Genomic DNA, 144179 nt, shown 5'->3' on the forward strand with positions numbered 1-144179 from the left:
TCAGTGCTATCTAGAACCATTTGGAACAAAACATTCAGAGATATTAACATTGTAGGAATGCGCGAACAATGCCACCTGAGATATTGTACTGCATCTAAGTCTGGGTACTAAGAGAGATAGCACAGTGATTTGTTATCAAAATGGCTACAGTCTAGAAAACCAAAGGAGCTGAAGATGTCATCATTGGACATTAAGAATTTTGACAGTGGTAAAATCTTGAAGCTGAAAAGAAAAATAGAAAAATATATAACTCTTTTGTGACTTAAGCTATGGATGATAGAAATTGAAAGAAAAAGAAACTCTATAAGAATGAATTTATAAGATCTTGTGTGTGTATATATATACATATACAAATATATTTATAATATATCATATATATATATTTATAATATATATTTAAAATCCCAACTCTTAGTTCATAATCCATGAATGCTGTCTGTCCTTGAATCCATTTTACAGAATTTCTTTGAACCAATGTACTCAGTTGAAAAGCTGTGTTCATTATAAGGTGACAACCTCCAAAAGCACAGAATCCATCATACAGTTGAGAAAAATACCAGAGCTCCTCAGCAGAATGGACTTGTTATTGTAATGCGTAATGTAGCATCCTAGACATGCATGGGAGTCTTCTGTTAATAATGTGGTTTGCTAGACAATTCCAATGAATCACATTCTTCTTGCATGAAGATTCCAAAGTGCCTTTGCATTCAAGATAAATCCAGAAGTAATCATGATGCCCGAGCCTTTCATACAGTCATCGCAAGGAAGAAACAAATTTCTGTTCATGATCTGCGAAAAAAGTTCTGGAACTCTTTCTCTTCCTCTGAAACACACAAAGCTTAGTCATGTTAGCCAGCATCATCTCGGAGGCTGAGTACAGACAGGGTGCATGAAATGTCAATGGCCTTTTGCAGGAATGAGTCACGCTTACTGATGCTTTTCATCACAGACACTTCCTTCCCTCTGTTCCCGCAGAGACAGTCTTTGCCTCCCGTGACCACTCACAATATGATCGATGATTCCACGGATCCCATCCTCAGCACCATTAGGCGAATTGGACTTTTCAACAATCGTGCAGACAGAGTCAAGGTAGAAATAATTGGTTTGCTATGCGCTGCTGCTTCAAAGTCATGCGGGATAGGGAGAAACAGAGGCTCAGTTGGGCAAGTGCTTGCTGAGGTCAGCCCCAGCGCTGCAGTTAATAGTGGGCTGGTATGCACTTGTAATCCAGAGCTCAGGGGAATCCAGGGAATCTCCAGAGCTTACTGGCAAGTCAGCCCAGGGTAATTCATGAGCAAAAGAGGGACCCTGCCTTAAAAAGAAACACAAAGAACCCTTTAGAAATAAGACCCAGGGTTGAGCTCTGCCCTCCACACACATGTATACACAAAGGCAGGGACATCAACACACACAGGCACCCACAAGAACACATGGTCCACACACACACACACACATCCTAACAAAAGAATCACATGGCACGTACTTTGGAGGGAGTTTATTACAAGCTCTTCATTGTCTTATCATCTTCCAGGAAAAAAAACATTAAAAGCTTCTAAAGAAAATGAATTTTGTTTCTTGTTTTAGGTAATTAGAAAACTCTTAGATATTGGATAACTCTGAGTTTTAATCTTAACATTCATTTTAATTGCACAATGCTATCAGTAGACACACACAAAAAAATTACCTAAGTTTTAATGATCAAAATGTATTCTAAAACTTACTTTAGGAAAGAAATCTGATATGTGTTACATTTTAAAATGTCATCTTGCTTTCTTTTATGCATTTTATTTTGAAATTATATCTATTCATTTAATTTATTTTGCGAGTGGGGTAGAGGATGAAAATGTGCCATGGCATGCATACAAAGGTCAGAGGACAATTTTTGGAAGCCAGTTCTCTATTGCCACCTTTGGTTTCTGGAGATCAAACTCACATCGTCAAGCTTAATGATAAGTATCTGTACCTGATAAACCACCTTGCTGTGTGTGTGTTTAATATAACAATTTATAATCGTATGGAGTGATGTTTTATTATTATTTTATGTGCATGGCTGTTTGCCTGCACACATGTGTGTGCACCACATGTATGCCTGGTACCTAAGGAGGCTGTAGAAAGTCATCAGGTATTCTAAAACTGGAACTACAGATGGTTGTGAGCTGTCATGTAGGTACTGGGACTTGAACCCAGTTCCTCCGGTAGATTCATTAGTGCTCTTATCCCCTAATCTACCTCTCCACTCCCCCTGACTGGTTTCTATGTAGGTTCTGCAGTCTTGTGCAGCTAGCCCATTGTGCATACCTCCAACTTCCTAGTCCCATGTGTACACTTTAGTAGCCTTTAATTCCAGAGCCATTTTATGGGTGTACCAACCAGGCACCACCTCCTCTCCGTCACACCCTCACTGGGACATTTGTCACAACTGACGGACCTCAGCTGGCACATTGCTATCCCTCCAGATTTATCCTTTATATTAGGATTGTCTGGGCATCACTCTAAGTGAGGACAACTTAACAGGGATGGGTAGAAATCATTTAGAGTAGCTTTTCTAAACTCCCTTGTTGCTTGGCCTATGCTCCACTACAGAGCAGTTGGTAACTCCTGATAACTCTGCTTTGTGTTTTATTTTATTTATTTTTTTCAGACTATCGTATAGTTATGATATTCTACATCATAAGCAAATACTTAGGCTTTGACATACTGGTTCATGAACAGCCGCACACCACTGCACACAGAGCTTCATGCACGGGTGACTTTTTTTGAGTCACATGTGACTTTCTGAGCAGTCATGAATACCATCTTTACAGGACACTCCGGTTGTTGCACAGACTAGAAAGCCTTGAGGAATAAAAGCAAAGTATGGTAGGAGGCAACTGCCTCTAGGTGACAGGGGACAGCAAGTTTAATCTGGATATGACTGTTTCAAAATCTCCCTCCCCTGAGCCTTGTTTCTCATGCATGGGTTACGGGTGACCCATCCCCTCTTTCCTGTCAAGTGGGGAGCAAACTGACAAATAAGACAGAGATCATCAGATGGAGAAGCAAATATAACTTTCATTGGGGAATAAGGCTGGAGAGGGCTTGGGGGTCTAGTTTAATGTGAAAGCAGAATATGTGTGTGCTAACTCTACCCTATGATCCATGATGTGGGGCTGAGGGCAATGCTAAGTGTGCCGAGCAGAGTTTGAGCTACAGAGAGGAGGGAAGAGGAGTGCAGAGCTGTTCTTTACAATTCATCTTTCCCTCTATCCCTGAATGTACAACACAGGACCCTTTAGTATTGGAATAAGCAGAGTGGAGAGGAATTTTTCTTGCTTTATTTTCTTCATCAGAACTCTTCTTTTTAGGTGATTTTACACCCAGAATTCCTGTCCTCCACCAGTCCCCTACTACCCATGGATTATGAAGAGTTTGTCCGAGGTTGTCACCTTGGGGTGTTTCCATCATACTATGAACCCTGGGGTTACACACCAGGTATGTGATATGTGTAGACTGTGGGTGAATTTTTGTTTGCTTACATGCTATTTCAAGTGTGGATATGTGATGTTAAAATTGATTGTAAATTCTTATGGCACCTTTGTTTTTGGATTGGATTGCTTCAGGGGTCAATTTAATGCTTTGCAGATTCTAACTTAAGAATAGGGATACCACCTATGTGAGTCCACCACGGAGGGATTTGCTGCCTCCTAAGTGATACCCACAGCCTGGTGGCTCACTGTGTTTCAAAGAGGAACATGGTGTTTTATGAGGATTGTATACTATTTGGCTATCCCTACAGATCTCACTAATGTGAAGTAGGAACCAGATCTAAAGCTAGTGCAAAATTTGGAAGTCCTACCATATGGTTTTCTACAACCTGTTTCAGAAAAATACATTTTAAACATTTAGATCAATTTTGTAAAACAAAAGATGGTTCTGAAAACCCCTCTATACCTTTGTCTTTCAAAAAAAGAGGAATATTAAGAGAGTGTGCATCTGGTGTTGGGTAAAACCATCCTACATCCAGAAATTCTGTCACCTCGATTTTATTTTTCCATAAAGATCATGAATTCTCCAATCCACTCTTTGTCATTTTCTCTTCTGGTCCCTAAGTGGTGTGGTTACCATTAGCAACAAGAGTGATGGGTTTGCACTTGTACTGCAGCATCTCGTTAAAAGAGAAACATGGGTTAGAGGCACAGCTTAGTGATGGACCATGTACTGATTATATACAAAGACCTCTCTCCAATCCCCAGCACCATAAAATAAACAATAAATTTAAAAAAATATATTTTGCCTGTATTCCAGAGGAAAAGAACAAGGTAATTGCTTTCTTGTGTTATCTTTGTAATAAGAGATACTCTTCCTTTTAGTATCTTAGTATCAATTTAGGCATAATTGCACTTATTTTAAAACAAAATGCTAAATAATATTATTAACTCCAGCTCAGGGGAGAGCAAAGGGCAGGTAAAGGAGAAACTATTATTAAGAGAAGAACTTTCACAACACCTATACATTTAAATCTTTCTCATGTGTATAGTTGTTTTGTCTGCATGTATGTATGCTCATAGCAATGCATGAAATGCCATCAAGTATCATGTCAGATCTTCTGGAACTGGGGCTACAGATGGTTGTGAGCCACCAGATGGATGCTGGCAACTACACTGAGGTCCTCTGAAAGAGCAGCCAGGGCTCTTCACCTCAGAAACATTGCTCCAGCCCCCTCCTCCACCCCCGGGCCTAGACTTTTATTCCCGAATGTAAGTACAGAATCTAAAATTCCCTAAGGAGAGAATATTGTAACCCTCAGAGCATGAGCAGCAGAGAGATTCTGCTGCCATTACTGTTGTCATCTCTTGTTTGACTACCATCAGATTACAACACAAGGATCCTGTTGTACTGGAATAAGCCAACTATAGAAAGTTTGCTTTGGAATTTTCCCTTTTCTTCTCTTCATTAGGATTTTCTCTTCTGTGTGATTTTGCACCCAGAATTTCTGACTTCCACTTGGGTAATCTGTCAGCAGTAGGAAATTATCAAAACGTCAACAGAGTAAATATGACTACTTCTTGAAAGTTGACATAAAAATGCATTTACCTAGTTTTTTTTTTTCTTTCTCCCCTGTAGTTCTAAAATTTGGTATTACTTCCACATTTTCTTTTCTTTTTCCTTTTCTTCTCTCATACAATACATCCTGGCCTAAGTCTCCCTGCCCTCTACTAATTCCAGTTCTCCCCATCTCTGCTTTTCCCAAATCCACTGCTTCTCCATTTCACTTTAAAATGGGGGGGGGGCGAACCTCCTAAGGATATCAGCCATAACAAGATACAATAAGACTAAGCACAAACCCTCATCAAAGGCTGGACATAGCAAATCAATAGAAGGAAAAGAGTCCTGAGAGTAGGCAAAAGAATCAGAGACAGCCTCTACTCCCACTGTTAAAAGTCCTACAAAAACTCCAAGATAAATAACCACAACATGTATGCCGAGGTCCCAGGTTAGACTTATACAGACTCCGTGAATGCTGCTCCAGTCTCTATGAGCTTCTATGAGCCCTGCTTAATTGATTCTGTGGGCTGTGTTCTCCTTGCATCCTCAGTGTTTCTGGTTCTTACAATACTTCCTTCCCCTCTTCTTTGGGGGTTCCCTGAGCTCTGTGTCTCTTCAAATCAGCTATTGGAAGAAGTGTCTTCAATGACAGTTGACTTAGACATTGATTCTATGAGTATAGTAGAATAGCATAAGGAATCGTTTAATTGTCATTTTATTTTACTTAATTACTTTTGGACAGTTGTGTTTGGTTTCTCCCGAGGTCTCTGGGCCATCCAGCTCCCTGATTCTAGCTATCTAGGCAGGGTGATGCATGGGTTTCCTCTCATAGTGTGGACCTGTTACTGACTGTTCATTCCTACAAACTCTGAGTCACCATCGCTCCAGCACATCTTGCAGGCAAGACAGGTTGTGGGTCAAAGTTTTGTGTCCTAGTCCCACTACTGGATTCCTGCTTGCTTACAGAAGATGGCCAGTTCAGGCTCCATATCCCCTATAACTAGAAGCCCTCACTAGTGTCACTTTCATAGGTTCCAGGAAGTTTCTATTGTACTAGATACTCACAATGCTCCCAAATGCAACCCATGGCTCCCTGAATTCCAGTCATCTCTTCCTTTCCTCTCCCTCCATCATTCCCTTCCTCAACCTGATCCTTCAGGTCCCCATCTCCAGATGCCCCCAGTCCATTCACATAATCCATTACATTTCAACTTCCCAGGGAGATGCATGCATTCCTGCTAGAGCCTCCCATGTTACTTGGCCTCTCTGGGTCTGTGGATTTCAGCATGATTATTCTTTAGTGGTCTTAAGGTAGGTCAATACCCAATTTTCTGAGGAACAGCCATAATGATCTCTATAGTGACTATATAAGTTTTCAGTCCTACCTGAGATGGAGGAGTGTTCTTCTGACTCTACATCCTTGACAGCAGGATCTGTCACTTGTGATTTTTATCTTAGCTATTCTGACAGGTGTAAGATGGAATCTCAAAGCAGTTTCAATTTGCTCTTTCTTGATGACTAAGGATGCTGAACATTTCTTTGTTTCTCAGCCATTTGAGATTCCTCTGTTGAGAATTCTGTTTAGATCTGTACCCCATTTTTAATTGGATTATTTGTTGATGTCTAGTTTCCTGAGTTCTTTGTGTATTATAAATATTAGCTATTTATCAGATGTGGGAAAGGTGAAAATATTTTCCATTTTGTCCTATTGACAATATCTTTTGCCTGATAAAAGACTTTTTAGTTTCACAAGTTTCCATTTATTAATTGTCGATGTTAGTGTCTGTGCTATATCACATTCTGTTCAGGAAGTCATCTCCTGTGCAAATGTGTTTGGGGCATACTTCCTTTCCTATCAGGTTCAGTATGTCTGGTTTTATGTTGAAGTCTTAGACCCACCTGGAATTGAGTTTTGTGCAGAGTGAAAAGTATGATCTGTTTGCATTCTTCTACATTTTCATATCTAGTTAGACAAGCACCATTTGTTGAAAGTATTTTTTCATTGTCTATTTCTGGCCTTATTAAAACTCAGTTGTTCATAGATGTGTGGATTTACATCTGGGACATCAGTTCAATCCCATTAATCAGTGTGTTTGTTCTTATGCCAATATTATATGATTTTTTTTATTACTACAGCTCTGATAGGACAGTTTGAAATCAGGGATGGTGATACCTCTAAGTTCTTTTATTGCTCAGGATTCTTTTAACTATCCTTTTTTGTTGTTGTTGTTTTTCCATATGAAATTGATTATTGTCCTTCTAAGGTCTGTATAGAATGGTGTTGGAATTTTGATGGGGATCATGTTCCATTGGTAGATTGCTTTTAGTAGGATGGGTGTTTTTGTTTGTTTGTTCATTTTCTGTTAATCTTACCAATCCATGAGCATGGGAGATCTTTCCATCTTCCATTATCTTCTTTAATTTCTTTCTTCAAAGACTTGAAGTTTTTTTGTCACGCAAAGCCTTTAATTTGCTTGGTTAGGGTCACTCCACAATATTTTATTCTGTGTGTGGCTATCCTGTTAATCTTCTCAAAGAACCAGTTCTTTGCTTTATTGATTCTTTGTATTCTCTCATTTCTGTTTCATTGATTCTAGTTTAATTATTTTTTGCAATTGACTTGTATTCTATTATTCTAGAGCTTTCAGGTGTGCTCTTAAGTTGTTAGTATGAGATCTCTTTAATGGTTTTATGTCTGTACTATAAAGTCTCCCTTAACACCATTTTATTGTGTCCAATTTTTGGGTCTGTTGTTCATTCACTTTCATTGAAGTATAGGAAGTCTTTCTTATTCTTGTCCTGACCTAGTAATCACTCAGTAGAGAGTTGTTCAGTTTCCATAAGTTTGCAGGCTTTCTGTTATTGTTGAAGTCCAACTTTAATCTGTGGTGGTCTAATAAGATACAACAGGTTATGGCACAGTTTTCTTGTGCTTGTTGAGACTTGATTTGTGACAAAATACATAGTCAATTTTAGAGAAAGTTCTGTGAGATGTTGAGAAAAAGGTATATTCTTTTATATTTGCATGGAATTTTTTGTAGATATCTATTAGGTCCATTCGGCTTATAATATGTTAGCTCCAGTATTTCTCTGTTTAGTTTTCGTCTGCTTGAACTGTCCATTGATGAGAGTTAGATATTAAAATCTCCCATTATCAATGTGTGAGGGCCGATGTATGATTTAAGCTGTAATAATGTTTCTTTTATAAACATAGGTGGCCTTGCATTTATGGCATAGATGTTAAGAATTGAAATGTCATCTTTGTGGTTCTTCTTTTTGATGAATAAAGTGTCTTTACTTTTCCATCTGTTTTGAATAATTTTGGTTGAAGTCTATTTTGTTTGATATTAAAATGGCTGCACCAGCTTCCTTCTTTTTTTTTTCTTTTCAGATTTTTATTGGATATTCTCTGTATTTACATTAGGTACATTTGCTTAGAAGATCTCTTTTCAGCCCTTTACTCTGAGAGCTATCTTTGTTGTTGAGGTATGTTTCTATTATGTAGATGAAGGATGGATCCTATTTTCACATCCATTCTGTTAGTCTGTTTCTTTTTTATTGGGGAATTGTGTTCATTGACATTGAGAGATATCAGTGATCAATGATTGTTAATTCCTGTTATTTTGTTTTTGTTTTTGGTGATGGTGGTGGTGGTGGTACGTGTCCCTCCTTTTGGTTTTGTCAATGTGAAATTATTTATTTCTTGTTTTTCCCCCTATGGGTGTATTTATCCTTCTTGGGTTGGAGTTTTCTTTGTAGTGTCTTCTGTAGATACATTTGACTGTATCATGGAATATATTGTTTTCTCTATCTATGGTTATTGAAAATTTTGCTGGGTATAATAATCTGGTCTGGCATCTGTGGTCTCAAAGCCTGTAGCACATCTGCCTAAGTACTTCTGGATTTTAGTGTCTCCACTGAGAAGTCAGGTGTACTTCAAACAGGTATATGTTACTTGGCCCTTATCCTTTGCATCTTTTAACATTCTGTCTTTGCTCTATATGTTTTATGTCTTGATTATTATATGTCAAGAGGACTTTCTTCTCTGGTTCAATTTATTTGGTGTTCTGTAAACTTCTTGTACCTTTATAGGCATATCTTTCTTTAGCCAGAAAATTTTCTCCTGTGGTTCTGTTGAAAACAATTTCTGGTTTTTGAGCTGAGAATCTTTTTCCCTTTTTCTGTTATTTGTAGGGTTGGTCTTTTTGTAGTGTTCCAGATTTCCTGGGCAGTTCGTGTCAGGAAATTTTTAGATTTAATGTTTTCTTTGACTGATATATCTATTTCACTTGAGAGTCTTTTTTCCACCTCTTCTATTCTGTTGGTAATGTTTGCATTTGTAGTTCCTGTTTACCTCCTGGAAAGTTTCACTTCCAGAATTCCCTCAGTTTGTGTTTTCTCTATTGCTTCTATTTCTATTTTCATGTCTTGAGCAATGTACTTATTTTCTTCAGCTGTGCTTTTCTGGCTTTCTTTAAGGAAGGGATTTACTCACTTTCTTTAATTTTTCATTTGTCTTTTCCTTGATTCCTTTAAGGGCTTTATTCATTTTTTTAAGGACCTCCTCTAGCATCTTCACAAAGTTGGTTTTAAGGGTTTTTTTCTTCTTGTGTTTCATGTGTGTTGGAATATTCATGGTTTTCTGTAGTAGTACAGCTGGACTCTGTTGGTTACATATTACACTGGCTGCTTTTGATTGTGTACATCTGAATTTAGGTTGATTATAGGTCTGGGTGTCAATTTTGTGTTTGTCTTTGTTAGTGAGGTATTTTGTTCTTTAGTCTCTGTTTCCTCTCTTGTTTTCTGGCACGTGGGGCCTGTGGTTGAACATGGGTCTTCAACTAAGTTGGGGGATGAACTTTTAGTAGCCACTGTGGTTTCTTGTCAATCAAGGAGTGTCTGCCTGAGTTGAGGACTAAAGTTATGGAGACCTGCATGGCCTCTGATTCAGTAGAGAGTCTCCACTTGAATTGGAAGCTAGAGTTGCCAGGGCTGATGTGGCCTCTGCTCCAGCAGGGAGTCTCTGATGAAGTTTGGTCCTGGTCTTCTGGCATGCATGGCCTTTGTTTGGGCGGGGGTTATCTGCTGGGCTGGGGCATAGCAATGATTGAGGATGCGGAAATATTGGTTTTGACAGAAGCAACAAAGAGGGTTAGTCCTTTTCTAACTTTTCTAAACTGATACTTGAAGCAAAACAATCTTTCCTGTGGTATGATTAACCTTCTCCTACCACATAATATCTAATTTATTTTTATTATAATATTAAATAGTGCTGTTCTAACCGTGGATAGCATTTGCTAAATCCAACCATGCTGGTTAATTTTTGTTGTCGTTGTTTTTGTCAACTTGGCACAAGCTAGTTATTTGGAAAAAGGGAACCTTGCTTGAGAAAAATACCTTTATAAGATTGGACTGTAAGCCGAGACTGTGGAAAATTTCTTGATTAATGATTAATATGGGAAGATCCAGTCCACTGTGGGTGGTACGAGGCCTGAGCAGCTGGGCCTGGGTTGTATGTGAAAGCAGCCATGGGTAGCAAACCAGTAAGCAGTATTTCTCCATGGCCTTTGCTTCAGTTCCTGCCTTTAGGTGCCTCCTGAGTGTCTGCCCTTATTCCCTTTAGGATGGATATAAGGTGAAATATACCCTTTCCTCTTCAAGTTACTTGTGGCTATGGTGTTTAGCAATCAACCTATATTAAAACAAGCTAAAAAGACACCAGTCCTATGCTTCAAGAAAGCGCCCCCCCCCCAAAAAAAATCCACTTTATTAAATTTGTTCAAGGTTTATACATTGAGCTTTCATGGTTCCCAGATTTTTACTACAAAAATGTATTAGTAATATATTTAATGAGAACAAATATATTTTTTAAAAAAAATCTCAGGGTATTTTAGGCAAAGATGAATGTATAGATACATGAAATACTCTCAGGAGTTCCAAAATTTTTGGTAGATTTAAAATAAGTCATTAATCCCCATTCACACACCTTCCGCCACTCCCCGCCCGTAAAGGTAAGAAACACTGCCGTGTAGCCAAGGAGCTGAACCGGAGGAAAGACTCACAAGCAGAGGAGAAAGAGTTGTGATCTAAGCTGCACAACACAACTCACAACATGCAACAGCTACAACGTTTATACCCATCTCCTCTCAAGAACCAAAACTATTTCCATAATCAAAGAAATATAGATTGCTTGTTCAAAATGTAGATGTTGGGTAGGGAGATGGTTCATGAGTTGAAAGGTTTGCCATGTATGCCTGAGGACCAGCGTTCAGATCCCCAGAACCCACCAAATGCCCCGAGAGAATGGCAATAAGCATGTAATTCCACCCTCAGAGTAAGTAGATAGCGGCTCTCTAGAGCAAGCTGGTCAGGTACCATATCAGCAAGTTTTGGGTTTGATGGGGAGACCATGTCTAAATGGATGAGGTTGAAGAATAATTACGGAAATTATTTTATATCAGGTGTGAGCATCTACATAAATGTGTACATACAGGTTCTCTCTCTCTCTCTCTCTCTCTCTCTCTCCCCGCCCCCCCCCCCCGTCCTTCTCCCTCTCCCTCCCAACCCCACACACAAATGAACAATGAAAATGTAGCTACCTTTGAACGAAGGGTATCTTTAAAGATAGCTGTGCAGATCTTTTGCGGGAAACAAGTTTAATCTAAGGGAAGACTTAGATCATGAATTCGCTGCATCCTCACGAGAGTAGTAGGGTGTATGTTGAGGAGCTTACACTAGCAGAGAACCTGGCTGTATCCAAAACATGCTCCACCCGCTACAGCTGAAAAGGAGAGTCACAAGCTTAGAACAGAACAAAACCAAACCAGAAAATAGCCAACTGGGCTCAGACAGCAGGGAGTAGCAGGTCCCAGCAAGAGCTCTAGGACTGGGTGTCCTGCTTCAAATCCCAGCTCTCCAGTGAACCGGGATTCTGGGAAGTGGCCAAGTGACAACCGCTCCCCCATGTTTTAATTTCCTCGCCGACCAGGGAGGGATGATGCCAGCCACACTTCACGGGGTGGTTCCGAAGATTGTCCGTGCCTTGGGTGTAGAAGAGGCTTAGCGCCATGCCTGGCAAGGAGTAAAACCCATCACACCCGGGCGGACAGGACCTTTCTCCACTCCGTGCACATGAGGATTGGGAGCAGGGCTGAAGCTCACGCTTTGTCCGTTCTCTGGCAGCTGAATGCACCGTGATGGGCATTCCCAGTGTGACCACCAACCTCTCCGGTTTCGGATGTTTTGTGCAGGAGCATGTGGCTGACCCAACTGCATACGGTGAGATTTTTTCCTTTCCCTTGTGACTTCAGGCTCTTCCCAGGGCATTCCTCTAAAGCTGTCCTGAAGTGAAACTAGAGTTTATATTTCTCGTTTAATTAAAGTAGATTCAAGTAGAGGTCGGTAGAAAAGAATGTTCTTACTATTGAATGTACTGCTCCCATGAAGAACTGCAAAAGGGTAGACCTTGAGTGAACTTTAACTTATTTCTTGATGGTAGTGATAGGTATTTTTTAAAGTCCTGGGAGCAATAACGCAGTATTGGAGTATGCATATTGGTTCACCTATAGCAGCAGTTCTTGACCTGTGTGTCCAAGAACCCTTTCAGAGGTGTTGCATCTCAGATACCCTGAGTATTTATATTATGATTCATAACAGTAGCAAAATTACAGTTATGAAGCAGCAATAGAAATAATTTTATGTTTGGGGTCACCATGGTATGAGGAACTATATTAAAGGGTCTCAGAATTAGGAAGGTTGAGAATCACTGCAAACAAAACACTTCTTTTAAAGATCCATGTGTCCAGGTAGGAAAAAAAAAAATCAGTTATTTAAGACCTTGGGGGGTTCTTGTTTCATTGTGGATCTGCTCACGTTGCCTAGCAACAAGAAAGTTAGACCAGGGTTTGTTCTCGGTGTCTTGGCTGTTGAATCTGCAGGGGGCGACTCTCACTGCTAGCTTAGGGGTTTAAAGTGGAAACCAGAGTTGGGAGGAGGGAACTGGTATTAGATTCCACCTGGTGGTTCCAGTTAGTAACAATTAATAGAGAATTGCTGACCCAGAGGGCTTGGCTTATTTATTTTTATTTTTATTTTTTTTTTAAGGTAAGATCTGTTGTGTTGGCAGAGGGTTGCTGATGGGTTTTAATAATTAGAAGATCATAGAAAACTCACTGGTTAAGAGCACTGGCTGTTCTTCCAGAGGACCTGGTTTTAACTTCCAGCACCCACAGGGCAGCTCACAACTGTCTCTAACTCCAGTTCCAGGGGACATGACACCTTCGCACAGACGTAAATGCAGGCAAAGCACCAATGCACATGAAATAAAAATAAATAATAATTTCATAAATATTATAGAAAATAAAACATCAGAAGAGGAAACTATAAAGTGAAGGTATTTTGTAGCTGAGGCAGGGGACTGACAGCAGGCTGGTCATGGTCTTGTTGGAAGCTGAGGTAATAAAGCATAGAGGAGGAGCAATGTTCCTTGGCTCCGGGGTGGAAGTTGCGCTTTGATGTGTGTGTGTTCTTCAGGTATTTACATCGTCGACAGGCGCTTCCGCTCCCCAGATGATTCCTGCAACCAGCTGACTCAGTTTCTCTACGGGTTTTGTAAACAGTCACGCCGCCAGAGAATCATCCAGAGGAACCGCACCGAGAGGCTTTCAGATCTTCTGGACTGGAGATACCTGGGCAGAGTAAGCAAGTTCCTCGGGAGCGAGGATTAGCATTGTTGAGATTGTCCTGCAGGATGAAAATCTTGCCTCTAATCTCAGCACATAAAAATCCACTCGGTGCCATAAACTGAAACTTCAGGGCTCTGACCCTGTACTTTTTAACGGAACATGACTTTTCAAGGTTATAAGTCCAAGTCTTCGTGGGTTTAGATACTCATGATATTAATTCCATCGGGATGTGGCAGAAACCTGGCCTGTGCTTAGCTTGGTGCGTAACAGGTATTCGGAAATGCTTTGTGGAGTTAAAAAGAAAGGTCAACAGCAAATGCTGTCCTTGTGTTTCCCAGATAATGCAATTGTGCTCTTCATCAACTCTGGGTGAGTGTCTACACCCCAGAGTGCTGCTGCTCCTCTGGCCTCAGTAGTCACTACCTCGTTTGAATGGAGAACAGAAGGGCCAGGGCCTCTGAGGTTCTGTTCCTCACCTGGGTCTGGGCAGGGTTAGTGTCCAGTATGTAGATGTTAAAAGATGAAAGCAGTTTCTAGTCACGTTTGTATTCAATCAAGAGCTCAGCTTGGCCAACACAGCTGATGTCCCTCAATGTTTTGCAGTATTTCTGGGCATGTATATTGACAGCCAATAACATTATAGATGGTCAGTTTCTTCGTTTACTTTCAAACGTGGAACATAGATTCCCCAACTCATATATATATAGCTTGTGTATTAGTTAGGGTTTTACTGCTGTGAACAGACACCATGACCAAGGGAACTCTTGTAAAGGACATTTAATTGGGGCTGGCTTACAGGTTCATAGATTCAGTCCATAATCATCAAGGCAGGAACATAGCGGCATCCAGGTAGGCCTGGTGCAGGCAGACCTGAGAGTTCTACATCTTCATCTGAAGGATGATAGTAGAAGACTAGGGTAAGGGGCTTTTTGATTTAAGAAAATACTCATTTACTTTATGCATATGAGTACACTGCAGCTGTCTTTAGACACACCAGAAGAGGGCATCGAATCCCATTACAGATGGTTGTGAACCACCATGTGGTTGCTGGGAATTGAACTCAGGACCTCTGTAAAAGCAGTCAGTGCTCTTAACATCTGAGCCATCTCTTCAGCCCCCTAGGGTGAGGGTCTTAAGCTCACACCAACAATGACACACCTACTCCAACAAGGTCACACCTCCTAATAGTGTCACTCCCTTGGGTAGTTTCACTACAAGTCATCATAGTTAGCTATTGGTCAATGCAATGTCTGATAGGGTAAAATATTATACAATAGCCCACAGTAAATTTTACATATCGGTTAATATTGAGATAGGTCTTTCAGGCTTAGGAACATAGAACTTTATATCCTAACTTGGTCATTGACATAGCTAATGTGATTTTGATGTGAAAACTGGCTTTCTCTTGACAGTATTACCAGCATGCCAGACACCTGGCACTGAGCAGGGCTTTTCCAGACAAATTCCACTTGGAGCCCACATCGCCACCAACGGTAAATACTTACTGTGTTGTTGCATTTTACAAAGATGACATTTCTTATTTGGCAGTTCTAACAATAAGTTTGAATCTCAAAGTATCAAAATAGGCCAGTAGTATGCCTTTGTAAGTGTTGAGTCAAAGCAGAGAATCGAGGGACATGTGTCCAGATGGCTAATTCAGACCATCAGAGAAGTACGTCTTCATTACAACTCTCCCCACCTTGATTTGGAGGCACACACTCTCTCATCTTCCTGAGTTATTCCACAACAGAGTGGGTTGATCTAACAGGAGGTAGCTCTCTCTCTAGGGAAGTCCTTCAGTTTAGAATGGCCACTTTGCAAGAGTAAAATAGAGAAAATTCAAGCTCAGAGGAGGAGTTGGACCCTGTGAGTGTTTATGTCCCATTCAGCACAGCCCACAGGAGTCCTCTGCTAACGTCCAATTGGACATCTCTATTAGTGAAACTACCCAAGTTCACACAGAGCTCCTTTAAAGATGGAACAGAAGGTGGCACACACCTTGAAGCCATGCTCAGGCTTTTCTCTTCAGCATGGTTAGACCCTGCTGGAATCCACAAGGAGATCCAGGGACTATGCGTGTTAGCCTTGCGTCCATCAGGGACAGCCTCAGCGTGAGATATTCTAAGTGTGCCTGCCCTTTTGACATTGCAATACTGTATTGTCGTGTACACTTGAGAACCGTGCAATCAAGCTGACATTTAAAAATATCAAAAAGGATATCCTACATTAAAGAAGTTTACAGTGTTCTGATCAGGGGTCTCAGGCAAGGGTCATTTGGAATAAAACAATTTTACTGGATAAGCAAGCCAACGCCTAGCTTTGATTTCCAGAAGAGACAGAGAAGAATTAGTCCCAGAGGAGGAAGGAGAGCCCTCTTCTTCCTCAGCTCATTCCAACTTCTGTGTCTACCATGTGAACACTGCTGGAGGGCTGGGTGCCTCATTTGTCTGAAGATACACTTTCGCTTCCTGGTTTGGCTCTGTTCACCCGCTTATGTTTTATTCAATTAGTATTCAGCTCTTACTTCTAAGTGCAAGTTCAGCTCCTTTTAAAGGTGCCATGATGATTTCACAGATGAATACAAAGTATTACATCATCTCCCTCTCACACACACACCAACTTCAAGGTTTCCCCTCCTCTTCCTCCTTTTTCCTTTTCCTTGCTTCTCCTCCCTCTGACCCACTAAGACCAACTGGTGCCACTTGTATTCACAAGTGAAGGAAATTAATCAGTATTTTACCATAAAAGGATGGGAGTCATTCAGCCGGCCCCTCAGTGAGGAAACTGTCATGAGCCATTCAGGTCACTGAGAAAATGACAGTCTCCTTTAACATGTGGCTTGTGGTGGATTATTCATGCTCTACTTCCTTTTCTGTTTTCAGGCAAAGTACCAGGAGCTTGAAAGGATTATGTGTGTGTGTGTGTGTGTGTGTGTGTGTGACATGATAATACTGTACATGAATGACTGAGAGAGAAGTTGACCATGGCCTTCCGAGCACACGCACTCTATGAAGCAGGGATGCTGGGGCCGAGCTATGCCTTTGGTGGCATTGTGGTTCATGACACACAGTTGACGTTCAGCATGGTTTTGCCAAGTCATCTTTTTCAAATGACTCTGAACTAGCGGGGCAGTGTCACTGAAACCACGTGGCATTTCCTCGAGAAGTAAAATGATGCAGTTGGTACAATCCCAGGGATCAGTAAGGACACCCAGCCAAGGAGATTCTCTCTGGTGGTGACTGGTGGTGGCCTATGCCCTGGAACTTTCTCAGAACATTTGATAGATGACAGAGCAGTAAAAGTGAGACAAAAGGAAGACCCTGGGGGTTGTCACAGATCTGGATCTGAGTTTCATTGTGCCATGTACATGCTGTGGCCTCCAGCAAGTCATTTGCTTTTTCTGTCTGTCTGTCTGTCTGTCTGTCTGTCTGTCTGTCTGTCTGTCTTTCCAGAGGGGAAGCAGCAAGAACAAATTTATGAGAATACTGCTCAAATATTAAACCACCCAGTTTGCATATTATTAACTACCCAATTACATACAATTATTATAAACAGTATGACACTCGATGCACTTTAGTGCTTAATCAAGGACAACGGTGAAAGTACCAGCATCAAAGTTCATGAGCACCTGAAGAATCAAAACTGACTACCTAGAGACAATTAAATTAGCATTAGCACCGTCTGCATCCCTGAAAAACAGGTCACAGGTGGCTCAGTTAACAGTGCTCGCTGCTCTCTCAGAGGACCTGAGTTCGGTTGCAGCACTCCTAGAGGAGTAATCGCCTGTTACTTCAGCCCCAGGGAATCTGATGTTCTCCTCTGGTCTCTGTAATCTACCTGTTCTCTCCCCCTCTCTCCCTCCCTCCTCCTCCTCCTTCTTCTTCTGCTCTCTCTAAATTAGCCAGGGCTGTAGGCAAAAGCAGGTGGAGCTCTGTGAGTATTGTAAGTTTCAGGACAGCCAGGGCTATATATAGAGAGACCCTGTTTCAACAAAAAAACCAAAACCAAGACAAAGAGCAAACAGAGAGAGAGAGAGAGAGAGAGAGAGAGAGAGAGAGAGAGAGAGAGAGAGAACCGAGACGTCTCTTTTTAACATGTGTGCTTCCTTTGTCTTTGGCAGACAGAGGGCTTTAAGTACCCCAGGCCCTCCTCAGTACCACCTTCTCCTTCAGTATCCCAGACTTCCAGTCCTCAGAGCAGCGATGTGGAAAGCGAAGGAGATGAGGATGAGAGATACGATGAGGAAGAGGAGGCCGAGAGGGACCGGCTAAACATCAAGTCACCATTTTTCCTGAACCACATTCCAAAGGGGAAGAAAAAACTTCATGGAGAATATAAGAACTGAATGAGTTCAAACACAGTAAGGACGTTTCTCTGAGTGTGAAATTCCTCTAAGAATCACAATGGAATACATTCCATGCCCATAGAGAATTGAAGAGATTTAATGAATGACAGTTTTGTAATTTGGAATAAAACCAACATTTTTATCTTTGGGTCTTGTTGTCCCTGTAAAGTTAGAGATGTGGAGGATTTTTAAAGGGGCAGGACATTTTAAAGATGGTTAATTTAGCTGGAGATGGTAACTCACACCTGAATTCTCGCACTCAGAAGCCTGGGGCAGGAGGATTGCCATAATTGGGAGACCAGACTAGGCTATCGAGAAGGACACTACATGAAAATATAATGATTAATGTAAATGATCAGAAAAATTTAGATACTGATATTTTACAGCATTATCATCATAACCCTTTGGTTAATATTTATGAAGCTTCTCTACTGCAAACACATCTCTTCCGATAGAGATGGAATCCTGGCTATGACTACATGACCCACATAGTTTACATAACTGAGGCTTTGTTATTTTTTATCACATGCACTAAAGCCATGAATCTCCATTTTGCTTTGCAGATGATTCAAAATTCACAACAAAGTGAGCTGGCCCGAGTCCATGTCCTGATGGACACCAACAGATATTTGCAGCGTGACATCTGAAAGCTAGATTTGTGTCCAGATTGTTGATAGTGACTTGTGACCACCAACCAGTGTCACCTTACCATCATGGGACTTTTGTTGTCTAGTTGGACATTTCAATCTGTGATCAATAATAAATTACCAAATCCAAAATGAATCAGTACGCCACTGTTTTGTAGATCTTACTTTCTTTGACAATATTCTGCTTAAAATGTTTCAGAAATCAGGATAACTCGTGAGGCAGAGCACTTGTGAAGAGCACCCACATCACTGAAAGTGATGTTAAGAACAAATGAAAGTAAAAAATGAAGAAATGCGCCCAAATGTAGAATCTATTTAAGGGGGTTGAATGATTGCACATAAGCAGATGTGTGTCAAATCCAATGAAATCTAAATTGACACAACATTAACAACAGACCCCAGATTCAGCCGTTTCTTTGCTGTGCCCCACCCACTGCAAAGTGATCACTTTGGTTGTCATATCAGATAACCTCACTCTGAACATGTTCTGTAGAAAACTCAACCTTCCTAGAGCTGAGTTGGTGATGGTAACAGTGGAAGAGGCACAATGTCACATGGTTGAAGACCAAGGGGAGGCTGGCATCCAACACCTGTTTCCTCATAGTGAAGGTGAACACAAACAATCAAACAGGCCACACAGAAGAAGGGACATCTTGCTAAAAATCTAAAAATATGATAAAATTGGAAGAATGGCCTTTGTAAGGTGTTTAGGTCATAGGGCATAATCTTCAGGAATGGTGTTAGTGACCTTAAAAAAGTGACTGTCCACCTGGGGTTAGTTGAAAGAGAGAAATGTGGGAGAGCTTGTTCAGTTCCATTAAGACTCTGGGTTCAACACCCAGTACCAAAAATAGGAAGGGAGAAAGGACAAAGAAGAAAGAAGAAAGGAAGAGAGCAAGGGAGGGTGAACAAAAGAGAGGAAAGAAAAGAGGGACAAGGGCGAGGAGAAGGAAAATAATGAGGGGGCATAAATTGAAAGAGGAGGCATGGAAAAAAGAGAAGGGGGAAGAAAAGGAGGAGAAGGAAGAGGAGGAGGAAAGGGAAGAAGAAGAGGAGAAGGTGAAGAAGGAGGAGGAGGGGAGAGGTACCTGGAAGTTCCTTTGCTTTTCTATCAATTAGAAGTGCAGCTACAGGCTAGAGAGATGGAGAGATGGCTCAGTGGTCAAGAGCACTGGCTGCTCTTCCGGAGGTCCTGAGTTCAATACCCAGCAATCACATGGTGGCTCACAACCATCTATGATGGGATGGATATATATGTGTATACGTATACATATACATACACACACACACACACACACACACACACACACACACATATATATATATATATATATATATATATATATATATAAAATTTGAAGAAGAAGAAGTAGGGGAGGAAGAAACAGAAGAAGAAGAAGAGAAGGAGGAGTAGGAAGAGGAAAAGAAGGAAAAGAAGAAGAAGAGGAGGAGGAAGAAGAAGAGAAGAAGTGCAGCCACAGAAAAGAGCTACCTGAACTCACCACTTTCCTTCTATGGCAAAGTCATGGTGAATAGAGCTGGTATTACATCTATGCAGTTATGAATTTTAGGTCTTAACAGATGTTACAGAACAGATTGAAGGAAATGTGATGAAGATGAGGGTGTTACTTGAATATGCACAGCCATTTAGATAGCTTTTTAAAAGTTATATTACAGCATGAAACACTGGAAACTATATGGGGCAGCTATAAGAAAAGGTACTTTGAATAGGTCCTAGACAGAGCAATTAGACAACAAAGGAGGTCAAAGGGATACAAATTGGAAAGGAAGAAGTCAAAATATCACTATTGGCAGATGATATGATAATATACTTAAATGACCCAAAAATATCACCAGGGAACTCCTAAATTTGATAAACAACTTTGGCAAAGTGGCTGGATATAAAACCAATTCAAATATATAAGTAGCCTTCCTCTACTCAAAGGATAAACAGGCTGAGAAAGAAATTAGGGAAACAACGCCCTTCATAACAGTCACAAATAATATAAAATACTATGGTGTGACTCTAACCAAACAAGTGTAAGATCTGTATGACAAGAACTTCAAGTCTCTGAAGAAAGAAATTAAAGAAGATCTCACAAAATGGAACTATCTCCATGCTCATGGATTGGCAGGATTAATATAGTAAAAATGGGCATCTTGCCAAAAGCATCAACAGATTCAATGCAATCCCTATCAAAATTCTAACTCAATTCTTCATAAAGTCAGAAAGAGCAATTTGAAAATTCATTTGGAATAACAAAAAAACAGGATAGCAAAAACTATTCTCAACAATAAAAGAACTTCTGGGGCAATCACCATCTCTGACCTCAACAAACTTTATTACACATCAATTGAGATAAAAACGTCATGGCACTGAAACAGAGACAGGCAGGTAGATCAATGGAATAGAACTGAAGACTCAGAGATGAACCCACACACCTATAGTCACTTCATCTTTGATAAAGGAGCTAAAACCATACAGTGGAAAAAAAGGCAGCATTTTCAACAAATGGTGCTGGTCCAACTGGAGGTCAGCATGTAGAAGAATGCAAATTGATCCATTCTTATCTTCTTGTACAAAGCTCAAGTCCAAGTGGATCAAGGACCTCCACATAAAACCAGATATACTCAAACTAATAGAAGAGCCTTGAACACATGGGAACAGAGGAAATTTTCTTGAACAGAACACCAATGGCTTATGCTCTAAGTTCAACAATAGACAAATGGGACCTCATGAAATTGCAAAGCTTTTGTAAAGCAAAGGACACTGTCATTAAAACAAAACAGCAATTAACAGATTAGGAAAAGATCTTTGCCAATACTACATCTGATAGAGGGCTAATATCCAATATATACAAAGAACTCAAAAAGTTAGACTCCAAAGAATCAAATAACTCTATTAAAAATGAGGAACAGAACTTAACAAAGAATTTTCACTGAAGAATATCAAATGGCCAAGACGCACCTAAAGAAATGTTCAACATCCTTAGTCATCAGGGAAATCAAAACAACCCTGAGATTCCACTTCACACCAGTCAGAATGGCTAAGATGAAAAATTCAGATGACAGCAGATGCTGGCAAGGATGTGGAGAAAGAGGGACACTTCTCCACTGTTGGTGGGGTTGTAAGCTGGTACAACTACTCTCGAAATCAGTCTAGCGGTTCCTCAAAAGATTCGACATAGTGCTACCTGAGGATTCAGCTATACCACTCCTGGGCATATACCCAAAAGATGCTCCAACATATAACAAGGACACATCCTCCACTATGTTCATAGCAGCCTTATTCATAATAGTCAGAAGCTGGAAAGAACCCAGGTGTCTTTCAACAGATGAATGGATACAGAAAAGGTGGTACATTTACACAATGGAGTACTACTCAGCTATTAAAAACACTGACTTCATAAAATTCTTAGGCAAATGTATGGAACTAGAAAATATTCTGAGTGAGGTAACCCAATCACAAAAGAACACACATGGTATGCACTCACTGATAAATAGATATTAGCCACAAAGCTGGGAATACCCAAGATACAACCCACAGACTGCATGAAGCTCAAGAAGAAAGAAAACCAAAGAGTGGATGCTTCAGTCCTTCTTAGAAGGGGGAACAAAATTCTCACAGGAGGAAATATAGAAATAAAATGTGGAGCAGAGACTGAAGGAAAGGTTGCTCAGAGACTGCCCCACCTGGGTATCCATCCCATATACAGTCACCAAACCCAGACTATATTGTGGATGCCAAGAAGTGCATACAACTGTCTCCTGAGGGGCTCTGCCAGAGCCTGGCAAATACAGAGGCAGATGCTTGAAACCAAGCATTGGACTGAGAACGGGGTCCCCAATGGAAGAGTTAGAAAAAGGACTGGAGGAGCTGAAGGGGTTTGCAACCCTACAGGAAGAACAACAATGTCAACCAACCAGACCCTCCAGAGCTCCCAGGGACTAAACCACCATCCAAAGAGCACACATGGAGGGACCCATGGCTCCAGCAGCATATGTAGCAGAGGATGGCCTTGTTTGGCATCAATAGGAGGAGCGGTCCTTGGTCCTGTGAAGGCTTGATGCCCCAGTGTAGGGGAATGCCAGTGGGGAGGTAGGAGGGAGTTGGTGGGGAGTGTGTGGAAGAGCACCCTCATAGAAGTAGGGGGAGGAGGGATGGAATAGGGGTTTCAGGAGGGAAAATCAGGAAAGGGAATAACATTTGAAATGTAAATAAATATCCAATAAAATATTCAATAAAAAGGAAAACAAAAGAGAAAAGCTACTTTGTGAGCTAGATGTTAAAAGCATATTTGCAAAAAAAAAAAAACTATTTAAATCAACAGTATAAGCCAGTGTGTCCTGCTTCCCCAACTCTATTAGCTGGACATGGATTCTCTAGTAAATCCACTTCAATGTCAGGTCATGACTAGTGACAAGTACCTTTGATGATGCCAATCAGATTTAGAGCCAGACTACTTTTGATGGAAGCCAACAGTGCATTGACTTGAATATAGTTTTATTATTTAATTATTAATTGAGAAGCAGACAAAACATATACACATGGTCTGGATTACTTAACACAGTCGAGTTAAAATATCAGATTACAGAGGTGTTTACATAAAGACACTGTTTGGGTACAAGGTAGTAGCTGTAAGCTGGGAACAGTAGGTATCACTGCTTGTCACTTGAGAACTTATGGTTAATGACTCTGAACTAAGTAGGTAAAACATAACTATTGAGATCACGATGTAGTTCCAAACAAGTTAGTCTTCTTGCTATAGAGCTCTCACTGCCAAATTCCTTCACTGTGTGCGCTCACGTGTGCGTGCTCACGCTTGGAAAAGGATAAATCATGCATATGGCATGCATGCATGTGTGTCAAAGGAGTACCTTAATGTAAAGTCATAATGGAATCTCTTTCAGCCACAGAAAATGGCTACCCCTGAACCCGAAGAGCTGGTTTGTACCTTTGTGTGCCCTGCGCTCCAGCAAACTCTTATGTCACCATCTGCTTATATGCCAGTACCTTAAGGTCCAAGTTTCTACGCTGATTTCAGTTAGATCCCACTATGAACACAAAGAGACTCCCAGTCCTAGGTCTTCACAGACCTTCCAAGGGTTTCAGCATCATGGAGGGTGCCCTGTCTCGGCAGCCACAGACATGTGTTTTTGTGGGAGTTTTATTAGGCATCTTCTCCTTGCCTCCCTCCTCAATTGACCTCTCCTAGATGAGTTACAGAAAAGACATATTATCCATTCCCTTCCTAATGTACCCACTCTCTTATTGGAGATGGGGAAAGGAGGGACCGTGAAATTCGCTGCCGAGTGGCACCAAAGACAAGAGAGTGATGGATAAGAAAACAAACAGCCAAGATCAAAATAGGACTTGACTGCAGGGAGAAGAAAGAACATTTCTGAATTCTCAGCCTTGAAACTCGAAAGGCCCTCTAAAATCCAAGCCTATGTCAGACATGGGCAATGTCAGCAAAGCAGTAGAACAGGAAGGTGTTCCAGCCAAGAATTCCAAGTGACTAAACCTAAAGGTGCAGGTGTCTAAGATGGAAGGAAGGGTGCATGAGCCCCTTTCATGTGGTTCTAGTTTCCATCATGACTAGAACTACACTTGAAGATGTCCTGGTGTGTTTCTACCGGTTCAAGAGTCTGTCTTCCAGGAATTTGCTTTTATCAAAATTCCTTCCTTCATCTGTAAGAAAGAAAGAAAACAACTTAGAGTGAAGACCCATTCTTGGCTTTAGAGAGAACAGAACTTCAGAAAATAGACTTTTACTCCTCTGCTTAGACCAATCATGGTCAATGCCACTGACAACTATTTTACAAATATGGGTTTGTTTGTTTGGCTTTAAAATTTGCCCCTCCCCACACACACTGGGACATGGCTGAAAATTCACATTTTTATCCAGTATATATGTGCTGAAGATATACTTGAACTTCTTGTCCTCTTGCCTTCGCTTCCCAGGTCCTGGGATCTCAGACATTCACTACCATGCTCCTTTATATAGTACTAGGGATTGAACCCCAAGGCCTTGTGCTTGCTGGGAAAACAATCTACTAGCCAAGATATATTCCAGCCCCCAACATCCAAATCTCTACAATAAACTAAGTGCGATGTGGCAAGTTTGGCAGAAGTGTAAAGAAGACACCTGTCTTGCTCTGATTAGCACACTTCTGCTCTGAACACCTGACCACCTGACATCATGACCCTTTACATGCATCAAAACGATGAGCCCCATGTTTCCTGCTGATGTATCTTCCACATGGGAAAGATGACCTGGGAACACACTTGAAGATATTCCTTCATCAGGTGATGTCTTCTGGGTAAGCACTGAGACCAAATGCAAATACACTTGTAAGCTGGATGCAAAAACAAAAATGTCAGGCCTAGAGCGTCTCATAAAGCTTAGAGAGTCAAGGTCACAGGACCCCAAATATAAAGTACAAGGGTTGAAACCGGAAGTGGGGATTCGTAGGAGTGGCTGACGTACCATGTGTGCCCTAGATTTTAATTTCCCAAAAGATGCCTTCTAAATAAAGCAATGTTCCCTCAGCTACTCACAATATAATTTGAAGCCTTCCTTACCCCGATTGCTCACACCTTTTGAAAAATAATAATTAAGGAATGTGCTTCTTTCTAAAGGGAAAGAAAATGTGGGCACATGGATGGATACACAGACACATACATGTCTAAGGGTAGATATGAAACTAAAACATCCTAGTACAAACTCCATTGGCATTTAAATGTGCGATGAGAGAGACACCCAGATGATGCCTGGAGATTCTGCAATGAAAATATTAGAGGTAATGCTTGACATATGATATGGGGACCCAAAACTCTACCATTTATTTGGGTTAATAAAACTTTGCTTCTTTAGCTCATCTCCAGAGGCAAACTACTCAGAGCATGTCAGCCATTATTGCCCAAGATGGCACAGCAGGGAAGGGTGACTGCTCTCAAGCACAACAACCTGATTTCAGTTCCTGGACCCATCATGGTGGGAGGAGAGAACAGACTTAAAAGTTATCCCTGGACCTCACTCAGTGTGGCATAGATTTACACTGAAGTCTGTGAAGTTCCAAAGACCCAGCTGATCCATTGCCAAGATGCCCCAGTTCTACCCTGGGTAATTCTAGACCACAGGGACAGAACAGCTGTTCGAAGGTTCCATCCGCTCTTGACTTAGAAGCTCAGCAGAAAGATGAAAACAACCTATGCCTGTAGTCAAAGCCACCCCTCTCTATCTGCTGGTGAGCCATACTTACTGCTGAGTGTGAAAGGGAAAAAAGATTGGCAACCAGCACTCTCATTTGGTTTAGTTTTGAATGGCAAGCAATTGAATTTTGATTATTTCATATTTTTGGTTTCAGTGTTCTCAGTTATAAAACAAGGAAGCTGATTGGAGCTCTTTCAGTTTTTAAAAGTCCTCTTTGGTGGAGGCAGGAGAATAAGATGTTCAAGGCCAACCTTTGCTACATAGGGAATTTTAAGCCAACCTGGGATACATTGGCATTATATTCAAAACAAACAAACAAACAAACAAACGTTACTAAGAGTAGGCTATGGTTCATGAAATTCATATACAAATCCCCGCTCTCATCAAGGTATTCTTGGGACTCATCCTACTAGGGAGTACATCAGCCTTTATTGAATAAGCACTTCTGTGGGTTTGGGGAGAGGAGAGAAGTCGGCATGCAAAGATTCTTGGTCCAGAATACAGAGAAGCCACCATACCTGCACCTTTTTGTGGTTTTTCCAACAAAGCCCGAAACAGGGCTGCAGCCTCTGGGAGAGTCAGCAGTTGAAGACTTGGGTTTCGTCTTTCTGGAGAAACAGAAATGTGCTCAGCCTTAGTATTCACATAAGCAAAGAAGCAGTTGCATATCCTTGTCAGTTAACATTGTAAATAAATTAGCTTTCAAATAGTGGCAACGAAACATGCTTATACTTGAATCTTACTCTGCTGTGTGAGACAGAAGAAACTCTGTGTACTGATTTAAAAAACATTAATTAAACATTTATCTTGCATTTTATTTAGCGCATTCATGTGCACTCTATTTCAAATTTATGCTGACAGCTGACATGGCTCTGATCTGCACAGATCGGAGTTTTAATCAGAAGTGGCAGGAGGAGAAGAAACATATTTTACCCTAAAAAAATAAGACCCTGCAAACTCAGAAACCAAAACGGAAGCTTGCAAAGGATTTGCTAAGCAGTGTTGACTATCCCTCCAAGCAAGTATTCTTGGTATTTGTACACCAATTTTTTCCAAGATTCATTCTTCTTCTATTTAAACTGCAATGACGTGAAGTTCACCAAGAAAAAAAATGTTACTGGATCTAATTTTGTTTTGAGAATTTCATACACGTTTGCAATTTTGACTCTCTCTGACCCCCAAGTCTTCCTATGCATATTCTGTAATTCATGACTTTTTCTTTACTCACCCTCTCCCTCTCCTTCTCCCTCTTCCCATCTCCCTCCCCTTCTCTCCCCCTTCTTCCCTCTCCCCCCAACTCTCTCCCTCCCTCCCTCTTCCCCGCCCCCCTTTTAGGGCTGAAGACTTGAGACTGGATAACTAATCCACAAGTTGTCCCGGAAGAAAAGTGATCCTTTCCTCAGTCATTCATACACGGCCCTGTTTTTAATAGCTTTTTACTTTATTGCGTTTGGTTTAAAACCTTTGGTAGCTGTTTCTAGTAATTTAGGAGAAGGACACACTTGAAACGTCTAAGTTATTCTTTAATAGTAGTTGGTATTTAGGAGGAGAAAGAGTTCCATAAATATCTGGGCGGCCTTCCTGAACCAACATAGTTTGGGGACCAGGGCTCACTAGCGGCCTGCTAGGGGACAGAGCAGGTGAGCCCCACCGCAGGCGCAGCGGTCACTCACCTGGAGGTGGCCGGTCTGTGAGCTCCTTCCTGCGGCTCTGGTCAGAGAGGAAGCGGCGGCCCTCTGCGGGGGAGATGCAGGCTGAGGCCAACAGCTAGACCCCAAGACCAGAGAGACCACGGTTCCCGCCAGCAAGGCGACCGGAGATTCGCACCCCTGCGAGTTTCTCATGTGCCTCTCCCTTTCCTTCCTCCCTCCCTTACTAACTTTTTGTTAAGATCCTTTAATGCCTCTTCAGCCCCAGACACCTTGTTCGCCCAAACACAATAGTACTTCTCTATATTCAATCAACCCGCTTTCTTTCATTCCTCCATCTCTTCCTCCTCTCCTTCCTTCTTATCCTCCACTCCTTTCTTCCCCTTTCCTTCCTTCCCCCTTTCTTGAACCCTTCTCCTCCTCTCCCACCCACTTCTACCTCCTTTCCCTGACAGGGTCTGAGTTTGACCCGGAAGCTATTATGTAGCACACCTAGCCTTCTGCAGTCACAGCAGTTCTCCTGCCTCAGCTTTAACAGTGCCTGGTTACAGTAGAGACACTGGGTTCTTCCCTGGTGGAGGGTTTCTTTGTCTGTCCCACCTGCCCTGGCCATCCATTTCTGGATTGCCTGAGATCCTAATTATTTACTGGGGCCATCTGTGACGCTGTCTCCCCAGGCTCTTGGCTCTGTGGCCTCCAGGATCCCCGGGGATGTCCCCTATCAACCTCTGTATAGTTTGGGACTCACGTGCGCCCTTCAGATAGAGCATGGCTTGGGGAGTCCAGTTCCTCTTCTCAGAGAGTCTCTGCAGCACAGGGAGGAGAGAAGAGGAGTTATTGCGGGGCAGCGGTGGAAAAAAGAAAAGCAGAGACCACATAGTCCGAACCCGGGTTTATATTCTCTACATGAGATTACCTGCGGAGCACCGCTGGAGTTTTCCAGAACAGACAGCACCAGGAGAAGGGCCAAGGCTGTCACTGCCAGGATGCTCGGCCCCTAAAAGACACATCAACCAAACACAGGTTCATCAAAGGGTGGCTGTTTTTTCCCCCCTCTCTCCCTCTTCCGACAGTCTATGATCCCATCTTCTAGTTAATCCACAAAGAGCAACTTTTAAAACCAGGAAGATATGATTTTCAGAACTTCGCCCAAATAAAGAATTGGGGAATAAGCTTTTCTATTTAGCAAAATCAGAGGACTGCACTATCTAAAGACTCTAGTCTTCAAAGGTCCAGTCACTACAGTGCGCAGTACGTATAACCAAGGTAGAAGAACGGACAATCTGTAGAACGGCTGGAAAGATGTCAGACACACACATCTGCTGCTTACCTTCATGTTTCGACCCTTCTCAGAGCTCCACAGTCTGTCGCCCTACCTTCCAGTCTTCGAATCCCGTTACAACCCAGGGCTTTAAAAACTCCTAGTGTTCAAGTCTGCACAGGGGAAAGGAGACCATGGGGTTAGCTTGTCAATCATCAGAACCGAGCCGATCTGATGACGCCTCTGGGGAGGTCTAATTGGCAGAAATAGGACGATGATTGATGAGCGGATATCATTTGTTCAGGAACTCACCACGTCAGCCGGGAGACATTCTGACTGTATCAGCTCGGTCACCTTTGCTTTTCCTGTTAGCTGCCCAACACGTTCATTATGAATGAAACACGCCAATATCATAACTAGCTGTGGGTGAAGATGAATCACCCCCGTGAACATGGAAAGGTTAGGGAGCCTCAGAGGAACTTGACACCAGTCACTCATTCATTCAAGTGTTCATCTAGTTGGTGATTTAACAAATATGTGTTGAGTGCCTACCTCCTACCCCTTTCTTTGGTCTCAGGCTAATCTTCTAGTTAGGGGGACTCTCTCTCTTAGCTACTGGTACCAAGCTTAGGTTAGTAAGTAAAGGCAGCCTAGATGACATGACAGGGCAGGGCTGGGTTATCCTAGAGGGAGTAAAAGTCAAGAAAACTAAGATTCCAGGGAATTTAGAATTAGTATTCCAGTTACCCATTACAGACAGACAGACACATGGGGGGGGCAGAGAGACAGCAAACAGCTTGATTTATCTGAAGCAGAGGAGGGCAGCAACCATGCAGTGGGGGGCATGGGAAGGAAGGGACTTGGAACTGGCTAGTATGTATGAAAATGGTCCCAAGCCAAAGGCTGTGATGGAGGCTAGAGCAGGAGTGGGAAGAATGGAGAAAGAGAACTGACTTTGGATGTGGAAAATGCAGGGCTAGCAGGTAAAGCAGACATGGAAACAGGGGAAATAAATAAGTCAGCTAAGGATGCTGCTTAGAGTTTTGGCTCAAGCATGGGATAAACAAAACAGAGACTTGCTAAGAAACCAAATTATGAATGCACAGAAATAAATGTGTACTGAGCAAGCAAGTAGAAATATAAGCCAGGTGACTGGAAATGCCCAACTTAGCAGCCCAGCAAAGAGACCACTTGCTTAGCCTTTCCCTCTCTATACAATGGAGTGATCCATTGTAAGTACTGAAAGAATTCTAAGAACTTAAAAGTGGGGGAAAGATTGGGCACGAATGAAGCTATCTCAGGATGACTGGGCAGAACCATGGGAGCAAGCTCACAGAAGCCGCAGGTCTACGTCCAGGAAAACAGGTGATGGCAGAGCAGTCAGAAGCAACGGAGGCAGTGATGGTGAGAGTCCAAGGGGCCGCGGCATGGCTCAGCAGGAAAGGTGCCGGCTGCCCAGCCTAATGCATAACTTGAGTTTTAGACCTGGTGGAGGGAGAAAACTGACTCCGGTAAATTGTCTTCTGACTTCACACATGGTGTTTTGTGTGTGTGTGTGTGTGTGTGTGTGTGTGTGTGTGTGTGTGTGTAAAATAAATAAATGTAGCTCAAAATGTGGGAGCCCCCACAAGATGTGAGGCAATTGTCAATGGATTTGAAAGTGTGTTGCCATCTGAAGGTAGAGGCAAAATTGGAGTGGGTTAAATTTCAAATAAAATATGAGAAGATTAAGACAAGCACTGAATCGACAGGCTGCAAAAAAGTCACATTTCAAGGAAGAGAAATGATGGATCTGGCTGCCCCGAGCTGTGATTTGAGGAATAACGATATTATTGGGTGGTAGAGTTTTCTTCCTTAGTGCAGGTGACAAATGTCTTCCTGCCTTGTAGATTGCCGCACCCCCCAGGCTTCGGTAACACATGTGTTTGATGGCGCCCTCAGCCAGGGCAGACGGAGCACCTGGGATAGCAGGGCTGTAAACAGAACTAGTTTGAGAGTAATGCTGGCTATGCTAGTGAATCAGTGCGGGGGTGTAATGACCTCCCGTGTGTGTCTTTTTGTTTAGATCAGTTAGGTTTGTCACTGTCTGTTGATAACTGTGGAAGGCTAGCCAAGGATCCAGTTCCCCGAGAAAGGCAGCAAAAGCACGGTTGGCAATGGCAACCACAATGGCAATCAGGACCAAAAGCTACTTATTTTTTGCCATTTCGCTCTTTCTTTAGGTCTTTGCTATTCTGCAGCGAAAAGTCACTGGCTTCTGGCAATGTAACTCCCGATAACAGCAGGGGATTAAGAAAAAAAGCTTAGTTACTTGGACTCTTTTCTCTCTAGCTCAAGGTACCCCACCCCCTCACCAGACAAGAGGCGCAGAGTTTGCTAACTCTTTGACAGGCAGAGAGAAAAAAGTAAGAAAGGAAGAAAGTTAGTCACACCTTTCCCACCCTCGCACACATACACATACTCTGGTTGGGCCTGACCAACTGTTGTATCCATTTTACAATTGCACATGCAAATATCTATATCTATATCCATATCATCTCTATCTCTATATTACTACATCTATATCCATATTGATATCTATATCATCTATACCTATATCCATATAATCTTTATCTCTATATTACTATATCTATATCTATATCATATCATATCATATCATATCTATCCATCCATCTATCTATCTATCTATCTATCTATCTATCTATCTATCTATCTATCTATACACACACACACCAAAATGCCAGACATTATTTTTTTTTCTCTCAGCCTTTTTTATTACCTGCTTAGAAAAAAAGTTGGTTATAAAATTACATCATAGATAAAATGTTACACAAAAGGGGAGTTACAGAAGGATGTTGATACTAAGTTCAAAGCATGTTTCCTTCTACAAGCTCATTAAAGGTTCAAAGCCACAATTTCACATGGCCTTGCTTTATTATAGTGCACACCTGTGGTTACATCCTTGGACCTGACCTGGAATGAGTGTTTTTCCTTGATCACAAATCTGTCTCAAGCCTATTTCTCTTCTTGGTGTAATTTGTGAAAGCTCATTGTATTCTTCACTATTCGGTCTTTATCTACTCTTCTGTGAGGAGGAGGCATATTCTATTCATTCTATTCTCGATTCTATGTTTATTATAACTTTCTGGCAAAACAACTAAAACCATCACCTTAAATTTTCTTCTTAAAATTTTTTGAATCAAATCAGGGATTCAATAGTCATTAATTCATCTAAATAGCATTAGTTCATGAAATTTCATTTTCACTATGATCTTAAGGAAATTTGCCCAGCTTTGCCCGGTAATATGGGCTTATGCCCAGGATTCATTAGGCTATGAAATAGTAACAGGAAAGGCATATCAGCAGTAAGAAGCAATCCTGGGATAAAGTCTCTGGGGCCATGCCTCTCCAAAGTGCACCCACTGAGACCATGCAAAACAGTGAGCTGTCTACAGGAAACTCACTTGCTTGCCATAGTCTTTCCTAGATGGCCTCTGTCAGATAGTAATCATTTGTAAGACATATTCCACTGGGGATAATGAGAGCAGTTTATAGTGGAGAGCAAAAATGAATTAAAAACTAAAGGAATGGATGGAGAGATGGCTCAGGGTTAAGATTACATACTGCTCTTGAAGAGGACCCAGATTTGGTCCCCAGTATCCACATTGGGCAGTGAACAACATATGGCAACTTGAGTCCCAGGGGATCCAATGCCCTCTTCTGCCTTCCATGGGCATCTGCACAGATTGTTACATATACAGCCATGCAGGAATACACATACACGTAAACACAAATAAGTATAAATCATTAAAAACATGTTACAAAGAAAGGACATTACTGCAAGAAAGAAAGGATGTCAGTTGTGCTGGTATTTAGGTGAAATAGCTTTCTATATAGGCAGACATTGGATGAAGACCTCATCACTACCCCATATACTCAAAGACACAAAAGATGAGTCCATGGAATCTGCATAACAGCACAATGAACAGTTGTCCTGGTTTGGATCTTAAATATACCTCAAAGACCCATCAGTTGAAAGTTTGTTCCACAGAACAGAACTTAAAGATGGCAGAACCCATTGGACTCAGAGGGGTGTCTTTAGGTCTTTCCTGGCCACCCTTGAAATGAATAGTCAGAACCCCAGCCTCTTCCTCTTCTTTTTTTCCCAGTCATGTAATGAAAATTTCTGTTCTGCTATAACATGATGACATGGGCCTGAAGGCTCTGTGTCCATGAGATTATGGAATGGAACCTTCCAAAAATATGGGCCAAGACCAAACCATTTCACTCCATAAGCTTGTATCATCTTAGTCATTTGTTACGGTGACAAAGAGCTGACTATCACAAATACGTACCCCGTAGGTTGCAGAAATTCGTTACTCAGCTCTATATGGAAAGTCAGCATGGTTAGACTCTGGTGAGGGCCTTCTCTGGTATGTCCTCATATGCTTGAAGAGGAAAACAAATCCCGTTGACACTTCTATAAGAACATTTATCCCACTGATCCCATTTTGTTTGTTTGTATATCTGTCTGTATGTATTCATGTATGAATGATGTATATAGTATGTATGTATACAGTATGAATATATGTATATGTGTGTTTTGCTTGCATGTATGAACTTGGAGGTTGACTTTAAAGGGTACATATTATTTGGCAATTCTTGGAAATGAGATTGAGATTCAGATGCTAGATGTTCAGGTTTGATCATTGTGTAAGGATAGGACAATTGAGATTTGGGTAGGGTCACAGTTACTTTTCCTGCTATGATATCCCCAAAAAGCAATTAAAAAGAGAAAGTGTTTATTTTAGTTCACAGTTCAAACCTGAGTCCATTATGGTGGGAAGGTCAAGGTAGCAGGAGCTGAAAACAACTGGTTATACTGTTTCTACAGAGCTGAGAGGAGCTAGTTAGACTGTATCCACAGAGCTGGAAGCAGCTAGTTACACTGTATCCACAGAGATGGAAGCAGCTAGTTACACTGTATCCACAGAGCTGAGAGGAGCTAGTTACACTGTATCCACAAAGCTGGAAGCAGCAAGTTACACTGTATCAAAAGAGCTGAAAGGAGCTGGCCATAGTATCCACAGACAAGCAGAGAACAATGTATGTTTCGGCTTAGCTCACTTTCTCCTTTACACACAGTCTGGGATCTGAGCACAAGGTGCCACCCACAGGGGATGGTGCTTTCCTACTCAATTAACCTAGTCAAGATAGTTACCCCATTAAGCCTGGCCCCAGTAAATAAATCTACATCACAACTCCTGCATCTATGGCCAGGGAAAATCTGTGAAGAGGGATAAGAAAGACTGTAAGAGCCAGAATAGCATAAAGTCTGCTGTGAAACAGTCTAAGTAATGCTGTACAAACAAGTCTGGAACAAAAGTAATACCGATGGACCTGTTAACATGTAAGAGGAAAATTTCCGAGGTCTCACCTCTAGATAAAGAACTACAGGTAACCAGTGACTGCAGGGAGAATTAGTCTTAGAGATGAACCTCTTTATTGGTTGTCTAATTCTGAGTGGTCAGCCTGGAAACCATTTACATGAAACAAGAAAAATACTCAGTGGTGTGTGTGTGTGTGTGTTTGTTTGTACATATACATACATATGTATATAATAAATATAATAAAAAAGAAGGCTACCAGCTTGAGAGTTGAAGACATGAGAGGCAGCTTGAAAGGGTTGGAAAGGAAAGGAAGGGGGAAGTAATGTAATTCCATTTCAATTAAAAACACCCTTAAAACAAATCAGGAATAACAGAAAGGTATGCCCTAAGAATCTTCTAGGTTCATCAAGTTGGCAGCTGGTCATTCGTTAAAGCTAGTGAATGACAATGGAAAATCATTTGTATGATTCACAGGAATTCATATTTAGGAATTTGCAGACTTTTCCTTACAATGAACCAGCAAAGCAGCCAGTTGTTGGTGCAGTGGCTTGTTCCCACTGTTTTAGTGGATCGATTAAAACCCAACACATGGGGCTGGGGAGCTGGCCTTGTTGGTAAAGCCCTAGTGTGCAAGCCTGAGGGCTAGAGTTTGAGCCCAAGGTCCCAACAGAGTGACAAACTGTCTTCTGTGCTTATCATGTGTGCTGTGGAACCTGTTCTCACATGCTCTCTCTCTCTCTCCTCACACACACACACACACACACACACACACACACACACACACACACACACAGGTGTAACAAAATATTTACAAAAACATCTTAGGAAGAGGAACAGGAAAATGAATCATCAAGAGGAACTTTTGGTCTTAAGGAGGAATAAAATGCCCTGTTAGTTATCTGGTGAATCCTTAAGTAGGTGTTTTACGTCAAAACTGCCATTTTCCATTTTGTGGAAGAGATGAAGGGAAGGGCTCTGACATGTTATCAATATCTCAGTCTCACCCCAGGCAGCATGCCAGATGCTGCTCTGAAAGGCCTGCCAGAGGGCACTGCCCCCAGGACGATGCTTCTGTTAAATCACCAGGCATTAAAGACAGGTGTGATTCTGAACCACAAGAGGAAAATAGGATATGTCAAAGAGTTTTCTTTTGCTGACAGTATTAATAAGCATGTTTCTAATAAAATAGGCTCCTATGCCTTTCTTTAACGTATGTTCATTAGAGACCATTTTGCCTTCATCACTAAGATAACTTGAATTTTGAAACTTGGTTCTAGGATGCTGTCTTAGTTAGGGTTTTGCTGCTGTGAACAAACACCACGACTAAGGCAACTCTTAAAAGAACATTTACTTGGGGATGGTTTACAGGTTCAGAGGTTCAGTCCATTATCAAGGCGGGAACATGGCAGCATCCAGGCAGACATGGTTCAGAAGCTGAGACTTTTACATCTTCATCCGAGGGTTGCTAGTAGAATACTCACTTCCAGGCAGTTAGGATGATGGTCTTAAAGCCCAAGACCCCAGTGTTACACTTACTCCAACAAGGCCACACCTCCTAATAGTGCCAGTCCCTGGGCTGAGCATATACAGGCCATCACAGATGCCCAAGTTCCACTTGATGAATGATTACTGGTTGCTGTTTAAAGTGACATCCCTTCAAGTTATATATATATATATATATATATATATATATATATATATATATATATATATATATATATTTGAATTGTTGGATGCTCAGCCAAGGGGTGGTTGTGTGAGAACCAGTGCTTACAATACAATATCGCTGAACTCGAGGCTGCCTCCTGAGAAGGGCACTTAGAAGTTTCCAGGATACTGCTTATTGTGGGATTTACAGGTGTATGCCAGCTAATGACTTCTCTGGACCCCGAGGAATCAGAACTGAGACTGAGCAAAGTCAGGCCACACTGTACTCGGAGCTGTGTATCTCCTGCACTTCCGCTGTTGAAACTTACAACTCCTAACATCCTGTTACAAAGATTAACTGGGAATCACTGGGCCCTTTAGTACCATTGCCAATTCACATGGAGAACACCTCCTTTCTCTGTATTTTACAATTATCTTCTCAGTTGGGTTTTGCCAGCCCTGCCTGTTGGGGTTGCCACAGCTGGCTTTTGCATTAAAACTCCAGTCACAGGATCACAACAGAAGACTCAAGGCTCAAACCTCAAGGCTTTGACTGCTATGGTTATAGGCAGTTTCACTGGCCAGAGATGGCAACATACTGATATTTTCAGATATATTCATTTAGGGAGCAAATTTTCTTCATTACTTTCCCCTTAGGAGAATTCTTTATAGCTCTAGTTACAATATTTTTGTAATTAGATATATTGCTGAAAGGGGCCAGACAAGGCCCTGGCCCCTTTATTTCACAATGGGAAAGAGGGTGAGAATCAACAATGACTTACACCATCTTGTAGATGTGAAGAGACCTCCCTATTGTCCTAGTATCTGGCCTTCCTATGGAAGAAAGGCTGCCCTTGGTCATTCCTCCTCTCCAGTAACAAGCCACCTTAAGTAAAGGTAGGGTGTGAAGTAGACTTCTGCAGGTTCTTCACCTCATTCATACTGTGGCTGACAAGAGGCTTCGCTCCCACAGAACTGGCTTAAACACACTAAGGGGTGGAGGGGACAGCAAGAGAAGAGCTGGGTAACAAACACCCCTTGCACTGGTTCAACACTTATTTGTAGCTATGAAATGCCAGGAGTGGATATACACCTTACGAGACAGGAGCCTTACAAATCATTTGCTATCGAATCCATGTAAAACAAGTAGAAAGTTCTGTGGAAAGGACCCAGAAGATACAGCTGTCTTAGTCCAGCAGGTAAGGAGGTAACACTGGTGGCACTGAGGTTCTCACAACTGAGAACTGTCACCGGAAAGGACTGCAGCCAGTCAGTGACTTTCAAACATCCTTTTCAGTGAGCATCTGGACAAGGTCTGGGAGATGTGCTAGATCATCAGTCTGTCGGTTTGTCCATCTGTCCATCCACCCACCCACTCATCATTTATGTATCATCAATCACCAATGAATCATCAGTCAAGGTAACATTTCATTCTTTAGCTCAAGCTGGCCCTGAACTCTTAGACCGAGTCTCCCAATTGATGGGATAGATACTTAACAGTTCCTAATGACAACGGACTGGAATCAAGTTGTAATAGAGGATTCAGTAAATTCAGGTTAGTGGTGCACAGGGCTGTGGCTTTGTGTGTGTGTGTGCAGATTTTATGATGGAAACACCACAGATGACAGCTCACTTCTTTCAGGTCACAAGAATTCAAGTCTAATAAACTCCATTTTCAAAAAAAATAACCAAACAAAATTTTTAAAAAAATCACTGCCCATTTTTTAAGTTCTGTAATTAATGACAACATCAGAACTGCTTTCCCTAAAAACATCCAACTACCTATAGTGGTTAAAAAAAAAAAATCCAGTGAGCCAGCTACACCAGGAGCAGTGGCAATTCTGAATCTTGAGGTTTACATGAAACAAAAAAAACAATCTCTACTCCACACTGCAATAAACATTACATATAGCAAAAAAAAAAAAAAAAAAAAAAAAAAAAAAAAAAAAAAAAAAATTACATTTAAAAAAAAAAAACTCCTGAATAAATACTGACTTTTTTTTTTTTTTTTTTTTGGTCCTACAAAGATAGAGAAGTGGGACTGGCTAAGGAGACAGTTTTATTTCCTGAACTGTCTGAAACGTGGATGCCCCTTTCAGAGTGGACAGGACCGCCCAGCAGATGAGGATCACCTATACCTGCTACAGTCCTTTGCTGCTCTTGGAGCTCAGCTTCTCTGGTCTTTTAACATGGACTAAAGAACTGTAGCTCTCCGGGAATCCAAGCCTCCCTCACCAGACTGGATCTCAGGCATCTAGTCTGATGGACAGAGAAGCTCCAGGATTATCTTCCTAGTGCGGACAGGGATGGTTAGACGGTTCCCCATAAGCTAGCCTAAGTGGCTTTCATAGCCTTTGCTCATTCTATGGATCTAGTGTCTAGAGAACCTAAATGCATGACACACATCTGAAAAGAAGCTCAGCACTCCTAAAAGCTAGAGTGGAAGAGAACAAAGGGCTCAAAAGGCTCAGACGTCTGGACATTCTTTTACCACTATCTGTTTCAGGGCAACTCAGTGTTTGGAGGTGTTAAACATTCCTTATGGATAGGACTTATGTTTACTTCTAATTGCTGGCTGGCATTTGGTTATGGGCTTTAAGTGGCCAAGTCTGTTGGATAACCAAATGCTTGGCAGACCTTTGAGTTCAACCCACTTTTCTGTTTGCTTCTGAAAACACTTACTTAGCCCTGGGTGCCGGAGAACTCACAGGAACCTGTCTGCACAACATGCCCAGAAGAGTCTGACATTTTAAAAAACAGCATGTGCCTCAAGACAACGAATATTCATTAATATTTATGTGTTTGAATGCTTTGCCTGAATGTGTGTGCACTGCATGTACTGGTACCAGAGGACCCAAGAGGACACCAGATCCTCTGAACCTGCAGGTACTAAAGGTCATGAGCCAAATTTGGATTTCTCCATCCACTCCAAATTCTTTTATACATTTAAATAGCTTCCAACTGTGTTTTTGGTAGTTTACTTGTTATATGATTGTATTTAAGCAATTTGGATATGAAAATGTCCAAGGGCATGACAAACAAAACTGCACAATGCCCAATTTTTAAAATAAGGTAGGTTATTTTCTACTGTTACTTAAGTTTTAAAACTCCAAAGTAAAGATAAACTTGACCACCAATGAATAGAAAAGTACCTTTTATTGAGGAAAGACAAGTGTATTACAATATGCCATTGTTAGAGGGTATAATCTGACCATGAGACTTCTAAAGCAGCTGAATTCCAGAGATTTATAAGGGAAAAGAAACATTGCAAGTATGTTTCTGATACAGAAGATACATTTGAACATGACAGAAACACTTAAGGCTGAGCACTGGACCTTGTCCTCCATCTGGAAGGAATAATCAGTTTGGTTTTTTGTTAAAGTCAGAAGGCTCATTTTAGAAGGGAGTGGGTTTGAGGGAACCCACAATAGGGCTTCCAGAAGTCTGTTTAAAAACAGAGCCTCAAGGTTCTGATTAAGAAACGGAGTGTTGCCAAGCAGTCCCAGGTCCACTGCAGACTCACCCCACACTGAAAGCCGCCTCGGCCCTCCGCCTTTCTAAGGACTGAGCCTCTCATGTCCTCTCAGGTCAGTGTTCTGAAATCAGACTGCTGAAAGGGGATGCTTGCTGTAGTACAGTCATGTCTACAAAGGAGTTACATGGCAGACTCTCGCTGTAACCAGAGGATACCTCACCACTGTTAATGACACAGGCCAAAGCCTGTCATAAATCGTAAATCATAAAACTTACACAGGCCACATCGCAAAGCACAGCATTGACACTTCAGGAAAGGTGTGACTTTTTGAGGAACAGACACAATGCCAGGTCTTTTATTATCCCATGAGCTATTGAGGTAGGATTCTCCACTTACCGAGTTTTCACAGGTTACACCATAAAGTCGGATGCAAGTTAGGAACAGGACAGTAATCCACAAGAATGAACCATCCCACTACGAAACAGGCCTTCCTTCTGTAGACAGGCAAGGCTGGGGATTCTCCTGGCACTGAGAGATTTGACTAAAAACAACATTGTAATGTCCTATAGAAATGGTTTGTAAATAAATACAATTTCAATTATGATTTTATGCATTAAAAAGCTTCGTCGAGACTGTTAAAAATAAATAGTGCAATCGTTAGTGATAAGATAAATAGTACTGTGTCTGAAGAAGTGCTCCCATGTCCCACAGGAACGCTAAAACCTCAGGCAACGGGAGGGACCATCACTGCTCCTGTGGGCAAACCAGCAACAGATGGGAACGGCACGTTTCCCCAGCATTATGTTTAGTCATAATGAAAGAGCTTTGACATGTCAACAGGGGCGTCTTCCTTCCTAACTCAGTGGAGCACAGCGAGGGAAGCAGAAGCGGCGCATGCTGAGTTTTGGATATTACAATAAAGCCAAAAATAAGGAGAAAAAAAATCAAGATTAAATAACCAGCCCTTCTCACAGTCACAGAACGAGCCTTTAACATGTTACACACCTTCAACATCACCATAAGCTATGAGAACAAGGTGGGAAACTATGGCCAAATTTCATAATGAACCCAACAAAAGAACTACATCAGGGCATGGGAGAACTCATGTGCTGTGACTCATTTAGGATGGCAAAAGGCCAACTCCAATAGTCTCTGTAGCAGACTACTCCATGGCCAGAACGCTCTCTGCTCAGCTTCTACACGGGACAGCTTGTATGAACATACCCAGGCCACACTTGAGAGATCTGCGCCTCCAGGGTGTTACAAAGTCAAGAAAGAACGTGGTCAGCTATGATTGAGGAAGTAACAGCTCAGAATGACTTCTGTGTATTTCAAAAAAGAATATCTAGTTCATTTTTATCTGGCTCCAAAATATTAAGATTCGATGGGACCACAAAAGTTTTATTTTATCCATGTTTACAAAAAAAGTGATTCACACATGAAACTGGGCTTCCTTGGGCTGATACATGGAGACGACATAATCCAATCCAATCCAGGCATCATTATTAGAAATCCAGCACACCTAGACATATCTCGGCCATCACAATGGACATTATGAAAAAAAATCAAATGCCTATTGGTGTTTCTGAATCTTACAAAAAAAAAAAAAAAAAAAAAAAAAAGTAACAGATACCACGGTTCTCTCTGAACAGTTGTCTCTCACACTGCAGAGAGAATGAGAAACAGACTTCTGCAGTCACTAAGATCGGAATAGGCTGCATCCTCTCCATCTCCGGATCTCAGACCCCGCAAGCCTGCCGCTGCTTCTGCCACAGCTGTGGGGACTTTGGAGGGCATACATTTTAAACTTCGGCAAGGAACTTTATACGGTAGTTCGTGAAATTTAACTTTGTGCTGAATAGTCTTCAAAAGGGTTTTATAAATAATACAGTATGTAAATTCTTCAGTTCCCTTGTTGTTATACCATGTTGTTGCTTTCTCCAACCTTGTCTACGAACTGTAAGGAGAAGAAAAACAGAGTTAGAGGGAACTCGAGCATTGCACAGAACTGACTAAACCCTTCAGATGCTGGTCTAAAACATCCAGTTTTGCAACATTTGCAGGAATTCAAGGCATGACAGTCGTTAACTGGATGGTGCCCACTACCATCTTCTCAGATGTGTATAAAATTGATTTTTTTAAAGTCGCTTTTGCATGGCATGTTATACACGTGAATTTAAGAGTGAGACATGAAAATGCAACACAATGAATAAAATGATGAATGGCACCGACACCGCGATAGCTCAACAGGAAAGACGGGAATGCCAGCCACTCATGCAGTAATGACCCCAACAAGACATTTCCACTGACCATTCCTGTGGATCTCTTCTGGGCCTATGTGGTCTTTGGACAAACAGATTTAACTCAATTAAGTTCAGTAATCAACAACAGCTATCAACTAAAAAAATGTTAACTGAGCATTCTGGACATCATCCTGAAGTGGGCAAAGACACTCAGTGTTGCCAGTGTAAATTTGTCATTTTCAAGTAAGAACTTCAACGAACACTTCTGTAAACGGTTATTAACTTTGGCTATCCCAAACCAGAAAGTCTGTCCTCAGCATCCAGATGGCGGTGTGTATGTGCTCAGCGGCAACGCTGTAGTGTAGAGCACTGTGTTCTAGCCAGCGGTGCCTCGGCCCGTAAAACGCTTCACACTGCTACTGATCCTCAGATCCCCACTGTACTCATCGCCCACTTGCACACTCACAACAGAATTTGTAAGCTAGCACAACTGTAGGTTTAAGTAAATTCATTCTCAACATGAACACTATTTATATTGAGTCTGGTAAGGGATAATGGATCCTTGGTGCACCCACCCTAGGCTGACATACCAACCTTTAAAATAATCCTAGAGCAGAGTCACTAGAACTTTAAAAATAAATTTCAGTGGTTTTTTTTAAAAAAAAGAAAGAAAGCACCATATTTGTTCTTCACAAGTAACTGCAAATACCCGGGCTGCGTCAGGAGGGCTCCTCTGCCTCTATGGCTGGAACGGGATTGGGCTTACAGGAGTGCTCCTCCTTCTAGAAGCCCTTGCTTCTCTCTGCAATTTGTACACAGACTCAGTTCTGCATGAGCATGGAACTCCGAAAGGCTCATGACCTGACATGGGCTGCTCTGAGCCCCAAGCACTGCCTCCTCTCAGCTCCACTCCATTCTCTAGCACGGTCTCCATAGCTCAGGATCTCATAGTTTTCAGATTTAAAAAATGGCTAAGAAGAAGTCATCTGGAGTTGTCATGAGTCTGACTGGGTCTGACATCATTCATTTACTTGGGGACAACGTCTGGCAATTCTATCCTGAGTGGCAGGTGTTATGCTGGGCTCTGGGGAAGGATGGATAAAAGCTATTTACCTCTCCCTGGAGGACTATGGTCCCAGGTCTGGAGCTCTCTTCTTCATAATTAAAACAGGTAAATGTTATGACAGAGGTGTGTACAGGAGGGGAGGTAAGTCCTGAAAAGCCTTTGAGACCCCACAAGAGATGGCAGTCCCCATGGCAAGTTAGTATTAAGCATCCAGAGCACACCCCAAATACAGGAGGGGTTTCACCTATCAATGCATAAAAGTAGCTTAGCTTTATCAACCAGAGTAACATCAAAATTAAAAACAATATTAAAAATGGCATGTTCAAACAATGTCAGCTTTCAAAGGTCTAAGAATGATTAGTTTTGGTTTTCATGGTAACCTGGATCCATGTGACACAATCATTTATACCCATAATTACACAATCACATCAACAATTCAAACTCCCAGTGAAACGGCATCAAAATCCATACATCTGGTGGTTCTAGAATGCACTGCTGACTATGTGACTACTTACTGATCTGATTCCAGGTAGATTTAGGAGGGACCCAAGGACAGGCACTCTTCTGATAAAGCCAACGACCACTGGAAAAAAGCCCCTGGGAGGAAGAAGACAAGGTAATTACATCTCAGTGCTCTCTACCAGGAAGAACCACGGGCCAAGTAAGATGAACACTCCGAATCACCAGTTACAAGTGCAGTAAACAATTTGATCGCTGGTAAAATGGTGCTCAGAATAGAATCTAGATATGCTGTGGTCAGACCACAGGCTTTCTGTTCTACTGCTGACAACAGTAGTAGAGGGCAGGGGTACGTAGAAGAAATGGGCGGTATAAAACCATGAACACAACACTGACAGTACACCTACCAGTGGGGGGCTCACATCATGTCAGTTTCTTGTGTGGATACAAGCCTATGGAAGCGACAATGAATTTAATTGTGGATCAGCCTCTAATTAATTTAACTGTGGATCAGTGAACCCAGGAAAGAAACACAGTTTGAGAATGCTCAAAAAATAAACTGCATCTGGGTCTTAAAATGCAGTTCACAGGGATGAAAGTACTAAAGCAGAGGAAGGTCAGTGAGCACCAACTTAAACCTGAACCCATAGGAAGTGACTGAAGCCGCCACAGAGGAATAGCTCTTAAGGTCCAACTAGGCACATGCTTCAAAGACATGTAGGCTGCTTTCTTAGCAGTACTAAGTTCAAATGGATATTTAAAGGTATATGGTGTCAGAGGCTGCTACTGAGGGTCATACGAATTTGGAGAAAGAACCACAAAGACCCTTGACTCTAGATCTGAAGCCAAGACTCCCTCAGAACAAACAAAACCCAACAGAAGCATGAGGGTTTTACCAGAAACTTCAATTTACCAATAAATGGCAGCATCACCAAGGGCCAACTCTGATCTTTTGATCCTCACTGCCATTTCTGTTGTTTTTACATTTTACCACTTCAAATGGTGAACATTCAATGCTCAATCTCCTAACTTTATACTATGTACCAAGTTTGAGCCTTTTAAATATTTTTTCTATCTCCAATTGTTCTTTCCTAAATACACCCTAACTTTTCTATTAATGTATGTGAGCATGTGTAAGCATGCAGTACATACTATGATGTTTGGAGGTCAGAGGACAGCTTATGGGAACCAGCTCTCTAATTCCACCACACAGACCCTGGAGATCCAACTCAGGTCTGTCCTCAGGCTCAATGGTGAGCACCTTTATCCACATCACTGAACCTGACGTGCAGTCAGTCTAATGACTGTTCTCCCCAAATGCCCTCCTGACTCAACTGTTTCTGGCTTAAGGATCTTTGTGTCCTTCTGCCGCTCTGCTGCAGGCATTGCTCTCTAGCCTAAATCTGAAGACAATAAGCACCTCAGAGAAGTCTGCAGCCTCTTCTGGCTTGTGGCTCACACTGCCATGGGGGAACGGCTCTCCTTTTTTAAGAACTAACAACAGCTTTCACAGCTATCTGAGCCCTGTCAGTCACCAACCTCTCCATGCTGACCTACAGGATGAGCTCTGATCCGTTCTTTAAGACTCAGCTTATCTGAACATCCTTCTCCCTGGATAAGTGCCTCCCTTACCATGCTCTTAGAATATTGTGTGCTATGGTGACATGACATTACCATTGCATTTCTTTACAGTCTGCTTGCCATATCAAAAATGGTAGCTCCCCTAAGACAAGTTTGGTACTTAATTCATTTTTATGTTTTAGGTGACACTGTGCCTGGCATTTTAAAAATAAATACAAGCAGTGCTGTAGAGCACTGTCTTTTCCGGCCAACTTGCTCCTGCAAGACAGCAACTGACCTGCACCTCCAGTGTGTTCAGCACTGGATTCTCACCATGTACACGCACTAAACACCCTGCCGTCATGCAGCAGCCACTAGGAAGCAACATATTTTGTAACAACATGACAGATCCATGGACCTATCCATCCTGTTAGAAGACCAAGCGCTGTATCCACCTTACAAATGGCAACAGTAAACTCTGCAGCACTGAGGATATTTTACAGATTCTTTATTAGCTCACTTGGGCAGTCATTTACATTTAAGGAAACATTTTTTAGTTGAATGACCTAAATTTATAATAAAACTCAATTAAACAGTGGTCATTCAGGAAGTGCATCAACCACACTAGCCCAATTACCTGGGTTTCTTAGTTATTTGAGATACTGGCTCACGAAAGAAAAGAAAGAAAAGGGCCTCACCTGAATAAGAGAAAGAATCCATAAATTTCGAAGATCATGCCTATCAAAGGCCAACCAATAAGGACCACGAACACACCACCCAGGAAAAATCCAGTGGCTTTCACTTTGTGCTTCTGGAAGAAGAATCTGAATGTTCTTTCTAGACCAATTACAAAAGCCAAACCAGCCACAAACAGAACCTAGGAGAGAGACAATGCAACACAGGAAAGGGTTAAACATTGCAAAAACCAGGAGGCAGCTCCCTAGAGAGGGGGTGGCTTGGCCTTTGATGTGCACAAATGCCAGGGTCCTGCACTCATGCCAGCAGCAGGAACAGGGAGTAAGGTGAGCATCCTCAGGTCCTGGCTGCCTTCACCTGCCTCATTCTTTGTCTATCTCCATTCAGTGAAGGAAAATGAAATGGATAGAGGTATCAACAGCTACAGCAGGTTCCCAGTGCGATTGCATAGGAAAGAAACGGCCTATTCAAGCAGACAGCTGGCAAGGCCTGGATGGCAGCCTGCTTTAATTGTGTCACTCAAATGTATTCCCTGATTCTGCAACTGTCTCTGCGGGGTGTGGAGGTTCCTATGAATGGAAGATTTGGTGATGGCTATGCAGACAGCATTAGATCAGCGTGAAGCTCAGGAAAGAGCCCAGCAGCAGAAGTGACACATGTGTGGATAAGAGACTATCCCTGAGCTTGTTTCTCCTTCACTGTGTGTGAAATACTTCCCCCATGAGCTTTCCTCAGGAAGTAACACCAAGCCCATCAGCTAAGTGTCACATTCCCAGACAGCAGTGCGGTTAATACCACAGCTTTAAACATCACCTTTGTTACCCTTTCTCTCTTTAATTAAAATAGGTCACAGACTTCAAAAACCTCGAACAAACTGCAAGGTCTTCTCCACCTGCTCCCAAGGGGGTCGCTTACTTCAGGAGCTCCTGCATGACCCCCAACACACGGACAGGGCAGTACACAAGCAAGGAAACAAGGCATGTTGTTTCTAAGGAGGTCGGCTAACACCACAGCCAAGTATTCAAGAAAAAAAAAACAACTGATATATTCACCTAATTACCTATACGGGGGATGTGCATGAAGGTTAGAGACTGTCTCAGAGAGTTTGGGTTTCTTCTTCCATCAAGTAGGTTCCAAGGATTGGTTGGTGGCAAGCTCCTTTACCCACTGAGGCATCCCATGGCAAAGAGATGTACTTTTTAAAAGTGTTTAGGTTACTGAAAATCTGTTTACACAGTTTAATCACAGGTACAGTCTTAGATATTCTCATTAAGCATAGTTTCATAAGTTTACTAAGGGAAGGGGATAACAAGTCATCTTTCTTTTACTTTTTGAGACAGCACCTTTTTCTGTAGCCCAGGCTAGCTTTAAATTTGTGGTGACCCTACCTCAGTTTTCTGCGTGTTTAGCTTACAGGCCTCAGCCACTATGGCTGGCTAGGTCAGCTGCCTCTGTCTCTTACTCAGGGGCAGCACCCATTTAATCCACTGTAAACCCACCACAGACACTTACTAGAGTAGTAACCTAGCGGGAACCTTTTTGAGCTCATCTGCTAGTCAAACAGAGCTGAGGGGTTCACTGCTGCTGCAAACAGTAAGCCTGACAGCCATTTCCATGATTAACAGCAACATATTACTAGTGGATGAAACTGCCTGATGAAATGTAAAAGACACGTATTCAAAGACTTACATTTCCAATAGCCAGCAGTGCTTTGTCAAAAAAGAGAATCATTCCAAAGAACAGGAAAAACACTCCAAATCCTGTTAAGCCCATGCCAATTTCTGCAACATAAACCACATGGTTAAAGACAAAGAAGAATTAGGTCCCTGACAACCCCATAAACCCAGCACTGAAGGCTGCAGGTCCCCAGTGCAGGCCAGGCTCCTCCAGCATCAACCATTAACTAAACGAGGCACCGCCACTAGCTCTACAGCGAAATGTAAATCAGGAACAGCGAATCCCTAGTTCTCAGGCAGGAGAGAGGAAAAGATGGGCCAATATTCCAAACCTCTGCTTATATATATTTTTACCTTCCAAAACCTGCTCTGGCCTTAGACAAACATTCACAGGCTTTAACGATTTATCACCTACAAACTTTACACTACCAGTATCTACATGTTTAAAATGAGAACCTGAAATCTTAACCTAACTTACATTTTTACCTCTTCCTCGAAACTAACACTTGTCAATCCACTTCTAGATATCAAGGGTTCCTGTAGGTACTGAATACAGTGGTGGGCACAGTTCAAATGCAGCCTATCCTGCAAAAAATGCTGCAGTGGCCTTGCATTCCCTAAGCCTTACCATTTGTATGAGGCCAGACTCATATGAATGCCAGCCACCTCTCAGTCACACTGCTTTAGCTGATAGAGGATAGTTTGCTTTTTTTAAAAAATTAAAAGAATTGTTGTTTTCTGACCTGTTAATTTCCCTTCAGCTCTAGAGATCTAAGATCCAGGACAGTTACAACACACCCTCTCAAACTGGGGGTGGGGCAACAGAAAACAAAGGGTCTGATGAACTGATACTTTCTTACCTTTACCTCTTTCTACAACTCCAAGCCCACCAGGTTTCGATACTATCTTCCATTTTGATTCTAAAATTAGTCTGAAAGCCTGTCTAACCTCCATTCGAATTTAAATGTATTTCAGATGCAAATACCAAAGTAACACTTTCTTCCTCAAATGTCTCAGAATTTCCTAAAACAATTATTTAGGTGTTAGAGTCTAATTTCCTAGAGAAAAATATGAAGAGGAGGAAGTAAAACTCTTTTAAGTAACTAGTACTTAGGAGCAAAGAATAGCAGCCCAGTCATTTGAATGTGACTACTTTCCAGTTCACAAGTTATTATTTATGAAGATGGAAATCAAGCTGGTAACCTGCTTGCTCAGCAAGCATGAGAACCTGAATTCAGATCCCCAGCATCTATATAAAAAAGCCAGACATGGTGGTTCATGCTTGTAATCACCGAGCTGGTGAGGCAGAGATGGGGATTTTGAAGCTTACTGGCCAGGCAGTCTAGCCAAATCAGTGAGCCCCAGGTTTCAGTGGAAGACCCTGTGATTCATTATGTATGTATGTATGTATGTATGTATGCATGTATGTATGAATGATGTAGAATGATTGAACAAGACACCCAATGTCAATATGGCCACAAAGTGCACACATACACATACAAAGTAAAAAGCATCCCTCAAGTTTAAAAATAAAGGAAGAAAACTATATGGAAATAGTTCCTATGCATCGGCACTATAAAGAACTTCCCAGAAAATATGCAATATACAATCCTTTCAATATCACTGGCAGGTAGTGAGAATCACATCACTTTAGGGTTGAATGATAACATGTAGAGAGGAGAAACTGCCCCAAATTGAACTGTGGTTAAGTATCTATCTATTTTAACCATTATAAATATTTTTACCTACAGTTAAAAACATACTTTATTAAACTCAAGGGTACTGGAATTCACAAAACATAAGTGATTTAAATTTAATCTTAGTCTAGAACAACTCAGTAGGTACCTGTACTGACTGGTTTTGTGTGTAAACTTGATACAAGCTGGAATTACTATAGAGAAAGGAGCCTCAGTTGAAGAAATGCCTCCATGAGATCCAGCTGTCATCAACTAGTGATCAAGGGGGGGCGGGTGATCAAGCCCACTGTGGGTGGTGCCATCCCTGGGCTGGTAGACCTGGCTTATATAAGAAAGCAAGCTGAGCAAGCCAGGGGAAGCAAGCCAGTAAGTAACATCCCTCCACGGCCTCTGCATCAGCTCCTGCTTCCTGACCTGCTAGAGTTCCAGTCCTGACTTCCTTTGGTGATGAACAGCAATGTGGAAGTGTAAGCTGAATAAACCTTTTCCTCCCCAACTTGCTTCTTGGTCATGATTTTTGTGCAGGGATAGAAATCCTTACTAAGACAAATAAGTACCAGCATAGTGATGTATTCCTGTGACAACCTGACCATGTTTTGGGGAGGACTGTGGAAGGACTTTGGAACTTTGAGCTAGAAGAGCCACTGGGATATTAAGAGCTCTGTGGGATGTTCTGTAGGAGCTTGGAAGACAATGTTGAGAACAGTGCAGAAGATGGAGGCCTGGCTTGTGAAATTTCAGAGGGAAGATTGAAGACTCTTATCAGGGCTGTTGCTGTTTTGACTGTGAAGGTTCTGTGGTTTTGGTTAGCTGGAGCTGGAGAATCAGCTGTGATTAACAAGATAACAGAACTACTAAAGCAAAATGTTTGTATGACTGGGACCATTGATGCTGATTGCCTGGAGCTAAGAAATTAGTGGTGATTAAAAGAGACCAGCATCACTGAGGTGAAATCTTCTGGAAGGTGTTTTCTGAGAGCACAAAGAAGCTATGTTCCAGAGATAGCCAAGGTTGTACATTGTGCTGTGGCTAGACTTCATAATGTGTAAGTCACCCAGGTGGTACTGGTTTGTCATGAAGAGCAGCTGAGGCTCTGATTGTGAGAGGCCGTTAGTGAAGGTGCAGCCTCAGTTACAATTAACTGAAGGGGTCATGCAAAGAAATTGAGGCTTGGCACCATGAAGACAGCCTATGAGAGGTTATTGGTGAAGCCTTATTGCAGCACTAGCCGTGTTTTGGAGATCCCAGTACCATAAGATGACCAAGAACAGCAGTGGCAGTGGCGTATAGGCAGCCGAAACTTAGAAGACAAGGTGTGTGCTACAAGGGCAGAGCTGGAGAAGTGACCCAAGCCCTTGGAGGAGCCCAGAAGTTCCTGAGTGGATCCCAGGCATTGGATGGTTACAGTTTGATTTTGCTTTTCATTGTGACTGTGCCCTGATATTTTCCCCCTTGAAGGAAGAAAGTATTTTCGTGGAGCCCACAGTGAAGAGACTTTGAATTGTAAGAAGACTTTAAATTTTAAAAGAGATTGGATATTTTAAAGGAACTGAAATTTTAATATGTAAGATTTTGTAAAGACTGTGGGACTCTTAAGGTTATTTCAATTTTGGGGATGAATAAGAAAGTAAGGGTTGAGGCTTAATAGGGATGTATTTGTGTGTCAAGTTGATAAGGGGTCAATTGTACGGACTGGTTTTATGTCAACTTGACACAAGCTGGAGTTATAAAGAGAAAGGAACCTCAGTTGAGGAAATGTCTCCATGAGACCCAGCTGTAAGGCATTTTCTCAACTAGTGATCAAGGGGGAGGGCCCAGCTCATTGTGGGTGGAGCCATCCCTGGCCCAGCCCATTGTGGGTGGTGCCATCCCTGGGCTGGTAGACCTGGGTTCTATAAGAAAGCAAGCTGAGCAAGCCAGGGGAAGCAAGCCAGTAAGTGACATCCCTCCATGGCTTCTGCATCAGCTCTTTCTTCCTGGTCTGCTAGAGTTCCAGTCCTGACTTCCTCTGGTGATGAACAGCAATGTGGAAGTGTAAGCTGAATAAACCCTTTCCTCCCTAACTTACTTCTTGGTCATGTTTTGTGTGGGTATAGAGACCCCGACTAAGACAGTGCCTGACCTTTTAAGAGTTAGCTGCAGTGGAAAAGACACCCCATGAAGCTCTTCACAGCGCAGTGCCCACAGTACCTCATGATTCCTTTAACAAAGTTCTGAGGCATCCAGTAGCAACAAAGGCTCAAGTTTCCCATGAGCAGCCCATTCCTCACGTCACAGGCTGCAGGGAGACTCCAGACCCAGTCTCCTCTTTCCACAATCCTACAGCCATGATTCATGAACATGGTCAGAAAGAACAGCTGTCTGTGGACTCTTCTGCCACACTGGCACCTGTCCAATGCTGCCAGGAATCACCCATGAAATGGATCAACCCTTCATACCTCTTTCTCAGCTTCACCTTTTCCTTTGCTCCTGTCCTCATCCAGCTGCAAATTCCCTGAAGTCAAAAGGCCCACATGGTACAGGGATCTTCCTGCCTAATTTATATTTGGGAAAACATAATCTCTTTTTTTTTTCTGCCCATAAAAAATAAAAGTTGATAAAAGCAATATGAGGTATTAGCTAACATACAGAAAAGGCCTACTGAAAAAATTTTATAAAGACCCAAGTTAGCCCACTGTCAATCACAGCTGACATTTTAGTGATGGGAACACCTTCACAGACTGAGAGTAGCCCTGCCTTCCTCATCACACCCTTTAGGAAACAAAGAGTTCAACTAAGTAAAACAAATATCACAGAAGCATTTTACTTAATGTGACAATCTAGATGTAAGCTGGAAGCCGTCCCCATTTCATCTCTCTGAGTAAGTCTTGGCACTTCTTTAGGCCCTGATGGGCTGGGGGAGAGTGTACTATAGTATTTAAGCCAATCATGAACTGTCATCCACCAGACACTGCTCAGAGCTTCAACTGCCTGGAAAGCCATGACTCATGCTGGCACCTTGCTAAGATGCTACCGGTTTAACCCCACCGTCAATAACACAGACAGACACAATCTGAATTTGACAAGCTCTGGTTCCCTAGGCACTGGCCGTAACTCATCATCTCACCTTGGACATTAACAAGTGAACATCACAGACTTTCACCATCCCAAGAAATCTGGTAAAATGAGGGGAAAACAGCTTTTTCTGCCCAGAATCCAATTCCTCACTGTGCTTTGTTGGAAAGTGATATTCTCTGCCTTGTGCAAAGGGTAATTTATATACTACAGAACTTGTACTGTTCCAAGATGTGAATGTTTACATCAGGTTTCCTCAGAAGCTAGTATTGCGGTGGAAAACAAAGGCTTCTGAACCAGTAATTTTTTCTGCCTTTGTGTATAACTGAATGTCTTACATGTTCTAGTTCATAAATGGTCCCTGCCCACCTTTCCATACTCATCTAAGATTTAAACATGTAAATAATAAAAACTGCTTTTCTGGAGGATCCAAGTTGGTTTCCAGCACCCACATCAGGCAGCTAAAAACCATCTGTAACTATAGCTCCAGGAGGACCCTAAGACTCTAGCCTCTACAGGCATGTTAAGTGATCTTAATTATTTTTTAATGTTTTCTTTATTTATATAACTACATGTTGCAGTAAACTAAAAACACTCTCACAAGACTATTATTAGTGACAGGAGGGGGAAAAAAAAGACACTTTTATATCTGACTAGAACCAAATGAGCCTGACTGGACCAATAGACAACAGCTCTGGGCTAGAGAAGGCAGTTGTACCGCCCTCAGTCAGACAAAGAGTGGACTGCCAGGGGGAGTGTGTGGGGGGGCGGGAATCACAAAGGATCTGTGACATTCCAGCGTGCCACAACTTCAGCTTAAATCTTCAAACTCCACTTGAGTATAACTTCAAGGAAGGCTTTTGTTTCACTTCAGTGGGTGTTAAGAATCTTTAAAATCTAAGGTGACTATCGAGTTTGAAGAAACCACGTTCGTGGCAAAGAGCAACAGATGTCATACCCATAAAAATATCTTTAAAAAGCAAACAGCTTGGATAGATTTGTAAATAGAAAAATAATTAAGATTGACGAGAAGAGGCAGAAAAATGGAAAAGTCACAGTGAAGACGATGGAGCCAGGGATAATGCTCAGTCAGTCTATAGAACACTTGGCTGGCATGCTCTAAATCTCTGGGGCCACAAAAAAAAAAAAAAAAAAAAAAAAAAAAAAAAAAAAGCAAGACTGCAAAGCTGATCAGAATGATGAGATACGCAGAAACGGATGCTAAAAATAAAACACAAAGTATAGTATCCAGCACTAATAAAGAAATCCTTTACCTGCCTGTAGAGACAGGCAGGGTCGTTCATGCTTGTAATCTCAGAACTTTAGAGACTGAGGCAGAAGGATAACAAGTAGGGAGGCAACTCCTAACACAATGAGCGCAAGGCCAGCCTCATTTACCTACAGTGTGATCCTGACTTCTAACCCAGAAATCTAAACCATCAGCGTCAACGCTCTGAGCATAAAGTGACTTTAAAATCAGTAAACTTGGTGGAAACTTAGACGGAAGGAGAACCGAAGTCCTTGCAAGTGAGTTCTGGGTAGGCTGGTAAAAGTAGTGTCTGATCACCGCTCTCTACGGCCCCAGTTACCCCAGCCTTGCAGGAGGAGCCTAGGCGCAGGCGGGCAGTCCAATGCCCGCCACCCCAGAAACTTGGTCCGGTGGCGGCTCCGTGGGGCAGAGCGCGGGTGTCACCGGGGCGAAGGCGCCAGTGCCACTTCAGCCGGGGCAAGTCAGCGGTCCTCCCGTCGCGGCCCCCTCCCTCCCGCGGGCCGCCGCCCCACGCCGCGCTCGCTCCATTCATTGGGGGGTGGAGCAGAGGCTACGGCGGGAGCGCCAACGCGGGGACCCTGCAGCGCTTACTCTGCGTATCCGTGAGGGAAATCATGGCGGCGGCGGCGGCGAGGACCGCGGTGCCTCGGGGTCCACGCTGCGAAGCCTAGTCCAGAGAAGAGCCTCGGCGACGCCGCCCGGGCCCGAGCCGCCACGTCTTCCGGAAACACGCAGCCACCGCCGCCGGGCCGCAAAGCCAATCGCCATTGGCTGCGGCGTGGCCAATAGCACGCACTCTTGTTCGAATGTGCGCTCGGACGTCGCACCACGCAGCCAATCAGAGAAGGCTATGGCTTGTGATTGGTGGAGGGGGCTGATCCGGAAGGGTGGGCGCTGCGAGCTGGGCGGCGGGAAGGTTTTTACGCGGGGAGCGGCTCACAGGTTCGTGGCGGCGGCGCGTGGGGCCGCGGCTGTCTGCGGGGTGGATAGGGACCCGGCATCGTCTCTGCAGTCGCTTTCAGGAACCTTGGTCGCCGCAGCATGCGCTTCCGCCTCCTCTTGTGGAGCCGACGGGGTGGAGGGATGCGCTCAGGGTTAGCTTGCGGTTTCCTCCCGCACTGATGACCGCGGACCTGGTTCAGGCTTTTGACTGACAGATCTCTTCGTAACTTAATTAGTTCTTGGTTGTATTTCGTGCTGGGATAGCTTTTGCTGGGAAGTTACCTAATTTGGACACGGGGCAAGTTTTTGGCAGCAAAGTCCAAAAAATTATTATTATTATTATTTTTGAAATAGTGGGAAAGAAATGGACTAAGACGGTATCTCTCCTAAGTGAAGAGAGAACGTCTGTTCTCAGGTTCTGGAAAAGACTTTTTTTGGGGAGGGGGTGGCTAGGTTGTTTACAAAAGTGAAGAGAATCAGTCTCTGCCCTGATAGAGAATCTTACAGTCCATAGACGGAATATTATCACTCCAGGAAGCGATAAGAAGATGCTCTTACGTATGAAGAAGGAGGAGTCTCGAGTTAAACCCATCCTTAACTGTTCTTGCCCTTTGATAAAGGCTGGTCTGTATTAACAGAAAGGTACAAATCCGATAAAGAGAACAGTCCAAGTGAGAATAGATGGGCATAGAATTTGTCTTTGGAGAGCACTCTTATATTTAGCAACAATATAAAATTTAGCAAAATTTAACATGCTTTCAAACTTTTTTTGTTTTGTTTTTATGTAATGGTCATAGATGGTCATTGACTGAGCAAAAAAGTTGTTGTTAACGGTTCATTGACACAGTGAGATCCTAACTCCTGATATAGAAAACTAAAACACCATCCCTAATAAAAGCCAATCTTCTAACTGAGCACTAAATAACTTTAAAATTAGCAAACTGTTGAATCTTAAACAGGCAGAAAAAGCTAAGTCCTTGTAAGGGGATTTTGGACAGGTTACTAGCCCATCCAAATAATTACTAAAACCACAAAATTAAGCAAAATATAACATGCTTTCTAATTTTGTTTATATGTGATGGTTACAGATTGTCATTGAGGGGGAAAAAAGATGTTCATTATAGTTTGGGGAAGTGAATATTCAGGCCTAAGTTTTACTCGTTAAATTTTAATATAAGTCATGTTTTCTTCCACTTTTAGCTGTCCCAGATTCTTTTAAGCCAATAGAGTATTAGGGTGCCTCCCTCTCCATCACCCCCTGCACGTGAACAAATTTTACAGAGAAATGGAATAAGCACCCTGCAGAAAAAGAAGGTTCTGAAAATGACCTGCTTAGAATACTATTTTCTTTAAAGGATGCATTTAACTATAGCTCTCCAGAGCAAGTGCACAGTAAACTGCTAAGTGGTCTATGTATGTATGTATGTATTTATTTATTTATCCATCTATCTATCCATTTATTAAAATCTATCCTACTTGTTTGTAAGATGAGTCCTGCCAGGCATGGCTTTGCATGCCTTTAGTTTCAGCAGTTGGGAAGCAGGTGAGTTGAGGCCAGCAGTCCTGCCACCCCAGTTTTTAAGGCAGAGAGAAAGGCATAGAGGATCAGTGTGTTCTAAGGCACATGTGGGCCTGGTGGCAGAACTATTTAATATTTGGCCTTTTGACTTTCACTTTGCAACTGTAGAATATTTGTTGAGTGTTGTTGCCATTCTATTTGGCACTGACATCTATGGGATTTTTAAAAAAAATATATTGCTTTCTAACTTTTTTGTGTATAATAGTGCTCATTGACTGAGCATGATTAATATCATTGATTTTGTTTGGTTTTTGTGGTGCTAGAGACTAAACTCATGACCCTGTATAGGTGAACATACTAAAGCCAAAAGGCAGAGCAAGCAGAACTAAGGCATAAGAGATTGGAGAAAGATGTATTGCCCTCAGGAGGCAAGGAGAATCGAATCATTTTGAAGATGCTCTCCAGGAACAAACAGAGAAATGGTTAGGATGACTGTTCATATTCATACAGGGCAGAAACACTGGGCAGGTTCCCTTCCTCCACATTCTCATTTTACACCATAGTAGTTTTAGCTGATAGTCATGGAGACTTGGGGAGCGTGTTGCACAAGCCTCTACCCCTGAAGCTGCCGGCTTTGCCTAGTCACTAATGCCTATGCATGCTAACAGGACCTCTGCCAACCTCAACAGCATTGCTGGTGGACATGTTACCTACCATGTTTGTTCTTTCACTTTAGAAGGACGTTTGGATCTCCGGCTCAGTTTTAGAATGGCATCCGTCTCAGGTCAGTGGATGCAGGTATTCCTTGTATGTTACCGTTTTCCTACTTTGATCTGCTTTTTGATTTAAAAAGTTAGAAAAAAATCTCGATTCTAGAAATGATTATTTTAGAAACTACTTTATTAATATGCACAACAGAATTTCCCTTGTGAGTACCAGTAAGCAGGAAGGTCACTATGTAACTGTCATTGCTGTAAAGCTACAGAACCTTGTCATCACCCTGATGGGTGCCGGTCCATAAAGCTTGTCCTTCCTCCAACCCTGCAGAGTTACTGTTCTTTCTCTCTCTGAACTTGACATGTTTAGGGCTATTATACATACAGGTTTGTCTCACCTCATATGGCATAATGTCTACAAGGTAATGGGTGTCAAAGTGTTTCTTCCCTTTAATGCCAGTGATGTTTCATAGTATGTAATGTGCTGTGCTAGGTTTTGTTTTCTGTTTATCAGTTGTTGAATTGCTGATATTGTATTGTTTTTTTAACCAAATTTGACAACTTAGATTTTTAAGTGTGTGTATATGAGGCTGAGAGGGAGGGAGAGAAAGACAGAGAGAGGGGGAGGGGGAGGGGGAATAGGTGTATGTGTGCCACAGTATTTGTGGAGAGTGCAGACTCAGTTCTCTGTCCACTGTGGGTTCTAGGGCTAGAACTCATGCTGTCAGGCAAGGGCAGCAATCATTACCTCTCCCTGGCCATCTCTTTAGTTCACTGATGAAATGGTGGTTTAATGTTTTGAGGAGCTGGTGCTGTTTTGCACGGTAGCTGCATTATTTATGTACCCATCAGCAGTGCATGAAGACTCTGAGAATGTTTTTGATGGATGTCTAGGAGACTGAGAACAAATAAGGAAGAAAATATGCACTACTTATAACCCCAGTGCTCCAGTTAACATGAACACCAATTGGCATCAGCTTTCTTAGCTTTCACATTTTTAATGATTTGTACAGTTTGGAAATGTGATTTGAAAAAACAAATGTAGACTCCAGATGTGGTACTAAAACATTTATGATTTAATAGGTTTTATGTTTTTCCATTTATTTATGCATTTAACATCCTTGTCCCCGACTCCCCTACTTACTCCCTCACACAACACCTGAAATGTGTGGCATTGTTTTAAACTGACCTTACTTATTTGAACTTTTGGTCCCCCTCCCCTATACCATGCTACATTGGACACATTGGGATCTCAGTCATTATGTGGCTCTCTGGGTGGTGCCCTGAGTTAGCAGAAGCAGTTACTTCATTGCTGACCCTCCCCAGCTCAGCTCTCAGTGTGTTGATGTATTGCCCTCCATTGCCGGTCTCATGTGTTCAGACTATGCTGAAATATAAGATCTCGCTCTTGGTTTGATTGACAGGTGGCTGGTGAGGACAGGGAACTTTTAAACTAGAATGGTTCGCCAGGCTTTTCTGGAGTGTAGTGGTTATGGCCTGCTGCATGCTACCCTACCAGTTGGGAAACAAGATTGAGTTCTCTTTAGAAAAACACTCAGAAGGGTTTTCTACCACCACCCGCCACACCATACACCATGTACCACACACCACACAAACAGGCATAAATGTTACAGTTTGCCTCAGTATAGGTGTTGGCTTTGTCTGTTCTCACATCCTGTAAGTTGGTAATCAGTAGTAATAATTTGTTTAGGTCCTTATACAAGTAGTCTTTATTTCTCTGTTCAGATGAGACTAAGAGGTGCTGCTGAACAGAGGCATAGTGTGGTGTGATGCCACATTTGTTTTACCTTCTCTGACTGAAAAGCTCCCAGTGGGCTGTGATTTAAAGCTAACCAGTAATGGAGAAGATCCATTTTAAGAAGTTCGTCTATTTCATCAGCTGCTAGTCTACCCATTTGTTGCTCCATACTTGAACCACCCTCTGAAATTGCCTTTGGTTTGTTGCTTTGTATTTGATTGGAGGAAACCATTTGTTAATTTCGGCTTGGGACATCATAAGAATATCTACACATGAACCACAACTTAGGAACACCGGCGTGTGAACCACTCTCTTCAACACGCTCTTGAGATGGAGTAGCAGCGGTATGCCATGGTCTCCTTTATGGGTTGTTGAAGTCATTCACTGAGTCTTTACTCTCACTTCCTGTGACCTGTATCATAGAAGCTAGCTTTAGAAATAGTATCATTTTGAGTAAAGTCTCAGCACCCAGATTTTCATACATTCTTGTTCATGAGGACTGTGTAGGGTCACAAATGCTGACTTTGCTGTATGGGTTGACACTCACACCTGGCTTAGGCAGAATTTGATCAGAGAGACAGAAATGCCAAGGCTGTTGAAAGGATTTCCTGAAGCGATTGACCCTTACTTGACCATGGGAAGTAATTAAGCCCTCTTTCTATGTTGTCTGTGTGTATGGGATTAGGTCTGACGTGGGTGAAAGGCATGCAGAGTGAGAAAAGGTCTAGAACATTGAGAACCAGCAAAGGCGAAATAATCTCTGAAGATGGACTGCTAGTTCTTACCACATAGCCCACTCTCAGCTCTCACCATTTGGAAGAAAGAGCAGACTGTCACAGAGCTGCTGTCCTTGCATACTGTCTGGAGTGGGTTCGAAGAACTAAAGGAGAACAGGCTCTGGAGGCTTTTCTGAGGTTACTTCACAACAGTTCCATGTCAGGAAGGCCATTTTAGCCCTGGCTGACACTGATCTAGATATGTAGATGCAGAAAGGAAGGTCTTCTGTTTCAGTTTAAGGTCTAGTTCTCTAGCACTGCTTAGAGAAGGGGATGCTGGGTAATGTGGTTCCACCCTGGCTAAGGCAGCACATCACAGTCCCACCCCTTGGCCTCTGTCTTGACTTACAGATGAAGGCAGTGGTGCAATCATGCTTCTGCCATGGCACTCTCCCTTGTACTGCCTCCCAGAGAAATCACAGATTGCCCTTATTCATCTCAGTCACAGCTTGATTTAGGTTAACTACTGGTATTTTATGTTAGGTGTTTGGGTAATAGGAGAGAAACTAAGAAACCAGAAACAAAACCACAAGCATGACCAATAGGCAAATCGCAAAGAGAAGGAGAAAGACATGGTGTGTAGATCTTATTCTTGGTGGTCAGTGGTCAGAGTTGGTGTTCAGAGCTGCCTTCTCCAGCTTCCTAGGTAATCTGTTTCTGGTTTGTTTCTATGTGAGACTTCCCTAATTGGTATGCTTATTAGAGATGCCATTGTCACTGTGTAATAGCTTAGTCATAGACACATATGGGGCTGGTGAGAGGTGCCCCATGGACCCGTTTCAGACAGTCCTTATCTCTATGGTGTGGTAGCGACCCGCGTCTCCCTTAGTAGTTGAGGTCACTTTCCTCAGCCACCTCAGCTGCCCGTTGCCTGTTGATTTCCTAGTGTCTAAGTGCAGGCCATTGGCTTCCATTGTTTGAGCCACTGTTCTTGGTAGAAGCATCTTTTCCTTGATACCTAGATCCTCAAGACCAGCAGCATCTGAAGTTCTGAGGGTAGTTTAACTAGTAGCTCACTCAAGGTCAGAGTAGGAGGAACCACTGCTTCTTAATGTTGTTAATTGAGGCTACAGGAGAGGTATCGGTACTCATCGATGTGAGCAGACGTGTGTGTGTGTGTGTGTGTGTGTGTGTGTGTGACTACTCCACTCTTTAAAGCTATGGTACATTATATAACTTTATAAAGTTACAGTGGTACTATAACTGATGTTTTAAAATGACTTTTTGTTATTCTCTCAGGGTAGCTAATAAACGTGAGAGGCATGATTTATTTGGTCACTGAATTCCCTAGGATTTCATGTGCCGTTCTGTGAAGTAGTTTGTGCTAAATGTGGAAATTGTCCATAAGGCATTTTGTAAATGGAAGTATAGTGAATTTTACAGAAGCATTTCAGGGAAGGCAAGTCGTGTGCTGAGTGTCGGACTGAGTGAGATACTTGCATGTCAGAAGGTTCTAGTGTCTTGTCAACGAGCTGCCAGTCCTCTGGTTTTCCTCTTGATAATGATGCCACAGAGGAGTCTCACTGAGTATGTGCTGTGTGTAAGCTGGATGCTGGCCAGACTAGTCTCAGCTAATGGATGCTGGGGCTGTAAGGCAGGCAGCTTGTTCTTGCCCTTGTACGAGAATGGGCTTGGCTGATAGCCAGATGGTTTTGTCCCCTTTATGAATTAGCATTTTCTTTATTATTAGTAGTGGGCCTTCACGGAGGACACAAGTAGCTTCACAGTTATGCCCATGTGGATTTTCTACACAGTGCTCCCCAGACCCTATGCCACTTTTCCAGGATTTCTCTCTGCCCAGTCCTAACCGTCCCTCCAGTTTATCCTTGGCAGTGGATCAGTATGGATTTGAACCCCAGGCACTGTGAGAAGCCGTGAGCACCGACAGAGGAACTGCAAACTAGAACTCTCTGATTTGTTGCTCAGGGCTCCCTGCAGTAATCCTGTTAGTTTTCAGACCGTGCCAGTGTGTCGTCACACGATCTTCTGTTGACCCCAAGTTGAGCCTGGATTGTTTTTTTCCCCCCAGTCTAATAATAAGAATCTAGGTGTAAGGAACTCCCTGAGAGATCTCAAGGTCATGAGGATGATGAGGTGCAAGATAGGCTTGTACCCTTTGTTCTTGCCTTCACTTAGAACTTGCTTGAGCTCATGTTTTCATGGGCTGCCTCCATTGTGGTCCTGACTGTGTGCCTTATGAATTTATGTGCTAAGGCAGGAAGCACTGGTAACACAGTAACATAGTTCTTGGAAGACTTGGGGCTGGCCACAGCTGATTTCAGAAGGAAGGTAATAAGCACCTGCTGAAAGTGTGGGCAGCTAGGTGGAATGCCACACATCTGTAGTCTCAGGAACAGGGGAGGGGGATTATAAGTTCAAGGCCCGCCCTTGAAAATGTCAGTGAGACCCTTTCTCAGAGTGCAAAGAGGACCTGGGCTGTAGGTTAGGGGTGGGATGCTTGTGTGGTCCTGGGGTCCTCGGTGCAGCACTGCAGAGATTAAGTACCCGTCACAGTAAGACCGCACGTGTGACGGCGAGTTCGTAGGTAGTGCCTGGATGGTTTCGGAGCGTGGGAAGGTAAAGGTGGGCTGCGGCCTGCAGGGTAAGCTGGGACCTCATCAGTGTGCTGTCATGCCCAGTGCTGTGTCCTGATGAAAAGCCAACAACTCTGCCACATAAATGTGCAAACACACCTACCCCCAATTTCTAGGAACACAGAAGTTGCAGCAGGTACTGTAGGAGCTTCTTGTACCCCTGGGAACAAGGGGCACCAGCAGATCCCTGACATGAGGGAGGAGCAGGAGCACCTGACCCCATGCCTGTCCCAGTGAGAACCTGGTGGCCGCTTATTTCTTCCTTTTAGATCATAACCACAAAATTTTATCCCATGAGGAGGCATTTATCTGCACTGATTACTCAAGCACATGTGATACCATTAGCTTTAAATTCTCCCTCACTTGCTTTGATTTGGTATCAAAAAGAGCCTGACTGTGATTTGATACTTGAGTCAGTACTTGAGTAGTGGAACTGCACCCTGAGACGTCTTTGTAGCCATTGCATTGCAGAGCAGGTTCTCACAGGACTGTTTGTCTTTTGACACATTCCATCAACTTTCTCGTGACGATTGGCAGGTTGTTATGCACTGCATCAGTCCAAACATGGTGTCCCCGAGGTTCTGCCTCAGGTGGCTTGCTGGCAGAGTCAGGAGACTGTCAGATCAGTTCTGTGTGCCATAAGAGTGGCAGCTGTCACTATTACACATTTAGCTTCTGACCAGGGCCTGTCAACTCCCTGTGTGTTGAACCACTGAACTTTCTCAATAGTATTTTGGTCTCAGTAACTACATATTGTGGATATTTGGTAGAAGGAGACATCGAAGTGTCAGCTGGTTTTTTCGAGATCATTTAGCTGGGAAGGGGACTAATCCCAGGTCTCTGTGACTCTAGAACATGTCCTTAGCCCTCTGCTCTTCTACTTTTAGATTTAGATTTACTACTTTTGTAATTTAGACAGGAATTTGCAGAAACCAGTAGGGAATCTCACACTGTTCATTCAGTCTCTCCTCTCCCATCCCCCAGCTTTAACAGAGGAACTGGAATCCGTAACCAATGAGCTCCATGCAATTGACATCCAGATTCAAGAACTTACAGAGAGGCAGCAAGAGCTCCTTCAGAGAAAGTCAGTCCTGACAAAGAAAATCAAGCAGAGCTTAGAGGGCTCTGCTGCCGAGGCAAGCGGCGACACTGACACGTCACCAGCTGCGTGGAATAAGGAAGGTCTGCCAGTCTCCTGCCTCCCAGTTGTTTAATGTAGAATGAAATCTCTCTGTGGATCAGTGTGTACCTGGAGACAAAGCTGTCAGGCACGGGGAACTTGCAGGCAGATAGTTTTCACTCATGTGCTATAATATTTTATATGTAAACTTGAAATTTGGGGGTTATTTTTCTGCATATGGTTCTAGTACCAAACATCAGTGTCAAAAACAGAAACATAGGATATTAGCTAAATGTTTAAGCATTAACTAAAACAAAAACTTTGCCATGGTGAACAGAGGGTTTTTTTTTTTTTTTTTTTTTTTTTTGTTAGTTTTTTTTTTTTTTGTTTTTTTCTTTCTTTATGAGACTCAGTCTTTAACCCTGGCTGTTCAGAAACTGACTTAGACCAGTTTGGCCTCTATCTGATTGCCTCCTGAATGCCTGGATTAAATGCATGTGCCACCACACCCAGCCCAGGACCAACCGTTCTTAATTTAAAATCTTGAATGAATGGCTAGATAGATGGCTCAGTGGGTAAGAGCACTGATTGCTGGATTTGTTCCCAGTGCTTACATGGTGACTCACAACTATCTGTAATTCTCGTTCTAGGGTGTCTACCACCTTATTCTATCTAGTCTCTAAAGTGTCAAGCACTTACATGGCACACAGACATAGATGCCAGCAAACACCCATATATACATACAAACAATTAAAAACTGTTTCACAAGCATATTTATTATTTACTGGAATATTTCAAGAAATGACAGTTTTGTATGTGTGTGGAGATTATTTTCAGTACTGGTCTCTAAATGGAAAACATTTATACCCAGAGTCCAGAGTTTAATTAAGTTCATTCATGCTCAATGTTTCAGCTCTGAACTCCTTGGTCACCACTGACTGTCCTTCCCGTGCCGGGCTGAGCACCACCCTCCTTTACTTGTGCTAATTTTCAGTTCTGGGCAATTGTTTACATTAGGTTCTGATGTAATAACCATGTAACATTCACTATGCGTTAACTACTTAGTTATAAAGGTTTCTGTACTTTTGTGATTTGTATATCTTCTAGTAGCTTTATGTGGAAAGCAACCGTTCACGTCTCATTTGCAGTCTTGATCCTTCTAGTCTGTTTATTTTTCTCTTTCTAGATTTTCCATGGTCCAGAAAGGTAAAAGATGTGCTTCGAGATGTTTTTAAACTGCAAAAGTTCAGACCTCTGCAGCTGGAAACCATCAATGTCACCATGGCTAGAAAGGATATCTTTCTTGTCATGCCCACAGGAGGAGGGAAGAGCTTATGCTACCAGCTGCCAGCGCTGTGCTCAGACGGTATGTATAGTAAGAAGGGGCAGAGGTTGGTGGGACTCGAACTCATGCCTCACCAGAATGTTTCTTCCCTGTTGTTATCAGTAGCAGGTATTTACTACCACAACGACACAGGAGAAAAGCTTATGTGAGGATGGAAAGAAATGGTGACGTCAGGGTTGGGCATTTAGAGTTCACAGTACCTCCAGGCATTCAGGTGGGCTGCAGTGGGAGGAAGCATGGGTTGCTATAGCTCTGTGCCAGGTGAGCTAGCCTGCACTATGCAAATGCCTCTGAACGCACCAGAGTGAACTGTGTACTCCCAAGTGGCATGGGGGAGAGGGCTGCTCTTCTGAAGCCAAGAGCTGAGGGTAGACAACCACAGGAGGATAATCAGGAGAGCGTGCTCTGATTAGCCTAGGGATAGGAGAGGTGGGAGGGGCATTAACCTCTGGTGGCTGTTGGCAGAAGGTAACACAAAACCAGGACCTGAAAGTTAAGTTAGAGGCAAGGTCTTTGGCCTTGGCTATGAATTTAGGTAGAGCTGGCATGTGACCCAGACAGCAAATGTGGTCGTGAGTGAGTGGAAACTGAGCCTCTGAGGGCGGGGCACTCTGGAAGAGAATGGCTGTGAGGAAAGGAGTATTAGTCTGATGTGCTATAACACACTGTCTTAGACTGGGTAATGTATAAGTAACTGGAGCTTATCACTCAGTCTGGAGCCCTTGGAGGCCAAGACCAACATGGCAGTAGATTTGATGTCTAGAATGGACCTGTTCCTCAGATGTGACCCTTTCTTGCTGCATCCTCCTATCATAAGGCCAGCCCTTTATCCTTGTTTATTGGGACATTGATTTTAGGTCTCACCCCTCCTGACTTAATGTCTTAACCCAAGGGCTGTGCTCGTCAGCAGCCCAGTGTGTATTAGGTCCCAACAAGGATTTCAGGTTCAAGGACTCAGACCACTGTAGGCATCTTGGTTTCTGACAGATGGGAACATGACCGTGTTTAACTGTATTGAACGCCTAATGAGGAGGAAGGTGCTAGTGTAGGGAGGAGAAAGAGTAACGGACAGGGAAGAGCCCTACTGAGCTCCTGGCGTGAGTCAGTGTATTTAAATCTGACTCTTCTCTGCCTGTGACCAACAGAGTGGAAATGTCACTGTCATTTCAGCAGCACACAAGAAGCTCCAGATGAAGAGTTCCTTCAGGCTCTGCACTGCTCACTGGTTTGCACTTAGGATGCCTCTGGTGTGAAAAGTGAAGGCCACACGTGTTTGCCACCCTGAGCAGCACAGGCTGTGTTCTTTTAGACAGCTTTGAATAATTTTTCCCTGATACAACAGTTTAGTACTAGGCCTGGTGTGTGTTATTTCATTGAAATTTCTATACTGGTTGTTAAAGAGGATAACAAAATAAAATTAGTAAAATGTGTTTCTGTAGTATGGAAGAAAGGTAGAAATTTATGTTTTCCTTTAAAAAGTACTTATCATTTGAGTTTTTATGAATGTGAGTGTCTGTGTCCACACGCCTGAGCTCGGAAGAGGACGTCCTAAAGCTAGAGGTCCAGATGGCTGTGAATCACTGTGTGCTGGGAATTGAGTCCTGGTACTAAGTGAGACTCAGCTCTTACCCACCAAGCCATCTCCCAGCACAATGAGTCTTAGATTTTATTTTGCTTGCCGTACATTCATCTTATTCTGTCATTTATTTTGCCCATTGAATCACTGAAGTCAATAAATCTGCATTAGCAGCCGCCTAAATATAGGCAGTGCCTGCCAGGTGCAGAGAGTGACTTCAGCGACTTCTGCTGTTGGAGAGCTGAAAGTAGGTTTTGGTTTGCTTTCTCTTTCAGGTTTTACACTTGTGATTTGCCCACTCATCTCTCTTATGGAAGATCAGCTGATGGTTTTAAAGCAGTTGGGAATTTCAGCTACTATGTTGAATGCTTCTAGTTCTAAGGTATGGGAGTGTGGATGGGTTTCAGATGTAAAGTCTTAGCTGCATCTGAGTTGCCTGTAAGAAATAATCTGTAAATACTATGTCAGGAGCCTCAGGCTTCTGCTCACAGCCCAGTATTGGACACTGTCTATTTTTATATGCCCCACGAATTAACAGTACTTTTTAAGAAAAAGATTAAAAAACAAGCAAACCATGAAAAGCCCCAGTATTTTATGATATGTGAAGTCTTAGTTTGGGTTCACTGTCCATAGTAAACTGTTAGAAGCAGCTTATTCTCATAGGTACTGCTTCGGTCCTACAGCAACTCAGAGCTCAGTGCTCATGGAGACTGCATTCCACATGACAGCCTTTCTCTTGTCCAGCACTTCTGAGGAAGCATCTGCTAACATGTTTTGTTACGTAGTATAAAAGCAAGGAGGGACTGGGAGATGGTTCAGTGGGCACAGTGCTTGCAGCAAGAGGGCAGCTTGAGTTTAATTTTAGATAATAGTGGCTCCCACCTGTATTCCTGGAGCTGGCGGGGTAGAGACAGGAAGCTCGCTGACCAGCTAGCCTGGTTTAATTGATGAGCTCATGGCTCAGGGAGATTGTATCTCAAAAAAATAAGGTGGGGCTTATAAAAGGAAAGTCCCCTCTGACCTCTGAGTGACTCCATGTAATCATGTACACATGGACATACACACCACACACACACAATTGTGCAATCTATCTTAATACAGAAGATGGGTGTTACTAAGAGCACATATGTGTATGGGGATGAACTGTCTCACCTTATCTGCAAAGCAGACCACTTCCAGGCTGTTAATTCTGTGGAATTTTTAAAAAATATACACATGGTTGCCGTTCTCCGTCTGTACCCTTAACCCCTTGGTTTATTCATAAGAACAAATCCCAGGCCACACGTTTTAATTATAAATATTTCGGTGTGTGACTGTTGTTGTTTTGCGTTGTTAAAGTTATTTGTGTGTCAGTGGAGTAGGACATGAACATGCCACAGTTACGCACAGGTGGAGGTCAGAGGACAACTTGCAGGAGTCACTCTCCTGCCCTGAGCATTTAACTCAGGTGTCAGGTTGGGCAGTTGGCTCCTTCGCCTGCTGAGCCATCTTGCCGGACCCTGGACATGCCTCTAACGAAGAGAAAAAAGAAAGCACAGCGCAACACCTAGCATTCTGATTAAAGTATTAAAACCTAAAATGTTTAATGGTGTAAGTGTACCCAAGAGTCTACATATTTAAATGGTATTTGGTAAGTTCTTCAAATTAGTGATAATTAAAATAGTTAAATAGTTTTGTTCATGGGTATATAATTATAAATTTAATGAGTGAATTTGTAAAACCTACCATTATGGCCACAGCTGCTGTATTTGGTTCACATTTTGGGTTTTATTAACAATTTAAAATTATACACATTGTTTGTTGGAAAATCTTGGCACATTCACGTTCCCCCACCCCACCCCCTTTTTTTTGCCAAGTGCCTGACGTTCATCTTCAGCAGTCTGGATGTGAGTCACTAGGACGCTGCTTTCACAGCTGCTGCAGAGCTTACCCGGGCATGGGGCTTTGTTTTTGATGAGGCTGCACCTGCTTCTGGAAGAGCCCTGGGCTATTGCTCTTCTGTTGCTTCTTAGAAATGAGCATTGCTTTTTCTCAGTATCATGGCCCACCAACTGGACTCTACTCTGATAATTTCTGTTTTGTCTTTAATAGGAACATGTAAAATGGGTGCATGCTGAAATGGTGAATAAAAACTCCCAGTTAAAGCTGATTTATGTGACTCCAGAGAAAATTGCGAAAAGCAAGATGTTCATGTCAAGACTGGAGAAAGCCTATGAAGCTGGGAGGCTGACTGGAGCCGCAGTGGATGAAGTGCATTGCTGCAGTCAGTGGGGACATGACTTCAGGCCTGGTATGGACATGGGGACTGCATTCTTCATCTGCTCATCATGGTGGACGGGCCTGCCTCTGTTCCGACTGTCCGCTCACGGAGTGGGTACTCAGTTCCTGCCTTTCATTCATGATTGCAGTGTCTTAGCCACTGGTTAGCCTGAGAGGTACATGCCTGCTAGCCATGTTACATCTCTGGCACTCCAGACCCCTTCTTGACTTTTTCCTACTAACTGAGGAATTTGTAGGACTTTAAAGGAATTCTCATCTTTCGGGTTTTCAATATACCCCCAGCTCAGAGAAGCTGAAGTTCAATGAGATATTTTAGTACTGCTTCAGCTGCCAACCTAATCTTGATGACATCCTACAGAATGTTACTCAGAATTGTTTATTTAAAAAAAAATCTTGGCTAGGGTGAGTGATTGCTATGCCAATGCATGGACCTGTGAGTCCCCAGGACCCGCAACGTTGAGTCCAGCAACTCAGCACTCGGGTGTAAAGATGGGAGGGACAATCCCTGGAAGCTTGCAGGCCACCTGCCAGGTGTATACAGCACAGTAGCAACAGCAAAGACATCTGTCCTTAGAGTAGATGCGGAACCAAGACCTAAGGTGGTCACACAAACATCCTACACACACACACACACACACACACACACACACATTATTAATTACTGTTATTGTTGCTGTTGTATACTTTTTGAGGCAGGGTCTCTGTAGTCCTGGAACTCGATATGTAGACCAGGCTGGCCTTGCACGCACACCTGGCTACAATTTTAGGCTTAGAATTCCTATTCCGGACCTTGTCCACTTTTCCTTCTGCCATTTTTCACTCTCAAGGACTTCCTGGGTTAGCCTGCTCATCTGTCATGGGTCCCATGTTTTTCCCATGTAGTCTCTAGGTTGTAGTCATGGTCTCTACTGCATTTGTCCTGGACTGTCACCCTTCTACTAGCCCGCATAAGGTGAGGGTGGTCCCTTCCCTGCTGTCTACATGCCTGCTCTGCTTTATACCACAGATCAGCTTTCTGTCATTCAGCCAGACATCCCTTTGGCTGGCTGTCTGCAGTCCTTCCAGTAGGTTCTACTTCTCAGTACTTGAGTTTTAGTTTCTCAGATTGGTTCACACCACCACCTCCTACTGGGATGCTTTCTTCTCCCTTGTTTACCATCATGAAACAAACACTACTGAGTTTCTTACTTTCCATTTTTTGTTTTTTTGTTTTTGTTTTTTTTTTTTTTTTTTAGTCTCTTTTATTTTTCCTTAAATAACCAGTGTTTTCTAGAGTTCTGTCTGTCTTTATCTTTCATTTCTTCAGTGACAGCGATCTTATGGCCCAAGGACTGATTCTGTCTGTCTGTCTGCCTGTCTATCTATCCATGGTTGTAACTTCTTAAATTTCAGCACTATTATCTTCAAAACAAATTTTTAGACTTATTGTACATGTGAGTGTTTTGCCCTTGTGTATGTAGGTTCACCTTGTGTGTGCCTGGTGACTGAGGAGCCAGAAAGAGTGCTGGATCCCTAGACTGGACTGAACTACATGTGGGTCCTGAGAATGGAACCCAGTTGAGCAACCAGTGGTTTTATCTTACCCTTATGGTCATTGCAGTTCAGCACTTCAGGTATCTGATTGGGTCTTGTAATGGGATTCCCTTCATCCAGTGTTTGCCAGTTTTAGCATAATCAGTGCAGTGCTAGTCAAGGTTGATTTCTGGGACATGAGGCTATATGTTCTTTGACTTGAGAGTTGTGTGATGATCCCTCATATTTTATCAGATAGAATCCTGCCTTCTTACAGCCAGCTCTCTATTGTTCATAGCTTCAACGAGGTCTGCTTTCTTATGAATGTGTCAGTGAAAACGCAGGCAGAAATCAGAGGTACTGTGAAAGTGACAGGGTTTATGTAAATTGATTATAAGACAGACAGCACAGCTGCAGGAAGAACTGAGTATAGGGAATCAGAAGGGGAAAGCTGGGGGACCAGTGGGTGACCTCAGAGCACTTTCCTGAGCACTGAAGGACAAACCAGAGCTGGGAAGCTATGTGCAGTATCAAGGGGCTCAACGTGGGGAAGCTCATGGAGAGCCCTCAGTGAAGCCGTGAGCTCTACATACCATCTGTGAAGCCTGCTAAGGTTCTAGTAGAGCCAGTGTTGGTTAAAGCTTGCAGTTGGAAGAGGAGTCTAAGGAAGAGTGGAAGAGAGGTAGGTCGGCTAGAACTTGTCAGGAAGATGTTCAAAGGAAAGCAACACTTGGTACTGTACATGGAAGGAATTCTGGGAAATAGAATTCCGGAATGGATTAGTAGACCATACCCTGTAGTCTGGCTCCCCTGAGTGGTGTGCTGGGTAATTTCCAGTGACTGGTACTGTGTGCTGTGCTCCTTCTTGACCTGGTTCGTGAACTTCTGTGTATTCTTCCAGACCTGACACCAATGCCATCTCGGAAATCTACAACTCCCTAGGCAGTCATGTGGTCACATGGCTCTCTCTTGGCACCTAGAATTTCCTACCACATCCCTTTTTCAGTTTCTTTCAGACATTTTAAGTACTGAAGGGGAAGGAAGCACCACTCTTGTCATGATTGGATGTGTGTGGTAGGTACGAGTCTGAATGGTGTCTTGGAAGCAGGTTTTCCCAGAGCAGTGGCCTTACTACTGTTTGTCTTCTGTTCTGGACTCATCCTCTTGAATGGTATCAGTGGTGGGATTGCTGATGACCACACAGATGACTGATGGCCTCTTCTAGCTGTTTGTGATAGCGTCAAGTGCTCTGATTGTCTTGCTGTCTTTTGAGCCCATTGTCTAACAAGTATACCACAGCTTGCCTAGTGTCCCTAATTGCATGATCTTTTCTGGACCTGTCGCTGTCATGTACCCTGGATAGAGACAGTAAGGACATAAGGTACCCCGGATAGAGACAGTAAGGACATAAGGAACAGGTCTTCACAAGTCCAGCTTGGTAGAGCGATGGGACTTTCATTACCTCCAGGCACATGGGTGTCTCATGAATGCTGGCGTCCTGGGTAGAACTTACAGGCAGTTACACTACTGGAGAGCCTTCCTCTCCACTAACTGCTTACTCACATAACCTCATAGAGATGCCCTTTCAGTCATGTGAGCTCTTGATCCTGGATGGTCTGCCAGGAGTGTTTCAGTCAAGAGTAACAACCTGCAGAATACCTGCTTTCAACGGAATTAATGCGACCTGTGTCAAGAACATTATTTCTGAAGAAAAGTGCAGCTGGGCCTCTGAATTCTGGAAGTATCAGGCCTTCAGATTTAGTTCTAGCCATGGCTGCAGTAAAACAAGGTGGCTGTCACTCATCTGTGCTGTTAAGGATCCGACTCATTCTTTCTCTGAGGGACAGACAGACCATTGTCATCTTTTTCAGATTATAAGGCACTCGGCATCTTGAAGCGCCAGTTTCCCAACACCTCACTGATTGGGCTGACAGCAACAGCAACCAACCATGTTTTGAAGGATGCACAGAAAATCCTGTGTGTGGAAAAATGTTTGACGTTTACAGCATCTTTCAATCGACCAAATCTCTACTATGAGGTACATTGAGGTTATACTTCATTGTATTTATGACATAATGACTTAGTATAAACAGCTTTAATGTCATGAAATAATTATTAGGACATTAATAAATCAGCGCTTTAGTTTATCTGTGTCTTGTACAGCATAATCCACATCAGGCTAAATAGAAAACAATACTGTGTTAAATGATACTGTCTTTTTATACAATCTGAGTGAATAGGGTATATTTGTTAAATTCTTCCTTGCACAGGGTTGATAGCAAGGAGGGGTGGAACCAAGCAAGAGCCCTTCTGATATCTGTGTAACTAAGAAATAGAAATACACACTAATGAGTTTGCCAGTATTTCCCATGTGGATTTTATCTGATACATATGCTTGAAGGTAAAATATTCCCACCGGCTTTCTGAATTCTTTTAAACTGTTTTAAGGACAGATTTAATCTTGGCATTTTCATTGCATCTGTCCTGTGCTTTATATTTTTATTAAAGCATCAAAAAACAGGAAAGCCTCCATCTTCACAAGTTACCTGCTGTTCATGTGCCTCTTCGTCTCTGGCAGATTAAGGCCTGAGCATCAAGGAGGGAGGTTAGATAGAGGCAGAGGTGAGTCAGAGGGCGAGTCCTGTGAGGGCAGGAAGAGACACTCCCCAAGAGGGAGTCACACCTCAGAGCTTGTTTGCAGGTACAACTTGCATGGCACTGGTGAGTCTACTTTTTAATGAGACAACTTTTTGTAGGTTCGGCAAAAGCCTTCAAGTGCTGAAGACTTCACTGAGGACATTATAAAGCTCATTAGTGGCCGGTACAAAGGACAATCAGGTAATGCTAAAAGCAACCCAACTTGGGGAGGATTTTCAGTTTATGGAATGACATGATCCTGCCAGTGATACAGGACTGACACCAGAAAATGAGGTCAAATCCATTCCCTTGGTCTAGTAGGCTGTGTGTGACATCCCTGTCACAGTTGGAATGAAAGTTGCCTGCTTTGCCTCCAGTGGAGTAGGTGACAGTGTAAGTATTGTTGACAAGTTAATTAGTACCAGTGTGTACCTTGCTGAGCGAGCTTCAATGTTCTGGAGATACAAGAAGCAGTGCCTTCCAGGAAGGGTGTATACTTACCAGGTGAAGGAGGACAAAGAGGGGAGCGTCTGTTTCTGAGTTCCAGGCCTAAGGATTACACCAGTGGTACTGAAGCCCAGTATCCCTTCATCACTGTCCTCTAGGTTGTCAGTAGAGAGTAATGGTATCTTGGTAAAAGGAATTCCTGAGTCAAGTAAATCTGAGAGGGGCTACAGTTTTTGTCCCCCCTGGAGGGCATGTCTACACCCCTGGGCTATGGCTATTCCTGGAGATGGAAAGTTTAACCACAACGAGGCAGATTATTCAAAGTCAGTCTTCACATCTTACGGAATTTACATTTGTTTAAGAAATGCTGTGTAGTGGGGTAAAGTTGCAGAGAGAAGAGAGGCCATTGGAACCCCAGCTGGTAGCTCAGGGTTCATTTCTGTCTCTGGCATGTTGTATATCAAACCTTGGATTACCAACAATCAGTATGTGCTCAGGCTTGGGACTTTTATAATTCCCCTTTCTGCTTCGTAATTGTTCAGTGTCTTAGCATGTTATACATTAAACTCCCAGGAATGGGACCTGCATATGTATCTAATACTTGGCCATATTTTACTACAGGAATCATATACTGTTTTTCTCAGAAAGACTCTGAACAAGTTACCATTAGTTTACAAAAGTTGGGAATTCATGCAGGCACTTACCATGCCAATATGGAACCAGAAGATAAGACCAGGGTTCATACACAGTGGTCAGCCAATGAGCTTCAGGTTAAGTATATGTAGTTTTTGAAAGCCTAATCTACCTTTAAAAATATTTAAACGACTTAATTAACTGACCAAATATTAACACATTTTAGGTGGTAGTGGCAACAGTCGCATTTGGCATGGGAATTGATAAGCCAGACGTGAGGTTTGTCATCCATCACTCAATGAGCAAATCCATGGAGAATTACTATCAAGAGAGTGGGCGTGCCGGTATGTAGGTTTCCAGTATGAGTAATCCCAGGAGGCTTTACAGAGGACATGTTTAAGAATCCTGAGATTTAGTACTTGCTTTTAGGTACTAATTTTTAGAACAAGTTTTTTTTTTTTTTAAATCACATTTATATGTATTCTTATATTCTGTGGGGATGTTAAAAATTGTTTCTCATGTGTTGTAAGATAAGTTCATGTCTGCCACTCAAATTTTTACTCAGTAGATTGAGATGTACAACCCAAAGAAGCGAACTACTCATGGACATTCTTTTTTGTATGTCAACAAGATGATATTTGATGAGCCTTTTTATAGTCATTTAACCCTCCCAGGGTGGCTCTTGCAGATTAACTATACATATAAAAACGTCTAGCTTTATTGTGAAGCTCTGTCAGCCAATTGACATATTTTTTCATGTTCTGGGTTTTTAAAAGCAATGATGCAATCCCAAGATTCCTTAAAGCACAGGTCGTGATGACTCGAGAGCAGACTGTATCCTTTATTATGGCTTTGGAGACATATTTCGGATCAGCTCGATGGTGGTCATGGAGAATGTGGGACAGCAGAAGCTGTATGAGATGGTGTCATACTGCCAGAACATCAGCAAGTGAGCCCCCTGCCTTCCTGTAACGTGCTGTGCACTGTGTGACAGATGAGTAGACGCTGAGTACACTGTCGGTAATGATGGAGAACACTGGAGAGGCAGATGCCTACATTGGGACAGCCCTGGACCCATGACTGCCTTCATCTAAGAAAACACACTGTTTGTTTTTGAGGTGATCCTCAAGGCTAGTCTATTGAAAATTATGAATGAAGCCTTTCCTCTCGGCTCTGGTGTTTAGCTGTCTATAGTGATTGTGGAAAGGCATTCGGGAAGATCGGCATTTCACACAAGTCCATTCATCCTGGTTATGAGTCACTGAATAATCCAGGGTGGGGTGAAGTTTCTCATTAGGAAATACATGGCAGTCTCTGCTTACAGCACACAGCTCCCAAAGGCCCTGGGGCCTTGACCATCCTGTGTCTTATGACCTGTCACACACAGCGGAGCTCAGAAGTGTTGAAGTAAGCAGTGATCTGTTGGTGATAAAATGGTATTTGCTTTCCAACTGATGGCTCAGTTGTCAGGAAAGGAGAAGGTGAAAATCTCTTTAAAGGTCCAGGAGACTGTTTTCAGATTTAGTCTAAACGTAAGAACCGACTTCATCATGAAGACGTTCTCCTCAAAGTGAGACAGATGACTTCTGAACCAGTGGTTGTCAACACACTGCTGGTAGAATAGGAGCCTCTGGAGACTCCTTGGGTGGGCCCATTGAGTCACAGCCTTAAGTGACAGAGTAGAGAGGTCAGTTTTGTTGAGAGATGACTGAGCTCACAGTTGATGGTTCTGAAGGTGGAAGGGGCCAGGAGTGTGGGCAGCCTCTAGAAAGTATATGAAGGGCACAGAGACTAGGCTTCCAGAAACATCACCTTTAATTGACACCAAGATTTCTTTTTTCTTTTTTTACACAGTGGTGAGACCACACTTGTGTGGTCCTAGTCACTATATCCGTGGGACTATTGTGGTGGCAGTAGGAAGCCAACAGGATATGTACTCTGAAGCAGAGTCTGAAAACCTGGTTACATGAGTAACTTCTCTCTCCTGTCTGCAGGTGTCGCCGTGTGTTAATAGCACAACATTTTGATGAAGTGTGGAATGCAGACGCCTGTAACAAAATGTGTGACAACTGCTGTAAAGATGTTTGTAAGCTTGTTTGTTGTTTTAGACTCTGGAGAGGCTAAATGCAGTGAGGGCTTCATTGGGAGAGTCAGACCCTCCAAACAGATTGAAAAGACAAATTTATAACAGTATTTCAGATTCAAACGTGATACAAAATCATTAAAAACAAAGGTAGGTCAAATGTGTATGACACATTTTATATTGCTATATTGGGGCAGCACATTTTTTAAGAAATAAGTTAGAATTCCTCTAAATAGAAATCCTGTTACATAAGCAAAGACAATCATTAGTCCTTCATAGTCTCTATTCTTGGTCAGTGACTTGTCACAGTATCAGGAACCCAAGTCCTGGTGCTGTGTTCTTGAGAAGCTGGACTGACCAGGGTTCTGATGCTTCAGTGGATGGTCTCTGCACCTCTAAGTTGACAGCTACAGATACTGACTTACTAGTCAGAAGGCTAGATTATAGAGACCAAACTGATGTGAATCCAACGTGTCAGTCAGGATGCTAAGTCTAGTATTTGGGGACGTGTACTTAGAATGTTCTCTGGGAGGCTTTCGTAGCACACGTGAGGAGCAGAGTGAGATAAGAAAGTGTAGGGCGCTTTGTTCTGCAGTGCTCACCTCCCAGGGACGTCTGGCAGACACTTGTTACCGGAGCACCCTTCGGTTGGTCGATTGTTAATACATTACCCCAGTCCCTACACGTGTTTTAGGAACACAATTTGATCTGGTGATAAAGCCTTGAGGAACACCCTGGTCTTAATTCTGAGCACATTAAAATAAAGTATGTGTAAGGGGCCATAGTGCTGAGCCAGTTTAAGCGGAGGTGGCTTCCTGCCCTCACCTTTAGATCCCAGTTGCCCATCATGTCTGTCCTTGCAGTGTTTGAGAAAAAGAATGTGACACAGCACTGCCGAGACCTGGTCAAGATTCTGAAGCAGGCAGAAGGACTGAATGAAAAGCTCACCCCACTGAAGCTGATTGATGCTTGGATGGGAAAGGGAGCAGCCAAGTTCAGAGTGGCTGGTGTTGTTGCCCCGGTCCTTCCCCGAGAAGAGCTGGAGAAAATCATCACACATGCTCTCCTGCAGCAGTATCTCAAGTATACAGCCCATTTTTCTTCTGTGTCTTCGTGTTTCTTCCACTGTAACTGGAGCAGAGTGAACAGCTTTACAGTTACTTAATATTACCTAAGTCTTAGACCGTGATCACAAAGTCCAAGAAAGTTAAAACAAAACCCCCAACCTATTTCCTTTAAGGATTGTATTTGTGTTGGTCTAGTGTGGTTTTTTTTAATCAGTGTTTTAAAAATATTTTTTGTGACTCCTTCAAGTTTTCTGTGGCTCTTTTTTTCCCCACAGAGAAGACTACAGCTTCACGGCATATGCTACCATCTCCTATCTGAAGGTGGGACCCAGAGCTAGTCTTCTCAGCAACGAAGCTCACGCTGTCACTATGCAAGTGAAGAGGACTGCACAGAGCAGCACAGTCAGGGTAACTGGCTATTCATTTCCAGTGTGTGCCCGAGGCCTGTGGGCTTCTCTGTAATTCTTTACTAGGTTTGGATAGGCACAAATGTCAGTTTTCTTCCTGTGTTTTGATTTTGGACAGATTAAGAGTGCAGGGCTTTAGACTGGCCCAGTGTAGAGTGGGGTGCTGTAACCACTTGGAATGTAAGGACTGCAGATTAAAGTCTTAATCCCATGAGATACTTCCCTTGTAATACTTGTGTCTGTTGAAGTCTATTACTATGGCTTAGTAATAGAAGTTTTTTCTGTGACTCTGAAAACTGGAACTCCATCCTGGAGACTGATTCCTGCCCTTTAGTGGAGATGTTTCTGTGAGCTGCCTTCTGACATCGATGGTGTGCAGATATGTACACAAAAAATGTCAAACAAAGTCTGCTTTCCAGAGGCAGCACACCTGTTAACTGAGTGCTGTGGCAGCTTCTGGGAACGGCATGTCCTTTTTAGAGTTTGCTCTGCTGGCACGGGCTCGCCCTTTACAACATCCTCTTTTACTAAAGACAATGCTCATATTTGAGTAGAAATGTGTAGATCAGAACCAGGCCTGTTAAAGAGCTGATGATTCCAAAGGGGTATTCTGGGACTGCTGAGCTCATGAGGAAACGGCATGGCTGAAGGTCACCAGAGGACTGCTTTGTCATTCTGTTGCAGGCTGCATCGTCTGAAGCTTGTCAGCTGGAACAAGTGGATTCGAAGGGGGAAGATAAAAGCTCAGGTAACTTTCAGAAGTCTAAAAACAGGCTCCTGCCATCTGGCTCTAAGAACACAGGTGCTAAGAAAAGAAAACTTGATGATGCTTGAGTGTTACTTAATCTTGCACAGTTTAACTGTTTATGTATGTTTATGTCTGGGTTATTTTTATAATCAGCTGTAATTTTTGAAACATGTTTTATACATATAAAGCTGTTATTTTCAGAGTTTACCTTATACAATAATGAAAAACACAACTTTTATGTAAAGTTGTCTAAATGTAATATATCTGACATTAAGTCCGTGTAACTTTTGTAAGCCCCTTTGCCTTGCTGTAACTAGCTATCATCTTCTGATGTGACTCTCCTTTAAAGCAGTACTATGCTGACATGGGCTCACCTTTCCAAGTGGGTGACCTTTTAAGCTGAGCAATGTAGTAGATGTCTTCTGGTGAGAAAAGCTGCTGTTATTACTCAGATAAAAACAGTAAGTCATCAGTACCGAGGTCATCAGCAAGAAGGTTCTGCACAGTTAAGTCAATCAAGACAACAAGCCTCCTGAAACCCCAGCCTTACTTTGATGTTCAGACAAAGAAAGGATCTGGTGCATTTGTATGAGTCAAGGTTTATTGTCAACTCTGTATTAGGAATGTTCACCTGCAAATTAGTCATTAAATGAATTCATCCTAAGAATTGTTTTTATTTCTTTATTTCTTTACAACCTTGAACCTGGCTTCTGCATTCTCTACTTGAGTGCTCACTCAGTGTGGCTGTTATGTCCCCCGTGCTCTTTCTTTTCTCCTTATTTCGCACTTTGTATTCCTGAAGAGACTCCAATTTCAGTCAAAATAATCCTCTATGTCGATATTTGGATCTAGGAGATCCTCCCCATATGGTGAAAGGTCCATTTGGTTTAAAATTAAATTTTCAAACGTTTCCTCTAAGTCAGTTTCGCCAATTAATACAGCTCCCATCATGTGTCCGTTCTGCATGACGACTTTGACATACTCCTGTCCTTTGGTGCACCTCAGCATTAACTCATAGTTTGAGCCCAGGCCTTGTGCGTTGTATTTTCCCAGCAACACAACCTGCAGCAGAATGAAAAAGTCATTCTTCTGAGCAGCTCCCTCCAACTCCCCCCAAATAACATAATGTCCCAAATTATCTGGGTCATGTTAATTTAGACAGAAAGAAAACCCTATTCCTTACAGTTACAGTGGAGGAGTTCAAAGACAGCATTTAAATGGCATGAGCATACTCTGTAGATAAGGCTGCGTACAGCCTACAACCATTGAAAACAAGTCAGTGACTATATTCATCTTTAATATCTTAAAACTAGAAAATATATGTGAAGTCTCTATGAATGTTAGAGCTAGCTCATGAATGAGCACACACAAAATGAACATTTTTCTACAATCATGGCTTAAAGATTAAATAATGAAATGAGACTTGTTGGCACATTTGGAAAGACAAGACCTATCTCAGAATGAAGAGAACTGAAAAAAAGTAAACATCTGTCAGAGTTCTTGGCTCCTTTATGATGTGTGTGTGTATGTGTGTGTGCTTGTGCCATGGGTGTATAGGTACCCATGGAAGTCAGAAGAGTGTGTTAGTGAGTTAGAGGTGTCCATGACCTTTCTAAAGTGGGAACAGAGAACTGAACTCAGGTCTTTGAAAGGTTAGCAATAATCACTGAGCAATTTTTGCAGTCCCTGAAATGTCATTTTTGACATCACTGAAACTATAATTATTTGAAAAAGGGGCCACAGTTGCCATACTTTTCAAGTCAAAAGGATATCCATTCCTTTAACGTCGTCTTACCTTATAGTTAAAGAACTTTGTGACATGAGCAAATAGTTCAAAGCTGAAGTCCATGTCAATAGGCTGTCCCATGCTAGCTGCGGCCATGCACTTGGCTGCGTAACACCCCATCTGCCGTGCCTGTGTCCACAACCTCATCTGAAATAGTAGAAATGACTTCTGGTTATCCTCTGAAAAGTGTGTGTGAATCCGTGCATGCACAGGACATACTTGTGAGCAGGGATATTGCCATGGTGCACGTATGAACGTCAGTAGATACCTTGGGTCCTCGACTTCCACTCTGTTTGAGGTGGCATCTGTTTTCTTGCTTTTCCATTGAGTACTCTGGCTTAGCTGGCCTCCTGGCTCACTGGGGACTCCCACCTCACAGTAGGAGTACTAAGTTATAGTAGCTTGTGCTGAATCCAGCTTTTACATGGGTTCAGGGAACTCAATATGTCTGTGGCAAGAGCTTTTTTACCTACTTGAACTACTTTTGCACTAAAGGTTCAGTCTTACAAGTTCCCTTCAGTGTTCTTCCAATGAGTTTGTTCCAGCTACTGTTATCTTCAGTGGTCACAAGTGAACACCAATCAAAATGCTATTTGAATATAATTTTCACTAGTGAAGCATTTGGGTGTTATGAGGTGGGACAAAATGTCGTCAGTTCCTGCTCCAAAGTCTGTCTGGTGCCCGGGCCTTTGCTTCTGAGTGACTCTGGTCAGACACAGGTGGACTTTAGGCACCAATTCTCACAAGTCACTTCAACTTCTTTATAGTGCTTGTCTCTCCTTCATTATGTTTTCGTTACATTTTACAGTTATTTCTTTTTACTCTCTTGATATAAGACAGGGATAATGGTGTCGGGAGTAAGTGACAGGAGAAAAATACTAATAACATGTTTAGATATTTAACTTTCCTCAGCTTCAGGTTCTTCACCTGGAACAAACACTAACTCTGCGCCATGGCAATTGGGAGGACAGGCTGGTTTAAGTGGTCAGTTCCCTCTATCTGCCTACCCCTCTGTGCGAACGCTGTGCGTGGAGGATGTACCTAATACTGACCTCCTATAAAAATTAACGGCTGCAGCATGAGCTCTGGGCATGCCCAGAAGGGAGTGTTGACTTTTACTTAGTCTCTGTAGGGTTTGATGAAACAAAGTCTCTGTCATAGAGTAGACAGAGCCAAACACAGCCAGGCATCAGAAGAGCCTGCAAAACCACAGGACTGGAACTACCTAGTGGGCCTGTCTGACCTCTGACATTGCAGTGGATATGTCTCCAGAGTTCATACCAGAGAGCTGAGTGATGAAGTTTTGAAAGGATCACAAACACTTCATAAGATTTAACTAAGTTCAAAACTGTATGTATGCCCAGCTACATTCATAGCTGTCCAAGGTACAAGCCCGTGGCCATGGGTTGAACACATCTGACAGAGGTCATTGAGTCTGCAACTCCTTTAGTCTGCACTGTGGGTGATGTAAAGCAAATCCGGATGTGAAACCAGGAGATTCAGAATAAGGGGAGTCTTAATTTTGAACTTTTTCCCCTGCATCAAATTATGACATAAAGGTATAATTGCTCTGGAGGGGGGTTAATCAGAAGAGAAAGGCTAATGCCTACAACTTTATAAATTAAAAACACTTCAGTCTACTGTAATACTAAGTAACTTTAATGTAGGAATCTAGTTACTCAAGAGGAATTAGTTCCAATGGCTTCCCATTTAAAGTAGAAACGCTGGAACAGACAACTGGACTCATCAGTAACTGACAGACTGACAGACACATGGTTATACATGCAGGCTCACCTGCTGCCAGACTGGACTTGGCTGCCAGCATGCAGTACAGATGTCTCCAGCAGCATAGATATCAGGGAGTGATGTGCGCATCTGGTCATCTACTCTCAGGCCGCCATCTTCTCCTAGGTCAAACTAAACAGTTTTCCATTAGCATAAGGATGACAAAACCAGAAAGTGACCTTTCATTGTAATGAGCAAATCAGGCCTGTATGTGCTAACATGCCAATCTGATCAGAAAGGTAAAAGCTGTGGAGTGTACATACTTAGGCAGACTGTGCAGGGATTCAGTTCCTACTGAACAGATCCAAATGTCCCAGAATAAAAACATTAAAAATATTCAGTAGTCAATCTTTACCCCAACCCTAATCAGAAGAACATTCTTTAAGATTTCAAAATGCTAATAGAACAACCCGTGAGATTTACTCTTGAGAACTCACACAGGTCAGTCTGTCACTTTAAACAAACAGATTGGACACTGGCTCTAGATGATCTTAAGCTGGATGCTCACTGCTTAAGGATGCTAAGCAGACGAGGATGCTGTAAACCAAGCGTGGCTGCCATGTTACAGTTTATAACGACGACGGCTGTTTGAAACTAGACACTTATGATTAGGACTGAGAAACAGGTAAGCGGGCAGAATTCACCTTACATTGTTTCTGTGGAGAAAAGGGTGTACGTTTGGGGTGACTCCTGTAGCACTGATGAGGAAATCACAGCCGTATAAGTTCCCATTGGTCAGCTCCACATACACAGGCCACAGTTCTTTAAAGAGAAGAAAAAGATCCTTAAGTGTCATGTCTAGCAGTTATCCAGATAGCCTCAGAAGGGAGGTCCTCTGGCTATGACACTGAGCACAATGACAGTCTTGTGTTTGGCAGCTTCCTAAAGCCTGGTACTCAAGGGGACAAAGCAGTGTCCTGGCCATGGGCACAGACATGGTCACCTTCTATCCTTACTTCACGCCACTCATCGCTTAATCCTACACTTTATCTTTTCCCTTAAAAAAAGGATTTACTTATGTATGTGAGTTCGCAGTCCCTCTCTTCAGACACAGCAGACGACAGCATCAGGTCCTGTTACAGACGGTTGAACTCAGAACCTCTGGAACAGCAGTCTCTTAACCACTGGGCCACCTCTCCTTCCCCCTACTTTTTCTTCTTGATGTTTCTCCTCACTATTCAGTCTCTCTGTGAACTCTACCATCCCTTTTCCTACAAAAAACTGGACGATTACGGAATATTAGTTCCGTATGGCAGTGTTGATTATTCTGTGAGTAGAGGATTCTACACCTCACACGTGGCAAAGAATAAGTCCCAGGATCAGCCCTTAGTCCCAAACACACAGATTTTTAAATTTAGTATAGAAGGCATGTTACAGATGAAAGCTATTTTGTTTTGATCTGTGAAATACTGACTGACTGGGTTGGGTTATGATGGTCCAAGTACTGTCAACCCAAATGAGACGGAAGGTTGTATAATGTGGAATTTATCAGAAAACTCATGCAATAAGTAGTGAAATGAGGGCCTGTAGTTACTGATGTTATTTTTTGTTTCACCATATTTTATATGCAAATGTGCAGTTTAAAATACAGCAAGATTAATTTAAGTAATCTTTTCCCTTTTACCTTTATCAACTGTAATTGACTTATGATGATCCTTTGGAAAAGACAAGGACGTTTTCTTCATAATCTTAAATTCCTCTTGAAGGTAGATTTTCTTTACTTCACATTTGGTTTCAATGTGAATACTGTGAGAAAACTGGAAGCCAAATGAACACTGGTCAGCATGCTTCAGAGAGTGAGAGACTGCTGTGTAGACAGCCACCTCACAGTGACGAACACAGCACAATGATGTAAGCCTCAGTCTGAGCGAGTGAGCAGGAGGTGGCATCTACAGAGCTTCAGTGTGGTCCACCTGGCCCTGTGCTGTATCAGAAGGCAGCACCGGGAGACAGCAGGCAGCTGTGCTTACCGAGGAACTCTTAAAACCTTCCGTAAATGTTAAAGTGCAATCTTAGGAGAGTCGAGAATCTGGGAGGAATGACGTCATATCATTTCTATCCCCAATTAGATACCATTTAGCCAGCTCCCCTTCCACCCACTTAAACCTCAAAGTTTCAAAATAAATAGATATGTATTCCTGCAGTATTTAAATGACAGCTTTTTTTTTGTAACCTAAAGCATTAAAGTATATGTCAAGATAAGTGATAGCAAGTCTTCTGCTTATTCAGTTAAAAATATGAAATTCATGTTTGACTCCACCTAATGACCTTTGTAAGATCCGCGTGAACATCTAAATGAGACTTAGCAGAAGACTGAGAACTGTGGTTATCCATGTAGTCTGCATGTAGGTGTCTCCAGCTCTGCAGTTAAAAAGAAGGCTCAAAAGCCGTCTTAGACACATTTCCTATTTGCTATTTTGGATGACCAACTGGGACAGTGGCTTTGAAGGCCTTTCCTGCATGGTATACGTCAAGTGACCCCAACACATACCTCTTCTGTTCCTTTCAAAGCCAAGCCTCCATGCCAGTCTGGTCCAAGGGCACTGCCCACATAGTCAGCTTTAGATTTGGTTCTGGTTTCCTTTTTTGCTTCTAAGAAATGAAGACGGATTTTAAAACTGCTGGGCACAGAACCTCGGAGCCTTTGTGCAGTGTCCTGGTTCTCACGCAGACAAGCAGCATGGGGGTACTGTCACTCTGTCAGCAGCTTTCTTCATTGAATGCTCTGTGACACGGCCACAGAGCAGGTGACCTACGCATGCACACTATGTGTAAGCACCCAGTGTGTCTTCTCAGTGTTACATACTTGCTAATTTAAAGAGTACGAAAATTAGCTGTAAGATTTTGAACTCTGCCAATTTGTACTGTCTCTAAAACTTAGAAAATTGACTTTGAATTTTATGAGACAAACACTTCTTGGAAGATTATTATAATTAAACTACTGAGTATTGTTCTCAGTGGATTTTGTAGAAAATAGTCATGGGCACTGCTCAGTTGTAGCAACTGTTTTGCAAATGCGCCAGTCCGTTATTTAAAATCCCCATTTATATTAAGTGTCTATTTTCTATTTTTAATTAATTAAAAAGAAGTTGTTCAGATTTTGTTTTGCTTTGCTTTGGAGACTGGGTATTACTCTGTAGCCCTGGCTAGCCTAGAACCAAGAGCCCAGCACTTGTGTACTGTGCTGGAGGCACATGCCACCATGCCCTTTTACACTTTTTTTTTAAAGATTTATTTTATTTTATTTTTTATTTATATGAGTACATTGACTGTAGCTGTTTTCAGACACATGGAAGAGGGCACTGGATTTCACTACAGATGGTTGTGAGCCACCATGTGGTTGCTGGGAATTGAACTCAGGACCTCTGGAAGAACAGTCAGTGCTCTTAACCACTGAGCCATCTCTCCAGCCCCCTTTTAGACTTTTAAAAAGAATGTGTGCAGGTGTTTTCCCTGCATGTCTATCTGCCCATCACTTGTGCTCCTGGTTCCCTTGGAGGCCAGCAGAGGGTGCTGGGTCCCTTGGAACTAGAGTTGCAGATGTGGTGGGCTTCTATGTAGGTACTGGGAATCAATTTCGGGTTGTCTGAAAGAGCAGTAGGTCTGAAAGGCCAGGAGTTATACTGACCCATCTCTTCAGTTCCTCTGTATTTTCTAATCTAAAATTTTCATATAAAGATGAAGAAATAAATACCCATATTCCTGTCTCCTGAATACATTTTACTGAATTTTCTTATAGTTAAAAAAAAAATACAGCTTTTCACTTGTGAATGAACTGAGCCAGATACTGCACTTACCTTCAACTGTATATACAGTTCTTTTATGTGCAATTTTAGCCTCTGATTTTTCAGACATGAGCTTGGAAGTCAAAAACTCTGCTGCACCCGCATCAAAGAATGTATTCCCAATGGCTTTATCCTTTATGGCCCAAATTACTTCACAGCCTTCAATTTCATACCTAGGAGGAATGGTACAGTTTCCTGTAGGGAAAGTCAAGGAGAAATCCTGCAAGTAACAGCTGTTCTGTGCAGCAGAAGTCCTGGACATGGGCTGTAGAGAGGAGTGTAGTTCCCTTCCAGGACAGGAAGAGCCAAAGAAGAATGGATAAAGCAGGCTTATCCGCTTCACTGAACGCCCAGTGATGACACGCATGTAAACCACAAAGGCTGTAGGCAGCACTTCATCTGGCTGCAGAGGAAGCGGGAAGGCAGATTAGTGAGTAGGACCTCAGAGCACGAAACACACTGCTTCATCTCGTGGCCTCGAGATGCTCATGTAGAAGGGCTGGAAGGAGATTTGCAGGCTAACCTCTGGATGCAGTTCTAAAGACTGTCACCTGCTCAAGCTCCCAGTAGTTACTAAACTTGAAATTTCTTAAGATGAAAATGTTTTGTATTAATGTGTTCTCATTTCCTCAAACCACAAAGTAAGATAGAAGATAGCACACATCCTAACCAGTATGACAAACCGAGTTTTGCCAGCTACACAGGTAATATAAACACAGTGACTAGAAAACTGCTAAAGCTACACACATGTATACCATTAAACAACGTTCCCTTGTAGAACATGAGTCAAACCTGCCCAGGTCAAAGACTTTTGTATGTTTAGGGGAATATTTCTGCAAGTTGGAGTTCCACAAGAACTAAAAAGTAAAGTGGGCTTTCTCCTTGAAAATCTGGGTGAAGCATGCATATTTCTCCTTTAAGATGTGCTTTCTCTTCTGCCAACTACCCTACAGTCTAAGAGGATCTTTTAGTGAGAGGCACACTTACACCAGCTCCAGAGCAATGCCACCGTTCCCGACAATCATTATTCTTCTGGCTTTTGTAAGCTGTTTCTGAAATTCCTGTGTTAGGAAGAAAAAACAAGATTGCATTTTGACAGCGTACAGGCACCACTTATATTTGCATCATGGGTATTTTCCAGGGGGACAAAATAAAACTTATTCCCCCTGTGCCAGGGCACTCATTCCCACCTTATGTCTAGGATGTCACTTGTGGTGAGAGCAGCACCTCTCTAGAGTTCCCTTGCCTTTCTGTCACATTTTAAGGCCCTGTGGACCTCAGCAAGAGAACTGTCTAGATCACCATACACCCAGTTATGACTGAATCCATTACTTTGGGCAGGGTTAGGGTTAGGCCTTGGTTACAGGCTTCCCCAGGGTCCCTCACTTTCTGCAGTTCTAGGGACTGAGAAGCAGGGCCCATATCAGGTATTTATATTATAACTCATAACTAGCAAACGTCCAATTCAGGAGTGCCAGTGCAATGGTGTGGTTAGGCTCTCCACGGCATGAGTCAGCATCAGGAGGGCTGAGGAGCCCAGCCTTGCTTCAGGGAACTGCACAGGGAACACTAGTAGTTACCATAGTATAGGGAGAGCATGCCTTTCTCACCCTCCTCCCAGCCTGTAACACAGATACTGCTGTCTAAATTGATCCATATTCTCTGCAATGTTTAAAGACACATTAGCAGACCCCCCCCCCCAATGCACACCATCTATATGCACCCCAGTTAATATTACATGCCTTCCTTCTACCCATGCCTTTGTAGCAGGGTCTCCTGGGAGTCACTAGAAGGCTAAGCTAAAGTAGTCACAAGTGTGCTCTGTTAATGTGAACCTAACTGTTCATGAGAAGCTAGTTGGCTCTGCTAGTTTCTTCTTAAGTCTCAAGTAACAAACGCAACAGTAGCCTGGAGAAAATCATTATGTGCTTTTAAGAATATGGATCATATAAATGGAAAGTAATCACATCCTTGTTGGGTGTGGAGATGAAACCAGAAAGCTTCTTGGAAACAAGGGGTGATAAACCCTGACATCATTTAAAATGGAGGCTGCCATGCTGCATGGAAGGAGTGGCATGGGAGGGTTGCCTGTTACGGGGCAGAGCAACAAGCCCAGCAAGTCCTAGGATTCCACCCACCAAGACCTTGCAAGTATTGATGCTATTTCTTACTGGGGAATCTCAGTATGATTTACCTTTGGAAAACTGTTCTACTGTTTAGTGGCAAATCTCACAACCCCAATATGGAGTAATAAACATGTGCTGATATAAGGGTAATGCCAAGCACTGTCTTTGTATCTCTCAGTCCTCTCACAGCCCAAGGAACCTTGGCTTTAGCTGAGACCAGTAATCATTACAAAGTGAAGTAGGCGGCAGTAAAACAACCATGCTGTGGCCTCTGAATGAGGACAGGTCAGAACTGCCTGTTTCTATGACACTGTGGGAGTTCATGGTCTCTGAGGCCCACGATTCACAGTGAAACCCCACTTCCCCACTTTCCCTTTCACAGACCCCTCTTAAGACATTACCTGAGCACTGTCTGTATCACGGATTCCCAGTACATATGGATTTCCCTCGCAGATTAACTTTGGCTTAGCTCCAGCACACAGACAGAGTTTCTTATATCCATATTCACGGCCATCTTCTGTGAAGATGCACTGTGAGCACAGGGAAAGAAAGGCAGAAGGAAAAGGCTTAGACAAAAGCAAACCATGATCTACTAGTGGCTGCCTCTCGGGGAGCTCCATGCTCAGAGTGACTACAGCAAATCGATGAGGGTGAGAAGCATTGGCCATAGTTTATGTGGGAATAAATGGAAACTAGGCTTCCTCCTCCGAAACAAAGTTCTGCATTAAGAGATTAATAAATCTCAGGGTTATGCACACCTCAAATTAAAATGATCTTTTCCTCCCACCTCGGAAGACTGTGTGATTCTAAGTGTTTTATACCTTCCCACTGTAAAGTCTTAATAGATCTCAGCCATTTGAGGTTTGATGGTAACTTCAGAACTGTACCTTGTGTATTCTATCATAATGTAGTCTGTCCTCCCAGGACACTGACAATTTAGGACCAAGTACCCTGTGTTATTCCTGTTGTATGTCGGTACCTTGTGCTGGGCCCAGGATCATGGGTATTCTATAAACACCATCAGAATCTAAAGCACAGAACTTCCCAGTGGGTAAATTCTCTGATGCCTCAGGCCTATAGAGTTTAGGGGCTTAGATAATAAAGGTGGAGACACAAGTATGCTTAGAAGAAAAGAAGCAAAACCTGGGCTTTAACATCACAAACATATCATTGAACAAGACAGGGTCTTACATGTTTTTCACTGTTTAGCTGCTTCACTCCAGACTCTATGACCTTAATGTTGGGAAAGCGATTTTCCAGCATGGTGCTTGGCTGTTCTTCAACATCAAATTCTTCCAGTACTTTAGAAACCTTTATGAGATCAAACAGACTTTCAAATGCACATTTTAAGAAGCTATTCCTTTGTCTTATTAAGTACTGTTCCATGATCACAAACAAGGCTTGCCCACTGCACTGTTGTGGTTTGATCTCTTATGTTTCCCAAAGACCCACAGATTAAAGGTCGGCAGTCTTGCTAGGAGGTAGAGAGCCTAAAGCAGGGACAGTAGGCTCCTTGTAGAGTAACACTGTAACCCAGTGCCTCCTCTCTCTTATGTGCAGTGGGAAGCTTTGTTTACCACACACCTTCTCACAGGCTGGAGAACACAAAGCCACCTAATCATGGACTGACAGACCCCTTTCCTCCTCTTTTGTCCCTTGAGGTTGACACTCTCTAGCATGTTGTCATGTTGATAGAAAGTGGATTAACACACACATCATACAGTGGAGTGAGAACTGGGCTCCACCACTTACACTCTGAGCTCCACTGTCTGCTTCACATGCCTGTGCTTTTTTGTTGTCTGGTCTCAAAGTTTCAGCTAACACAACTTACTTAACCAGTGTTTAACTGACAGATATCTATCTTCGTAAATTCGTTCTAGCTTCTCCACTCTCTTTACCAGGTAATAGTCATCTTTAGACCCTTCTTTCCTGTGCTTTAAAGCCATCACTATCAAGCCAGGGTCCCTGGCACTTAGGAAGTAGAAGCAGGTGAATCTCTTTGAGTTTGAGGCCAGCCTGGTCTACAGAGTGAGTTCTAGGACAGCCAGGGCCACACAGAGAAACCAAGTCTTAAAAAAACAAAACAAAAACAAACAAACAAACAAACCCCAACATCATCTCATTCGATTCTCTTTTCCCTTTCCAGCTAAGATTCTTGTGGAGCATTTCTCGTCTGGTCTGCTCAAACCCTTTCCTTCTCTGCTCCCATATCTTCAACCACAAACAATGCTTCACACCTGTACAGGAGGATCAAACTCCCTAGTATTTGTGATGGAACACAGAACCCTGTAGATCAGTGATTAACCTTGGCTGCTCTTCAAACACTACATAGAAATCGAATGGCTTTTGCAATATGCCAATTTTCAGAAGATCTTAACTTTTTTTTTTGAGTTACCAAGGAACCTAGAGACCTATATGAATGCACACAGTGAGATTTGCCTTATTAAGAGATAAAAGTTAAAACTTCAGAAATTTCTAGTTCAGTTTAAAGTAACATATACATTGAACATAGAGATTTTTAATGGGAAAAAAGCTTCAGACTTCTCAAAACAAACTCAGTGAAAGGGTGTCCACCGTGTTACATTTGTGTAAACACAGTTAATTGTTCCAGAATTTCTCACCTGTTTGAAGTTTGTAACTGCTTTGATAACAGGAGAGGCTGTGACCAGGAGAATGTCTTCTTCTGGGAAATTCATAGCCAGCTAAATTTTAAAAAGAGAAAGGAAGGATAGAAGAAATGACATTAGACACTACTGAATAACTGATGTCATTATGGTGATACTGTAGTGTAAGTAATAAACCTTCAGTGTTTCACATGTAAAGTGTGTTATTCTGCGTGTGGTTCACAATGGTACAGCATTGGTAATGGTAAATCCTTACCATGACTATATTTAACAATATAGTCATGTTAAAGGTGGACAAAGACCTGAACACGTAAAACCACCACAGGTGACACATTCTGCATACCAGTTCAAAGCTATACAGACAATATCAAACGTCCTACTTCCATTCACTTTAAAATAATGGTTTTACTTGTCTTCACTGAGAATGAAGTTAACGCAAGGCTCTGATATGCAGCAGAACCTCAGCCTGACTCTTTCCCTAGTCTTCCAACGCCCTCTCTGACTAGTACATATTCAGGCAAGTCAGAGCCATTTTATCACTAGTTTAATAAAATGCAAAGACTTAACGTGCACTTGTTTCATTATTCCTACCTTGCCCCCACACTTTGGAGGGCAATCACCTTGGATCCTGTTCCCTGCCTGCTATTCCTCATGACCCCTGAAGCTCAGCATCCTCAAATCACATGCCCATAGGACATATAACAGTCAGTTGACTCGACCTATCTGAACTTCCTTTATTTGGCCATCTCTGCCTTTGTTTCCTTTTCATGTTCTGTAATCTATCTTGCATTTTCATTGCTGGATCAAGTCCTCAAAACTTTATACCCCTGAGAACTAGCTATCTGCAAGTTAGCTTCCTGCTTCATACGTCTGTCAACCATTTGTCCTCTGTCCTTGATACAAGTGCTGTAGCTAATCGAATTTATGAAAGCTTTCATTTGAACACTTCACTTCCCAGCTCAAAACCATCTCTTTGCAGACTTTCATTACACGGAGCATGTCATAACAGCCTATGTGGTCTGAGCTCTGTCAGTCTTCCTTGTTTCATCCTCTTATCAGCTTCACTGCTTGCAATTTAAGTTACTGCTTTTTTTTTTCCTCCCATGCAGGCTACACCGGGGAGTATGCTTTTTTTCTCTACCTGGTAAATCTTTACACACTCTTTGTTTGAGAGAACTTAATTTACCCCTTACCTTAATTCACTCCTACCTATAACTCTTAAGATTAAGTTAACACAGTGATGTCATTGACTTGTTTTTATTTGACCACTAAACATGGACTATGAACTCTTTACTTGATGGTTAAACAGAAGATACACCACCCAAGTTTAACAACTCAAAACACTTCCTTCAACTATTTCTGGTGACCTCAGGGGTTAAAGATCGACAAAAAAGATTTTTTTTAAAATATGTACATATAAACACACCTGATTCATTTGTTTATTATAATTGAAAATTCCTCATCACTAGTCCTTGCTCCAAACTTGTGCTGGACATGAAAATCTTTGGACTTCAAGGTTACGTCCGAATTATGTATTAATGACGTGACACTTATCAAGAAACTAAATTTCACGTGTGAAGGAAATCTAAGAAGTGGGAGAAATGTCTGTCCAAATGCCAAGGCCTCCCGCCCATTTGCACAGCATTCCGCCCGGTGTCCCGCTCCTCTTTGGATTCCTAGCTAATCAGGCACTTTCTACTCTGCCGGGTCCCAGATCGCTCCAGCAGAGCACAACACGCAGAATCCCAGCCAGCTGCAGCCGAGGGGGCGTGGCGAAGGACCGGAAGAGAGACCCGTGAAGCGGTCCGGCAGCAATCTCCCAAACCCGGCCTACGGGGTCCTGACGGGGGAGCCCGCGCGGACGAACCTGCTCGGCACACGTGACGCCTGCGATGCCACCTCCCACCACCACAAATGCTCCTGCCGGTCGCGCGGCCTCCATGGTACCCGGTGGCTGGTGGCTGACTACACGGGCGAAAGTTCCAGGTATTGTTCACCCGGAAGAAAAACTGCCCGCAAGGTCACTTCCGGCACTCTGTTCACTGACACCCGACTACGGGTGCCCAGAAGCTCACACTTAGTTCATATGAGTAATTTCCACGTGTCTTGCCTGAAGGCAGCTTTTCCAGCTGTTACCACGCTCACGTCTTAAATTCTGAGTGGTTGAAGCTACCTTAGAGGACCTTCGTGCGACCCTCTTATTCTGTAGGCGAAGAACAGGAGGCCTCTGGATATGCATGCAGTACCAGAAGAGGCCAGAAGAGGGCATTTGATTGCCTGAAATCGGAGATGATTATGAGCTGCCAGTTGAGTGCTGGATGCTCTGGAAGAACATCTGCTGTGCTAAACTACTGAGCTATCTTTCCAGATCTTCCTCGGTTTTCTTAAGAAGTGCACATGCATGTGTGAGGGCCACAGGTCATACCTGCTCTCATACCTGTTCACTTTCCACTTTAAGTTTTGAGAAAAGACCTCTCACTAAGAGCTCACCAATTCAGCTTAACTGACTAACCACAGAGCTCCAGGGATCAGCCTGTCTTCCCCTAACCTTAGCCCTGAATTTACAGTGCTATACTGTTATACCCAGATCTGGGGTCTGGGGATACAAACTCGGGTCACCGTGCTTTCATGACAATCACATTATCAACCTAGCTACCTTTCCATTCCTTCATCCTCACACCTGTTTTCTCTCAAGGCTGTACCTACATACGTCATTGTAAAGAGGGGTGGTAAAGACTGTAGGAAGCAGACACAGTGAATTGTGTTAGGAACACAACAAAGCAATTGACAAATGAACCCACAGAGGTTATGACAACGTGGAGGGGAAGGTAGACAGGAAGTTTCACCCACTAGCAGAGGGATTATCAGTAGCTTTTTCTGAACGTATGCTTCATCATGGGCCTAACATGCCCTGGTAGGTGGCCGCACACCCAGGAATAGATAGGCAAGACTGTTAGAATTTACTGGGTTTAAAAAGAAAATTAAGCAGGTGGGTATGGAGTGGGAAGCAGGTGGGTCTGGGAGGAGATGGGAAAGAGGGGAATGTGAGCAAAACAATTAGAGTTATCAAAGAATTAATAAAAATAGGTGCTAGAGAGGTGGCTCTACTGTTAAGAACACTAGCACTAATTAAGAGATCCTGGAATCATTTCCTAGAACCCACATGGCAGCCCACAATCCTCTGCAACTCTAGTCCCAGGGTATCCAATGTTCTCTCTAACTTCTACAGGCATTACATGCACGTGATTCACAGACATCCATGCAGACAAAATACCCATGTACCTAAAAATGAATAAATATCAAAAAAGTATTTAATAAGAAAAATGTGTGTTAGAAATAAATGGGAGCAAAACACATAACATATATCGATATACCATCTTCATATTATTTTTATGCGGACTCAAAATTTAATAAAATCTATAATCTATAACAACAAAATAGAAAATATGATGTAGGTAATAGTAAAGATTTCATAACCAATATTAGGTTGGTAAATTTTAACTTAAAATGCATACAATAATATTTATGTGTGTGTAGGTTTGTAAACAAATGCTATATAGAGAGCTCTGAGTCATCTCTGGCCCTGGGAGAAGCATGGTAGTCTGAGATTAGTGGAGGGATGTTTCTTTTGTCATTGCTCCACTGACTCAGTCCACATGAGCCTTTGGAATTCATACACAGCCAGTCTATGCATCAGGTTGGCATAGCGGTTCCTCTGGCCATCCAGGTCCTTCATGATGTTCTACTTTCCCTTGTTATAAATTCCACCCAACCTTTGCACTACACTGTCTGTGTCTTGTTTAAGTTCCCTTGACAGAGCTCACAAGACCTGGAAAAGGGAAACCAGAGCAAGATCTGGTCAACTAGTAATTCAGGCAACGGTGTCCAACATGTGAGTATTTTCTCTCCTTAACAGAGACAGATGCTACATTTTAGAAAATGTCTCCATTTGTCTCTTAAAAATTATGATGGATGGTTTATGTCAACTTGATAAAAGCTAATATCATCTGAGAGAAGAAAACCTAGATTAAGAAAATGCCTGCTGGGCTGGAGAGATGGCTCAGCGGTTAAGAGCACCGACTGCTCTTTGAGAGGTCCTGAGTTCAGTTTCCAACAATCACATGGTGGCTCACAACAATCTGTAATGGAATCTGATGCCCTCTTCTAGTGGTTTCTGAAAACAGCTACAGTGTACTTGTACAAATAAGTAAATCTTAAAAAAAAAAAAAAAAAAAAAAGAAAGAAAGTAAAGAAAGAAAGAAAGAAAGAAAGAAAGAAAATGCCCACAGGGCCAACTAACCTGGGCCCCTGGGGGCTCACACCACAGAGCCGGAACCACCATCAACCAAAGAGCACTGGCTGTACCTAAGTCCAATCCCCATTGTAGCAGATGTGCAACTTGGCCTTCATGTGCTTGAGTCCTCGTACAATGAAGCACAGGCTGTCTCTGACTCTGTCGCCTTGTATTGGATCCCCTTCTCCTACTTGGATTGCCTGATTGGGCCTCAGTGTGAGAGGAGATGTTTAGTCCTGCTGGGACCAGGTGTCCCCATGTGGGGTGGTACCCAAGGGAAGCTTAGATCTCCATGAGGAGAAAGGGAGGAGAATGGGTAATGGGGGGGAGGGACTTGTAAGGGTAGGACTGGGAGGAAAAAAAGGAGGGGGATTCAATTGGAATGTAATGTGAGTAAAAAATAAATTATGGACAGAAAAAGAAGAAGAAAATGCCTTTATAAGATTGGGCTATAGCTAAGTGTGTTAGGTATTTTCTTAATTAGTGGTTGATGCTCTCCACCCCAGTGGGTGTTGCCATTCTCTGGCTGATGGTTCTGGGTTCTTTAAGAAAACAGGCTGAGTAAACCATGGAGAGCAAGCCAGTAAGCAGCACTCCTCCATGACCTTTTCATCAGCTCCTGCCTCCAGATTTCTGCCCAACTTGAGTTCCTGTCCTGACTTCCTTAGAGGGTGAACATTACTGTGGAACTGAAATAAACCCTTTCCTCTCAGTCTTGCTGTTGGCTGTGGTGTTTTAGTAGTAATAGTGACTCCAAGACAAAAATATTTTCAGAGTTTCTTGAGGCATTTGAATTTTAGGTGTTCAAAAATTGTCAAAGCAGTTTAAATATAGTAGCATTGATTCTCGCTGAGAATGCTGGACCAAAAACTATAAGATAAAAGTCAAAAGAAGCATTCTTGTTTTGTAACAGGCACTTGGAAACTGACTTTTCTAAAAGCAACAGAACTTGGCTGCTCACTTGGGCTCATAGAATGTAGAGTATGGTAGCCTGCTGTTTCTCTGCCTGCATCCCAATGTCTGTTTCCCTCTGTTTTGTTCTACATACACATGGATCACTCAGGGAATGTCTGTCCATCTAACATCTCAGCTTCCTTCAAAACTGAAGGCCCAAAAATAGGCTGTTGTTGAAACTCCCAGTTTCTTTGGATCCTAGGAACAGGCAAGATAGACTATCCTCAGATTAGAGTTTCCATGATGGTGAAGCTGCACCTGGAGCAGAGCCAACCATCAGGAGACAGGTTGCTTCTGTTAATCCTTAGATTTACAAGACAGAAACAAAAACCAGTCCCACAGTTTTGAGCCAAATTTGAAGCAAGATTTTAATTAAATACCGGCCAGGAGGATGGATTCTAGCCAGGTCTACCCACTTGTCTTTGTGGCAGTGTTTTGAAAGCTACAGTCTAGTATTACAGGCAGAGCACTCAAAGTACTCACACCTGTATACACAAGGCTCTGATTGGTTTCCCTCACACAGATTCCTCCTGTTTACACACACACACACACACACACACACACACACACACACACACACACACACACACACTTCCATGCTCTCATAAGCAACTGTCTGTTTGCTATTTTTGTAATTCTGCCATCCAGTATTACAGAAATAAAATCAGGCAATCAGGCAGTTGAATAGTTCTTTGGAATTGTCCCCTTTCACTTCCTATGATCATTTGGAGATCTTGTTTTTTGGCATGCATTGGTCATTGCCTCTGTTTGAGGTGGCTTTCTTTGCTGATCCTTCAGGTTAGGAGTAGATGGCTGCCATTTACATCCAAGGGGATGGAATTAGTCTCACCTGTGGCTCCCTTGGTAGTTGGGTGATGGGGCAAGCCTCTTGCTTATCACTGGGAGAGAATGCTGTCTCTAGGTGGCCACTTCAATGGGAGTTGCCATGGTACCCCTGGAGAATAAAGGCTTCAGTTGGCTTGCCTATGGAAACAAAGGAACAGTGTATTATTACTGTGTTGCATGGACATTTTGGCTTCTCCTGTGTCAGGTGGCATGTTTGGTGGCAGGCAAGGTGGACAGTTTTGACTCCTAGTTTCCCTTTTGTGATGACATCACAAGGACATTTGCAGGGTGGTGCAATGCTGGGAATCTTTACTCAACCTCTGCTGACCTCAGTCTTCATCACCATTTCTCTGGTATTTCCTGCTTGTCTAGTTACAATCACTAGACAGGTTGCCTCTTTCCTGCTTCTCTAGTTACAAAGAACAAAGAAGTTTTTGTTGTATTTTGGTTTTGTTCGTGACAAATTGTATTTTTGGGTTCCTGGCTTCTCCACTGAAGTTGGATATATGAGAGAAAGAAAACAGAGTGAAACAAGGTCCCCATCCACTTAATCTATTTATTTTTCAGAGACAAAGCACTGTGTATTTCATGTGATTTCTCTGGACCACTGAGTACTAGTCTTACAAGTCATTTAAAGACATAAGAATTGTCCTTCATTTACAAGTGACATGAACACAGATTACAAGTCAAACTTGGCCCCATGGGCTGGCAGTTCATTAATGTTTCATTCTAGGCTCGCACTGCCACAGTGAAGACCACATTACCCTTTAAAATCTTTCATGTGTGACTTTTATATTCCCTGTCTTGTTGGGAATAAGCCAAAGAAACCCCTCCTGAGTATTACTGTTTATCCTGAGACTTTATTTCAATCATAGGGTGAAACTAAGTTCAAATTTCAAGGTCCAAGTGGATGCTGGGGATTTCCTAAGAGCTGAGCAGCTTCCATGATGAACCTTCTGTTCCCCTAAGCATCATGACTATTCTTCACCACCAAAGATCAGATAGATTTGATTGGCTGGATCTAAAACCTACATCCTGTATCAGTTGACTTAGACAAACCACATAAGGAAGCCTCTGTCCCCGAAGGCTGACTGGAGTAATGTAACTTCGCATAGGTGACTGTGGTTTTCTAGCTTAAAAGCTCTGTAACATTTGGGATCAGGGTCACAGTCCAGATCCAGAGTCTGTTCCGCAGCTCTGATTGATCAGTAGCAGTTGATTATAATGATTTCCTCTCTCTATTTTTTCTTTTTCTTTATTGGTGTTTGAGTTATGTTGATTCTAAGCAGATGCCATAACAGTCTGAGGCTCCTATGAGATGAAAAATCCTACTACATTGGTTGCTTCTTTTGTTTCCCACTCAAAGGCTTCGTTTTTTTTTTTTTTGATTGTCTGTAGAGTTTCTCACTGGACTGCCCTCTATGTGGGAAGTTTCCTCCTGTATCTGCTCACATCCAGGATATAGATTCAGAAACTTCATCTAGAGTTTTGTCTTCTTTGTAACAGTCCTCTACTAGCTTTCCTTTGCTGTCCCTCCCCTAAGACATTATATCTAAATTCTGGCTAAAATTGCCCTCACTTTAAAGCCACCAGTAGCAGCCTTTGATGAGTGCAAGGCTAAACCTTCTTAGGTGTATTAATCTTTTTTCCGTCTCTTTATGGAGACCCATGGTATGTAGAAAAATGTGCTGTTTTGGCAGGAACTAGATATTCTGTTGTGGTGCGGCCTCATAGTGCCCTGATCAAATCTGATCTAGAGGAAAGGTCAGTATTATTTTTACAAAGTTAGTTATTATTTTAACATTGTAATATATGTGCATGTCCTATGCTCACAGTAAGGTCTAAAAGTGGTTTTGTTATTTTCTCAAACATCTTAGTAAACTTGCATTTAATGTCTTCTCTGAAAAGGCATTTCTTTTTATTTTTTTATTTTTTTATTTATGAGCATGTTTCTGTCTATGCATGCAGATGCCTTTGAAAGCCAAGAAAGGGTGTCATATCCCCTGGAGATAGTGTTATAGGCCATGTGAGCTGTTGAATGTGGGCGCTGGGAACTGAACTCCCATCTTCTGCAAGAACAGCAAGTGTTCTTAACCACTGGCCCGTCTCTCCAGCCCCAGCTGTGGGGCTGTGGTCTGTGAACGTATCTACAGCTCCCCCAACCCCCACAGCTTCCTGTAGAGAGGTTTGAGTCATGTAGGGACATGCCCGAAGTCCCCCCTACACAGTTGAGGACATTAGTACAGGTCACATAGGCTCAAGACAGACCAGCATTTCCTTTCTTCTTTTTCTATTAGTTTATTCAGTCACACACTTTACATCCTGATTGCTGCCCCCTGCTCGCCCCTCACAGCCAGTAATTGGATGGAGCTTAGGGGGTCTTATCTAAGAGTTCGGGCAAGAATTGAGGGCACAAGAGGGGATAGGAACTTCACATGAAGACCAACAGAGTCAAATACCTGTACCCTTGGGGACTCTCAGTGACCAAGCCACTATCAAAAAAACATACATGTGCTGGACCCTGATCTCCTCGTACATATGTAGCAGATGTCCCATTCAGTCTTTATATTGGTCTCCCAATAAGTGGAGTAGGGACTGACTCTAAAGCTGTTGCCTATCTGTGGATCTCGCTCCCCTGACTGGGCTGCCTTGTCCGGACTCTGTGGGCCTCTGCATTTGTTTCAATCTGCTGCTGGGTGGAGTCTCTCTGGACAGTTATGCGAGGCTCCCGTCTGCAAGCATAACAGAGTATCATAAACAGTGTCAGACATTGTTATGTGCCCATAGGATGAGTCTCAAGTTGGTTGGCCATTACTCAGTCTCTGCTCCATCTTTGTCCCTGCATTTCTTGTAGACAGAACAAATTTGCGGTCAGAGGTTTTGTGGGTGGGTTGGAGTCCTTATTCCTCCACCAGGGGTCTTGTCTGGGAACAGGAGGTGGCTACTTCAGGTTCCATATCTCCACTGCAAAGTCTCAGCTAGAGTCACCCCCATAGACTCCTTGGAGACTCTTTTATGCCAGATCTCTGGAACAACCTAGAGACATCCCATCCTTGAGCCCCACTAGTCACCAATTTCTATTCATTCTTCTTACCCACTGACCCTCTCTACTGTCTCTCCCCACAGCTGATCCTGACCCCTCTATTTCCCTTCCTCCCCCACCTTGGTCCCTTCCTTTCTCTGCCTCCTCCTGATTATTTTGGTCCCCACTGAAGTGGGATTGAAACATCCTGACTTGGATTTTTCTTCTTGTTAAACTTCTTATGATCTGTGAATTGCATCATGGGTAGTCTATACTTTTGGGCTAATAACCACAATTTGTATCAGTGAACACATACCATAGATGCCCTTTTGGGTTTGGGTTACCTCACTCAGGTTGATATTTTCTAGTTCCATTCAATTACCTGCAAAATTCATGATGCCCTCATGAATAGGCAAATAATATTCCACTGTGTAATTTTTTGTGTCCATTCTTCAGTTGAGGGACATCTAGGTTGTTTCCTGCTTTTGGCTATTATCAATAAGGTTGCTATGTGAATCACATGTTCTTGTGTTATGGTGAAGCATCTTTTGAATATACTCAGGAGTGATATAGCTGGGTCTCCAGGTAGAATTATTTCCAATTTTCTGAGGAACAACCAGATTTATTTCCAGAGTGGTTGAACAAGTTTGCACTTCGCCCAGCAACGGAAAAGAGTTCCGCTTTCTTCAGATTCTCTCCAGTATGTGCAACCTGAAGTAGCCACCTCCTGTCCCCAGACAAGACCCCTGCTGCACTTGAGTTTTTGATCTTAGCCACTCTGATGGGTGTTATATGGAATCTTAGGGTCTTTGGTTTTCGTTTCCCTGATGACTAAGGATGTTGAACACTTCTTTAAATGTCTCTTGGGCATTTAATATTCCTTGGTTGAGAATTCTCTTTAGCTCTGTACTCAATTTTTAAAATTGTGTTATTTTTTAGCCCTCTGTCTGATGTAGGGATGGTGAATTTTCCCATTCTGCTGTTGAAGGTTGCTATTGTGTCCTATTGACAGTGTCCTTTGCCTTAAAGAAGCTTTTAAGTTTTATTAAGTACAATTTATAAACCACTGGCGTACTGTCTTAGGAAGCTGTCTCCTGTACCAATGCATTTAAAAACTATTTCTCACCTTTTCTTTCATGAGATTTAATATATCCAATTTCATGTTAAGCTCTTTGATCTACTTGTACTTGTGTTTTTTGCAGGGTGATAAATATGGATCTATTTGCATGCAGACATTCAGTTAGACCAGCACCATTTGTTGAAGATGCTTTCTGTTTTCCATTGTATGTTTTTGGCTTCTTTGTCAAAAATCAAGTGCTAATAGGTATACGGGTTTATTTCTTGGTCTTCAATTTGATTGCATTGACCAATATTTCTGTTTCTATACCAACACCATGCTATTTTTATCACTATTCTCTGTACAACAGCTAGAAATCTGGGTTGGTGATATCTCTAGAAGTTTTTTTTTATTGTTTAGAATTATTTTAGCTATTTTGGGGTTTTTCCCTTTTTTATATGAAGTTGAGAATTATTTTTTCAAACTCTGTAAAGAATTGTGTTGAAATTTTGATAGGAATTGTATTGAATCTGTAGAATGCTTTTGGTAAAATAGAGTCCTATGTTAATCCTCTTGATCTATGAGCATGGGAGATCTTTCCATCTTCCGATATCTTCTTCAGTTTCTTTCTTCAGAGACTTGAAGTTCTAGTCATACACACCTTTCACTTGCTTGATTAGCAGTAAACCAAATATTTGACATTATTTGTGGCTATTGTGAAGAGTATTTTACCCCAGATTTCTTTCTCAGCCCATTTATTATTTGTATAAAGAAGGGCTACTGTTTTTTGTTTATGTTTTTTGTTATTTTTTTTTTTTGCACAAATTTTGTATCCAGCCACTTTGCTGACGGTGTTTGTCTGCTGTAGGAGTTTTCTGGTAGAGTTTCTGCAGTCACTTATGTATACTATTATATCATCTGGGAACAATGGTACTTTGCCTTCTATATCAATATGTAACCCTTTTGATCTCCTTTCATTGTATTATTGCTCTAGCTAGAATGTCAAGTACTGTGTTGGAGAGATAGAGAGAGGGTGGGCAACCTTGACATGTCTCTAATTGTGGGGAATGGCTTTAAGTTTCTCTCTATTTAAGTTGATGTTTCCATCACCTCCTGTAGCCAGAGAGGAAGCCAAGTGGAGTGACAGAGACACAAAACCACCTACAAAACTTTCAACCCAACATTTATCCTGTCTACAAGTAGTCCAGACATAAGGAATGGAGCAGAGACTGAGGGAAAGGCCAACCAATAATGAGCCCAACTTGAGACCCATTCCATGGGCAAGCACCAATTCCTAACATTACTAGTGATACTCTGCTTTGATTATAGACAGGGGCATGTTGTCCTCTGAGAGGCTCTAGCCAACAGCTGACTCAGACAGATACTGACATCCACAGTCAAACAGGAGACGGAGCTTAGAGACTCTTAGGGAAAAAAGAAGGAAACATTGTGGGCCAGGAATGGGATAGGAACTCCACAGGAAGACCAACAGAATCAACTAACCTGGACCCTTGGGGTTCTCAGAGTCTGAAACACCAACCAAAGAACATATATGGGCCAGACATATGTCTCCCTGCTCATGTGTAGCAGATGTGCAGCTTGACCTTCATGTGGGTCTTGAACAACTGGAACAGGTTTATCCCCAAAGCTCTTTCCATACATAGGATATGCTCTACAAGCTGGGCTGCCTTGTCTAGCCTCAGTGGGAGAGCAGGCAAGGAAGTACCTATCCTCACAGAGACTTGAAGTGCCAAGGTAGAGGGGATACCCAGGGGAGGGGAGGGGGAAGGATTGTGGGAGGGGTAACTGGGAGTGGGGCAGTGAATGGGATGTAAAGTGAATAAATAAAAAATTAAAATTAAAGTTAAAAAATTGATGTTGGCTATTGGCTTGGTGCATATTGCTTTTATTATATTTAGGTATGTGCCTTATATTTCTTATCTCTCCAAGACTTTTAACATGGTGTTAGATTCTGTCAAAGGCTTTTTAAGCATCTAATGAGATTATCATGTGGGTTTTTATCTTTCAGTATGTTATTGATGGGTTACATTGGTGGATTTTTCATATACCAAACCACTCCTACATTCCTGGGAAGAAGCCTACTTTTTCATGGTGGATGATGCTTTTGATGGGTTTTTGGATTTAGTTTGCAAGTATTTTGGCATCAGTGTTCATAAGGGATATTGTTCTGAGTTTTTCTTTCTTTGCTGAATCTTTGTGTGGTTTAGGTATCAGGGATACTGTGACTCAGAATAAGTTTGGCAGTGTTCCATCTTTCAGCTTCTATTTTGTGAAATGAAATCTCAAGGAGTATTGACATAGTTCTTCTTTGAAAATCTGGAGAAATTCTGTGCTAAACCTATTTGGCCTTTTTTTGTTTTTTGTTTTTGTTATTTTTGTTTTGGTTTTTGAGAATTTAATGACTAACTCTGTTTCCTTCGTAGTTAAAGGACTATTTAAATAGTTAAGCTGATTTTGATTTAACTTTGGTAAGTGCTATCTTTCTAGAAAATTATGCATTTCATTTTGATTTTCCAATTTTATGGAGTACAGGCTTTTGAACTAAGACATAATGATTTTTTGACTTTCAACATTATGGTATGTCTGTTTTTACGTCTCTTTTTTATTTCTGTTTTTATTAATTTGGATACTGTCTCTCTACTATTTAGTAAGTTTGGCTAAGGGTTTATCTATCTTGTTGATTTTCTCAAAGAACCAGCTCTTGATTTTGTGGATTCTTTGTATTGTTCCCTTTTTTTTTTTTTTTTACTAATTGATTTCAGCCCTGGGTTTGATTATATCTGGCTATCTACTCCTCTTGTGTGTCTTCCTTCCTTCTTTCCTTCCTTCCTTCCTTCCTTCCTTCCTTCCTTCCTTCCTTCCTTCCTTCTTTCTTTCTTTCTTTCTTTCATAATCATTAGTATAAGAACTCTCCAGTTTTTTTTTTTTTTTTTTTTTTTTTTTGTGAAGGCGCTTAGTGTTAAGAACTTTCCTCTTAGCACTGCTTGTGTAGTGTCCCATAATTTTGGGTATGTTGTACCTTCATTTTCATCAAATTCAAGAGAGTTTTTAATTTCTTTGTTTCTTTTTTCACCCAGTGGTCACTGAATAGGGAGTTGTTCAGTTTCCATGAGTTTGTAGGCTTTCTGTTGTTGAAATTCAGTTTTAATCCACAGTGATCTGTTAACATGAAAGAGGGTATTTTAATCTTCTTGTATATGTTGAGGATTTCTTTGTGTCCAAGTAATGGATAAGGTTCAATGAGGTGTCTAGAAGAACGTATATTGTTTTGTATTTGGCTGCAATGTTCTGTAGATGTCTGTTAAGTCAATTTGATTCATAACTTTTGTTAGTTTCATTCTTTTTCTATTTAGTTTCTATTTGGATTACATTTCCATCAGTAAGAGTGGAATGTTAAAATCTTCCACTATTATTGTGTGAGTTTTGATGTATTATTTAATTTTTAGTAATGTTTCTCTTAAAAATGTGGGTGTATTTGTATTTGGAGCTTAGTTGTTCAAAAATCTTTTTAAAAAATGTTATTGGATATTCTCTGTATTTACATTTCAAATGTTATACCCACTGCCCTCCTTTCCCTCCTCCCCCTCAACTTGCTTCCCTGAAGTTTCTCCCTCCCAATCACCCTCTCCACCTCAGTGCCTTGCCTGGTTGATGATGTTCTTTCCATGAGGTTGCAAACCTTTCAGCTCTTTCATTCTTTTCTCTAGCTCTTTCATTGGGCTCCCAGATTTTTCATTTGATGAGTATGAAGTGTACTTCCCCAACTCTTTTGATTACTTTTGGTTGAAAGTCTATTTTATTAGAATGGTCATTTCTGTTGTTTCTTTGGTACATTTGCTTGGAAAATTTTTCCCAGCCCTTTACTCTGTGGTAGTGACTCTCTTTGTTTTATTGATTTTTTTTTTTTTTTTTTTGCATGCAACGGAATGATGGTTCGTGTTTACAAACCCAGTCTGTTAGCACGTGTCTTTTATTGGAGAATTGAGCCCATTGATGTTGAGAGATATAAGTAACCAATGATTGCTATTTCCTGTTATTTTATGTTGTTGCTGTTGGTGGTGGTGGTGGTTTGTGTGTGTGTGTGTGTGTGTGTGTGTGTGTGTGTGTGTGTGTGTTTATGTGTCTTCTTTTAGTTTTACTGTGAAATTACTAATTTTGGTGTTTGTTAGATGTAGTTATATTACATTCCTTGTGTTGGAGTTTTTCTTTTAGTATCTTTTGTAGGGCAGGATTAGTAGAAAAATATAGCTTAAATTTAGTTATGCTATGAAATATCTTGATTTCTTCATCTATGGTGATTATACATTTTGCTGGGTATGGTATTATGGGCTAACATCTGTGATCTTAGAGTCTGCATAACATTTGTCCAGGCTATTCTGTGGTTTAGAGTTTCTGTTGAGAAGTCAGGTGTAATTCTGATAGGTCTGTCTTTATATGTTACTAGTTCATTTTGTTTTCTTGCTGCTTGTCTTAGTCAGGGTTTTTATTCCTGCACAAGCATCATGACCAAGAAGCAAGTTGGGGAGGAAAGGGTTTATTCAGCTTACACTTTCACATTGCTGTTCATCACCAAAGGAAGTCAGGACTGGAACTCAAGCAGGTCAGGAAGCAGGAGCTGATGCAGAGGCCATGGAGGGATATTACTTACTGGCTTGCTTCCCATGGCTTGTTCTGCCTGCTTTCTTATAGAACCCAGGTCTACCAGCCCAGGGATGGCACCACCCACAATGGGCTGGGCCCTCCCCCTTGATCACTAGTTGAGAAAATGCCTTACAACTGGATCTCATGGAGGCATTTCCCCAACTGAGGCTCCTTTCTCTGTGATAACTCCAGCTTGTATCAAGTTGACATAAAACCAGCCAGCACACAGCTTTTAATATTCTTTCTTTGTTCTGTAAATTTAGTGATTTGATTTGATTAGTATTTGGTGGAGGATTTTCTTTTCTGGTCCAATGTATTTGGTTTTCTGTAGGCTTCTTTTACATTTATAGCCATTTCTTTCTTTAGGTTAAGGACATTTTCTTCTGTGAATCTTTTGATAATTTCTGAGCTTCTAATCTGGAAGTCTCCTTCTCTTCCTTTTATTTGTATGTTTGGACTTTTCATAGTGTCACAAATTTTCTGGATGTTTTGTGTTTGAAACTTTTTAGATTTTAGATTCTTCGACAATGTGTTCTTTTCTTCTATTGTATTTTCTACCCCTGAAATTCTGTCTTGCTTCTCTTCTATTCTGTTTGTGATGCCTTTGTCTGCAGTTCCTGTTCTCTTTTCTAGGTTTTCCATTTTCTTTTTTTCCATTTTTTAAAATTAGATACTCTGTATTTACATTTGAGGTGTTATCCATTTACCCCGCCCACTCCCCTCCCCCTCCCCCTCCATTTGCCTTCTGATCCCCCTCTCCACCTCATTACCTTGTCATTCCCCTACTTTGGGAAAACATGCCCTCTCTGGAACAAAAGCCTCTTCTCACATTGATGCCAGACACTGATATCTTCAGCTACATAGGCAACGGGATCAATAGGTCTCTCAATGTGTGCACAGAGGTTGGAGTTTTACTCCATGGGAGTTCTGGAGGGTGGTTTTCCATTTTCAAAGTTGCCTCTGTTTGTGGTTTCTTTATTGTGTCTATTTTCATTCTCAGGGCTTAAACAATCTTATTCAATTTCTTCACCTGTTTGATTGTTTTTTCCCTGTATTTCTTTATAATTATTTTTCCTCTTTAAAAGCCACTTTTTGATTGTATTTTTCTGTATTTTGTTAAAGTGTGTATTTATTTCATCTTTTAAGGCCTCCTATTATCTTCGTGAGGTGAGATTTAAGCTCATTGTCTTGCTCTTCAGGTGTGTCAGGATATCCAGGGCTCAATGTAGTAGAGAAAGCTGGGGTCCGATAGTGCCATATTGCCCTGGCTTTTGTTAGTTTGTTTGTTTACTTGTTTCAACCATTTGGTTGTCCCCGGTGTTGGTTGACCTGGTAGTCCCTGGTTGTAGCAAGCCTCTGGAATTACAGGTAGACCTGGTAATCCCTAATGGTTCCAGGCCCCTGGTTGTCTTTTGTGGCAGTAGACCTCTAGGGAAACAGGTTGAGCTGCTATTCCTGGTTGTCCTCGGTGGCATCAAGCCTCTGGGGGCAGGGTGACCTCGAGTGCAGATCTGGGATCGTAGATAGAGGTGTTGATGGGAATGCAGAGTTTAGAGAGGGTGGAGTGGACCTCCTGGCTGCTGGGTTTGTGTGTGTGTCCAGTATGCAGGGCACTGGGCTGTGAGTATTACACTTGACTGTCCCAGGTGGCAGCAGGCTTCCTGAGAGACATGATGAGCTGTGGCCTGGGGAATGGAGTGCTGAATTTCATTTTATACACTTTAATTTTTTTTATGATATTGGCTATACACTATCTGATACATATTTTTGTCACTGTGTGTTATTAATGTGATAGGGTTTGTATTTATTTTATCTTGGTTTAAACGAATCTTTTACATCTACTGCCTCTTATATTCATCCCACTTCCTCTTCTGCAGTGATACTTGAGCCCTGCTTGAGGGATACAGTACGTATGTTCCCTTCAGAGCTGAGCTGAGCATTCTCTCCCCCCTCTTTCTCTCTCTAATCATTCCATTTGTTTACATCTCAAATAATATCTCACTTTCCAGTTACCCCTTCATAAGTCTCCCCCCCCATTCCACAACCTCCTTCCCTCTCCTCCCTCCTCTTTGTCTCTATGATGGTGCTCCCCACCCACCCTCTCTCTCCCCCCACTCCTCCAGCATCTCCCTTCCAGTTATCTTGCCAGGCCAGTCAATACCGTAGCTCACAGGGTTCACAGCTGAGTGTGACTGGTGATTAGTTGCCTCTCCCAGTAACTTGCATAGTACCTTTAACACCATGAAAGATAAAGGCGGTACAGAGGGAAAGCAAGAAATCAAATTATATTTATTTGCAGATATAATTCTATATGTGAAAGACACCAAGAACTCCAGCAGAAAAGTCCTACAGCTAATAAAAATACTATTTTTTAAAGCCATTTATGTAGGAAAACCCCAAAGCAAACCCATAAGAATTTAATGAAATTATTTTCCTGCTTCATATTGTAGGGACTTGGTCCTGATGGTGGTCCTGCTGTGGACATGGACCTGTCTGTGCTCACAGCTGTCACTCGTCTCTTGGCCCCCGGCTCTTTCTCCACCCACAATGCCTTTCTTGTTACACGCATGCTTCTTTCCTTCTTCCTCAAGCTCTGCACTCAGATCTTCACGCACCTGGGAGGCTCTGCCTCAAGATGTCAGCAGGCTTGAATCTAAGCTCATGGCAGTACAAGCACCGTCTGCTCATGGACCTTCCCAGGCCACCGCAGTGCGTGCTCTGCTGCTGTTCTCATCTGTCACGTGGTTGGTTTTGTTGTTCTGCGGCCTCCCACGGGCCGTTTTCTTACATCCTTTCATCAAATCTTTGGGGGACATCGACAGAAGCTGAAGAAGGGCAGGAACCCAGCAGGAGGAGGCGGGCACCGGACAGACCTACCATTTTTGACAGACGTTATTTATTTGTTTATCTTTTGAGATAGGTTGGAACTTGATCTGTAGAACAGGTTGGCCTTGAGTTCACATTGGTCTGCTTGCTTGGAATCCCAAGTGCTGGGATTAAAGGCACACGCATGCTATCACTGTCCAGCCTAGAGAGAGGGAGATTGATTATTTCTTTTGAAGGGAGATGGGCATATATGAATATGTAACATGCCATCACTTTTTCTGGAGAAGGAAATGTAAGAACTTAGGGAGAATACTTCTGCTACATCTACGTAGTAAATCTATTTAAAGACTGTGAGGAGTGGGCATACATGTGCTCCTTAGCACAAGGACACTTAACCAGATCAATTAGAACACGTTTCCAGTGCCTTGGTCTCAGATGTCACCAGCTGCCACATCAGCTGCTGCGGGTGAGATTTCTCATGATTTCAGTTCTCCTATTGTTTCCAGAAAAATGGACCAACAAATGCCTGCGCAGCATCAAGCTCCAAGGGTAAAACTGGGTACTGCTTTCAGAGAGGGAGGCTGGTTGATCTCTCCGGTCACTGCACCCAGAGGGTGACTTGCAAGGTCCCGAGTGCTTCTGTGCACGGGCGAGCCTAGGAGCCTAAGTGTACTAACTGCATGTTTTTACCCTCTCACTAACTCAGACAATGGCTGCTGTCATGATAACATCTCTGCAGAGGAAGAAACAAAATAGTATAGACAGACTCTGATGATCCCAAGATCTTGGCAAGCACACGGTGAGTGAGTGGGAGACCGGGAGATTTCAGTGCCAACCTCAGCTACACAGCGGCCTCTAGGCCAGAACTTGTCTCAAGACATAAAAATAGAAATGGAAAGAAAAGTAGGGACTGGATGAATGGCTCAGTAGCTGAGAAAGCTGCACAGTCTTGAGGGTCAGAATTTGGAACTCAGCCCCCACTAACGAGCATTGTCCTGCAGACTTCTGTAGTTCTAGCTCTGATGCAGGCAGAGACAGAGATCACTGGGGCTTGCACCTTCCCAACTTGGCCTAGAATTGTAAACTTCAGGTTCAGAGAGAGACACTGCTTCAAAGGGATGGTGGAGAGTGACAAAGAAGGACACTGGCACCCTCTTCTGGCCATTGTGTACACGTGTAAGCATGCTACCCTCCTCCCTAGGTGTGCATTGACCCCTATGCGCTTGTGCACACACTTACACACACACACACACACACACACACACACACACACACGCACGCACTTGACAAGCCTATGCACACCGAAGACAGAAATCTTAAAAAAATATTAAAAACACAGGCTAATTAGCTTGCCCAAAATGATGAGTAGTCTCTTTGGAAGTGGGAGAAGATATGGCTTTAAATGACCTGCAAGCATGTCACTTTTCACCAATATGTGAACATCCACTGTATTATTTAAGATAACAACCCACTGTATTATTTTCATTTCATCCTAAATTCCCAAGGGTGTGGCTCGACATGGCTCTAGTCCAATCCAGCTAGCAAAACCACTGATCTGCTAATTGGTTCTCTCACGGTAATCTGGAGTTCACAAGCACCAGCAGTATCCTGGAAAACAAGTGTCTGCCTGCAGCCACTGACCCCCTTCCATTCATTCCTATCAAGCTTCCCTTAGCTCCTCCAGTTACACTGAAATATGAGCATTCATTGTATTAGAAATTATTTCTTTACCCACATCAATGTATGTCATGTGTGTGGGCTTCCAAGGGGACAGCAGATCCCCACAGCTGCAGTCACAGGAGGTTGTGAGCTGCTCCACGTGGATACCTAGAACCAAATTTGATTTCTCTGAACGAGCAACGAATACACGTAACTATGGAGTGAATGACATGGAGGATGTGATCATTTCTAGGTATGGCTGAGGCAGTTTGATTGTATAGATAAGGGAGAGACTAGTCAGAGGCAGCTGGAAGGGTCCAGACTGAACAGGGCCGTGAGGGGTAAGGGCAAGAGGAAGGAAGGGAGGCAGACTAAGAGAAGTCTAAAAGAGGAGCTGGGGACCAAAGGGCTGAGAGGGTGCAGAGTCGAAATGGCGGAGTTATATAGGAATCTGAAAAGGTGGGGAGAGGAGAGCAGAGCCCAGACCCTGGGTTGGAGACGTTTAAGGTAGGAAGCAGGGTGAGAAGTGCTGGGAGGAGCCGTAGGTGCTCATTGAGACCGTGTCCTGGCTTCCTTTGACTCAACACTAGGCATCGGCAACTCTCTGGTCTTCATTTCTTCTTTTTATGTGTTCATTGTACTTTTGTGCATGCATACCCCTGTCCATGTGAGTGTGGACAGGGATGTGTTCCTGTGGAGGTCACAGGTCAGTGTTAAGTGTCATACAGGCACAATCCACCTTGGGTTTTTGAGACAGGGTCATTTACTGGCTTGAAGATTGTCAAGTAGGCTTGAATGATTAGACAGGAAGTACCAGGCATCTGAGTGACTCCACCTCTCAAGGGTTGAAACTATGTACGCCAGAACAGCAGCTTGTAAATGTGGGGTCTGGAGAGTAAAGCCAGATCTCAGGCTGTGGGTACTGTGGAGAAAGGAGAGGAGCCATAACTCTATTTTAAGCTAGGCAGTAAGTATTATTTCTCTCTGTCTCTCTCTCTCTCCCTCCCTCCCTCACTCTCTCTCTTATTTCTTACCCTCCTTCCCTCCTTGTGTGTCTGCTTTTTGTCTCCAGTAGTAAGTTTCTATTTCTCTAAAACACAGCCTGTTTCCTTCATATTCAGTGAGTCTCTCTTTATTGGCCACACCACAAAGAACAGAGAAGACTGGGAGACCCACTTTTACCCCAGATCAATAATTCCAGAGACAGAAACATCTTTAGTAGAAAAGTACTAGACACCTTTAGAGCAATGGACAAGAGTGGGACATTTTAACCCCCCAAACACCTTAAAGTTGATGACCTCACCCCCAACACACTCTGGGGCTTCCTTTTCTACACGAGTAGCCTACAAGGCATACCTATAACCACAGTGATGCTGTCTTTTAATTCTTTAACTGATTTAACACAGAAGCCACCTAGCAGGGATATCAAGCCTATACTTTTGTGATGGATCAGTCACCCCAGGCCCTCTATGCTCATCTAAATTCATGAAATGGGCAATTATAAATGTACTTGAGGCTTGTTAAAGGCTCCTCAAAGAGAAGAGCCAAAGAGGGACAGTAGCAGGAAGTAACCTTGAGGGAGCTTCTTCTGTGGCTTTTTGATAAGTTGTTTCAATTGCAGCCAAGGCCACCGAGGAGTTAACTTCCTGAAACCAAATAAATCAGGAGGAGGGGCCTGAGGCTCCAAGTGGCTAATCTTGGAATCTGTTTTCAAGATTATAACCTGTTTTATGCAACCCTCAGAACCAAAGAAACTTTAACAAAAGATTAGAAGTTATGTAAACAAAGATCTCTTTATTCACCTGACTGCTTTCCCAAGGGACAGGAGGCTCCAGCCTAAACTCTACAGTGTGTCTCTCCTGCCAGTCTTCCAGCACTTATGACAGCATCCATGAACTTATAGACCAGAAGTGACTGTCAATGGAACTGGCGAGGAATGCTCAGGTAAAAGTCGCTCATATCCTCTGGTTGTCGTGGGTGCAATCCAGCAATGTTTACTTGGGAAAACAAGAGGTGGATTTAATTATAAATTTAAGATTCCTTATGAGTTTTCTGAAAATTGGCATTTTAAATTCTTGATGGCAACAGCCACTAGATTTAATACTGGGCTTATTCTGTGCAATGGTAACATGATTATTTATTCCTACACAAAGTTTGGTGTGGCTGGAGTTTTTAAGTGTGTAGCTACAAATGGGTTTGGTGGATTACAAGAGACTCTGGTTGGGTCTCAGGAGTGTTGTTTGCTTTTTGATTCATCAATGGCCTAGAAGGACTGTCTGTATTTGTTTAGTTCTGTATCAGCTGTTCCAATGCCTGTAAACCTTGTTTTCTCCAGAGGCTCTTACCTCCCACCCGTCAAGTCTCAGTGAAGAGCCAGCACCATCCATTCCGTCCACATACTGCTCACACACTCGCGAACACACACACACACACACACACACACAGACACACACACAATACACACAAGCACACACATATATGCACGCACACATTCTCTCTCTTCATGGGTATTCATGCTAAAATAAAAAAAAAGATTGCTAAAAAATAAACAACAAACAAACTGTAACAGTCAGTTGTTGCTTATCTTCTTTTTTTCTTTTCTTTTCTTAGACATTTTATTTATTTACATTTCAAATGTTATCATTCCATTTTCCAGTTTTTTTCTACTGATTCTCCCTGTTCAATCCCCCCTCCTCCTGCTTCTATAAGAGTGCTCCCCCACCCATCCACCCAGTCCTTCCCACCTCCCCATCCTGGCATTCCCAAATGGTGTGCACCAAGCCTTCACAGGACCAAGGCTTCTCCTTGTACTGATGTCTGATAAGGCCATTCTCTGCTACATGTGTAGCTGGTGCCATGGGTCCTTTTTGGTCGTTGGTTTAGTCCCTGGTAGCTCTGGGGGCTCTGGTTGGTTGGTACTGTTGTTCTTCCTATGGGGTTGCAAACTCCTTCAGCTCCTTCAGTCTTTTTTCTAATCCCATCATTGGGGACCTTATTCTCAGTCCAGTGGTTGGCTGTGAGCATCCGCTTATGTATTTGTCAGGCTCTAGCAGAGCATCTTAGGAGACAACGATATCAGGCTCCTGTCAGTATGCACTTCTTGGTATCTGCAATATTGTCTGGGTTTGGTGACTGTATATGGGATGGATCCCTAGGTGGCGCAGTCTATGAATGGCCTTTCCTTTGGTCTCTTCACTTTGTCTTCCTATTTTCTCCTGTGAGTATTTTGTTCCCACTTCTAAGAAGGACTGAAGCATCCACACTTTGGTCTTCCTTCCTCTTGAGCTTCATGTGGTCTGTGAACTGTATTTTGAGTATTCTGAGCTCTGAGGCTAATATCTACTTATTAGTGAGTGCATACCATTTGTGTTCTTTTGTGACTGAGTTACCTCACTCAGGATGATATTTTCTAGTTCCACTCATTTGCCAAAGAATTTCATGAGGTCATTGTTTTGAATAGCTGAGCAGTACCCCATTGTGTAAATGTACCACCTTTTCTGTATCAATTCCTCTGTTGAAGGACATCTGGGAAAACTGCACTTCGGTTATTTCTCTTTAATAGGAGCCATTAGAGTCCCAAACTGACTGCTTTTCCTCCATGTTTCACACATTTCCTCACTCATGCCACCATTTTACTCTATTTGTGGTGTTTTATTTTCAACTTTAAAATTTCTTTTTTAAAAACCTCCAGTCTTGGGCCGGAGAAATGGCTCAGGGGTTAAGAGTGCCGACCACTCTTCCAGAGGTCCTGGGTTCTATTCCCAGCAACCACATAGTGGCTCCCAACCATCTGTAATGGGATCTGGGATCCTCTTCTGGTGTGTCTGAAGACAGCTACAGTGTACTCATATACCCAAAGCAAATAAATCTTAAAAAAAAAAAAAAAAAGCAAAACCCAAAACCCAAAAACCAAAACCTCCAGTCTCTTGCCTTTTGATTTTTGAGCCTGACATTGACCATGGCCATTTATCTTCTGTTTTTGCCAGAGGGGCTCTAGACAGATGATCAAAGACATTTATTAATAGCTTTAATTTTCCTGTTGAGCTGTTGTTACACATTATGCTGCCCTTGTCCTGGTTCTTACTGGATTCTGCTTTGTGCCCAGACCTTGCTCATCGGTGTTTGTCCTCAAAGCAAACTGTTTTAACTGGGTCAGTGCCAGGATTTTGGGTCTCATGTGGCTGTGTATCACCACCTCTTTACAATATTGTTTTATACTCATAGACAAGCCTGACATGTTTAATCTTTGACTTAACTTCTAAAGTTATTTCAGCTTATTTTTAAACATTTTGTTTATTCGTTAATTTATCTGTGTGGGTCTGTGTGAATGTATATGCGTGGCACATGTACCACATGTATGTATGTATATATCCGCTGAGCTGTCTTATCAGACCTAAATTGCATGCTCTACAGGCAGGGAAGACATTGAGTGGTTATTGAGAGGAATAGAAATGGCGCAAGATAATATGCCTCTGGACCAGTAACCCCATCACAATAACTGACTGACTTTTAAAGTAGTTAATTAGCTTTGCAGAAGTTTCTGTTGTTTATGAAAGGCAGAGGGCTCATATTAATTATTCTTGTTTTGTACAAAGATCTAGTTTTATTATTACCATTGATTATATGACTTCCTTTTTAAAAAACAAAACAAAGAACCGAAGTCCTACTAGTTTAAGGTAACCCTGAATTCACTATGTATACTAAGCCAGGCATGAACTTGCAGAAATCCTCCTGTCTCTGCCCCCTAGGGCTGAAATTACAGGCATTCTTCATAAGCCCTGTTTACTTGAATTCTTCATAGTTGTATAGACATAAAAGGTACTAATATACCAAAGATTTTTGGTGAATGTTTATTTTCTTCAAGTTTATTAAAAGCAACCAAAATCCACAGGGCAATTTTGCATTTGGTCACGAGAATCATTCCTTTGTTAATTCTGAGAAATATTTGAAATATATTATCGAGATTTATGAAAGAATTACTTACGGTACTTCTTCCACATAGATAAGACCAACTCTAACCAGTGATTGACTAGTTGGGTACTGTTCAATGTGGGACTTCCTCACCGCCTAGTGAGTCAGGGAAAGGTATATTTACCGTAGACCACAGATACTTTTTTTTTCCTAAATCTGGAAGCTGTAGTTCAAAGTCTGGTGAATTTGAGGCCATCTTGAGATACAAAGAACTCACGTGCAGCCATCACATGAAATGCAAAAGAACTATGTTTATTTTTAAGAGTATTTGTTTGTTTATTTCTTTTATGGCAATGGATGTTTTGCCCACATGCATGTTTGTATACCATGTGTGCTGTGCTTGAAGAAGCCAGAAGATCCTCTAGGATTGGAGGTACAGACAGTCATGAGTTGTGTGTGGGCACTGGCAATCAAACCTGGGTTCTCTGTTAGAGCAGCCAGTACTTGTAACCACCAAGCCTTACCTTTCCACTTTGTTCCTCTTGATCCTCTGTCAGCCAAGAGAAAACAGTAATGCTATTCCGGCTCTGCTCTCCCCCATTTCCACCCCATCAGAAGATTCCGAGGGGAGAAAGAGGGAGACAGGGGTTGTTGTTGGTGATGGGAATGGAGACCTCAGGCAACAAGTGAGGACCAAACTTCTCTCTCCAGAGGTGGGCTTTATTTAACAGCTCATTTAATTGGGGGGAAGCAAAGGCTATTTTAAACTTTTGTGGGTAAGTAGATGCTTTTAGGGTGAGTCTAAGGTCCTGGGTGTGCCTTATTTGCCCGAAGAGGAATTCCAGGCACTTGCTGGACATGACTTATAAGAAGAAAGTGTAACCTTGGCTACCAATACGTGATCTCCTTTTGTGGGAACAGAGGTGGGGGGGGCACGGGACTACATGCTCTTGGACATCTAGACCCAAGATAGGGGAGGGAGTGGTTCTCACTCCTAATGCTCTTGAGATGAGATTTTCCAGATTGGACAGGATTTGACCACACTCCTGTTCCAGACCAGCTTCCCAGTGTCCACAGTACCCTGGCCCCACATAGTAAGGCTGGTATGAGGTTAGATTTAGAATCAGGACTAGAAATGACCCTATAACATGTTAGAGAGAGAAGGCCAAAGCTACCTTTTGATATCACTACATGAATCCCATTTGTTCAAGGTATCTGTACCTGCTAATATGTAAATATTGTTTAGGGCAAGTGTGGACATGACTCCTGTAACAGCCTGGGTAGGAAACTCATATGTGGTATGAACGCCTGTATAGCAGCAAAGAATCTGAGATGGTAGACAGGCAAGTTTGGGTGGGGCACAGAAATTTGGAGGCAAGAAATGTCTTTAGTCTCTCACATTCTTCCTGTCCCTTCACCATGTTACAAATTAATTAAACTGCAAATATATTGCAAAAGTTCTAAGGACAGGCATGCCAACTTGTTCCTGTAAACCCAGCACTTGGGAGGCCATGGCAAGAGTATGAGCACGGGATCAAAGTCAGTACAGGTTACAGACCTGAGATCCCGTCTTGATAAATGTCTGTTATACAAATTCACATCCGTCCTCCCTTCTTAAAGATAGTATGGAGTGACTTTAAAGTTTGCATATTTATATGTATAAAATAAAACAAAGTAATGACAGCTTGCAAAATGGAAGTATATTTTTATGTATTTTATTATATATAATATCTATAAATAATGTGTGTGTGTGTGTGTGTGTGTGGTTTGTTGTGTAATAATTGACCTGGAAGATTTCTTTATGTGATTGAAAACCTCTATAAAATTCTTAGACAACATTTGGGGTAATACTATGAAAAGCCCAGAGGAAATCTTTGATCTCAGTGTGGGTGTTTTATTAGAATGTCTTGGTGACATGACATGGCCTTTCTGTTTGTGTGACTCTTGTCTCTAGTTTATAAATGTTGGTGCTAAATGAAGCCAGCTGACATAACTATTTAATATTTGAGTTCGGCACGTACTGTCGCCTCAGAAACATGTACTTTCATAAGTATAGCTTTGACTTTGTTATAATGACCCCTTTTCCCTCTACATTTTTATAAGAGAGTAACATATGTACATGCAAAGAAGGGCTCAAACATTAGACTGTCTTCTAGTAAGAAAACGGACTGTTCACTGAGTTCACTGAGACCTCTCTGAGTCTGTGGAGGCAGCTCAGGTGGCAGTGTACTCCTCTGGCAAACAGCAGGACCTGAGTTCGTTCTCAGAGTCCACGTAAAAAGAGCCAAGCCTGTTGGCATGGCTTTGTCATATCCCAGGCTTCGGGAGACAGGGGCTGTGTGGATCCTTGACTACTTGTGCGTTCAGGCCAATGAAATGCCCTGTGTTTTTGGGGTTTGTTTGTTTGTTTGTTTTTAACGATGGGTGGTTACTGATATATTTCTAGAAGCCACTAGAAAGAAAGTGCATGGGTGGTTATAATAAAAGAGGAGAAAGCCCCAAAGTTTTTCTGAGTCTGGGCTCCATCTACATAAGAAAAGCACAGGGTATCCAGAATAATAAGGACAGATTTTTAAATAAGTCAACTTTATATCCTGTTCTCTTCATGTCTTACAGATAGAAATATGGTTTACTTCAGGTTTGCTGGTTACAGCAACTACGTTCATTGTTGTAGGTAACAGTGTGTTACTCATTGTGGATAATCCATCCTCTGTAGCTAACTATGTGTGTACTAGAGACAAGGGTCATCTCAGACATTACAGAAGCACTGCACAGTGTCTCAAAGCAGCTGCCCTGAGCAGCTGTTGGACTTCAGTGTGTGCTCACAGTGGTGAGGTACAGCAGGGTTGTCTCTGCACCCAGATATATTCCAGAACCTTAGGCCCACATCATTTTTACCAGATGTAACTACTAGAATCTTCCAAACATCTTGGTCCATGGATTTTTTTCCTTTATTACTGTCTGCTCAAATGGGTTGGGACTAAGGTCGGACCAAGTGTGAAATCTGTTGATTAATTTATTCCAACATTCCATGCTTTGGAGCATGTCATAATATTCTAGAATGCAAAAGTTTGTAATCCTGCTAAGTGTTATTTACTGAAGGCCTCTACTGTGTTCTGTCCTATCTTCTCATTTTTAATATGTATGTGTACACATCTCTATTTCATGTGCAGAGGAGGAAGTTGGAACAAAAATTGTTAGGAATATACACAAAAGTTTGAACATACATCTGGAATGCTCAGAGAGCCTGGCCTAGTTCCCAAAGCCTGCACTGCTGAGCCTGGGAGTTGCTCAGCATGCCAGTGGCCTATTAATATTTTCAAAGTCTAATTAGTGTTGGACTTGTTAGTATCTTAATACAAAATCTGGCTTTAACTTTAATACTCAGGGATCTGAATATACTTAGGTAGAATCTTGTGTGTAAATAATAAACTCAATATCATGTAAAACTGTAAACCCCAGACTTTGGATTTCTTCATACTTAAAGGACTGGCCTGGTTTCATAGCTGGTTCACCCTTTGGTGGTAATTCTTTAGAAACTATTCTGGAAATGTCTGAGGGGTTCCTAGTCACAGCTGAATACTCTATACCTGTCTTTTTCCTGTCTACCATTTCAGATCTTCAAAGTGGAAGAGAGGCTTTGAATTTGAGTCATGCTTCTTTATGTGACAGAAAATGGCTGTGAATGTGTGCAGAGCCCAAAGTTTGTTCAGAGGCATTGGGAAGTGGCTAGGGCTCCTTGATGCCTGTCTCTGGTACTTCCTTCTTGGCCTTTAAGCTCCCCTGGACCCTTTCCCATCATTTATTCTCTACATTATACCTACCCATTCCCTTAGGGCTTTGCTCTTAGCTAGTTGCTAATTAACTTCGGTTACTACTCAGTAAGAATTTCCTCTGTAAGAGATATATTTTTGTTTTGTTGAATTAGAGACTCCTGAATTTTAAATCCCTTCTATGTTTAGAAATTAATCCTCAGTGCTCTAAGCAAATCCCTTAATTTCATTTTGTTTTGAGACAGCTTTTTCTGGAGAAGTCAGGCTGGATTTGGACAATGCCCCTGACTTAACCTCTTAAGTGCTGTGGTAACAGGTGTTAATCATCATGTCCAGCACAGAATGTATTTCAAAACTGCCCAGTATAGGAGTCATTGTATGTTTTCTGCTACATGTAGAATCCAGATTCATATATATATATATATATATATATATATATATATATATATATATATATACATATATATGTATATATACATACATATATACATGAATATCTATCTATCTATCTATCTATCTACATATCTCTAAATAAACACATACACTAGACTTAATTTCTCCTTTTATAATTTCTGCTTATAGTGTTAATTTAATATAAGTTTAATTTGTTAACAGTTTGTTATATATGTGGTGTAATAGTCTCAGTCATCAACTTATTGAGATCCAGAATTACCTGAGAGATAAACTTCTGTATGTTGTAGGAGATTATCTTGGTTCTGTTAATTTAAGGGGGAAGATCCACCCAAATTCCTTGGATGGTGTTGCTGATTTGGATTTTATATCAATGTGGCACAAAAAGAGTCATCTGAAAAGATGAAACTTTAATTGAGAAAATGGTCTTCGTAAGATGCAGCTATCGGGTATTTTCTTCATTAGTGATGGACAGGGGGAGGGCTCAGCTTATTTAGGTGGCGCCATCCCTGGGCAGGTGGTCCTGGATTCTCTACGAAAGCAGGCTGGTCAAGTCATGAGAAGCAAGCCAATATGCAGCAGCCTCCATGGCCTCTGCATCAGCTCCTGCCTCCAGGTTCCTGCCCTGTTTGAGTTCCTGCCATGACTTCCTTCAGTGATGGTCAGTGCTGTGGAAGAGTAACCGAAACAAACTCTTTCTTCTCTAAATTGCCTTTGGTCACAATTTCACCACCAGAATAGAAACCTTGACTAAGATGGGATCCTACAGAGACAGGAGAACGGGAGCTGAGCACCAGCTTCAGTGCTCTCTGCTTCCTACTGTGGACACTTTCTTCCAGCTGCTCTCAGCCCCAGCAGCTTGATGTCCCCGCCATGATTGGCTGATTGTACTCTGGAAGTGTAAACCAAAATAAGCACCTTCTCCCTCAAGTGTCATGTCAGGGTGTTCTACCACAGTAAGAAGTAACCAAGGAATGGGGTAAAATTTCCACCAACTTAAGTTCTATCCATTATAAACTTTGGATCTTTCTTCTTCTCTTCTAATCTGCTTATAAGAGGATTTTCGTGGCAGTCCTTAGGGATTCTAGCCTTTGTTCTAGAGAACAGCAGGACCTTCTCACAGGGAAGACAGTGGACTTGCAGAGCCTGAATCTTACATGGCTGTGTCAGAGTTTCGTAATTCTAGATGTGGTTGTGCAGTACAGACTTTTTGTGTCCCTTGGCTCTTGGAGCAGGAAGAGACCTAGTGGCATATACCCTATCAGCATGTGGGAGGATGATTGTCAAGCTATTTCTCTCTTTGTTTACCTCTGAGGCTTTCTCTAACTTATTTTTATGTCTGATTAGGCTGCTGACCTTTATTATATTTCTCTTTCCCACTTTTCAAGTTCTGCCTTTTAACACAAAAGTACACTCTGTAATATCAAGTCACCGTGCCCTGGCTTAGGTACAGTCATCATGGCTAAGTTAGCCGTGGCTAATTAGACATAAAAGGCATGCCAGGTACTTGGTACAGGTACAGGCCATGGTAGTCTTACTCTTTAATAAGACCCTTTGAGGAAGGCATTGCTGTCTCTGTTTTATAAAGGGAACGTAAAGAGCTACATTCTCTGTAACTTCACTGTACTATACAAAATTATTCTTATCACAAAGCCCATTGCATTTACTCATTCACAGATGATTCTGTCTATGTGCATTGAACACCTGTTTTGTTAAAATAATTATCTTAAGTAGTGTGAGGAGGATAGAGAGCGCTCATACACCTCTGACCTCAAGAAGCTTACAGGACAGACAGGCAGACCACAACTGACCATAGTGACCAAAAAGCATGTTAGAAACTGTAAGCTTCTCCAAGGTAGTTTTGAGGTCATAATCACCATGATAGCATCAAATACAAAATCAAGTTCCATACAGAGTTGTCCATAACCAAGAGGATGTTTGAGCAAACAGGTGTCTGTGGAGTAATGTGGAAATCTCAGAATTCAGAAGGAGCTGAGTGGATTGGCAGGTTCTCCACATAGAGCATGTGCCATTTGCACAGAACTGAGCACATCACAGAGAAGAAAGAAGTTGTTGTGAGTGACTGTCCAGAATGCTTAGCCAGGGGTAGAGGTATGCTAAGTGTGAGGTACAAAATGGACAGAAGTCAGATGTTCAAGGCCTATGAGTAGCTGTGATGAACATGTGACCTGAGATCCCATGGAAAAGTCCCTGAGGAACTGAGCATGCTGGGTTTACTCATTCATCAAAGTTCCCAAGCACAGAAACAAAGGTCTCAGCAGGAAAATGAACACAAACATGGCTTGGTGTGAACAGCACTTGGCCCACAAACTCGAAGGCCTGAGTGTGAATCCTCAGGACCCATGTAGGGATGGACAGTAGCTTCTGTAACCCCAGGACTCCTGTGATGAGATGGGCAGAGGAGTAGGGGAAACCCTGGAAGCCTGGCATCCTCAGCCAGGGGACCAGAAACAAGAGAACCAGCCACACACAGGGAGATGGTAGAGACTGGCATCGAGTGTTGTTCTCTGACCCCCACATATGTTCTCCAGCACATATGTGCCCCCTATCCATATCCACTGAACATATCACACACATGTGCACACACACATTGAATAATAACTGCATTCAAACTATTGAAGGTTTGAAAGAAAAAACATACACTATGAACAATCTTTCTATGCTAGAAGGATTTAAGTTAGACTTATTTTTCAAATTTTTTTCTCGTTTCTTTTCTAAAAATATAGAATTAAAAAAAAAAACCCTCTTTTGTAATGTTTGGGGCCAAGACCCTTATTCTCAATTCCAAGTTTGTTGTTTGTCAACTTAGGAATCAACTCAAAAAGAGACATTGCAGACACTGCTCCATATAGCAGAAGCTATGATGCATGAAAGGAGACAAGTATTTCTGCTTGTATGTAAAATAGATAAATCTCCTGCATTGGAGGGTCTGGGTGATAGGCTCTGGACCTACTGTTTTTAGTTACATGATCTTGCATGAGTCTGCTCGTTGACAGCGTTCCTGAAGTGTACCAGTATCAAAGGGCTTTATAGGATTAATGATGACACAGATAATGAAATGTATCTGGATATTATACTCATTGCTTTCTTTAAAAATGATATATTTTTAAATATGTGCATGTATATGAGTGCAGGTGCCCATAGAGGCTGTAAGAAGGAGTCCTATTCTTTTGGAGTTGGATTAGAGGTGGCTGTGAATCACCATATATTGCGCTGGGAACTAAACTTGAGTCCTTTTGAGCAGCAACTCAGAACTGTTGAGTCATTTCTCCAGCCCTGGTTCTCTCTTTTTTTTTTTTTTTAGTCTCTTCTCCTTTATTTAGTGTTTAAGTGTTCATGATTTAGTTTATATATCTATGCATTTGTGATGCAGAGGCAGGCGGGTTTCAGAGTTGGAGGTCAGGCTGGTCTACATAATGAGTTCAAAGACAGGGTTCCACAGTGAGACCTGGTTTGAAAAATGGTATAAGTTAGTATTATAGACATTTGTGTGCATTAATGTTATTTCCAATGGTTCCCATTTGCAGCCATGGAAAGTCATGTAGATTATAACACTGATTTACAAAGTCACAACATTCTTCTATTCTTCCATGCCTGAGCCACGAAAATCAGTTGACATTCTGGTTTCCACAAATCTGTGGTCTCTTAGTTGAAGGCATGAAGAACAGAAGACAGAATCCTTTTGAAATATGCTGGATACAAATATGTTTGGGTTTTGTGAAAGCTTCCCCAGCAGAATAAACATGTCATTAAAGAACTCTGAAAATAAAACTAATAAACCCTTCATGGCCACAAACAACCTTTATCCTTTAAAACGGGCACTTACTACCAACAAGGAAAACAAAAATTAGAATTAAAGAAGTTTAATTAAATAAGAACAAGATTTTGCTAATTTATTTTGAAATGCCATTTGAGCAGATATTTAGAATGCTTGCTCTCCCAATGTCTAGAATCAGAAATTTACTACTAGCTGTTAATGACTTGTTAAGTTCCAAGATCCATGGTCTCCTTTATTGTTAAACTTGGGTCATAGAGTTACAAGTTAAAAACAGAAGCTTTAAGTGTTTCTAAAATATAAATGTACAGCAAGAACATGTTGTGATTGGGGATATTCACCCTGACCTTGATCAGCACTCAGATTAAAGCAGTTCTTAGAATGAGAATTTACACACACACACACACACACACACACACACACACACACACACACACACACGCAGCAAGCATAGGCATATTGTGTGTTCTCACTGGGGGAAAGGAAAAGGCACTGTTAAATTATTCAGGCAATCACCAGAGCATTTACACATGAAGGGATTAGAGATACAGAAGTACATTGACTTTAAAGGAGTAAGAAATCCAAGGATTCCCTGTCTGGATCCTCCGCCATGTTCCTCTTGCCATATGTATTCGAGCCCACATTTGTCGGTGGGAGGACTGGACCAAGGTTGTTGCTGGAACGAACCAAGAAGTTTGCCAGGCGTTGCGTGGCACATGTGGCTGTGTTGCACTTCCGTTTGTCCATCTGAGGGTTGGTGCCACTAAACAAATAAGAAAGAAGAACCTGGTTGAGAGGCAGCCATGACACCTTCACCATTGTAGGAAGTCAAAGACGGGGAGAATTTTTTATAGCAGTCTCTCAGTGCGTTGGTTTGCAGACATCTATATTACAGAGACATTTCTGACAGCTACAACATGCAGAAGGATCAATTTTCAACCACAAAATTCACACAACACCCTTCACTGGGATCAGCATTGTGGTTCACGGTACAAGGAGTATCTCTTTGGCTCCTTGGCATTCATCCTTATGATAATAAACTCCTTGTGTTATATTCTTCTAGGTGTTGTTGATGAACTCACTTTCTGTTACATAAAGGAGACTGAAATGTATGATTTATATCTTGCCTGGAAATGTGAAAATTCACAAATTTCACTCTTATTGACCAAAAGTAAACAATACTTTTAGCTTAATCAATTAAAATATCATTGCAAAGATGCCACAAGGGGACTCTACAGTGCTCAACACTGAATACAAAGTGAGATAGCTTGGGTACAGGAAGATACATACTGAATGAACACATGAAGCATCTCCCACAGTCACATTTGTGAATCACAGGGGAGTGGTGTTCTCTATGGAATGTGCACACGAACAGATGGCTGGTTACTAACCAATAGGCAGCAAGGTGAAGATGTTCTCAAGATCACTGGTCAGCAGTTGGCGCCCAATAGAAAAGATTTCCATGCTAATCTTTTGTGAAAGCCGATCTCACATCGAGTGTTCTTATTACAATGAACAGTATAGAAACATTACAAATAAACCAGGCAATGTTAGGTGATTAAAAAGGTCAGCTGAAAGTTACTATAGACTTTGTGGTATAAAGTCACGGGAAGAATGAACTGATCGCTGTGTCAGCACTCCTCTCCTTAGAAGTCATGGCAGGAATATGTAGACTCTGCTTCCCAGAAACTTCACTGTAGGGCTAGGCTTAGCTGTGACAACAGGATTCTTTCAGTGTTGAAGGTCATCACATTTTTAGCCCCCAAACAACTCAGAAACTGTAACCATGATTTAAAATTAATTTGAATTATAGCTTATTTATTTATTTATTTATTCATGCATTTACTTATGTTTGATTTTCGCTACACAGCCCAGGATAGCCCTTGACATTTCCATGTAACCCAGGGTAGCTTCCAACTTGTGATTACCCACTTCTAAGCCCTGGGCTTACAGATATGTACCACTCCATCCAGATTTGTTCCTCTATTTGAGGCATTTATTTATTTATTTCCAGTCAACATTCTTGGAATAGCTCATGTCTCTGTTAGTCAGATTTTTGCTTGTATAAGAACACCTGAAATAAATCAAATTATAAGCAGGAAAGACATTTCGGCTTGCAGTTCTGAGGAGTTTCGCCGAGGGCCATTCAGCCATTATTGTAAATACTATGGTTACATGTCACAGTAGGTGATTGTGGGATGGAACAAGCTGGTAACTTCAGGGACACCAGTAAGCAAAGAAAACAGAAGTAGAAGAAATTGTGTTCCCTCAAAGGTTCAAGACCTCCACTATGTTCTCACTGTCTTGGAATTTCTACTGCCTTCAACAAGTACCAAGGATTCAGGACCAATCGTTTAAGACTTGGGGCTCTGAAAGATATTTCAGTAATTAAAACTTTGTCAACGTATTTTTAAAATAGAATTGTAAGTTGATATAAAATAGTAACACTCTCTATCGTGTTGATGAGGAAGTGTTTTCATTTCCAGGTCTGTAAAAATTGAAATACCGTTGAGGTTTGGATACAGGTACAGTGGAAAGTAATAGTTATGGGATTAACTATTACTTGCCCAGGACTAAGTAGATATCACACCACTGGGGAGTAAGTGCAATAGGAATCTCCTTGTGAGGACTTTATGGAGGAAGCTCTGACTCATCATTGCCTCTATGTATCCTAAGCCAAAATGTTTCATATGGAAAATGTAAATTGCTTTTCTTTCTTGCTCCTGTGCTTCTCCCAGATCTGGAAAGCTCTCCCAATAGCATCAAGTGATTTGGCTCTTTGTTTAGTGTAAATACACAATAAAGAAACAGTCAGCAGCCAGAGGAAGCTCACTATGGGACATGAACGTTTGTTCCAATTTGTTCATTTTTGAAGCAAGTTCCCACTTCTAAATCTCAGCTCACCACCATCTTCCTGCCTTCCCTCTGCAGTTCAGGGATTACGAGTGTGTGCTATCACACTCAGGGGGAATATATAGTTTTGATCTTTCTCCATCTTGATAATATTATATCTTCTTTGAAACCATAGTATACAAGAACACAAAAATTCAAAGAAATAACTTAATGCTTTAAAGAGTTTTGGCAATGTTTCAAAACACCAGACATTACATTTTAAACAAAGATGACATTTTCTAAAATGCAGCTAGAATTAGAGATTGATCTGTGAACAAGAAAACTGATAGATAGAAAGATAGATAGATAGACAGATAGATGATAGACAAATATTAGATAGTAGACACCATGAACTATTAATGCAGCATAATATCTGTTTGAAGATGCTCTTGGCAGTGACGGGGGCAGAATATAGAGTTCTTTACAGGCAAATTGTAGGGCTGGACTTTGACAACTGACTAGTGGGAAATGATAGCATCTAAAGATATTCTAAATAAACATTATCTTATTGAGTTAATAAAAGAAAGACCCATTAAGAACTCTTAAGCTTAGTTTCATAGATGTAAAATTGCTGCTCCCAGGGGAGCTTCCACCTAATGGTGACGAGAGCATGCACAAGTCTATTCAAAGTAAGCATTACAATGCTGGGAAAGGGGGAGCTAGCTAGTGCAAGAAATGACATCTCTGCTTTAGGCATGTTTTTCTTAATGGCTTGCTTACATTAACATTCATATGTAGAGGTGTGCAGACACTCCTGGGACCTTCTAGTGATCCAAGTACATATGAGTGTGTGTATGTGTATATAACCCATCACCAAAAAGATACTGATGTAAAGACACACATTGAGACACATTAAAGATATCTCATCAGTGTGTTCAAGATAAATGATTATAAGAAAACACAAAATAATCTGTCAAAGAGTAATGCTGTGAATGATTCTATTTTGGAGTTGGTTTTACTGTGTAAGAGAACCCACAGTCATACTTGTTAGAGGTGTTGAGCAAATCTCTGTCTATATTAGGAGAATAATACAAATTACTAGCAGACACATTAGTTATACCATTGAATTCTCCCATAATCATCCAATTGTACTGCTTATTAGAGACTTCATATTGGTTTTACAGTTATTTTTAATCATAAAAAAAGCCAATTGAAAATTACAATCAGTTCTGAGAAGCCAGGCAAGTCTTGAGATGACAAAAACCATTTTCTGATAATTCCTGGCATTAGTCATAGCCTGTGCTATAGAAATGTCTGCACATCGATACAGACCTTCTCCTAAGAATAAATACACCAGAGAAAGTAAAGAGACGATGATGATAATTCTAATTCGAGACTTAAATTACATTGTTTTTCAAAAGTAAATTTAATTCGTTGAGTTATCAATGAGTGGATGTTTGTCTTTTAAGAATGTATAAAGCAAAATTGATTTAGGCACAAATTCTCATTACATAATTTAAATGAAATTCAGAGATTTGGTCTCAGGAATCTTTTAAATAGATGGAGAATTATAGTTTTAAGTGGTTTCCATCTGAAGGTTATAATTATTACTATTTTTCCAGCTGTCTTAAATTACCTTAGATGTCTTAAAACTACTATTAGTTTTCCTTGCTTAACTTCGATATTTCTAACAAGCCTCCCTCAGAAACCATGATTTTATGTATACATACAGTCACCACATTAAACACATTTCAGGAATCACCAATTTCCATTCACAGAGGTGCAGAAGTCATCTTCTGATATAGAATAACTTCTTAAAACCTTGTGATGTCACAGTACAGAATGACTTTCAAGTGACTTTAAAACTAATTCTGAAAATTAATTTCTTAAATCCAGGCATTTTTTTCCTATTTTATAATGTCAATTTTCAGAAGAAGATGTAGAAGATTGGATACTCACAGAACCCCCTGAACAAGGAAAAATAACCTGTAAATATTCATCAAGATTTTAATTGATATAAAACATTTTTTGGTTGGAATTTCTTTAGTTTCTTTCAGTACTGTGTTCAAACAGTGTGAATGTCTGTGTCTCAGTTGCCCCTTTACCATACTCTGGCTTTGCCCCTGTATGCTCTAAACATTTTCAGGCAAACGTCTCTAACTATGTTCTACTAAATGTTCTACAGGTCCATCCTTAAAGAACACAGGGCTATGCAACCATTCAGCTTCAAGTACTTCTTGTTGCCAGGATTTGTGTAGAAACTGAACGGTACAGAGGGGATCCGTCACATAGCAGTGCAGAACTCTGATTTCCCCACACTTCTCAAAAGAAGTAGGAATTTTAGATCACCAACCTTCCGACAGGTGCGGCTCTCAGGTGGCTTAGTGCCACAGAGAGGACGAGGAGAAGAGCAGGCAGCCTGGAGATGCACCTCATTGCTCAAGGTCCCTGAAAAGCAAGAACACCAAGTCAAGCTCCCTCCTTCAGTTCCGACTGATGCAAGCATAAACTAGAACCGTCAAAAGAAAATTTAAAATTTATTTTATGAAGAGGTCTCTGTTATTTTTTTTTCTGATGCGTATCACCTTTGAAATAGTTCCAAATATTCAATTTTCTTTTAAAAACAACCCAAGGATTTCTATTATAATACACTGTTCTTTTACTCCCCTTTCCCTCAAATGTGTCCTACAGGTAACACAAAGATTATTTTCTTTTACTAAGGAACATTTTCCCAAGCACAGGGTATCCTTTACCTTTCAGTGGTCAGTGGCAGCAAAGTCAGTGTGATGGCAGCCTGAAGCTTCAGGAACTACAGCTCCTCACCTGCTCACACAGCTGGCTTGGTAATTAGCAGGTTGGCTCTTATATATCCCTCAACTTGCTTAGCTCTGTTACCAGAGAGACTCTGTCATTAATGTCCATCGTGGGGATGGAAAGTGTTTCATTGGCAGCCTGAGCAGGTGGGCCATCAACACATTAACACTTGGGTAAATATTAGCAGACCACATACCGAGTGCCTTTGTGTGGTTGATGGTGCATGGGGGGGAGGTGTTGGAGGAGTTTGGAGTTGCCATTTTTGTGAAATTCAAGTGAATTTTTGAACAATTAAGTCTGACAGTGAGGAAGTGACTTTTAAAAACATAGTAATTAGGAATAACAATGAAGTGTGTTTGTATGTAAAGAGAATGCTAGAGAAATGGAGACGTTACAGCCAAGGACAAAAGATCCACTTTTTAATGCCATGGACACTCAGAAATATTTTATGATACCACAGTAAGAACTATTTTTAAAAAGTACATAAAAGGGAAAACTAGCTGGGCTCGGATTTTAAAAAGACTACAGGGAATTAGGAGGAAATACATGAAGTGGGGAGCATTCTGGAAGGAGTTGGAGGGAAGAAAGGGGGCTGAATTTGTTCAAAGCACATTTGTATTCACACATGACAATCTCAAAGGGAAAGAAACAATGTATATTTTAAAAGGAAAACAAAAACCATTCATAATGAAGTACAGAATACCTCATTATACATAGACACACATGGCTTGCTCATTATTGGTTGATTGATTGATTGATTGTGTGTTCACATTTAAGTATGTTTTTGAGACATGTAGAAGGCTGTAGACAAGCTCAGGAGTCATGCTTAAAAGGGCTGACCTGTCTCCCTTGAGATATACTCTATCATTGACCTGGAACTCAACCTTTAGGTTAGAGTGGCTACAAGGAGAACTGCAGAGACCCCTTGTTTTAGCTTTTCCAGTTCTGGGTCTAGATGCACATACAATCATATGGTGCACTTTTACGTGGGTCCTAAAGGCAAATCCTCATGTGAGGCAAGCACTTCCCTGACTGAATTGTCTCCTCGGCCCCGATCTCTTATTCAAATGGAAGTTGTCCTATAACAGTTTTTCAAGAGAAAGGGCACAGGGAAATCCATGATTTTATGTTTCTGATAGTATCTTTATTCCATTTTAAAATTTCCATATTGTTTTGACATGCAGCCCCATGTTGTCCAATGGTACTGACCTCCATAAGTAGTTGAGGATGACCTTCAACTCCTAGCCTTGCCGCATCTCCAAAGTGGTGTATTGCAGGTGCCCCTCCTGGGTTTTAGTCTAAGTTCATTCTTCTAGAAGTGGATCTTTATGCATGATAGGTAGCATATAATAATTCTTACTTGGTCTTTTGTAGACATTATATGCCAGCTATAACCATTTAACCAGCTAAGCCAGCTTAACTACTAGTGTATCTAGAAAGAAAAGTGATTTGCCTATAGAGAGAAGCAGTTCCAGATCATACTGTGTGAATTTTAAAAATTTAAAAATATTCTGTACAAGCCCCTAGGACCGGACCTTTTAAAATTATTATTCTTGGGGTGTGAAATTTCATTTGATGTGTTTTGGGCTATATTTTTCATCAAAGAGTTTGAAAGCTTACATTTTAAATACATAGACTTGAGCCTTCTCATTCTGGGATTGAACCCCAGGCTCCCTGCACCACTGAGTGATCACCTTAGTCCCCAGCATCTCTTTTGTTCTAGACACTGAACTGAATAAGGGTTGGGGGATGACTTAAGGGGTAAGGTGGATTCAGTTCCTGCTCCATGAGCTTCAGGTCTAGCTGGTGTAGTGGCTTCAGCAGGCAGCAGTGGAGAGAGTGATGATGAAATCATCTTAAAAGCATTTCAGCGTAGGATAAGATGCAGACAACGATGCTGAAGTGGCCATTCCAGCTGGAGTCAGCCAACCTGGGAAGCCGGTGCAGCCCAGCAGCCCAAAGGAAACGCTCTCGACTGGCTAGAGCTTGCAGAACCTTTCTGGGAGGGGGGGGGGTGTATCACCTATGAACGTTCCAGGAATAAGCAGTATTGTTAGGTTTATATCAACATTGAGTAAGGAGATTGTCCTGTATACAGGGGCTAAATATCACATGGATTGAGTCTGATTAACTTGTTCATTTTATTTCTCTTATTTAAATTGTTTTCTGTGGTATTCATTTGAGTAAGAAGATATAATATTTCATGCAATAGTCCAAAATGTCCTTTAAACCTAATATATTTACCTCTTTGGCATCAAGTGTGTCAAAATTCTCAACAGATATGAACAGGTACTTTTAATTAACAACAACAACAACAAGAACAACACAAAGAAAACCACCAAAAGAACTGCTTTTAAGAATGTATCTGTTTGGAAGAAACTCAAAAGAAAAGTTTGTGGTAGCAATGCATGAGTAAGAATTTGCTAATGAGGGGATCTTGCTGGCAGGCTGAGTAGAGATTGACAGGGAAGGCTTTGGGGAAACGGCTCAAGTGGAGGGACACTATGTCTCAGGCCCTGGAGATTCTCAGATCCACTAGGGATTTATGGGGGACAGTGAGTGAAGCTGTGTATACTTCTCTCAGTTTTACTGATGTTCCTCAACGTCAGTGCATATAATGCATGTAATGCGTAGTCCATCAGTCATTTGATGAGTGAAACTTACCTGAAGTTTGAAAACACATGGGTTCATTTATGGAGGTACCAATTCTAACTGTACAGCAATAATTTTATCAGAATGACTGTAACTCACCTATATAGATTATGCTAGTGTCATGGTTAAGCATTAATTTTCAACTTGACACAATATAGAGTCATCTGAGAGAAGAGAACTAGTTTCCATTGGGTTGGCTTGTGTGTGGGATTGTGTATGTCTATGTGAATTTTATTGTTGTTGTAATTGATATTGTTAAGACCCCATTCACTGTCCATATCACTATTTCTAGGCAGAGATTCCTGCTCTGAATTAGTTGAAAGATATCTACCCACCCAGCCTTAACACTGATTGACAGATTTCACTGCCAGATTGCCTTCACATCCTAAAGTACATTTTTTTGATAGAAAGTCCTCAGTGCTTCCTTACAGAAAAAGTGTAGAAAAAGAGCCACCCCCAAATTGGTGCTTTGGAGCTGTTTTACTTAAAATTGTGTCAGATAAGCAGACATTGTCATCCCAAGGAAAGGAAAGCAGCATGTCTGGAAGTCCAATGGGATTAAAAACAATGTGAGTAAATTTCATCTATTTGCTGTCTAACCTTTTCAGCTATTGTGGAGATGAAATTGAAAGCAGATGAATTTCCATGAATTCATAATTATGGTCTGGTTAGTAATAAATTTAAAATGTCATTTAATTATATTAACCTATACTGATGAGTCATGATTAAGTCTTTTGCAAAAACTCAGGGGGAAATGAAGCCTTTGTCCATAACCAACGAGCACTGTGGTTATTTATTTGGCCACTCTGCCTGAGATACAGCCAATGTGATGACAACCCAAAGATTGGATGAACTCAGAAAGATTGTGGTTTATATTTTAACATGTGTTATGTATGTTACAAAACAGCATTTTTTCAGGGTGGTGAGAGAGAATGCTCCAGTGATTAAGAACACTTACTAAATCTCCCAGAGGATCCCAGTTCAGTACCCAGCACCCATATTGGGAGGCTCACAACTTCCTGTAACTCCAGCTCCAGCCGATTTGACATGCCTGGCATCTGTGGGCACTTGTACCAACATGCATACACCCTCATGCAAACACACACACATACACATAATTAAAAACAATAAAAATAAAGTCTTAAAAAATAATGTCCTTTAAGGAGTTGCTTTGCAATTTTCCTGATGAACTGGTGATGACAATTTAACTGTTCAGTGTCCTGATGTTAATTCTATGCAGTCTCATAGTTACAGAATGTTGATAGCTCCCTACAAATTCTTCAGAAACAACTGTTTTTAATGTCTCAGAGGAATCATTAAACATCTTCTTCCTCATCACCATCTGTGCTAGATCCCTTTCCCAATATCTTTTGGGTATTTGTTGATCTTTGTTGACTCATTTCTTTCTATATAATGGTGTTATCCTCAACAGGGTTGCAGAAGGGAAGTATTTGTGGCGTCGCTAACCCTAACAAATGTGAAGTGAGAGGCTACAAGGCTACTTCCTTATAGGTTTCCAGAAGCCTTTGACTCACAAAACAGCTTAGACTAGATGAAACTGGAGCATTGCCTCATGGTGTTCAGATTATAATGAGTGTTTGTTTACCTATAATCATGTAGAAAGTCAAGTATGGCGATACCTTGGTGAGATTCTACAGGGGATAAATGAGTGAAGACACGCCCTGAATGTGGGCAGCTTCATCCTATTGACTGTATCACAGAACAGAATAAAGTAGGAGGAAGTGAACTGACTGCCAATTTCATTCTCTTCCTCTTCTTAATTTAGGGTGTAATGTGAGGACTCAAGTTTGTCAACTGTAAAATAGTTCCAAAATTTCCAGAAGGCCTGTTTGAAAAAAAAAAACCTTTGTTTTGCCCCAAAAGCCCTCACACCTTGCGAAAGCACTGTGAGTCACCAGCACCACCAAGATTTTCCACTTCAGTGAGTTCTCTCTGACCTTTCAATTAAGAATGCCTCAGTGTTTGGATTTCCACTGGCCTTGTCATTTTAAACAATTACTACATGAGGGCTGAGGACACAACTCAGTAGATAAAGTGCTTGCCAAGCAACCATGAATCCTGGAGTGTGAATTTTCAGACCTGTGTAAAAACAGGACAGATGTGGTAGCAAATAATCCCTGGAGGCATAGGATCCCCTTGGCAAACTGGCTAGCTAGATTAGTGGTGGGGTTCATGTGAGAGAATCTGCCTCAACTAACAAGGTTGAAAATAATCAAGGAGAATTCTCAACATGAATAGACCCCCATATGCACACATGCACACACCACATAGGTATACCCTCTCATGCATCTATAGGACAAATTCTGAAAGTTTAACAGATGTGGGGAGGACATGGGTTGTACCATGCTATGGACTAGGGTTTCCAAGAGTGAGTGGAAAGGTGAAAGTGAGCTGAGCATGAACCTTCATCTCTCTGCTTCCTGACAGTGGGTGCAATGAGATAGCTACCCCTCAGTCTTTACACCACCTCCCTGCCATGGTGGATTATACCCTCAAGATGAGCCAAACACTTTCTGCCTCATATTGTTTCTGTCAGATATTTTGTGTCAGAAATGGGGAAAGTAACTAATGCAGTGATCAAGGAAGACGACAGTAGTCTGCTGAGTAGAATAAAAATATGAAAGTTCTTATTGTCTTAAATGAGTTTATACTGGAAGATAGTGGAAACCCTATCTTAGCACAGAAATCCACTTACTGCATTTAATACAACTAAATGAGTTTTAAATTTTTACTGGAAGCTAAAGCTAGTGAACTAAGGATAGATAAGATTCTGTACTATTTATAGAACTCCATACAAATGTCCTATGAAACAAATGAAGAATTAGTGTCTTGATATTGATAGAACTGGCAGGTCCACACAGACTACATAATCAAAGCTTACCTTACTAATACTGAAACAAAAGGGTATCATGTGTTTTCACACTTTGGGAAGACATCAAATCATTCAAATAGTATTTCCAGTTAAATTGTGTGATATTTATTACTTTTCATGGGACTTTAGATATATATGTATTGACAGGAATTTTGAAAATCTGACATTCTCAGAAAATTTAAATTGAAAATTTAAGTATGGCCTTCTGGTCTGAACCTATGCCCTGAGCAGATCTTGGGAACTGGCTCTTCACCCATTTCCACAACACCCAGAGGAAGCTTGACTCCCAGATGCTCTAATACACCCAGCTTCACAGGCAAGAAGGCCACAGAAACTGGCCCAACACCCAGAATAACAAACCCCTCCAGGATTCTGGCCAGTGGCATGGGTTTTGTCCAGTTTGAGCCTGCACCTGGAACAGACTTGGGGAGCTGGTTCTGCATGGACTCCTACAACACCCAGAGGGAGCTTGACTCCCAGATGCTCTACAATGCCCAGGATCTCAGGATCACAGAATTATAGGATCACAGAGACAGCTGGACTTTGAGAAGTTCTGACATACCCAGGATCACAGGAGGGACAGGAGCCAGTCAGAGACAGTAAGGGCAGGTAGTAATAGAGATAACTAGATGGCAAGAGTCAAGCTCAAGAACATAAGCAACAGAAACCAAGGCTACTTGGCATCATCAGAATCCAGTTTTTACATTACAGCAAGTCCTGGATACCTAATCACACCAGAAAAGCAAGAATTGTATTTTAAATCACATCTCATAATGATAGAAGACTTTAAGAAGGATATAATCACCCCCTTAAAGGAATACAGGAGAGCATAGATAAAAATATAGAAGCGTTTAAATAGGACAAACAAAACTCCCTTAGAAGTACAGGAAAAGAAAATGAAATAGGTAAAGAAATTGGACAAAACCACCAAGGGTCTAAAAATGGAAATAGAAACAATAAAAAGATTAGAAAGAGAGAAAATACTGGAGATAGAAAACCTAGGAAAGAGGTCAGGACTCATAGATGCTAACATCAGCAACAGAATACAAAAGATAGAAGAGAGAATCTCAGGTGCAGAAAATACCATTAAAAACACTGACATAACAGTAAAAAAATGCAAAATGAAAAATGCTCCCAACATAAAACATTCAGGAAATTCAGGACACAAAGAAAAGACCAAACCTACGGATAATAGGTATAGAAGAGAGCAAATATTCCCAACATAAAGGGCCAGTAAATACCTTCAACAAAATTATAGAACAAAAACTTTGCTAACCCAAAGAAAGAGATGCCTATGAAAATACAAGACAGCTATAGAACTTCACAAAGGTTGAACCAGAAAAGGATTTCTTCCTGTCACACAATAATCAAAACACCAAATGCACAAAGAAAGAAAGAATATTAAAAACAGTAAGGAAAAAAATCAAGTAACAAATAAAGGCAAACTGATCAGAATTATACCAGATTTCTCAACAGAGACTATGAGAACTAGACAATCCTGTGCAGATGTCATACAGACTCAAAGAGAACATAAATGCCTGCCCAGTCTACTATATCCAGTAGAACTCTCAATTAACATAGATGGAGAAACCAAGATATTCCATGACAAAACAAAATTTACACACCATCCTCTCACAAATTTGGACCTACAAAGGATAATGGAAATTTCCAACACAAAGAAGGAAACAACTCCCCATTAAAAGCAAGAAAATAATCTTTCAACAAATCCAAAAGAAGAGAAACACACAAACAATTCCACCTCTAACAACAAACATAACAGAAAGCAACAATCACTTTTCATTAATATCTCTTAACATCAGTGGACTCAATCTCCCAATAAAAAGACATAGGCTAACTGATTGGATATATAAACAGGATCCAGAATTTTGCTGCATACAGGAAACAACAAAGATAGACACTACCTCAGAGTAAAAGGTTGAAAAAAAAAAACAAATGGTCTTAAGAAACAAGCTAAAGTAGCAATTCTAATATTGAATAAAATCAACTTTCAATCAAAAGTTATCAAAAAATATGGAAAGACACTTCATCCTCATCAAAAGAAAAATATATCAAGATGAACTCTCAACCCTGCTCCAAATGCAAGGGCACCCGCATTCATAAAAGAAACTATATGAAAGCTCAAGGCACACATTGGACCACACATAATAATAAGGGAGACTTCAACACCCCATTCTCAGCAATGGATAGATAATGGAAACAGAAACTAAACAGAGACACAGTGAAAGTAACAGAAGTTATAAACCAAATGGATTTAACAGATGTCTATAAAACATTTCATCCTAAAACAAAAGAATATAGCTTCTTCTCAGAACCTTATATTACCTTCTCCAAAACTGACCATATAATTAGTCACAAAGCAGGCCTCAACAGATACAAAGAGACTGAAATACTTCTCTACACCCTACCAGATCATTAGGGACTAAGGGTAGACTTCAATAACAATACAAACAACAGAAAGCCCACATACACATGGAAACTGAACAACTTCTAGTCAATGATAACTTGTTCAAGGAAGAAATAAAGAAAGAAATTAAAGACATTTTATCATTTAATAAAAATGAAGGCACAACATACTTAAATTTATGGGACACAATGAAAGCAGTGCTAAGAAAAAAACGTATAGCTCTGAGTGCCTCCAAAAAGAAACTAGAGAGAAAACATACTAGCAGTTTGACAGCACATCTGAAAGCTCTAGAACAAAAAGAATCAAATATACTGAAGATAGCAGGAAATAATCACCCTCAGAGCTGAAATCAATCAAGTAGAAACAAAAAGAACCATACACAGAATCAACAAAACCAGGAGCTGTTTTTTACCCCCGAAAATCAATAAGGTAGATCAAACCTTAGTCAGACTAAAAAGAGTGCATAGTAACAGCATCCAAATTAACAAAATTAGAAATGAAAAGGGAAACATACTGAGGAAATTAAAAAAATATATAAAATTGTACAACAAAAGCCTGTATTCAACAAAACTGGAAAATCTGGATGAAATTGACAATTTTCTATACAGATACTATGTAGCAAAGTTAAATTAGAATTAGATAAACCATCCAAACAGTTCCATACAGCCTAAAGAAATAAAAGCAGTCATTAAAAGTCTCCCAACCAAAACAATTCCAGGACCAGAAGGGTTTAGTGTAGAATTCTGTCAGACCTTCAAAGAAGACCTAATACCAATACTCTTCAAACTATTCCACAAAATATATACAGAAAAATCACTACCCAGTCCATTCTTTGGTAAACAATTGGTAAACAATTACCCTTATCATAAGCCACACAGAGACACAACAAAGAAAGAGAACTTCAGACCAATTTTTCTCACAAATATCAATGGAAAAATACCCAATCAATTTCTTGAAAACCCAATCCAAGAGCACATAAAAATGATCATTCACCATGATTAAGTAGGTTTAATCCTATGGATGCAGGAATGGTTTAATATATGGAAATCCATCAATGTAATTCATCATATATTCAAAATTGAAAACCATATAAACATTTCATTAGATGCTTAGAAACCATTTGACAAAATTTAACATTCCATAATGGTAAAAGTTTTAGAAAAATCAGGAATTCAAGGCCTATACTTAAACATAGTAAAAGTAATATACAGCAAACCATTGGCCAACATCAACCTAAATCAAGAGAAATTTGAAGCAGTCCCACTAAAATCAAGGACTAGACAAGGCTGGCCACTCTTTCTCTACCTATTCAATATAGCAATTAAAGTCTTAGCCAGAGAAATTAGATAACAAAAAGAGGTCAAAGGAATACATACTGGAAAGGAAGAAGTAAAAAAATCACTATTTCCAAATATATAATAGTATATTTAAGTGACTCCCAAAAATTCCACCAGAGAACTTCTACAGCAGATAAACAACTTCAGCAAAGTGACTGGGTATAAAATTAAGTCAAATAAATCAGTAGTCTTCCTCTACTCAAAGGATAAACAGGTGGAGAAAGAAATTAGGGAAATGACACCTTCACAATAGTCACAAATAATATAAATTACCTTGGTGTAACTCTAGCCAAGGAAATGAAAGATCTGTATGACAAGAACTTCAAATCTCTGAAGAATGCAATAAAAGATTTCAGAAGATGGAAAGATTTTTTTATGCTCATGTAGTGGCAGGATTAATATAGAAAACAATAGCTGTCTTGCCAAAAACAATCTACAGATTCAATGCAGTCAACATTAAAATTCTAATTAAATCTTCATAGAGTGTAAAAGAGCAATTTTCAAATTCATTTAGAATAACCCAGGGAAAACTCTTCTTAACAATAAAAGAACTTCTGGGGAAATCACTCACCACCCCTAACCTCAAGCTGTATTACAGACCAATAATGACAAAAAAATGCATAGTATTTTGACAGAGACAGGCAGGTAGATCAATGGAATATAATTGAAGACCCAGAAATGAACCCACACACCTATGGTTACTTGATCTTTCACAAAGGAGCTAAAATCATCCAGTGAAAAATGGACAGAATTTTTTACAAATGGTTCTGGCTCAACTGGCAGTCAGCATGCAGAAGAATGCAAATTGATCCATTCTTATCTCCTTGTATAAAGCTCAAGTCCAAGTAGTCAAGGACCTCCACATAAAACTAGATACACTGAAACTAATAGAATGATAATGGGGAAGAGCCTCAAAAACATGGGCACAGGAGAAATTTTCCTGAACAGAACACCAATGGATTATGCTCTAGGATCAAGAATCAACAAATGGGACCTCATAAAATTGCAAAGCTTTTGTAAGCCAAAGGACACTGTCATTAGGACAAGATGGCAACCATGAGATTGGTAAAGATCGTCACCATCCTGGTATCTGATAGAGATGTAATATCAAATATATACAAAGAACTCAAGAAGTTAGACTCCAGATTATCAAATAACCGTATAAAAATGGGGTACCAAGTAAAACAAAGAATTCTCAACTGAGGAATATCAAATAGCCAAGAAGCACCTAAAGAAATGCTCAACATCCCTAGTCATCAGGGAAAAGCAAATCAAAACAACCCTGAGATTCCACGTTATACCAGTCAGAATGGCTAAGATCAAAAACTCAACTGACAGCAGATGCTGGTGAGGATGTGGAGAACGAACAGGCCTCCCTTGCAGGTGGAATTGCAAGCTGGTACAATCACTGTAAAAATCAGTCTGGTGGTTCCTCAGAAAATCGGACACAGTACTTCCTGACAACTCAGCTATACTACTCCTGGGCATATACCCAAAAGATGCTCCAACATATAACCACGGCACATGCTCCACCATGTTCATAGCATCCTTATTTATAATAGCCAGAAGGTGGAAAGAACACAGATGTCCTTCAACAGAGAAATGGATACAGAAATTGTGGTACATTTATACAATGGAGTACTATTTAGCTATTAAAAACAATGACTACATGAAATTCTTTGGGAAGTGTATCGAACTAGAAAATAACATACTGAGTGAGGCACCCCAATCACAAAAGAACACACATGATATGCACTCACTGTAAGTGGATACAAGTCCCAAAGCTCAGATTACCCAAAATACAATTCACAGACCACATGTCAAGAAGACCAAAGTGCAGATACTTCAGTCCTTTTTAGAAGGGGGAACAAAATACTCAAGGGAGGAAATATGGAGACAAAAATGTGTAGCAGAGACTGAAGGAAAGACCATCTAGAGACTGTCCCTTCTGGGGATTTATCCTATATCCAGTTACCAAACCCAGACACTATTGCTGATGCCAAGAAGTGCATGCTGACAGGAACCTGATAGAACTGTCTCCTGAGAGGCTCTGCCAGAGCCTGACAAATACATAGGCAGATGCTTGCAGCCAACCATTGGACTGACCAAAGTTTCCCAAAAGATTAGATAGAGAAAGGATTGAAAGAGCTAAAGGGGTTTGCAACCCCATAGGAAGAATAACAGTATCAATGAACAAGAATTCCCCCAGATCTCTCAGGGACCAACCGAAGAATACACATGGGGGAGCCCTGGCTCTAGCCACATATATAGTAGAGGATGCCATTGTCTGGAATCAATGAGAGGGGAGACCTTTGGTTCTCTGAAGACTTGATGTCCTAGTGTAGGGGAATGACAGGATAGGGAGACCAGAGCGAGTGGGTGGGTAGGTGGGGTAGCACTCTCATAGAAGCAGGGAGGGGGGATATTGTATGGGGGTTGCTGGAGGGGAAACCAGGAAAGGGGATAACATTTGAATGTAAATAAAGAAAATATCCAATAGAAAAAATATTTAAAAATTAACAATGTATGTCTTTGTGTCTACTACTAGTATGTTCATGCCATTGGAGGCTGGAAGAGCGTGTTTGGATCTCCTGCAGGTGTAGTTATAGGAGGTGCAGGACCACATGATGTGTGTTCTTGGAAGTGCAACAAGTGCTTTAACCACTGAAACATCTCTTCCAGCCCATGGTATTATTCTCTGTAAATGTTCAAGAATCCCCCTCTTCCTTAGAAAGGGTTAGTGATTGCTTCTTTTCCAAAGAAAGTGCAGATAATAACATAAACAGAATGTGGTGAGTGGATCTGGTCTTGGAAAGATATTAACAAACCTATAAAGAGGCTGGACTCAGTGGGCAATAGTCACTCGCTAACATCCATGAGGACCTGAATCAAATCCCCAGAACATGCATGCGCATGCACAGGCAGACACACACAGACACAGAGAGGAAGGGATGGAGAGAACACACACACACACACACATACACATACAGAGGGGGGGGAGAGAGAGAGAGAGAGAGAGAGAGAGAGAGAGAGAGAGAGAGAGAGAGAGAGAGAGAGAGAGCCATAAATATGCACACACAAACCTCCCCAGAAATAAGTATAGTTAATTGTTTTCCAAAATTTAGGAGAATTATTAGTAATAGGGGCAACAACTGGAATATAAATAGTGTATCTTGTACTTTGTATTGATCAGTGTTAAATTTAAGCCTTTAATTGTAACTGTTCTGGTTATCTCAAAATAAAAACTTACAAACCAACACTGTTGCCTCAGGGAAGAGCTTAAATAGATTTCTTTATTAAAACTGTGCTGACAAAGTCACCCGTGGCAGAATGTCATATGAAGTGAGCAAGCAGTTAGTGAACATACACAAGTGCTTAAACCAATGAGAATTTTAGTTTCTAATGTACGTGTTGAGGTCACCATGTGCATGGACTACTATAGTATTGTGTTTCCATGGTTACTGATGGAGGATTTGATTGGACCAATGCTGTTAATCCCTTTTGACCTATGAGCCCTTCAAGAAATCTTGCCAGTCCAGAAGAGTTAGGTGCTCCGAGTCTGCTGTTTAACTCTTTACTTTCAAGTTTGTGCCTTCACGGTCATTCAAGGTTGGGGTATGTGGGTTCTGGTTTTGGGGTGGCTTCTGGACTTCAAGTAGGTAGTAATTATGCATTGGGGTGAGACTGTTCCTTCAGAGGATTGAATGTCTTTTAAATTAAACATGAGGAAAGGCTTAAAAGTCACGAAAGGAACCAACAGTTCTCACAATCACATCATGCTTTCATGACGAGGAATCCATGAAATGGATGAACTCAGATGGGTTGGAATACACCAAACATCTATTCATTATGCTAACAGCAGAGATAATCATTGCTAGGGTTTCCTGAGTAAAAATGCCCCAAAGTTACACATGTATTAAAGAATCTCAAAACTGTAAACTCCAGTTACAAACTGGAGGGTATGAGAGGTATTTGTCTCCTCTGAGTTCCACAGTGGAGCTCTGCAGGCTGGCGATCCCTTAGAAATGCTCTTCTAGCAACAGAGACATTTTCCAGAGGAAAGGCAGCTCTGATGATGTGTTTTTCAATATAGCTCATGAACCCCGTCTATAGGAAGCTCTAAGATGGGAGGCTGGGACAACAGCTTAGTGGGTAGAGTGTATACATGGTATACGTATGCACATACATGAATTTTATCACACACAAACACACACATGCACACACATATGCACACAGGCACAGAAATTAAATAACGAAAAAAAGACATTAATATAAACTCCGCATGAACATCCTGAGTTCAGAGGATGAAGTCACGGTCAAGTACTTGGTATTGACACAGAGCGGAGCAACACATGGCAGCTACATTTGACCCCAGTATTTGGAAATCACATTTCTGGTGCCATGTTGAAAAATACAACAGAAGGAGAAGCTTCTGGAATGATAATGAGGCTCTATTAGAGATGTATATAAAATAGGTGCATTGAATAATAATAAGGTTCATGGCTTTATATTATGATAATGAAAATTAATTATCCAATGGAATTGTGGAGTTCCAGCATGGAGAAGTCAGCTGTCCTTAATAGAACCAGAGGGAATTTCTTCTGTACCTCCTGTGTCTGCAAGTGTGTTCATCTTTGACATACCCCATACCCTACAACTGTGCTTATTCCAGAGAGATCCAATAACTTCAGTGATATTAAAAGGCACGTCCTTCACTCATTCTGAGCACAACTGAACTCAAATCTTTCATGCCCTATGGGTCTTTGTTACAGAAAACTGCTAAGACACCCAACAGTAAGAGTTTAGCTGGTTTTTATTCTTAGCTACTTTCTTAGACGTATTTTAAAAAGTAATACAAGCTATGAAATTCAGCTTCCAACACTAACTGGAGTCAGTTACATCATGCTGGATTATTGTCACCCTAATTCTCTGTGGAATCTCACCTCTACGAACCTCTTGTTCTTCCATGAAATGAGAAATAAATAGGCACTTCTGTTTTCTGAAATGAGTGGGAGGCAGTGGTATGCACTGGCCTGTCCAATGGGAGGCAGTTCCTGCTGGAGGGCTGCCCTCCCCCTTTTTCCATTGCCGGTCCTGAAGTAGTGTGAAGTTTGTAAGATGTCAAAATTGAGAGACAGAAATTTCTTAAAAATAAATGGAGTATAAATATACAGTTGTTTATACGACTTTAGGCAATAGAGGTGAACATTTGTTAATCACCTGCTGCATACAGGTCCTTGTCATGGCTCCTGTGGGGGTAGAAAAACATACGTGTTATGTGTGGTTAGTTCTTAGAACAGGAAGAAATCATCACAGACCTGGGAATAATTAGTTTTGCAGACAAGTTAAGGAGACACGAGAGGAGCTGTCAACCATGTGAGCCAGGAATAGAAGGACATGATGGAATGAAAAGGGTTGTAGTTAGTAAGATGATTCAGTTGGTACAGTCACTTGTCACTGAGCCCGAGGACCTTACAATGGAAAGAGAGATCAGACTCATGAAATCTGTCCTGTGACCCTCCACAAGTGTGCCATGCACAGAAGCTACATGTGTTCACACCAACAATAACTAATTTTTTTTTTAAGATTTTAAACATTTTTTGCTTAAAATTATACATTTTTGTCAGTACTGTTTTTTCAGACATTAAAATAAATTTTACATAAAACCATGTGAATATGTTTTTTAGTCAGTACTTGATTTTTTTCAAGGGCTTGACAGTATGCATTGAAAACGTACTAGTTGCAATAAGCGTAAAGTACATGCAAAACAAAACGCAACATGGAAATAGTCAAAGTCTTCTTGTTTTGTGAATATATGTATAGTTTTTGTTTTCTTTATTTCTTGGACTTCATACAGTCTGAGAGTTGTTTCTGGGGGAGTGCAAGCCTCTGGGGTTAGCATCCCACTATCAGTGACTGCATATTATGTCTGTTCTTTTGTGACTGGGTTATCTCACTCAGGATGATCTTCTCTAGATGCAGCCATTTTCTTAAGAATTTGGTTAAGTCATTGTTTCTGGTGGCTGAGTAGTATTCCATTGTGTATATGTACCACAATTTTTGTATCCATTCGTCTTCTGAAGGACATCTGGGTTCCTTCCAGCTTCTGGCTATTATAAATAGAGCCGCTATGAACATTGTGGTGCATATATCTTTGTTGTGTATTAAAGTGTCTCTGGGGTATATGCCCAGAAGTGGAATAGCTGGGTCTTCAGGTAGTACTATATCCAATTTTCTGAGGTATCGCCAGACAGATTTCCAGAGTGGTTGTATTAGCTTGCAACCCCACCAACAGTGAAGAAGTGTTCCTATTTCTCCGCAGCCTCGCCAGCATCTGCTGTCATCTGAGTTTTGGATCTTGGCCAATCTGACTGGTGTGAGGTGGAATCTTAGGGTTGTTTTGATTTCCATTTCCCTGATGGCTAAGGATGTCGAGCACTTCCTCAGATGTTTCTCGGCCATTCGGTGTTCCTCAACTGAAAATGATTTGTTTAGCTCTGTACCTCATTTTTTAATAGGGTTATTTGATTCTCTGGTGTCTAGCTTTTTGAGTTCCTTGTACACCTTGGATATTAGGCCTCTATCTGATGTGGTGTTGGTAAAGATCTTTTCCCATTCTGTTGGTTGCCGTTTTGTTTTCTTGACGATGTCCTTAGCCTTACAGAAACTTTGCAATCTCATTAAGTCCCATTTGTTAATCTTTGACCTTAGAGCTTGAGCCATTGGTGTTTTGTTCAGGAAATTTTCTCCTTTGCCTATGTGTTCTAAGGTTTTCCCTACTTTCTCATCTAAAAGTTCCAGTGTATCTGGTTTAATGTGGAGATCTTTAATCCACTTACACTTGAGCTTTGTACAAGGAGATAAGAATGAGTCTATTTTCATTCTTTTGCATGTTGAGTGCCAGTTGGACCAGCACCATTTGTTGAATAGGCTGTCCTTTTTCCATTGAATGTTTACTGCTCCTTTGTCAAAAATCAGGTGACCATATACATGAGGGCTCATTTCTGGATCTTCTATTCTATTCCATTGATCCACTTGCCTATTTCTGTACCAGTACCATGCAGTTTTCAGCACAATTGCCTTGTAATATAGCTTGAGGTCAGGGATAGTGATTCCCGCAGATTTTTTTTTGTTGTTGAGGATGGATTTCGCTATTCTAGGTCTTTTGTTATTCCATATGAAATTGCACATTGATCTTTCCAATTCCATGAAGAACTGGGTTGGAATTTTGATGGGGATTGCATTGAATCTGTAGATTGCTTTTGGTAGGATGGCCATTTTTAAGATGTTGATCTTTCCAATCCATGAGAATGGGAGATCTTTCCATTTTCTGAGATCCTCCTCAATTTCTTTCTTTAAGAGGTTTGAAGTTCTTGTCATACAGGTCCTTTACTTCCTTAGTTAGAGTCACACCAAGGTATTTCATAGTTTTTGTAACTATTGTGAAGGGTACCTTTTCCCTAATTTCTTTCTCCACATGTTTGTCCTTTGAGTATAGGAAGGCTACTGATTTGTTTGAGTTAATTTTGTATCCGGCCACTTTGCTGAACTTGTTTATCAGCTGTAGGAGTTCTCTGGTGGAATTTTTGGGGTCACTCAAGTACACTATCATGTCATCGGCAAAGAGTGATGTTTTTATCTCTTCCTTTCCGATTTGTATCCCCTTGATCTCCTTTTGCTGTCTAAT

General features: G+C 41.6%; 6 protein-coding genes across 6 annotated transcripts in view; 2 read left to right on the forward strand and 4 right to left on the reverse strand.

The window, feature by feature from the left end:
- Positions 1 to 18054, forward strand: part of GYS2 (glycogen synthase 2) — a gene marked incomplete at both ends in the record, with an annotated part of 42608 nt that extends 24554 nt beyond the window's left edge. The window contains 6 exons of the mRNA XM_080913821.1: positions 976 to 1089; positions 3345 to 3471; positions 12208 to 12303; positions 13558 to 13721; positions 15122 to 15202; positions 17830 to 18054. Of these exons, the coding sequence (XP_080769947.1) occupies positions 976 to 1089; positions 3345 to 3471; positions 12208 to 12303; positions 13558 to 13721; positions 15122 to 15202; positions 17830 to 18054 (807 nt within the window). The remainder of the gene's footprint in view (positions 1 to 975; positions 1090 to 3344; positions 3472 to 12207; positions 12304 to 13557; positions 13722 to 15121; positions 15203 to 17829) is intronic.
- A 6280-nt stretch (positions 18055 to 24334) lies between these two features.
- Positions 24335 to 28903, reverse strand: SPX (spexin hormone; the record flags this gene model as incomplete). Its single annotated transcript, XM_080913715.1, has 6 exons — positions 24335 to 24393; positions 26437 to 26526; positions 27592 to 27654; positions 28316 to 28373; positions 28484 to 28564; positions 28898 to 28903. 6 exons carry the CDS (start codon positions 28901 to 28903, stop codon positions 24335 to 24337), a joined length of 357 nt encoding a protein of 118 aa, XP_080769841.1.
- Positions 28904 to 41121: 12218 nt separating this feature from the next.
- Positions 41122 to 53786, reverse strand: GOLT1B (golgi transport 1B). Its single transcript, XM_080915074.1, has 5 exons — positions 53653 to 53786; positions 47054 to 47145; positions 45367 to 45545; positions 43165 to 43246; positions 41122 to 41297 (listed from the first exon to the last, which is right to left on the reverse strand). The coding sequence occupies exons 1-5, from the start codon at positions 53675 to 53677 to the stop codon at positions 41259 to 41261; spliced, it is 417 nt and encodes a 138-aa protein (XP_080771200.1). The 5' UTR covers positions 53678 to 53786; the 3' UTR covers positions 41122 to 41258.
- Positions 53787 to 53982: 196 nt separating this feature from the next.
- Positions 53983 to 77713, forward strand: RECQL (RecQ like helicase). Its single transcript, XM_080913914.1, has 15 exons — positions 53983 to 54003; positions 56259 to 56306; positions 62352 to 62549; positions 63674 to 63853; positions 65684 to 65790; positions 67500 to 67698; positions 71072 to 71238; positions 71957 to 72038; positions 72906 to 73054; positions 73144 to 73261; positions 73728 to 73866; positions 74912 to 75003; positions 75864 to 76083; positions 76343 to 76475; positions 77159 to 77713. Exons 2-15 carry the CDS (start codon positions 56291 to 56293, stop codon positions 77306 to 77308), a joined length of 1950 nt encoding a protein of 649 aa, XP_080770040.1. The 5' UTR covers positions 53983 to 54003; positions 56259 to 56290; the 3' UTR covers positions 77309 to 77713.
- A 92-nt stretch (positions 77714 to 77805) lies between these two features.
- PYROXD1 (pyridine nucleotide-disulphide oxidoreductase domain 1) lies at positions 77806 to 91336 on the reverse strand. The gene is made up of 12 exons (XM_080913915.1): positions 91196 to 91336; positions 89326 to 89406; positions 87896 to 88015; positions 87106 to 87234; positions 85566 to 85639; positions 84591 to 84751; positions 83285 to 83385; positions 82418 to 82550; positions 81443 to 81555; positions 80803 to 80925; positions 79018 to 79155; positions 77806 to 78284 (listed from the first exon to the last, which is right to left on the reverse strand). Exons 1-12 carry the CDS (start codon positions 91268 to 91270, stop codon positions 78036 to 78038), a joined length of 1497 nt encoding a protein of 498 aa, XP_080770041.1. The 5' UTR covers positions 91271 to 91336; the 3' UTR covers positions 77806 to 78035.
- A 30767-nt stretch (positions 91337 to 122103) lies between these two features.
- Positions 122104 to 126807, reverse strand: IAPP (islet amyloid polypeptide; the record flags this gene model as incomplete). Its single annotated transcript, XM_080913716.1, has 2 exons — positions 122104 to 122302; positions 126725 to 126807. 2 exons carry the CDS (start codon positions 126805 to 126807, stop codon positions 122104 to 122106), a joined length of 282 nt encoding a protein of 93 aa, XP_080769842.1.
- Positions 126808 to 144179: the final 17372 nt, after the last annotated feature.

Source organism: Micromys minutus, assembly GCF_963924665.1.
Source record: "Micromys minutus genome assembly, chromosome: 3".
NCBI lineage: Eukaryota > Metazoa > Chordata > Mammalia > Rodentia > Muridae > Micromys > Micromys minutus.

Coding starts and splice junctions, on each gene's coding strand:
- PYROXD1 (XM_080913915.1), bottom strand. CDS start 91,270: ATGGAGGCCGCGCGACCGGCAGGAGCATTTGTGGTGGTGGGAGGTGGC. Junction 87,235..87,895: donor AGCTAAACAGTGAAAAACAT/GTAAGACCCTGT, acceptor CTGTGCTCACAG/TGCATCTTCACAGAAGATGG. Junction 81,556..82,417: donor GTCAATTACAGTTGATAAAG/GTAAAAGGGAAA, acceptor TTCTCTTTAAAG/AACTGTGGCCTGTGTATGTG.
- GOLT1B (XM_080915074.1), bottom strand. CDS start 53,677: ATGATTTCCCTCACGGATACGCAGA. Junction 47,146..53,652: donor TTCCCTCACGGATACGCAGA/GTAAGCGCTGCA, acceptor TTTATGTTGCAG/AAATTGGCATGGGCTTAACA. Junction 41,298..43,164: donor ATCTACCTGGAATCAGATCA/GTAAGTAGTCAC, acceptor TTCTCCTTACAG/TTCGTAGACAAGGTTGGAGA.
- RECQL (XM_080913914.1), top strand. Junction 75,004..75,863: donor CAACTGCTGTAAAGATGTTT/GTAAGCTTGTTT, acceptor CTGTCCTTGCAG/TGTTTGAGAAAAAGAATGTG. Junction 76,084..76,342: donor CTCCTGCAGCAGTATCTCAA/GTATACAGCCCA, acceptor TTTTCCCCACAG/AGAAGACTACAGCTTCACGG.